At 49.9% G+C, this 128,639-nt stretch overlaps 1 protein-coding gene across 1 annotated transcript; it reads right to left on the bottom strand.

The window, feature by feature from the left end:
* Nucleotides 1-62,373: 62,373 nt before the first annotated feature.
* Nucleotides 62,374-95,025, bottom strand: LOC125362476 (WAS/WASL-interacting protein family member 1-like). The gene is made up of 3 exons (XM_048361314.1): nt 94,921-95,025; nt 93,876-94,287; nt 62,374-62,469 (listed from the first exon to the last, which is right to left on the bottom strand). Exons 1-3 carry the CDS (start codon nt 95,023-95,025, stop codon nt 62,387-62,389), a joined length of 600 nt encoding a protein of 199 aa, XP_048217271.1. The 3' UTR covers nt 62,374-62,386.
* Nucleotides 95,026-128,639: the final 33,614 nt, after the last annotated feature.

The following is a 128,639-nucleotide window of genomic DNA, read 5'->3' as shown; positions in this document are numbered from 1 at the left end:
CATGAGGACAGGGTGCTGAAGCATTGCATGGGGTGTGGGGGGGGCTTGTGTTCTGGCAAGGCTTGGGATAAACTGTATCTAAGCTGTTCCCCGCATTCCCTTCCCCTGCCCCTGCTTCTCCCTCTCACAGGCCCCTTCCTGGCTATAAACCCCCCACCCAGCCACCAAACCCCGTCCACCTTTCATAGCCAGCAAGGTATAAATATCATGAGAGCCACGGTTGTGCCAGAAGGCACAGAAGGCTCCCTGCCTGGCCACAAGAACTGGTCTTACAGATCACAGCTGGCATAGGTCCAAGGCAGCTGCTGGCCAGCGGGTAAGGAAGCAAGGGCAGGGAGGCCCCCAAAGCAATGGTACCCAGAGGGAAGCGGGGAGGCCCAGCTGAGGACTCAGACCTACATTCCAGCCCTGGTTAGTGTGGCCACTGGCTGTGTGATCAGAGAAGGCAGAGCCCATTCGAACCTGTGAAACAGCAGAGCTGCTGAGATGACTGCCCAAGGCCTCGGAGGCAGGCAGGAAGCAGGGTAAAGGGAGAGGTGGGGGCTGGGGGGCCAGGGTATGTAGCTTGCATGGGAGGAGTGAGGACAGTGGTTTAATGTTTCAGTCACTGACTGAGCAGGACCATGGCAAGCCCAGCAGGGTGCTGTAGGCTGAAGGGTCAGGGTGAGCAGAGGCATGTTGATACCAAGTGTGGGGTGAGCACCCTAGGCCAAGGTGGCCAGGTGGGGCAGAGTGGTCCAGGAGACAGATGGAGGCAAGGGCTGGTGCAAAGGTCCTTGAAGATGTCCCTTTTATCCCCAGGCAATGGGCACCATGCCCGTCACAGAGCTGACATGTGCTTCCCGGAGCCGAACACATGGTAGCCCAGGACAGAGCATGCAGCTCTGAGGATGGAAAGAGGATGAGTAGGGTCTAGTAGGGGAGGAAACTGTGGGGATGAAGGGGAGTTGCAAGCTGGGGATGGGTAGGGTGATAAATATGGGAGGGAGTCAGGTCTGCCTCCCAGCTCTGCCACTACCACAGTGTGACTTGGGGCAAGTCACCTGACTTCTCCGAGCCTCAGTTTCCTCTCCTATGGTAAAAATAAAGCCACCACACAGGGAGATGAAAGTCAGCCAGATCACACACACACAGCACTCTGAATAATGTGACTGTCAGATGTCTAGTGTATTTTTTAGTACCGGTCCTGGGGCTTGAACTCAGGGCCTGGGCACTATCCTTGAGCTTTTTTGTTCAAGGTTAGTGCTTTACCTCTTGAATCACAGCTCCAGTTCCAGCTTTTTATTTATTTATTTATTAGTGGTTAATTGGAGATCAAAGTCTCATGGACTCTTCTGCCCAGCTTGACTTGAAACCATGATCCTCCGATCTCAGCCTCCTGAGTAGCTAGTATTATTACAGGCCCGAGACACCTGGTTTTTAAAACATTCTATTGCTTTCGTTAATTAGTGATTTTCTTCCCTGCTGTCATGATCACCAAGGCCCAAGGTCAAACATCTGGCTTGGGCTAGCCAGGCTGGGCCCTATCTCATAGGAGAAGCAAGTTACAAGCAAATAAACCTAGGATGACTCAGAGAAGACTCTTGATTTTAAAATACTGTTAAAGAAAAGGCCTGTTTTATGAGTTTTGCATACAGTGCTTATTAAGCTCAAGCTATAAATGTGAACTAATAAGTAAAATGAGTTAAGTTAATGAAAAAAAATCAACCTTCACCATGGATCCATATTACCTAATGACAGTCCATAAACATCAACATAAAAATTTAAAATACAAGAATGAATTGCAATGCCCAGCAGCCCAAAGAGCCAGCAATTTCTCTGTCTAAAGAATTAACAGCTATCGATCTTCTCAGCTTCTTATTGTTCAGTGAATCTTTGGGAAATCGTCAGGGAAGGAGTTATTTCCAATTGTTTACTCACTGAGGATCCTGCATATTGAATTTAAATTGTCTCTGATTCCTAATTAGTACAAACCAAATTAGAATCAAAGCATAGCACAACCACAGTGCTCCTTGGAGGCCTCTGAGCATCGTTTCCCTCCTTTCACAGACTCGGAAACAGAGAAACAGAGAAGGAGAGGGCTGTGCCTAAGAAGGCACAGCAAGTGCAGGACTGAAGAGGCTGGAACCAGAGCTCCAGAAAATGGGCCCTGCAGCCTCTGGGACCAGGTCACAGAATAGAATCCTAATGGACATGAGCCTCAGTGCAAGAGTATCCCCCAATAAACATGCTCCCGGCTGCAAGGGAAGGAAATCTGCTCAAGGAAGGACCCTGGCAGGAAGTGGAGCTGTGGCTCAAGTGGTAGAGTACCCTCCTTGAGTGAAGCTAAACAAGAGCACAAGGCCCAGAGTTCAAGCCCCAGTACTGGCACCAAAAAAGAAGAAGAGGAAGAAGAGGAGGAAGAGGAGGAGGAGGAGGAGGAGGAGGAGGAGGAGGAGGAGGAGGAGGAGGAGGAGGAGGAGGAGGAGGAGGAGGAGGAAGGAGGAGACCTGTAAGCTAGGCCTTGGTGGCTCACATCTGTAATCCTAGCTACTCAGGAGGCTGAGATCTGATGATTATGGTTTGAAGTCAGCCCAGGCAGGAAAGTCCACGAGACTCATATCTCCAATTAACCACCAGAAAACTGGAAGTAGCGCCGTGGCTCAAAGTGGTAGAGCACTGGCCTTGAGCACAAAAGCCATGAGTTTAAGCCCCATGACTGACTTAAAAAAATAAACCAAAACACCCAGAATGGACCCTTGGAGCCAGACCTAGCATAAGAGGATTCAAGAGACAGGATGGGACAGGCAGCCTTAGACAGGACCAGTACATGGTATATAGGGGACAGTGAAGTCACTAGGACAACTTAGATTGGTCAGGCAGCTGGAAGGAGAGAGGAAAGTGGCTTTATGCTTTATGACGCAGTGGACACACCAGGGACCTCATGCTAGGTACCAAGCTACTGTAGGTGGCTCAGTCTCAGGCTTGGGCCTAGGCCCAGGTCAGGCCACCCCTGGGTCCTATGTGAAACTATAGGCAAAAGACTCATTACATAACTGGTCTCAACTCAGCTAGGCTTCACGCACACATGCGCATGTGTACACACACACATACACATACAGATAAGCATCGCGACCAAGGAGAGTCCCATGGGGCACACTCGTGTGCGTGTATGTTTTTGAGTGTATTAAACTTTGGGTAGCACATGATTATGAAGCAGATGTTTAATTACGATCTGAGCGTAATTAATCAACATGATTAATACACAACCCACACCATGTAAATTACCTGGCAATTACACCGAAACGAAATATTTTATTGCCAAGGGTTTGCTAATTACTGGGCCTTGCCAAAGGACAGGTATAATTGGCAGTGATTTTTTTTCCTTCCTCACTTTCCTTTTCTCCCTCTCCTTCCCTCCCAGGGCTGTGGTCCCCACTTTGCAGAAGAGGGGGCCTTGGCAGGGTGTTCCCCCACCCCCCAGGCTGCTGCTGCTTCTGCACTGGGGTCAATTTGAAAGTGAACTCTTAAGTCTCCCTGGTCCTCTCCTCTTGGTTCTTCAGCTTGGAAATGAAATAATTATTCTAGAAATAAAGGCACCTGCCTGTGGCCTCAAATGGAGAGGAAGCTCTGTAATCAGCTGCCTAGAGTCTCATTCAGGGTCTTTCCAATTGCCAACTGAATGCTTACATCAAAGCAATGGTGCCTCAGCTCTCCCATGGTACCTCAGTTTCTCCCTGTGTAATGTGGAGCGAGTTGACAGCAGTTCTCTCAGTGGCTCCTCGTATTTAATGCTGAACAATGCAGAAAGCAATTACCACATGACCAGTCAGCATAGTCTTAACACCTGTGACTATTATTATCCATGATCATCATGGCCTCTTTAGAAATCCTCCTGCTCTTATCTTCTCCCAAACTTAGAGCATTTACAGTCTACTCCTTCTACCTCCTGAGACGGCTCAGCCACATCATCTCACATTACTCCTCCCCTCTACCTGCCGCCTCCACCGAACTCCACCTACCCCACCCAAGCCTTCATCTTCCCTCTCCTGGCCCCCAGCTATGGCCTCCCCACAGTGGTGTCTAGACCACCCCTCTCTTCTGCTCAGCAATCACTGTCCATGCATCAAGGTGCACCTCCCACACCTGGGTTTTAGGCTGATTCTTAAGTCCTGTCATGGCATTAGTATAGCACTGGCCCTTGCGTTCTGGACGAAGCAGTGAATGCCTGATGGAATGAATGAATGGGTAGGTTTGGGAGGCATCCACGGCCTCCAAGATGGAAGGGCCCAGAGCCTCTTACAAGCCTGCTTCTCTCTGCAGGGGCCTCCTGGTAGGCACAGTTTCTGGTTCAGTTCTAGCCCATCTGGTCTCCCTCCTCATAATCCTCCTCCTAAAGCCAGCTATGTTTCATAGCCATGGATCTTTCAGGGCCTAGTAAGTGCACACTAAGCTGGGCAAAGAGGCTGCATAAGAGCCCTGGGTCCGGGCATCAGTGCAGTCTGCTTGGAAGGCAAGGATCAGAGATACGGTAATACTTCAGATTGTGATTCTCCTACCTCTGCTTTCCACATAGCTAGGATTATAAGTGTGTACCACCATGTCTGGTCTCTGAATAAACTCTCAGATACTAACGTGTCCATCCACATTGAGTCTTTCATTTAATCACTCAACGAATATAAGATGTTGGCCGGGGCTGGGCACTGGTAGCTCATGCCTATAATCCTAGCTACTCAGGAGGCTGAGATCTGAGGACCATGGTTTGAAGCCAGCCTGGGCAGGAAAGTCCATGAGCCTCTTATCTCCAATAAACTACTCAGAAAAAGCTGGAAGTGGCATTGTGGTTCAAGTAGTAGAGTACTAACCTTCAGTAAAAAGAAGCTTAGGGACAGTGCCCAGGCCCTGAGTTCAAGCCCCAGGACTGGCACCAAAAATAAAAAAAAAATAAAAAGAAGAAGTTGGGTCCAAAGTCACAACAGAGAATCTTGTCTCTACCTCTGACTTAACTGTGTGACTTTGGACAATAGCCCTAAAGTCTCTGAGCCTTGGTTCTCGGTTGTAACAGGGATGATCACACTCAGTGCAGATAGCATTTTGTTTTTACAAGTCACACAATGCCTAGTACGCAGGAAAAGCCAATTTAGCTATTTTGTTATTATGATTGGCAATAAGAATGATAAACCTGGGGAGCAGGGGAAGTCATGCTCCTATGCTCATATGTGTTCAGTCACCCAGCAAACACTCTTGGCGTATCTGCTGTATGTTAGGCACCAGGAGAGGCAAAGGAGTCTGGCACTATCTGTGGCGAACCCAGGTAGGAGCTGGGGAGGGCCGAGCTGGGCAATGTTTGAAATGACTGTCATCCCAGTGCGAGGTGGAGGGACTGTCTATCTCCGGTGGGGGTGGGAAGGAGGGGCCCCAGCAGGAAGGCAGGTTCAGAGAGGAAGCAGGCTGTGCTTGTGCAGAGCTGGAGAGGACAGTCAGAGGCAGGTGGGGAGCAGGTGGGAAGGACTGAGTACAGGCTCACAGGAAGTCCACAGAGGAGTGCTGGAACCCCTCTAGGGGCTAGGTGTTCCCTCCATATCTAAAGTTCAAGCCCTGATGGTTGTGGCTCTGCAGTCCTCCCAGGGAGGCCTATGGTGGCAGTGTGTGTCCTACTCAGCCTGACACACTACAGAGAAGGTGCTTAGCCATAGTGTGGGTGGTGAGCACTGTGGGGTTGGCTAGGGAAAGGAATTCACCTCCAGGAATAGGCCTGCCAGGATGCAGCCATTCTGTTCACAGCAACCAGTGTCCAGACCCTTCCCTCTGGCCCGCAGCTCAGGCACAGGCTCATGTCCCCCAAGCAGAGATAGGCATGTGCATGCTCGTGTACACGTGTACACACACACACACACACACACACACACACAGAGCCAAAAGCTTCAGGATGCCAACAAGAGTCAGGAAATCCTTGTTTTAGCCCCGGCTCTGGGCAGCTTTGCTGTGTGCCCCGCAGCAGGTAAGTGTGGACACGTGTCTGCCAGGCACCGCCTTCGGCAGGGCTGGAGGCCAGGGTGGATGTTAGCCCCAAAAGAGGGCCTTCACAACACAGCTCAGGGCCCACGCCCCTCAGGCCTCCAGGGACATTCACCCTCTTGCCTAAGACAGGCAGCTCCAGGCAGGTGCAGTTCTGTGATCCCTGGGCTCGGTGAGGGGGTGCAGTGGAATCCATGGCTTACACTATGCCCACTGCTTCCCACTGCCTCACCCCTCAGAGCCTCTTTCCTCCGGCAGGCCAGGCGCTGGGCAAACATGTCCCCTCCTGATCTCCAAGAACACCAACTTCCACACAGAGGACCAGTTATTGCCCATTAACAGACACTCACTGGCCATGCCTCAGGGAATACGCTTGAACCTGAACCTCATTGTGCATGGCTGCTGGGCCCCCATACCTGCCTTGCAGTTTAGAAAGGAAACGGCTACCACTCTTGCCCATGTGGCATCAGGAGATCACAGAGGTCTCAGAAGGGCAGGAGGAGTTGGGGTTCACCCGCGGTGGCTTCCATATGCCCGGGAGGCAAGCTGGAGATCTGGAGGATCTCAGCGTTCCTGGCTCCCTCTACTCAGACTCTTCTCTCCTAATTCCTGTTATGACGCCATCAGCTGTCGTCGGCTGTGGGTGTTCTGCCGGGCAGGTAACAGGCAGAGAAGAGCATTCTTACTTGTTAATTTTGTTTTGGAAGCCTTGCTGCTCCCCAAGCCTGAACAGCTCCTGGAAGGAGGGGTGTGTGCAGCGATAGAGGGACACCCAGTGGGGTGGCGAGACCCATGCTGGCCTTGGTGGAGGCTTCCCTGAGGGAGGCTCACAAACCAGCTCCCTGGGTAAGGGCATTCCTGAAGTGGTAGCAGGTGAATCTGTCTTTACTTGGGGTCAAGCTCTGCCAGGCAGTTACTAAGATGAGATGGTGTGAAGTCTAAACGTGGCCTGTGCAAATCTCTTTGGCAGGAAGAGACCTTCAAGAGTGGTCATGGAGAAGCCAAACCATGGGAAAGGGCCAGCCACAGGTTTGACCTAGGAAAATCAAGGAATGCCCAGACTTTTTTTGTTGTTGGCCATGGGGCTTGAACTCTGGGCCTGGGTGCTGTCCCTGAGCTCTTCAGCTCAAGGCTAGCGCTCTACCACTTGAGCCATGGCACTACTTCCGGTTTTCTGGTGGTTCATTGGAGATAAAAGATCTTACAGACTTTCCGGCCCGGGCTGGCTTTGAACTGCAATTCTCAGATCTCAGCTTCCTGAGTAGCTAAGATTACAGGCTTGAGCCACTGGCACAACAGTGAGCAGTGCTCAACCTCTTAAGTGTACACTGAGGTTGGAGTCGAAGGATCTGAGTTTGATTGTGCCCCAATGTGCTCTGTGGCCTTTGGTAACCAGTTGTCCAACTGGGGGCCTCAGTTTCCCCACCACACAACTAACAAGTATACTATATCTTATTTGGGGACTCTTTCTCACTAGTCTTGAAATTATTTCTTCTTGTTGTTGTTGTTTTGTTCTTGTGCCGGTAATGGGTCCTAAGATCTAGGCTAGCATTCCTGCCACTGAGCCATAGCTCTCCTGTCAGCTTTTTGCTGGTTAACTGGAGAAAAGAGTGTTATGGACTTTCCTGCCTGGGCTAGCTGAATGCCACCCTCAGATCTTAGCCTTCTGAGGAACTAAGATTACAGGCATGAGCCACCTATGCCTGTTTATTTCTTAACATTTAAATCACATCAGGTCCTTCTTGTTGAAAGCCTTAGCTACAACCTCATATAGACTTTGATAAAGTTCAAGCCTGTTACTACATCCTACTAATCCACTGGAACCAATGCCCCATTTTTCACTTGGCCTCTGATTTTACTGCTCTTCTCTCCATTCTTGAACACCTCATATCCATTCCTGCCCCAGGACCTTTACACACATTGCCCTCTGGGTTAAAAACCTCCTCTTGCCAGTTCTACATAGCCAGCAGCTCTGCTTTAGGTCACCAGCCTGAAGGGTCACGTCTGCAGTGGCTTCTGTGGCTACTCCTCTCCTTTCTGGCTTCTCTCCCACCTTCCACCACTTGCTACCGCATACCGTCAACTGATGAATGTACAGCGTGTTTTCTGTTGGTCCCCTACACTGGAGTGCAAGCTGCATGCAGGCAGCCACAATGTGGGTCATCATTAAACTCCCTGATTCTGACTCTCTCTCTCTCTCTCTCTCTTTCTCTCTGTCTGTCTCTCTCTCTCTCTCTCTCTCTCTCTCTCTCTCTCTCTCTCTCTCTCTCTCACACACACACACACACACACACACGGTAGATGATTGGCAATGGTACATCTTTCAGTCCTCCCAGGCCCGGCTCCAGAGCCCTTCTTCCCCCATAGATGGACATAAAGAGCTTCCCACACGGGAAGGAAAAAGCTCCAGCCCTGAGTTCCCATCAGGTACTGTGAGGACGCAGACTCCCCACACCCTTCCGTCATTTCATTCTTACTTCAATCCTGGGATATATGGTCAAGAGGGAAACTGAGGCTCAGGGAAGAAAGATGAGTGCTCACAGTAACCCAGAACCTTGCGCTTTGTGGTTGATGGCTCCATGCTGCCTGCTGGCTGAGAGACCTGGGCACGTGCATTCACCGCTCCACTCTCACCAGCCTCTCCGGGCTGAGCTGTTCTGTCTGTAAAGTGGGGTGAAGATCTCTGCCACATTGCAGGCTGTGGCATGATCGGCCGGGTAACCAACATGCTATGCCAAGCAGCAGGCAGCTAGACTGATGTTGAAATGGAAGCCAAGTCTGAAGCTTGCTTTGCCCCCCCCCCTCCGCCCCCCCATTATGTGCCCTGCTCCTCTTGGAGGAAGCCCAGGAGTAAAGGAGTGAGCCAGCCAGAGCCAGCCTGCCCTGGGCTGGAACCCCCTCCGCCCCAGCTCAGAGTGGGGTGCCCTGGGGCACGCACACTACACCACTCCTTTGAACTTCAGTTTTCTAGTTTGCAAAATGAGAATCATTCTTACCCCAGGGCTGTTAGGTGTATTAAAAGGGATCTTGTACCAAAAGGGCTTTCCTCCCCCCCCCCCCAAAGTACTTTAAGCGCTGTCTTTTGATGTCTTACCACATCTCACTGTAATTATATCAGCTCTCCCTGCAGAGGAGGAGGCCAGGTGCAGACAGCAAGGATGCCCCAGGCTGCCTTCCCCACCGGGCAGCGAGCTGGCACATCTCCACAGGGCTCTCTCAGTGTACCAGGGGCTATGTGCCTGCCATGCCATCTTCCAAAGCAGGCAGCAGCCCTTGGACACCACCAGCCCCATTTTGCAGATAGACAAGTGCCGCCACAGGTAACTTCTTTTCCAAGGTTCCATCTCTGAGGGCTTCCAGAAGCCGGGAAGGCCTTGGCAGGGACGGCATGTGTGTTTCGTGTAGAACAAAATCTCCGTGTTGACCTAGAACCGTGCAAGCTCCTGATGGAGTCACACCCCCTGGGGAGGCCCCTGCCTTTGGATGTCAGTGCCCACTCTGCCAGGGCCACCAGCCCTAAGGGGAGGCATCTAGGAGCAGGCACACAGAATGGCCAATGGACTTGTAAGGACAGTACCTAGCGTTCCTCCTCAGATGGCCAGCCCTGCCCTTAGCCACTCACAGGTGGCCAAAGCCCCCAATCCCTAGACATACCCCATGCTGCTCCCTCCCGCCCTTCTTCCCCTTGCTGACTGCATGCAGGCTGTGGCTGCTGTGGCTCCAGGACAAGACTAGAGAGGGCAGAGAGGAGGCAGACGGTGGGAAGGGGGTGTTCAGAGATGACCCCTGCAGAAGAAGGGCAAGGTGCAACAGGCAACATCTGGAGGCAGGCTATATGAGATTGAGCTGGGCCAGAGACAAACTGTCCGAGGGGAGGCAGAGAAAGACAGGTGGTGCCCACGAGGCTTCATGAGAGAGACAGGAATGGATGAAGAGGCCCAAGGAAAAGCAGAGGAGGCAGGCTGACATGGGGGGGGGGGGGAGGAGTGTGTGTGTGTGTGTGTGTGTGTGTGTGTCTGTCTGTCTGTCTGTCTGTCTGTCTGTCTTTTCATCCTTAGCAGAGAAAGACCGGATGAGATCTCTTGCAATCTCTTGCATTCGAGCCACCACTCCTTATACAGCCTGGTCTCCATTGAGGCAAACGGAGCAAAATTGTACCTGTTCGTCCAGGTGTTCATGAACTCACTGTGTGGAGACTGTGGGGCCAGGGGCAGGTGGAGGACCAGGGGCTCAGCCAGGAGTAGCTGTTGTGGTCTGAGGCTGAGCTCTTTCTTTACAAAGAAACCTCTGACTTCACACTCAGGGTCTTTCCCTCAGCGAATGAGGGCTTCCTCACAAAGGCCACTGATTAGATGTGAGCCATGCCGACAAACCCTTCCCAGACACTCTGAGATCAGCCTTTACTGAATAGCTGGGTACAATGGCCTAGTGGGCAATAAAATTAAACCATCACACACCTCAACCAGTTTCCTATGGCTACTGAATTGAATATCCACAAAGCTACTGGCTGAAACACAACTTTCATAATTTTTCAGTTATGGTAGTCAGGGTAGTTGGTGTGTGTGTGTGTGTGTGTGTGTGTGTGTGTGTGTGTGTGTGTGTGTGTGTTGGTTCTAGGGCTTGAATTCAGGGCCTAGGTGCTGTTCCTTAACCATTTTTTTCTTGAGACTGGTGCTCTACCCTTGACCTACAGTTTTCACTTCAGACTTTTAGGTGCTTAATTGGAGATAAGAGTATCATGGACTTTCCTGCGTTGGCTGGCCTCAGACTGCAATCCTCATATTTCAGCCTCCTGAGCAACTAGGATTACAAATGTGAACTTCCTGAGCCTGGTGACTCAAGAGTTCTTTTCCAGGAGACTGCTGGGCTAAAATCAGGGTGTCAGCTGCATTACACACCTCTGGAGGCTCTTGGTGTAAGGGGCTATTTCCTTGATATTTTTTCTAGTGTCTAGACGTTGTCTGTGTTCCTTGGTTTGTGACCTCTCTCTGCTCCAAAGCTAGCAAGGGTCAGTGCAGACATCCCTGGGATGATCCTTACCCAAACCTCCCGCAGCCTCTTTTTTTTTTTTTGGCCAGTCCTGGGCCTTGGACTCAGGGCCAGAGCACCGTCCCTGGCTTCTTCCCGCTCGAGGCTAGCACTCTGCCACCTGAGCCACAGCGCCCCTTCTGGCCGTTTTCCATATATGTGGTGCTGGGGAATGGAACCGAGAGCTTCATGTGTAGGAGGCAAGCACTCTTGCCACTAGGCCATATTCCCAGCCCCTCCCATGGCCTCTTGTGAACATCATATGTGGTTGTTTCAGGATTATCTCCACACTTGAAAGTCATTAGCTTCATTGCTGCTCCAAAGTTCCTACAGCTAGGAAAACAATACACACCTCCTTGACTTAGGCTGAGGCTTCTGTCCCTATACATCCACTGTAAATTCAAAATAGCCTGCACTGGAGATGCATTTCACTCATGGAACCTGCTGGACATCTTGGCTCAGCTACAGTCCACTGTTACCTTGGGCATCTCAGGGCTCATGGGCACCGGGCTCACTTGTCTCTGCCCTGCATCTCCAGGGAGTATAGGAAAAGATCCAAACTCAAACTACAGGATCTAAGTCTCCCTGAGACTCCCTAAGTCTCCCTGAGACTCCCTGAGATCCTGAGAAAAGGCTTAGCAGCTCCAGGTTACCACAGCAATGTGTTGCATCCACAGGTCAATGTCCAGCCCCTCTGAGACTCTTGTCTTCATGACTCATCTGATGATGCTGGCTCATTGTGCACTGAGGAATGCCAGGCAAGTGCTCTACAGCACTGTGGGGGTCCTCTCTGGGCACCAGCACTTCTGCTTCTATTTTAGAAGGAAGAGGCAGCCATTCCCAAGAGGGGAGTACCTGCAGGACACTGGGGTCTCCAGCTCCTGTATGTAGCCAGCCAGCTCACCTAGAATTTTCCAGCCTTCCCTCAGCTCTTAGGGCGTCCTGGGCCAGTGTCTAAGGTGTGGGAAGATGAAAGCCCAGCTCTTATCTCAGGTTGAGACAAACATGGAGGTGCAAGTGAACCCAAAGATACCCTGGGGGTGCAGGCAGAGAAGCCCTGCAGGACAGGGCCTGCCTGCCTGTGACTTCCTGCCCTTCCCTGTTCTGCTCTCCCAAGCTGGCAGCCTAGGCAAACACTTTTCATAAATGCTGTGCCCATAAATGCTTGCCCCCGGGGATTATGTTGGGGGACCCTGTTTTGCAGCAGTCCTGCCGAGGGAGTGTGGTAATGTGCTAAGGTCACAGGTTCAGTGATCAACTGAGCGGGATCTGAATCCACAGCAACATGATACCACGCCTCACACCCGACCTCCTCTCTCTGTGACTTCCTGTGAATCTTGGGACATGAGAAACCCAAGAAGGTGTGCCAGGCATCCAGGAAAGGATGGGAGTGGTAACTCCTCAGGGGTGGGGCTTGGGCTTCATCAAAGTTGAGGGAACATCAGATTTCGCATCTGCCTCTTCCCAGAGACAAGCATGCTCAAGGTCATGAGGAACTTGGGCTGAGGGGCTAGAGGAAGAAAGCAGGAAGATCCCCTGATGCTGGGATCTCTGGGAGAGCAATACTGTCACAGGGCCAGATAGGCCCTACCCCTGGGGACAGGTACTGCTTTGAGGAGGAATATGACTAGCTTTCTCCAGGCCTAGGTTCCAGATGCCAACATAGGCAGAAGAAGTTAAAAGGGTAGGAAGACCCTGGGGCGGGGGGGGGGGGGCTGTGAATGTGAATTCAGGATCTGGAGTACAGTTGGGACTGGGGAGGGACAGGAGGAGCAGAAGGCAGTGAAAGAGGGGCAGCTGAGGACGGAAAGTAAGTAGAGATGTCAGCCATTTATTCACAACATGGGCTGTGCCCAGCACCATGTCGGATGGATATGGGTTGATGGATGATGGAGAGACAGACAGTGGATGAGTGATGGCTGGATAGATACATGTGGATAGATGGATTGTGGATGGATACATGGTGACAGGTGGATGATGGATGGGAAGTGGATGGATAAATAGTGATGGATGGATGGAAATGGGTGGGGAGGGCACTGAAATAGCAGGCCTAAGTTCACATTCTATGGACTACCTGCCTGCAACCTGATGCAGGGCCTGGGTGGTGATACTATGCCTCTGTGTGCCTATCTGCCCTCACCTGATGAAGTAAGACAAAGTGGGGAACTGAGATGACCATGACACGAGCCTGGGCTTGGCCAGGTACTAGGTACCATCCAGTGGAGGGTTTGACCCATGGGCTCTTCATGGTTCCTGGTTCCCGAACTATTCCATGTCAGGGCCCGGCACTGACTTATCCTGGTTCTTAGCTCAGCTTGCTCCATTTTCCCTGGTCTTGGTTCAAATGTCTCCTCCACCCATGGGCTTTCCTCATCCACCAGTATCACCCACCACTGCTAGCCATTGCATCGTGTATGCATGGGTTCACTTGTGAATCTCAGGACAGTGGAGATGGTGTCCAGTCTCCTAGCATGTACACTGTTGTCAGTGTGTCATGGGCACTTGACCTCCACGTGTGAGTGACGCAAACACTTGACTATGCTGCGCCTCCAGCAGGACTGTGTAAGTGGACAGGCAGTGATGTCTGGGTGGCAATGACACAATGTACTTATTCAAAGACCCGCTGGAGATGAGAGGGGCCTCAAAAACACAACATAAAGCAACACAGCCACACTTGTTGGCTCTGGGATACCAAAAATCCTGGCATCTTTTCTTCAGATCCCATCTCTTGACCGAATCCAGAGCTTCTAGCACATATGATGTTTGCATGGGTTCGTGAGGCAGAAGACAGTCTTTCAGTAGGTCCGACAGGGTGACGGGCAGTTCTCCATGGACCTCGCCTCCTTTTCTGCACCAGTTTTCAGAGCCAGAGTTAAAAGTCAGTGCCTGCCAGAGCCACAGTTCTCCTGGCCTAGCACAACAATGGCACTGTGGCATTTTAAACGGCTATGAATTCAATAGGCAAGATTTAACAATTGGGAGACCTCTTCCTTTAAAAACCTTGAAATTCACCTGTATGGTAATATACACCTATAATCCCAGCACCTGGGAGAAAGAGGCAGGAAGATTGTGAGTTGAAAACCAGCTGGGTGATATACCAAGATCATTCCAGACAGGGTAGGATGGGAAGAAGGGAAAGAGAGAGAGACACACACACACACACACATATACACACAGAGAGAGAGAGAGAGAGAGAGAGAGAGAGAGAGAGAGAGAGAGAGAGAGAGAGATGGACAGACAGATAGACAGACAGTAAGACAGTGAGACAAAGAGAAAGAGACAGAGAGATCCAAATTAAATCTCCCTTTAGAAGGAGCATGTGTTTAAGTGGATCATTATCCCTATGGCCCCTGGGAAACTTCCAGAACATAAAGCCATGGTGTAAATGATGGTTATCACTAAGTCTGGGCATCCGTTGGATAATCTACTTGTCTATTATTTTTCACTCCAGCGGCTCATTTATTATTTGTGAGCTTCCTGGACCCTATGGGAATTTGAATGATCTCTGGTCTAAACTTCTTTGCTCAAACATGAAGTGCAGATATGCGACTGAAGAGGTTGATGGTATGGCTGGTATTTAACCAATACTCTACCAACACTTCCCTTTCCCATTTCCTGTCCACACACCTAAACATGGAACAACAGCCACATGCTGAGTACCAGGCAGGACCCTGGGAATGATGGGAAAGCCAGGGAGTCTGGTCCTGCCTGCCCCCACGGGCCTCGCCAAGTATAGTCAAATGAATAATCCAGCAAATCAGTTAGTTTGAAATAACTGCCACGAAGATGATATTTAGGAGGAGAAAGAGGGAAAAGAAAGTCTGTCACAACAGGACACTGAGGAAAAAAGAGGAGTCTCCCAGATATAGGGGCTGGACAAGTAAGTTTGCAGTGTTCAGAGGGAACATCCTGGCCATGGCTCTGAGGTAGGAAAGGAGTAGCATTGCTCTGGGAACTGCAAGGAGGCTGGGGGCTGGGGGAGTGATGGGGTGAGCAGATGGGACAAGTGACCTGGTGAGGAGGGCTTTCCCATCATCCCACAGTGGACCAGTCTTAGGCAGGGACCATCTGTGCTATTCTTGTTCTGTTGTAATGCAAATGCGGTGAGAGAGGAGAAGTTCCCAGTCTTTGCCACAGCTTGCAGAGGAGCAGACAGGGGCACATATCTGGTTGGCAAGGTCTCTGCCTGAGTGCCACAGATATGAGAGCAGAACCAGCTCCCAGCTCCAACACCAGACCAAAAGCAAGAGGACCAGACCCGCCTAGTTTTTGTTGTGCACACCTGGGAGGCTGAGAACACAGGTGGGAACCTTGTAGAGGGACACGGGCTGCAAGTGACATGGAAACCAGATGAGCACCAGGACCAGGGCAGAGCTAGCCACATCCTTTAGTAACATGGCCAAAGGAAGCCCAGCCACGGACACACCTTAAGTTGACAAGACAAGTCTTCTCCAGGAGGAATTCTGCCTTGATGAGGCCTGAAAACCCAGTGGCTAAAGATGACAGAACAGGCAGAGTTCTGGAGTCCCACATGACCAGGCCTCCCACTGGCTGCCACTTCCAGTGAGTGGACAACCTCAGTCCTTATCTGTGAAGTGGGGTTCATGTCAACGAAGCAGTGCCTTGCTGCCTGCTTGTCACCTACCTTCTTCTACCTGCCTGGACATTCAGGAGTCATCCAGGGACCCATCAGAGTGTCGTCCCCCCCCATCCCACACCTGTGCTCTCACTGTTAAACAACACTGCACACTGCACCTCCAGGATGCATGAGGTGTCAACCCTGGGGCCAGACAGTGGGAATACAGGATACAGGTAGGCTAGCGTTGACTCGTGTGTGTGTATGTGTGTGTGTGTGCGCGCGCGCATGTGCGCGTACACACACGTGCAAGTGCACACTGATCTAGGGCTTGAACTCAGGGCCTGGCCGCTATCCTTGAGCCTTTGTGCTCAAGGCTAGCACTCTACCACTTGAGTCACAACTTCACTTGAGGCTCTTTGGTGGATTACAGGCAGGAGCCACCGAGCACCTACCTTGGTGAAGCCTTTGTGCCCTGCCTACAGATGCTTGTGGGGTGAGTGAAGGAATGAGTCAATGATAGCAGTCCCCCCCAACCCCCACTCAGGCACCTTCCCAGAAAGGATCATTATCTCCACAATAACAGCCACATAAACCCTGGCAAGGCCAGATGCTCGCAGAAGCCCAGCCCTATGAACACTAAGGGCCTCCTCAGAATCCCAGCTCCAGGCAGGGAGGCCTAGGATTTATCTTCCATGCTTCCTCCTTCCTCCCATTGTCCAATCTGACTTCCCAGACCACAGGCCAAGGACCACTTTGTTTGGAGGTCACTGGGGGCTGGGACCATGAGGAGGTAGAAAGGGGAACAAAGGGGCCCAGCTCCCCTCCAGGGGAAATGCTCCTTCTGATCTTCCCCAGCAGCCCCCCCACCCAAGAGCTCAGCTTCCTCTGACTTACTGAGGCCCCCTCCCCTGGCCCTGTCCCCAACCAGCCCAAGAATCTGATGGTTAGAGGTCCCCCCAAAAAAGGGCCCACTGATTAGCTATAGTGCTGGAAGGGGATGGGTCGGGAATTGCTATACCAAATAAATAACACCCTAATAAATGACATCCAGGAGTGGTTAGGAAGAGGGGCTACTTACCTTTCCTTCCCAGGCAGACAGAAAGCTGAGAATACCACAAGGCAGAGAATTCTGAAGGCTGAGTCCAGAAATCCCATAGGTACTCCAAGGCTAGGACTCCAGGCCCTGCCTGGTAAGGCAGCTTCACATGGAAGGAAGACCCCAGAAATCAGGGAGAGGGTGATATGTGCACAAATAAGCCCTCCATTTCAATTGATCTGCAGTGTCTGGCTACAGAGCAAACTCAGGTGTACACTGTTTTAGACCCAGTAGAAGTGGGATCTTAGTGGATGACCTTTCTCCTCCTCCTCCTGCTCTTTCCAGGGGCAACCCCCAGGAGACTCTGATTGCCTCAGAGTGATGTAAAATGCTCTAGGCATCTCACAGTGGCCTCTCATGCTGTTTATTTTTACTTTAAACCAAAGCAAAGAGCTTTAACTTCTGGCATGGTTACATGAGGAGGCCCTGAGACAGTGGAAGTAAGAGCTAAATCACACTGTCTGAGTGTCTGCTTGACTGTCTGCTGATCTGTGAAGCAATTCAGAGACTCTGCTAGCATCACCCAGCTAGAGGGTGGATGGGCAAGCACTCTAACTTGATGATTCTTCTAATCTCCTGAACTTGATTCAATAAGACTTACACTGATACAACTGGGGAAACTGAGCCCGAGATGAACTATTTATCTCCCTTTTTTCTTCAAGAGCAAGGTCTTTGTCTTCATTTTAGGATGCTATCTTTCCAGAGCTATACCTTCTGCTTAGCCTGTAGGAGGCACAGTGGAAAGGGACTATAATTCCAGAAGGTGAGCTCTTACTCAATTTCCATGACTCTTTTCTACAGACAAGATCTGTGGCTGGACAGAAGTTTCACTGTCAGGAACTACATCTCCCAGTCTCCTCTGTGTCTATGTTGCCATGTGATCCTTCTCACCAATGGGAGGGCAGTGTGTCCTCTTCAGGCCACCGTGATTGGGAGCAGATGGGATGGGCTACCCTCTTTGGCCTTTCTTCTTCCTTTCCTGGGGATCTTTGGAAGCCAATAAAACTGGGATGAACTATTCCAAATACCGTGAGGAAAGCTACCCAACTTTCATGAGAAATAAACTGGTATGGTGTTTAGAGACTGAGACTCCAGGGTTTACTTCTTTAAAGCTCAACACTGCCTTAGCCAATCAGGAATCCTGGGTCCTCAGTTATTACCAATCAAGTCATCCACAACATTCTCCGGGATACTGGAGAGGCCCCAGCAAAGGCTCTGATTGTGAACTCTTTACTGAGCTTGCTTTGTCCGTCCTGTCTCATCCACACTTACAAGTTCCCTATCATTTCTATCACTTCTCTTTCATCTTCTTGCACTCCTGTGAATCCTTGTCTTTCCTGCCCTGCGCAGCCAGACTCTTCTCAAAGGAGTTGTCTACACTCTGGTCATCATGCTACACCTGCCTCATCACTTGTCTACTGCTGCCAGTTTGGCCTCTACCCCAGCTATCCTGAGGAACAAGCTCCGCTAAGGACCTTTGCCTTCAGCATGGACACAGTTTGGAGTGCTGACTCAGGACCTCACTACTGCCTCAAAGGTGGGCTGGCTCATTGCTAGAAAGTTTTGCAGAAACCTGCCACATGCCAGCCAATATTCTAGTCAGGGATGCAGAAGAGGAAGAGGAGGAAAAGAAGAAAACATCTTTGAATTTGAGAAGCTTTCCATCCAGGCAGGCAGATCTCCAGTATTTTTTTTTTAGAAAAGGAAACTGAGGTTTAGAGAAGTAAAGTATCTAAAATACCATTGCTGCTTCATGTCACTCTGCTTCTAGACCCAACACAGAATGAAGAAGGAAAAGATGCTCAATGAATATGATGTATTTTGAGAGAGACAAAACCTTAATACCAGCCTAACTCAATTCCCAAGCAGGGACAAAGAGGAAAGATCGAGCAATTCCAGGCTTGGCTTCTCTTCTACTGATTTTATTATCTATAATATTCTAATTAAAAGTCAAGTGCTCTCAATAATCCCCAATGAGACCCAAGAAAATGTCTTGATCCTAATTTTAGCTTCATGCAAAATAGTCCAACACCATATTAATGACAACTATTTGACCTTCGAAAAGGTCACACACTGTTTCTGTACTTCAGTTTCCCATGTGTGCTGTGAAAGGACAAAGCCAGCTCTCTTAGGCTCCTTGCAGACTTCAGGGTGTGATTCTAGAATATTCTCACTTGCCTTCTCAGACCCCCCCCCCCAACCCCAGTGTCCTAAAAGTTACTCCCTAGTGTCCTAAAAGTCATCATGTCATTACATGTCTGTGTGGTGTGTCTTTCCTAAGAACACTAGGAAGTGGGTGTGATCACTGGATACTTGAGGGTGAATGGGACATAGGTGGCCAAACCAGAACCGGCATCAATGTGCTAACTGGTATGCTGTGCCGGCTCCCCCAGTGGGAGACACTGATTTGCAACTTTCATTGCTTCTGACAAGTAGACAGTAAACCACTAGCCCCGGTCACGGGACAAAGTTAATTATCCAGGGAGCTCCTGGAGGAAGACATATCTGGAGGAGGCATTTGGCTCAGGGAGGCTCCAAGGGCAACAGCCAGTTGGGGTGAGAAACTGAACTAAAATTGGTAAGGCCCCAGAGCCCAGTCATCAGGTAAAGGCAAGGTCAAGGTCAAGAACAATTTAGTCAAGACCATGCTAGTCAAGCACAGAGAGCAATGAACCCCCACTAACTGAGGCCAACCAGAGATAGAAGTCTTCAGTATCTGGGCACTAACTCCAAGGTACGTCATTTTTGCTGCTGGAATTTCCTAGTGCCCTCATCATATCAAGCAGCAACCTTCTCTGACTGGCAGAAGTGGCTTTTGGTGCCCTGTTGAAACCAAGCCCTCTGATCAATTCCTCTTTTGCCAGACCTTTCTTCCTTTGGATGAATCCAACTTGGCCTTTGCAAACTCAGTACATCACCAGGAGCCAGCCATGGGCTCTAGCTCTGGACCTCATTGCTATATACAGGTTTGTACTGTCACAATATTTATTGTAAAAAGATTCAACAAATAGAGCACTGGAGTGAGAGACCATCTGCATAAAAGAAGAAGGAGAAAGAGGGTTAAAAAAAATCCTCCCAACTCAAGAAAATGGAAAACGCAGAGAGCATAACAGAGGGGAGGAAAGTCAATTAAATCATGATAATTACTTCCGCTCCGTGCCGAGAGCAGCATGAACGTCTATTAATTAGGAGTTGCGTGTTCACCGTGGCTGTTTGACTTCCATGAGACTACCAGGGCGCTCCATAATAACATGTTCCCAGAGAGCAAATGTGTGAAAATATTTTCATCCCAGCAATTAGCAGTTTTAAAGAACCAACACACAGCTGGGCACTGGTAGAGATCACGCCAGTCACACTAGCTACTCAGGAAACTGAGACCTGAACATCTTGGTTCAAAGACAGCCTGGGGCAGAAAAGTCCCTGAGATTCTTATCTCCAATTAACTAGCAAAAAGCTGGACTTAGAGCTATGGCCCAAATGGTAAAGCACTAGTCTTCAGTGAAAAAGCTAAAGGACAGTGCCCATGCCCTGAGTTCATGTCTCAGTAATGGCATGCATACATATGCACATACACACCACCACCACCACCACCATCACCACCACAACAACCCACAGCAAGTTCTCTGAGCACACTGTGACTGGCATGAACTGTATCAGTTTCTGTTGTCCTCAGTCCCCATCTCCGGTCCCTATAGCTACCAGGTCTTCCTTGCTTCTAATCAGCTTGTCTAGGTGCAATTCCCCTGCACAGAGCAGGACCCAAAGGGAGAACCCTGCAGGACTGTATCCTGTACCCTGATTCATTCAAAACCAGCTCAAATCACTCCAGAGAAGAGCCTGGTCGGACCTAGCTCCTCAGGTACAGATTTCAATAAATGAGGACTCTACCATTTCACCCAGATCTAAAACCAATGGTTTAGTGAGGCAGACACCCAGAAAACCCAGATAGGCACAGGCCAGCCAATAGTATGTTTGCTGGCAGGGGACTGTCACCATCAGGGACAGGAAGGATATAAGAGACTACCTAGGCCATTTGGAAAATGGTGAAACTGAGTCTCGGGGAAGTCAGGTGACCTGTGCACGATAGTAGAATGAGAGGTCTCTTCTAAAGATATCACAGGCTAAACTCTGATACATTACATTATCTTATTAATTTGATGTATGATGACTAATGTTATGTAGTATCTGGTCTACAAAAGAAAGTCAATAAATAAGAGTTTGCTTCCTCCTCCCTTGTCCTATAAGGAAAAGGGTCCAATACTGGCTGTCATGGTTCCAAGCCCTGAGGGACTGGTAGGAGACATGAGCAGAAGGCAGACAGGAGATTGGGGTGCTCTAGAATGTTCTGGCATGCAGAAGGCACTAGCCTTAGGGGAGAGAAGCAGGCAGCCAGGTCATAGACATAGGACACTGGCCCACCCGCCAGTGGGTGTGCTGTGCTCCTTAGCTAGGAACAGAGAACCCAGGTGAGGACGGGCTAGGCGCTTTGGCTATGTGGTGAGGCTGAGCCAGGAAATCCTCTGGTCTCCTGGCTCCTGGCACTCCTGGCTTCAGAGTGGGAGACAGAGGAAGGTGAGGGTCAGAGCTCTGGGAGGGCTGCATCCTGAAGGATATATGGAAATAGCATGTGGGACTGGGAAGGGTTGTGTGGGCAGAGCTGCTGCAGGAAAATGGGCCTTCCTGTCATTCACTGTCCCTTCTGCCCTGGCCAAGTTAAATACAGGACTCACCCACACTGCACATCTAGCAAGTAGAAAAATTTGGATCTCTTGGCCTGCAGGCTAGTGCACCTTGCCCTACTAATCTAAAAACAAAACAGAGCAACAACAACAACAAAAATCAGTTATAAAGCTAAAGGGAACAAATGCTCACATGCAGCCTGGAAAGGACCCACCATCTGCCCACATGCTTCCTCTTCCTGAATGGCTAGTCTCAGCTATGGGCCTCTTCTCTATCTGTTCAGGCTTTGGGCAGTAGGAATAGCTGTGGGGAAGTCGGAGCCTGCTGTTGGGCTGAAGTTAAAACCACACTGGGAGAATTACCTGGACCAGAGCAGGTGAGGGTTTCAACCCAAGGAATCAGACAGGAGGGGAGACTGTATTGCATCCAGCACAGGAGAATACTCAGGACTGGGTCAGAACAAGAGCCCTCTGCACCATGCTGGCAGCCTGAGAAATGATTTACCTGCCCTCTGCCACATGGCCTCACATGGTAAAGTGGTTTGACCATGTGACTTGACCGTGTGACTTGCTTTGGCCAATGGGAAGTTACAATAGAGACATGACTGTGCCCCAGAACAGGAAGAGCCCTCTTGCCCACTGGTTGATTGCTAACATGTCTCAGTAGCCCCGGGCCTTCAGCCTGGTCCCTAGAATAAATACATGTAGCTTCATGCAGCTCTTGATCCAGGGAGGAAGAGACACATGAATTAAACTCAAACCCAAGCTGCAGCCAGTGCTTGGAGCCCAAAGCATGGAGTCTAAACCAGACTAGCCACCTTGCAGCCGACTGACAAGCCTTGAACATGAAAAGAAACCTTTCTTAGAGCCACTGGACTTTGGAGTCTTTTGTTCCATGGCACAATTTTAGTGACAAGAAACAACTCTCACTTTACTCTGATAAAGACAAGACGGAGTGAATTTCTGCAGCTCATAATGCCTACAGACAGCAAGCCCAGAGCTGGCTCCTAGCACAGCCCTGTCCTGTGCAGCCTGTCCAGCATGCTTATTCAGCTGATCCAGTGGTGCTGGGTGCTCACCCTTCCCTGAGAACAATCCTTCATGCTCATAGACCTACATGACACCCTGGGTTCTTGCTGCAGTAGTCTTGGCCCAGAGCCTGGCTAGCCATAGATTCCCTGCCCCAAGATCACCTTTACCCTACCTGGGTATCCTCTCACCTCCATGACAGGTACAAAACAGAGCTGAAATAGGGCAAGAGGGAGAAGCCACCAGTCACTTGAATGGCAATGCTGTCGCCTTGCAGTTCACCCCTTGGAGGAGCTCTCCCAAGAAATCTACACTCAGTTCCATGGGAGGCATGCGTCCACTGGAGTCAGAGAAGGAGGGGACAGGAGTGCTAGGCAGTAGTGGCTTCCTTGCCTCATTCCCAAAGTGATCCTCATGCTATTGGCCTGCCAGCTCCACATTACAGCCCAGCAGGCAGAGCCTGGTAGGCCCTTCACACTTTGCCCCATCTTTGACATATCTACAGTGGCTCATATGTTATAAGTGCTGAAAGAATGAATGTGTGATTATCACTAGTTTTCTGTAAGACTGGTCCTCCTAGTGGGCCTTTCCCCTCCAACCCCCAGTACAAACACGGGCAGGGGTGCAGGACATGAAATAGATACAAAGTGTGGAATAGATGAGCTGTCCTGGGTCCAGTGCCTCAGTTTCTGCCTCTGTCACATGGGCCAGTTGCAAAGAGTGCACCACAAGGCTGGTCTCTGCACCACTCAGTTATCATATAAATGAATTAGCAAACTCCAGACACAGCTGTGAGTTTGTGCACAGCCCTGTGTTCTCGTTGTAAGTCCCACAGTTTCCTTTCAGGAAGGTAGCAGGGGACAAATGGTGCTTTGGAGAAATCATGGTAATGGGAGCTGATAGTTGTCTTGTTGTGTTTTTATTAAACCAAACATCTGTCTGCTGCAACAGGAAGAAGTTGGCACCAGATAGACGTCAATCTTAACTTGAGGCAGTTTTATTGGTAAAGGAAACGAAGTCTGGGAACCTCCGCCTGGGTGCTCTGAGAAACGGCCCAGACAATGCGGGATTTTTCCAACCAACAATGAAGAATTAAACCGCCAGAGGAGTCCTTTTGGCTTTTGTCTGTTTTCTATTTCAAGTTTCCTTTGAAAACACAGCCTTGCTGCTTTGTGCGCCGTGCTGATCTCTGAAGGGCCTGTCTCCAAGGGTCCTGTTCCCAGGGTCTCTGTGCCCTGGAGCTTTATTCTCATGCTTTTGCCCCTGTGTTGCTCAGACTTGTCCCCAAGTCTGGGAGTGGTTACATTCAGTATAGAGAGGGTCCCCGGGGAGGGGTCTGTGCTGCTCAGCTCATCCCAGGCCAGTCTGAGAGCGACCATGGGGCCCATGTTCTCCTTCCTGGGAGTGTCTGTGCTGGGTTTTGCTTACCTTGCAAAATCACAGAATCTGAGCCATGTGTTGGCCATGCACACAGCAGGGACCCTAAAAATGTCAGTGATTGTAGGACTCCCATGTTTAGACTCATTTAGAGACACCAGGCATCCTGTTCTATATGGCACAGCAAAGGGAGACACAAAGCCATTTCTTGGAAGTTCTTCCAGCAGGGCCTGCTGAGTGGAAACTTGAAGAGTCAGCCCTTCAGCTGCCTCTCCTGGGCATGAAAAAAGCCCAGTCTGGGTCCAAACTCCTCATCTTGGGCTCACAAGTGCTAGGACATGAGTATTCTTCCAGGTACTTTATGTATATTGTCCCAACCACTATTGCAAGTATGGACTGTGATCGCCACCTTCTCACATGGACACTGAGGCTCAGAGAAGTTCTGGGACTTGCCCAGAATCACAAAGTTACCAATAAGCCTAGATCCGGTACTACACTTGCTCAAAGCCTACTTCTCCTTCGTCTAGGAGTCATAGCCTGAACAAGTCCCTCCACAGGGTCCTGTCTCTGCTTAGGGTCCTCTCTCTGAAAACCATTCTGGGCACCAACTGCTGTGACCCTAGGGCTTACCCCCTACCTCTGAGGGGTAAAATAGGCTTATTCCACAGGGCACAAACACCAAAGCAACTCTGATCCTCCACCAAAGAGGGACTCTGACTTCAAACTCTAACTTAATTCGTGCCTTAGGTCTTGTGTAATAGGTCTAATCAGATTTCACCTTGCAGGCATGCATGATACACCACTACCCAAACCTAACCAGAGGCCTGGAGATCTGGGCCTGCCTAACCTCAGAATGCTGTCTTGTCCAATCTGCCTTCCTTCTGTGGCTGGGAGATCTGGACCCACCTCCTCCCCAGACAAATCTCTGTCTCTCTGTCACAAACCAATTAGGGGTGGCACTCTGTGAAGATGGGCCCACCGCCATCAGTGCTTGCCTGTCCTACCCCTGTGTTCCAACAGCACATGGCGTTCTTCTGTGACTCTGGCTGTCTGTTGCGGACCGAGGAAGAGCCCTTTAGTTTAATTAAGCATAGCATCTGTCCTATATCATGTGTAGAACATGAGAGGAAGGAAAGGGCATGGTTTAGTAACACCTCCAAACTAAGCCCCAGATACCTCGCAAGCAAATTCTAAGCTCACATTACCTTTTTTTTTTTTTTTTTTTTTGCCAGTCCTGGGGCTTGAACTCAGAGCCTGAGCACTATCTCTGGCTTCTTTTTGCTCAAGGTATCACTCTACCACTTGAGCCACAGTACCACTTCTGGCTTTTTCTATATGTGTGCTGAGGAATCGAACCCAGGGCTTCAAGTATACGAGGTGAGCACTTTACCACTAGGCCACATTCCCAGCCCACTAAGCTCACATTATCTTTGCTGTAACTCCACCAGGGTTTAGAGGCCCAGAGAGGGTAAGTCATTCGGCCAAGGACACAGAGCCAGGAAGTGGCCAGGCTGTATTTGAACCCAATCCTGCAGTTCAGAAAAGTGCATATTTGTCCTGGTTGGGCCCATCTGGCCAGGGAGGGTTAATGGCTCAGTTGGGAGAGACCCAGAGGGCTGCTGTGGTGAATCACTGAGACAGTTATGAGATGGGAGCCTAGAAGACATTTCCACCAAGGGCAGCACGAAGAAGGAGACTGTTCTCTTGCAGGCATCCTGATTTCTCTGCAGCAGTCATGTTCAGGGAAGGGCTTGTCAGTCATCTCGACACTACTGTGGCTAACCAGAGCAACCATTTGCAGAGCCCTGACTGGCAGCACTCAGAACTCAGAGGTGTGTGAAATGCATAGAGGCACTGTGCATGCCACGGGGGAGTTCACTGTGAGGACGCACCAATTATGTGTGGATTTCTGACTTTTCCTCTAAGGCTAGTTGCAAAGAAAGAGTACCTTTTCACCCCCCCCCCCCGTGTGTGTGTGTGTGTGTGTGTGTGTCTGTCTGTCTGTCTGTCTGTCTGTCTATCTGTCTGAGTACTGGGGTTTGAACCAAGGGCTTTATGCTGTTATTTGATTATTCCTTTCAAGACTGGCGTACTACCATTTGAGCCATACTTTCACTTCTAACTTTTTTGGGTATTTAACCATCATTATAGTCTTTTCTGCCTGGGCTGGTTTCCTCCCTCTGCGAACTTCCGATATCAGCCTCCTGTGTGGCTAGGATTACAGGCTTGAGCCACCAGCTCCCAGCTTCTCTGTTCCCCCCTCCCTCCTTTGAATTGTGCTAAGGGTACAATGGAGGCAAGGAAAAACCCAAACCATTGGCTTATGATGACAAACATGAAAACAGAATCACTTTCCCAGAGCGACCAGATGAAATACCCATGGCTCCAGGAAGGCATAAACACACACACACACACACACACACACACACACACACACACACACACACACATACACACACACGTATTTAAAACTCTAATTGTGGACCAGGAAGGTGAAGAGGAAGAACAAGAAGCCTGTTGTTATTTGGAATGTCATATATTAACCAAATTCCTTAATTATAAATGCCTTGTGAGTAATAGTAAAGAAATGACAATTAATCCAACACACATTTGCCTGGTCTTAAATGAAGGCAAGCAGTATATACAGAAAGGAATGCAAACAGGGGCTCAAACACAGCAGCACTGTTTCACTAGCCCGAGGGAGCCACAGGGGGATGCCTGACAATTATGAATGAATGATGGAGTCGCTGTGTGTCCACACAACGGAGGTTCTCTGGCCATAAATGGGAATGAGTTCTGTGCCCAAGCGATCTAACACATGACACTAAGCAAAAGGAAGCAGACACAGGAGACCCCCATATCCTCTGATGCCATTTATGTGAAATGTCCAAAATGGTAAATGCTCAGAGAAAGGAGGCAGATGGTGGCTGCCAGGGGCTCTGGGAAAAGAGTGAGGAGATGCAGCGTGGTGGTGCTGGATATTACTTCTGGGTGGCAAAAATGTTTCAGAACTAGAGTGGTTGTTCAGTAGAGGGGATGAACTTAACACCAGTGGATTTTTCATGAAAAAAAATGGTTCACCTTAGCCAGGTACTGATGGCTCAGACCTGTAATCCTAGCTATTCAGGAGGTTGAGATATAGGATCACAGTTTGAAGCCAGCCCAATCAAGAAAGTCTGTGAGACTCTCATCTCTAATTAACAACCAAAAAAAGCCATAAGTGGAGCTGTGGCTCAAGTGATAGAGCACTAGCCTTGAGCAAAAACAGCTCAGAGACAGCTTTCAGGCCCAGAATTCAAGCTCAGAACCTGCATGTACACATGCATGCACATGTGCTCACACGTATACACATATACACATGCATGCACATACACATACCCACACACAAATGCACCACTTCATCTTACGGAATGACTTACATCAATAAATTATTTTTTGCCAAAAGAAAAAATAATTAGGAGAGCCTGAGTTTTCCTGGTGATATGAGGAGAGCCTAGTTCCGTGCTGGCTTTATTGCTTTCTTACCTTGTGACCTGTGGCAGTTACTTTGTGACACCCCCCCCCAGCCTCAGTTTCCCTCTATCAAGTGGGCTTTCTCTGAGCCAGGTGAACCTCCAACAGTGACAGATGGGGAAGTGATTTTGAACATATTGGTTGCCATGAGCCAGCAGTCACTGAGAGCCAAAGGGCAGTCACTGTGCTAAACGCTTTTCTTTGTGGATCTCAATGAATCCTCACAAGAGCCTGTTTCACAGAAGAGGAGGCTATGGCTCATAAAAATGTGCAGTTCAGCCCAGGCTGCCCTTCATACCACTTTGTCTTGCCCCCAGCATAATCATTACCACTGCTCACAAATGGTATTGAACATCTCCAGATAAACATAACCAGGTACCAATCCTTCAAGATTTGGTGACCTGCTTCAGCTCCAAACCAATGACTGACACCAAGCAAGAAGGTGAACAGTCTGCCCCATATCTATGACCCTGTAGCTTTTACATCCATGACCTGTGGTTCTCGTCCATGGTCCTGAGGCTCTGTATTCATTGACCTGTAGTTCTCACTCATGGACCCATGGTTCTGCATCCATGGACCCATGACACTGTATCCATAGACCTGTGGTTCTCATTCATGGAATTGTGGCTCTGTATCCTTGGACCTGGGTTCTCATCTATGGACCTATGGTTCTCATCCATGGGCCTATGGCTCTTTGCATCCATGGTCCTGTGATTCTCTACATCCGTGGACCTATAGCTCTCTGCATCTATGGACCTGAGGCTCTTTGCATCCATGGACCTGAGACCCACTGAATCCACGAATCTGTGGTTTTCACCCATGGCCTTGTGGCTCTTGGTAGACCTATGGTTTTTCTGCATCCATGGACCTGTGGTTCTCATCCACAGACCTGTGACTCTTTACTTCTGAAATGTTTTTTTCTAGAACCCTTGGCACCCACTAAAATGAGTTTCCCTTAAAGTGTGCTTCAGATTCAAGTTGTTTTGTTACAAGAGCCTCGCTAGAAAGTCTCCATGTGCTCCATTCCATGTGGGTGCAGAACTGAATAAGCTTATGTCCTGGTTTCAGAGAACTCACACTAGAGACACGTAGAAAATAAGCTGGGACTCCTGAGCATGACCCAGTCAGTGACAGATGTTTATTTACATGGTTGTGACAGGACTCCTGGGAGATCCATGCTACAGTGGTAAGAAAAAAAAAGACTCAAATCTTAATCCTACTACTGCCATACATGAGCTATGTGGCCTTGGGAAGTCACCTAACCTTTGTGTGCCTCATTTAAAATATGAAGTGAATTGTTCCTGCCTCAAAAGGTTGGGAAGAGGGACTAAATAACTCAGGAGCTGAGAAATGTTTAGAAGGAGGCCTGACCCTCAATAGCTGCTATCCAATCAGCACAGGTTCTGATGACTATGACTGTGGTGTCTGAGCAAGTTCAGACTTCCAAAGGAGTTAAGATACAAAGCTCAAGGCCATTTGACAGGGCTGGGGATATATTGTATAGCAGAATATATGCCTAGCATATGCAAAGCTCTGGGTTCAGGTCCCTATACCTTCAAAAAAAAACAAACCAAAAAACTAGTGCTTGGTAAACATAATCAATGCAAATGTTCTAGTCATGTTTTCAAGTCTGTGTGGAAATGCGAGTCTCCTATCTCCCGTTGACCTGGGCAACTGGCCATTATTACATACCCTGGCCAGCAAGAGGGAACTGAGGCTGTCTGAAAATCCAGATCCTCTGGGAGAATATCAATTTCCAGGAAATGTCAAATTATATCCTCCTCCCCACACAGTGCCAGACCCCAGGGAGTCATTTCAGGTTCAAATTGCTTTTTAAGCCCAAGAGATTGCAGCTCCCTTGTCCTTCCCTGTGCCACCCCACCCCCACCCTTCAGGGCATTAGGAGATACTCACTCCCATGGGATGTCCTCTTCTAGGTCCTTCTGTACAAAGAGCCCTCTTCACACAGAATGGGACTTACTGGTCAATTTCCTGAGTTTTTCTCCCTGTGTTAAGTGTGCCCATTACCCTAACTGTCCATCATCCAAGTAAAGAGCACCGTTCAGGGGCAAGTGCTGGAGAAAGACAGTCCCTCTTTGTCTCTCTCTCTCTTCTTCTTATTCTAGCTATGTTACTTTCACTGAGTCACTCCATCTCTCTGAGTCTCTGATGCCCTTATCTGTAAAATAGCAATGATCTCACTTTTCCCCTGGGTTACTGCAGAAGCAATGTGCATTCATATGATGCCCCTGGCACACACTAGGACTTAGAAAAATCAAGCCAAAGCTGCCTCAATTATTAAGATGCCATCTCTTTCTGGACCCATTCCCAGCTCAGACTTGTGGGTAGCTACCTCCAAGGTCCATATCCTTGCACCCAGCATTTCAGGGGGCCTCTTTATCTGAACCAGGCCAGCCCCACCAGGTCCCTGGTTCCTTGAGCAACTGGGGACCATCTTTGTCTTCCTGTCCCACCGTAGGCCCCTTTGATCTAGCAACCACATCAGCCCTCATCAACTTTCCCCATGGGCCCAGAACTCACCCTAACAGCTCGAGTACAACCAATCTACTGATGGGGAGACAGATGCTCAAAGGGAGTAAAAGACTGGTTGTGAGCAGAGGTGGAAACTCAGGTATGAATGCCAAGCTCTGTAATGGGAAGTTTGGAGTGCCAGTGGTCCCCACACCTGATCTGTCCCCTGGCCTCTCATGATCTTTCCAGTAGCCACACCTCTCCCAGCTACCTGCTTTCATTGTCTGCACCCACCCTAGGCCCTCCTGGGTATTTTTCTTTCCAATGACTTAAAAACAACTCGTTGCTTTTCAAACGCATCCTTACTTCAACACAGTATCCAGGAAATCACAGGCTTGGCGTGCTAAATATATTTTGTCAAATACTCTGCTCAGACAGCTCCCTAACCATCAAAATGAGAAGTCTTCCAGTTCACGTGAATTTCACCTAAAACTGTCTGCCACCACATGCCGCTCATGGAGGATGTACTTCCCGCTCCGGAGGTGTGGAAGGAGCCAGCCTCGCAAAGTTATATTTGATTTAGATCTGCCAAAGACTTCTTAGATTATTCGACCCATGTTCCAACAATTGTTGGAGAGAGTCTCCGGAATTACAAGTGTTCCTTCAGTTCAAAGAGAAGTTTCGACAGATTTTTTTTTTTTATAGTAGGACAAATGACATTGGAAGTAGAGCTGTCACCATTTTCTTAAGCCATTTAACACAGATGCCACCAGTGATGAGAGCTATACAGCCATGCTCCTTTGGCCGTACCCTGGCATATGGGACCATCACTCTGCCTCCAATAGGCCTTTAAAGTTTAGCTACAGTCAGGTATTAAAGCGGCATCTATCCACCCCCATGGGCCCTTTCCTCAGTACTCTGCACCCAACAGGCACTTAATAATTGCAGATGAGTTTCCCATAGAATTAGCTTCACAAGGCACAACAGTACGTGAAGGAAGATGCAGGACTGGTCCACCTCTGATTGTGACCTTATTTGGAAAAAGAATCTGCAGCATGGCTAGTGAAGATGAGGTCAGTGTGTATGAGGAGGGGCCCCAAACCTCATGACTCTCCTAAGGAGAACAGAAACCCAGAGAAATAGATACACGGGGGTAAATGGCCATATGACTGGATATAAGCCAAGCCATGCGAGGAGCAGGGGTGGGGTGGGGCACCCACCAGAAGATAGAAGAATGAGGGGATTCATCCTTCTAGCAGCCAGAGGAAACAGGGTCCCAGCTAGCATCTTGATGGTACTCTAAGCTGCCCCATGTATAGTAATTTCTGTAGTACAGCCTCAGGAAATGAACACAGAAGGTAGGTATGGAAGTCCAGAGAAACCAAGAGACAGAGCTGAGTGCCTATAACTAGTTAATCTCAGAACGGGGACTCCATAGCCTCTGAAAGGACCCACTAGAAGCTTCTGCAGGAAGGAGGCACTCAGATCCTTCTCTGGATCCCAGCCTTTCTGACTCCAACCACATTGGAAAAGTCCCTAGGCCTGGATGGCCCTCGGTGGGAACAGCTTTGTGTAGAATTCTGTATCCCAAAGCGCCCCGAAAGGGGCCAGAAATGCCATCTGCCATTAGCCAAGCCTCCTGTGTGTTCTCGCCTGGCTTTCCAGACACACGCGCACACGCACCGTTCCTCACTGACAGATAACCAGGACAGCCAGCCAGCTCTCCTCCAGCCCTGCAGCCACTCCCAGTGCCCCCTTCTCCGGGGACCACAGCAATGTTGTTGCTGAAGGCAGCCGACCAAGAGGTCTAGTATTTCTCCATAAACTGATTTCTTCCTCTGCCTCTTCCCAGGCCCTCCCGGGGGGCTGGATTGCAGCTCGCCCCACTTAAACACCCTGTTCTGTTTTTATAGCTCGAACCTCCAATCCCAGGATCATTAGCGGGTGGGGGTGGGGGTGGGGTGAGTGGAGAGTTTCTCTTGATTTCTCCTCTCCCTTCTCCTCCCTGCTTCCTTCTCAGAAATGCTATCCAGTTGTTGTTTTAGGCTGGGGTTATAGAGAAAGCCTTTGGACTTGAAAGAAAAATGTAGATCCAAGACCTTAGGATAAACATACCATGGCAAGCACATAGCTACCGCAGGCAGCCCCAGACCCCAGCCCACAATGAATCACTCACCCACAGCTCATTGGCCCCAAAACTTCTTCTTCGCTGAAGGGCCTCTGAGAGGCAGCTTCAAGCTGAACAGAGAAGGGGGAGGAGCCCCTCCCTCCCAGCTCCCCCTCATTCACAATGGCTTGTTGAACCACTGCAGGTGCCAACTTTGTGCCTGTACTCCCCTTCCACAAAAACAAAAACCTAAGGGGGCCCTGGAGTGTGGCCTTAAAAGAGTCCACACCATCCAGGCCCATTCAGGAAGCTGAGATCTGAGTATAGCAGTTCAAAGCACCCCCCCCCCCCCACCAAAAGGAAAGAAAGTCTATGAGATTCTTATCTCCAGTTAACCACCAGAAAGCCAGAAGTGGCGCTGTGGCTCAAGTGGTAGAACGCTAGCCTTGAGCTGAACAGCTCAGAGACAGCGCCCAGGCCCAGAGTTCAAGCCCCACAAGACAAATAACAGTAGATAAAGATCATGCAGCAGACTTATTCTGTTCTTACTGTCAGGGCTAACTTAGTAAATGATGGTCCAACTTCCATCCAAGTTGCTGCGGATGGTACCAGAATGGGATTCTGATGCAGGAAGTAAGAATCCTAATCTGATCCTAGGCTCCTCTCACTAGTTTTCTTTCCCAATTTTCTGCATTTCCATGGGTGTTTTTTTTTTCTTAGCAGTCCTAATACTTTCCTAGGCATGCTGTGACTCAAAGTGTCCGGGAGACTCTGGGCATTTCTGTCCAAAATCATCTTGTTGTCTCCTGCCTCTGCTCCTTCCTTCCACATGAGTGCCTCTTGTCTTCCATTGCCTGGATCACTGCAGTAGACAACATGTTCCAGCCTTGTATTTCTTCAGTCCATCTTTAATCCCCCATCAGAGCCAGATCCTGAGACCCCTGGCCTGATCCCAGACCTTCCAATGTTTCCCATGGCAAAATAATAACATCCAGATTCAGCCTTTGAGAATTTCCACCATCGCACTGTCATCTACCTTCCCAACCTAATATTCCCTACATCTTTATATGCCTTCCCCTCCCACCCCCACCAATGACCACCAAAAGGGAAATTCCTTCTCTGTTGAAAATATACACCTGTGTTTCCCCATGTGCAAGCTTTGGCTTGAGTGGCTCTGAGTTAAAGTACCAACGGTGAGCTGAGCAACTGCAGTGTGAAATGAGCAGCCTCGGGGAGGCTCCCCGGGAAAGCCTTTGCACATTTTCTTTCCTGCTTCCTTCTCCCTCCTGGCATCACGGGGACCAGACTCAACAAACTGAGGTTCCCTACCTCTAGGCTAGATGCCCAGGGTTACCCTCCCCCATAGCCTCTATCACCTACTGCCCCATGAGCCCTGCTCTGTGGTGTGACGAAAGCAGAACGTGTGCACCCATGTGTTTGTGTATGTGTGTGTACATGAACATGTGTGCATGTATCCATGAGTGTATGTATATATGTAGGTCTATATATGCACATGGACTGTATGTCCGTGTGTTATGTGCATGCATGTGTATGCACATGCATGTATGCATCATGTGTGTGTGTGTACATGTGAATGTGTGCTTGTGTGTGCGGCACTCCGCCCCCCCTTCCAGCCTTGACTTCTGTCTCCCACATTCCTCTGGTGTCAATCTCCATGACTGCTCCCCTAATTCATTCTCCACACAGCAGCCGGAGGGATTTATTTAAAATGCAAATTAGAACCTGGAGTGCTACTGCTTAAAACCTTCTGAAGGCTTCTCCCTGCTTAGAATAAAATCCAAAGTCTTCACCGCCCTGGAACTCCACATCCATGCCTCCTCACAGAGCCTCTGTGATTGCTTCCCCCTGTCCTGCAGCACCCATCAAACTCCGCAAGGCCCCAACTCCACCATCAATGATCCCCTTTAAAGGCTCCCTGGCTCCCCTACCAGAGGAAGCACACCCTGACATTCTCTAATGCTGACGGCTGGAACCACAATCGTTCCATTCCCCAGGTCAGACACTGAGGTGTGGGGCAGGCCGGGAACTGCGCAGAGCCTGATGAGAGACACAGCTGGCCTCAGAACATGGCAGGAAAGGGTGTCTTCAGCTCTGAATCACAGTGGAAGCACCCTGTCCCCTACTTTCTCCCTCTCCCCCACAATCCAGCACCAAGGCCACCAAGGGGCTGTGGTGTCTCTGAGGGCTGGTCCCCATTGGCAGACCACACCTGTGAGCAAAGGAAACACATGGTCGAGTGAGAGCTACAGAGAGGACAAACCGGGACAGACTGCAAAGTGACAGTGTGTTCTGGAGAGGATGCGAAGAGGAGTTCAGTGGCAGAACACCACAGTCAGATACTTTCAGCCAAGGTCTTTCAAGAGTGGCATGGTTTAGTTTGTCATCATAACTGAGCATTTTTGCAATTTCTAAGTGTGCGTATACACAAGCACAAGCATGCTACACACACATCACTACAATGAACCTCTCTTTCCTAGCAATGAACCTCTCTGTCCTAGTCCCTCAGTCCCAGAAATTCTTATTTTTGAAGCTACTTCAAAATAAACAATAATTTTCCAAGTGTCAATGGCTCATGCCTGCAATTCTAGCTACTCAGAAAGACCTGAAGGATGAAGATTTGAACTCAGCCGGGATAGAAACATACACAAGACTCCATCTCCAAATAACCATCAAAAGCCAAGTTGGTGTTGTGGCTCAAGTGGTAGAGTGCCAGCTGTAAGTACATAAGCACACTAAGCAAGCTTGAGAAAATCAGTTTCAGCCCCAACACTGACAATTAATTCATTACCTATGAGACACAAAGAATCAGACCAGGAATAAGGAGATGTGATGTCTGGCTTGCTTCTGCCTTTGTTATACACGCAACCTTGGGCTATAGACCAGGCCCCTGCCACTTCTCACAGTGCCAGTGGGTTCTACATAGCAGAGTCTTTGTGTCCCCTTGGCCTTTTCCCAAGAGACAGCGTCAGGGCTAACACTGAGCCTCTGTTGGGGCAATCTCTTCAGCTGACCCCCCCCAACTCTCATCCCCAGAGTCCCCAAAGATGACCTGAGGAGTTACTACCCTGCCTTCCCAATCCCAGGATATTCCTTTCCCAAGAAAGAAGCCATAAGGAGCCTGGGGAAAATCTGATCTAGAAACTTCTACAGACCAGTACCATGCGGAGTCCTGCTGGGGAGCCCAGGAAGAGGCTTTTCAGAGAGAACAGAAGCAAAGACACTGGGAGCTAAGCTTCCCATTGCTATGTAAGTACCAGGCCTTGGGAAGGCTGTGCGGCCAGGTGCCTGCCTCCCATGGACACAGCAGCCATGGATGGGGTCCTGGCATGACCTGGTGTGACTCACAGAACCTTCATTGAGCATTGGCCTTGACCTGAGGGCATCATTAGAATTCAAGTGAGCCAGAATCCTGGGTTTACCAGAGGCACAAAAAGGAGAGTCATAAACCCCACAGGGTTGAGCTGAGTCTCTTCCACCATGTGCCCAGGTGAGGCTGCAGATATGGGAAAGAGAACTCTGGCTCCAGCAGTTCCCCTCACTTTCCCAAGGAAAGCCTGGGATGGAGTCTGTGAATACAGCTGGCCTGGACTGGAACTCCACTCAAGCAAAGAGCTTTGCTCCTCATGCCTCAGCTGCTGCTTCTTCTTGAGAGAAGGAAGCAGTGTACCTAACTTGTGGGGGCTATGACCACTTACATCACTGCTGGCACACAATAAACACTCAATAAATTGATTCGGCAAACATCCCTGGGAGCTGCACCCATCTGGTGGTTCTCCCCAGAATGAGTGCCTCTGGCCATCAGCACCTGCTGGCTTGGTGGTTCTTCCACCCTTGAGGGGCAAAATCAACTGTGGAGCTGAACAGAGGAGGGACAAGAACCCACAAGAGGAATGAACTGGTGGATCCAACAATGTTCATGCTGAGTCCCTGCTGCTTTGGGGTGCTGTTTTGGGGTTGTCGTGTAGAAGCATGGATAGAAGCAGCACAGGGGTAATGAAATACTCTAAAGGTGGCTGGGGAGGGCAAGACAGGCGGGGGATGGGGGGGAGGAGCAGGGCAAATGGCTTTCCCCACCAGACCGGTTTAGTCCAGTTTCCCAAGGAGAGAGGGTTCAGGAAAGGTCTAGGGGGCAGGCAGAGAGGAATGTTGAGGGCCCCTGGGGAGGCGCAGAGGGGCTGTGGTTACACAAGCCTTCCATTGTGTCCCCTCCACCCACAACAGCCACTCTCTGGGGAGATCCCAGGAGAACAAAGCCATGGAGGGCAAGGGTGATGGGGAGGGAGGCCTGGCTGAGACAGAGGCTGGGAGACTGGCAGGGGTGGGGTGTGGGGAGCAGGGTTAAGTCCAAGGAGACACAGCTTCAGTTCCTTTTGCAGTCCCTATCAACCCCCACCCCCCACCTCAATTCAATAAGGAAGGTCAAGAGACCAACAAAGGCACAAGGCCACCAAGCTGGACAGGCTAAATAAAACCCCTTTCTTTGACTTCATACCCCTTAAATGCACAAACCCGAAACCCTAAACCCTCCCCTTGTTTCTTTTGGATGTGGTTTGCGTCTGGCAGAGCTTTCCAACTCCTACCCAAGCCCCTGACCAAAATTATACCAGCTTCCTGCTAAACTCCTTCCATGGACTCCTGCTAGGTTCAGCCTAAGTTTCAGGAAGCCCAGGAGAAAGAAGCAGGCAGGCTTACTGGAGGGAACTCAGACTCAAGGGAGCAGCAGGCACTCACTGTGGGCCAGCGAGGCCCGGCCAGGGTCTGGGATGGACTGGACAGGGTGCCAGGGCAGAGGCTAGGCTGGGAGAAGGGCTGCTTCACAGCCTTCCTGGACCTACAGCCCAGCTCTGCTCTTTTCCAGAGACCCTGGCCTGACCCTGAGGAACCTTGCTGTCCCCATCTGTCGTTCAACAACAGAGATAACAAGAGACCTGTCACAGGGCTGCTGTGGGCTCAGCCCTGAGTGTCTGACCAGGACCACCATTCCTAGGATGGCCCTCAGCAACAGAGAGTCACTTCCTCGGGGCCTGTGAGAGAGGGTGCTGTGCCCCTCTGCGCCTCCTCAGTGACAGCCAGCCCCTGGGCACACAAGGAGACCACTCAGCCATTCTGGAAGCATGCACCACTGGGAATTTCTGGCTTACTCCAGGTTCAATTGGCTCCTTGGTGTAGGACGTACCAGGGCCTTTATTCTGCCCCATGTGCACCTTGCATTCCCAGAACTCCCATTGGTTTCTAGACTTCCCTGGATCTCCCACTGAGGGAAAGGTGAGATGTTATCTCAGACTAGGCACAGGTGTGCTCGCATTTCCCCCTCTCTCTCACCCATACTTTCCAGCCTTCGGGGGTCCGCCTTTGCTTTGGCACTTGGGACACCCTCCCTGGGAATGGCATCCTGTCAGACTCTGCCCTGGGCACTTGGGTAGCGCCAGGATGATGGAGCACTTGGTGAGTCCTTAAGAATCTTATCTGGGAGCTGCTGGCTATAGCTGTGTGGGCCTCACCTCCACCTCCATTTCAGCCCAGGTGTTCAGATACACCATCTTTCATCCATCATCCCTCACAGCCACCAGCAAGTCCCCCCAGTTCCACCTGCCAAGCTGGCAAAATTAAGATGGTCATGGAGGGGGAGTCCCACCTTCTTAGCACCCACCTAGCCCCCAATCCATCCTTGTCTACTCTCTGCCCCGCCACCCCCCAGGCTGAGGCAGGATCAGATGACCACTGTTTGGCTTGTGGGCTCACTGCCATGTACCTTTGGAAGTGCACACTTTTTGCAGCCTCTTGGGTTCTCATCTGTGTATGGGACACTGTGTCCTGTTCTGTCTGTTCTTTCTGGGCTGTTGTGTAAGAAACGAGACAAGCGCTCACCTCCTGTGATCCTAGCTACTCAGAAGGCTGAGAGGTGAGGGTCACAGTTCAAAGCCAGCCCTAGCAGGAAAGTCCATGATACTCTTATCACCAATTAACCAATAAAATAAAAACAAAAGCAAAAACTGGAAGTGGAGCTGTGGTTCAAGTAGTAGGATGCTAGCTTTGAGCAAAAACCTCAGGGACAGCTCTCAGGCACTGTTCAAGCCCTTGGGAGGAAGGAAGGAAGGAAGGAAGGAAGGAAGGAAGGAAGGAAGGAAGGAAGGAAGGAAGGAAGGAAGGAAGGAAGGAAAGAAGGAAGGAAATAAAAGGAAGAGAAAGAAGGAAGGAAGGAAGGAAAGAAGCTTCTCTGCAAGCTAAAAGTAGTGTGCTTAACAGCCATGAGATTCCTCAGGACCTTCTTGGGTCCCTACGCCCAGGATATTCAGATGAAGGGGAACAATGCTCACACTAAGAAAAAATTTCCAGCCAGGTGCCAGTGGCTCACATCTATAATCCTAGCTACTCAGGTAGCTGAGATTTGAGGAATACATTTCAAAGCCAGTCAGACAGCAAAAGGTCCACAAGACTCTTATCTCTAATTAAGCAGAAAAAAGGGCAGAAATGGAGGTATGGCTCAAGTGGTATAATACCAGGTTCGAGCAAATAAAGGGGCAGCACCTAGTCCAGTCCTTGAGTTCAAATCTGAGGACTGGCGTGTGTGCACACACACACAGAGCCATAAAACCTATCAGTTAAAGCCTTGAGGAACCACCATCCTGCCTTTCCCCTCAAGGGAATGCCCACTGCTGGGGAAGCCCTTGCTGATGGGGGCTGGGACCCTGGTGCTGTCTGTAACTAGCAGCCAGAGCAAGGGCTGGAAGGGCATGTAGAGAAGGGGAACATGCCCAGGGTGCGTGCAGGGATCAATAGCCTTCTCCAGACCCTGTGATCTGGGCTCCATTCTAGGCACTGTGAGCAGGTCACACCGCAGGGAGGACTAGCCATGAAACCATGGCGACTCAGCCAGGCCACAAGACCTTGAGAATGAGGGTCTTGTGTTCTGTTTCCACAGTGTCAAGTGACAGTGGGAGAAACCATGGGGTGAGGTGGGCTGGGCCAGGGGCCCTGACATCCTACAAGCGGAAAACCAGTGGCCATAACTTCTTCATGGCATGGCACACACACCCCGCAGGTCATTTGCTAGCGAGTTCTGAAGCATGTTCATAAATAATTAAAATGAAAGTAGTGGTCCAAATAAATTAGAAAGGACCATGGAGCCTCATTTCTCCTCTCCTCCTCGCCAGGCTGTGAGTCCTTTGAGACAGATGGAGAAAGGAGGCAGGCTGTGGGCACAGGGTCTCGGGACAAGGGGTGATGGAGTACAGTGAGACACAATGGAGAAAGGGTCAGAGGGCACCTTTGAGTGCTGGACTGCAAATGCAACTGGGGTGCAACCCGGGCCTGGGGCAGGAATACCTACCAGGCTATGTCTGCCAGCAGGAGCTCAGACTAGTCCTGTAAGAGGCAATCTAAAAGATGCTTTTGCAAGGTTCCTTGAATTAACTAAAAGTCCCCCCAACTTCGTATCTGTTCCCTGTGATCTGAGGTATTTTCTGCTACAGTCACTTTACAAACCACCTTAGGCTCCAGGACAGAGAAAATTCACCAATAAGTGTCTTGTGTAGAAGACAAATTAACGCTCAAACAGGCACAGGATATTCTCATCTTTTTGTTGTTGTTGTCAGTTGTGGGGCTTGAACTCATGGCCTGGACACTGTCCCTGAGCTCTCAAAGCTAGTGCTCTTTGAATTACAAATCCACTTGTGGTTAATTGGAGATAAGAGTCTCAAGGAGTTTCCTGCCTGGGCTGGTTTTGAACGGTGATCCTCAGAATCTGCCACCTGAGTAGCTAGAATTACAGGTGAGCCACCAGCACCCTACCTATTCTCATCTTAAAGCCCAAAATTCAGGAGAGTGCCTGCCAGGCAACTTGTCCCAATGGTAAAGTGATAACCACTTCAGCACTCCTCCAGATAAAGACCGAGCTAGTGGTCAATCAAGTTATACCTTGTGACCCTGTTTAACCTGAAGCCAATGTCTATACCCAGAAGATGTCTGAAGCTTTAACTCTGTTCTCATGGCTACCATGTCATAAACCTCTGTTCTCTGTGCCCTTCACCATATCCCTCCATTCAGCACATGGGGGCTGGCAAGCCAACAAACCTAACTTGGAACTCACAGACATTATGCCTAGAGTCTAAAAACCCAGTTTCCACCTTAGGTTACTCAAAAGCCTCTTGAAACAAACCCACAGTAGTCAGGGCACAGAGCCCCCTATACTTTTATACCTATACTCACTGGGGAAACTGACCACATTTCAAGGTGGGTAAACATGGACTCCTCTAGGATATCCAGCAAGAGAAAGACCACACCTCCTTATGCTAGAACAGGAAGTGAGGCCCAGGCACCCAGAAGAGTTAAGTATAAACTCATTACTGGAAGCTCAGTGCAGGCCTGATCTTCACACTTGTGTGAACAGGCTGGGCAGCACCACGACTGGACTCTTGCAGTAGCTTCCTCCCTGGCCACCTCCGCCCTCACCACTGTGTGAATGGAAAGTAAGGCTGTCATGGTAGCCATTCACCAATGGGGAAGTTGGAGTATGCAGAAAGCATCTGGCTCATGATTACTTGGGGAGCGGAGTGGAGGCAGGCTGGCTCCAGCATTGGCATCTTGAACATCAACCAGATGCCCACACCAGGATGGGGAATCGGGCAACAGCATCCTTGGAAGATGTCAAACACTTCTCATTGGAACAGGTTGAGGAGGACGGCATGGTCCCAAAGACAAGCCACCAGCTCAGCTTGTTGAAGGAGCCACACAGTTTAAGGACTCTCCAGGAAAGAGCCCAGCCTCCCAAAGGCAAAATGACAACAGGTCTCGGGGAGGGGCTTGAAAAATGTCCATTTCTACCCAGAGCCAGCTAGGATACCAATCCGTGGTACCATTGTCCCTGAGGGGTCATAATAGACATCAGCAGCTAGCACTTAGTACGTACTCACTGTGTGCCAGCCCCTGTGAGAGCACTGCTACAAACATCCCCCTTGTATAGTCCTCATGCTCACCTTCAGAGAAAGTTAATATGTGGCCACATCCATTGTACAAAGAAACAGGTGATTCAACAAGTTCACTGATGTGTCCAATGCCCCAGCCTCTTACAGAAGCAGAATTGGAAGCTGGACCGTAGTGTAGAGTCGGAGTCCTAAATACCAACCCCACCCTGAGCTATATAGCCTCTCCCATGTGTGCACACACACAGGCCAGTATCTACAGGCACATATATGCAGGCACATGTGCGCACACGTACAGACACATACATGCCAGCATCCATAGGCACACACATGTACATGCATGCCAATATCCCCAGGCACACATGCACACACATGCATACATGCACACGCATGGCAGTATCCATAAGCACATATGTGCACGCACGCATGCACATGCATGTCAGTACCCACAAGTACATACACACAGTGACACGCAGGCACACATATAACACTTTCCATGGCACACATGTGCATACCCACACAATCCATGCACATGTGCACATCCATTCACACAGCCTCTGCTGTGTAGGCCAGAGCCTCTCCAGGTACAAGGAAGCCTTGGGGTGAGTGGAGTTGGTCAAGTCCAGGGTTCTGCAATTTCTCAAACAAAACTTGATGGCGGCTTTCTCTTTCTTCTTCCTACTTTGTGTGTCCATGTCCAGACCTTGCTCAAATCCAAGAGCTGGGGCCCCCAGGATGGGGACTCCTGTTTCTCCTGTACCTCTAATGCTTCACATTTATTCCCTGAAGAAGCAATCAGAGCTCAAAGATTAATGAATGGGACTCTAGCTTTCAAATCCCGCCTGCTGACAGACCGCCTAATTCCCCACCCCCTGTTCCTCAACCTTTCAGAAAAAAAAAAAAAAAATACAGGCAGCTTGCTTATCTTAGTGTGGTGTTGCCATGGAAACGGCATCCCTTGTGAGATGCACTGTCATAACATTTCAGTGCTGTTCAGAACACTTAAAGACACAGTCTTCTCCTTCCCAGCCTTAGCCGTGGGGCAGCTGTTGAATGGAGGTGGGGAGAGGAAGACCCAGGAGGACCCCGGCTTTGTACAAGTCTGCTGTCATCATTCAGGTGCCTGGCAGGGGAGGGGGGAGGGAAGAACTTACAGAGCCCCCTTAAAGTCCCTAGAGTAGCTCCTGAGACAGGCAATGCATTCTGCTTGCGAGCATCCTGGTGAAGGAAGAACAGGATCCACCACAATGTCCACTTGACACACGAGGAAGCTGAGGCTCAGTTAAGTCATGATATACTCCACTGATGCCCCCGACCCACCCTTAACCTCACCCAGCACTCAGAGTCCTGCATCCCAGGAAAATGCTCGATGCCTGGCGGCCTGGCGTGGTTGATCACCCTGGCTCCAGGCACTTGCCCTTCTGGGTGCCTTACATACTTTTCAACACCTCCTGCCTCCTCTCATTGGCCTGGCGCACCAGCACCTGCCACTCTCCTGCAGGGTTCCTTGAGGCCCAAAGTTCTCACCTACAAGCTCTGAGCCCTCATGTCCCTGCTGGATGACCTTTGACCAATGACAGACAGCTATGCACAGCCACGAAGTGAACGCTACACCCTGAGGTAGAAGCTACAACTGCACCCTCCAACTTCTGGGGAACTTTGCCTGTGACTTCACCCTCGGCGGGCTTGCCTTCTCTCCCTCCCCTCCCCCCTTTCCTCTCTCCTTCCTCTCCTTTCCTTTCCACTTGGATGCATGCACACTTGCACTTACAACTTGTTCCCTATTTCAGGGAAGAGCCCAATCTCAGTAACCAAGGAGGCTCAGCTGGGTTGGTCTCCCTATGCAGCCTCAGCTCCCTGTGGCTCCTGCATCCCTGAGCTTTCAAGCCATACCACGTCATAACCCTACCACTCCCCCCATCATGCTTACTCCCTAACCTTTGGGCTTCAACACATGCTATTTGTCTGTTCACTCAGTTCAGGGCAACTTCCTGGCCTTCTTGCCCAAGCATAAGTCCATTGGTCCTTCACCACTCAAGACAGAGGACTTCCAGAGCCTCACCTCACTGCTGACAGGGGTCAGAAGCACTACAGCACTCCCACATGGCTCCCCCAAAGCCCCAGGATGGGGGACCGCCAGACACTACCTGATGCCTGGTGATGCCTTGCCTTCATCTCTGACTTCCCACTTCCTGCCTCCACTCTGCCAACCACAAAGCACTTAAGAAAGCTGAATGCGCAAATGCAAATGTACCTAAGCAACACCTACTGTGTGCCCAAGCTCAGCAGGGCAGACACCGCATCTCAGGAGCGCCTACTGTGTGCCCAAGCATCAGCAGGGCAGATACCACATCTCAGGAGCACCTACTGTGTGCCCAAGCATTAGCAGGGCAGACATGAGTCTGCATCTCAGGAGTCTGCAAGGTCCCCATGGCTCCCCTGACTGCTTCCTCCTCACCTACCTCTGCTGATGGCCATTCACACTGCTCACCACTCCTCATGGTCCTGAGTCTGCAGTTCCCTCTGCCTCAGCCATCCCATCCCACAGACACTTCCACTGCACCTTCACCTCTGTTCATGTCACCTCTCAGAGCAGGGGGTAACTAACTCCCCAGCTACCATCAAATGCAGCTCCTACCACTGATCAATGAATTTCCTGCTGCTCCACATATCTAATTCAATATACATCTCTTATACATAATATACGAGCTAACAGTAAATATTTATTTATGTACATAATTTATATAGGTTTTTATAACCCAGCATGTATTGTCTATAAATAATATTCACACTGGATATACATTTAATTGCCCATCTCTCCCACTGGAGTCTAGAGCTCCACAAGGGAGAAACTTCCAATAACTGAGACAATGGCATGTCTAGAACATGGCTGCCTGCATTGTAATACTCAACATCTGTGTATATACATATATACATGTATGTGTGCATATACATGCATTATGTGTATGTGCATATACATATATAGGGTTTGGGGAATTTTTTTTTTGCCAGTACAGAGGGGTTGAACTCCAAAGAGTCCCATACTTGCTTAGCTGGAGTTCTACCATTTGAGCCACACCTCGAGCCTGGCTTTTTGCTGGTTTGTTGGAAATAAGAATCTTGAAAATTTTCCCACCTGGGCTGACTTCACATCATAGCCCTCCAGATCTCAGCCCCCTGAGAAGCTGGGATTCCGCATGCGCCATGGACTCTTTACAGTCAAGCCATGAAGTTCCTAACTATCTCAGTAGCAAAACAAGGTACACTCATAATGGGTGTCCTAACAGCCCAGAAAATCCTGAGCAGCCCCTCTCCTCTGTACAAGAGGCACACTGTCTTTTGGGGAGGGTTCTAGCACCAGAGGAGGGCTTTAGGGGTGTCTCCTGGCCCCTCCACACCCTGTGTGTTCCTGACTTATAAGGATGTGGGAGGAGGGCAGGGCCACCTCTCCCCAGATCCTCTGGGGATAGATTGGGAACATAGATTATTGTTGTCTCTGTTCCTCACGCCTGCGGTGTCCTGCTGACAAGACTATGAAAATAAAGCCTCCTATCCTACTGATCTTGGATAGTTTTTTTTTTTAACTCATCCTCCAAATACTGTAATTCTGGGTATATAGTGCGCACTCCTCCCCAGCCGGCTTCCAAACCGCACCACTAATCCTAGAACACACCCTTCTATCTGCACAAGGTCACCATCATGCTCAAAGGAGCACAGACCTTCCCTGCTTCATAAATCAGCCTGATTAATTCCCCCACAATCTCCTTCAGAGGCCATGATCTGCCTTGGTCAGATGAGGAGACTGAGGCTCCGAGAAGCTAAGGACTTCATCCTAAAGCCACACAACAAATCCAGAAAGGGTCAGACGGATCATCAGGTTTTTCTTTTCTTTTCTAATTCCACAGCAGACACGAAAAGCACAGTGGCCGAGCTTCAGTGAAGGGCTTCAGGGCTGTCGGGCAGGCTGAACCAGGACCCCTGAGGGCAACTGAGGCCTCCACAGAGCATCCTCACAGAGAACAGGCCACTGCTGGCCCAGCAAAAGTGCACGCTGCCAGCTACTGGGCCTTGGCTTTAGCCTGGGCAGTGATGAGGCCCACACCTGCCCACATCTATACAATGTTGGTTTGGGCCTGGTCCACTTGAATTTTGAACACCTCATAGTGAGATCAGCTGAGTACTGCTTATCTTTTACAGATGAAAACACTAAGGCACGAAGGAGCTTAGATAGACAGATAATCCAGCTCTTGCCCTCTGAGCCACTGCTGTCAGCTGTCTTAAAGCAAATGACACCTCACAGAGATGCATACAGTGTGCCTTTTTTCAGGTCTGCCTCATCCATGCCTGTGGAAGGATCCCAGCTGCAGGTTAGGAGGGGATAAGTCTGGGTTCTGGAATCCCATCTGTGTCCCACTGCCATGGGACCTGATTTTCTCCCTCTCTGAGACTCAGTTTCCTGATTTGCAAAATGCAGGTCCTGACCATGCATCCTCAGGCTCATGTGGAAATAAGTAATTGCATGCAGGTCAGTTGACCACAAAGCAAACACTGAAGAATGGTAGCCTTCCTGGCCAGTGGCTCATGCCTATAATCCTAGCTAGCTACTAAGAGACTGAGATCTGGAGGATCACAGTTCTGAAGCCAGCCAATGAATGAATGAATGAATAAATAAATAAGTAAATAAAGTCTGCAAGACTTCATCTCCAATGAACCAGTAAAATGCCCTGCTGGGTTCAAAACCTGGTATCAGGTGGCTTATATCACGATTATTTCCTAGGAGCTCAGAATGTCTCAATTTGTTTAGATTTAGAGTTGGTTCCACCTTTGTCCAACTCACCCCCCACATCCGATCTTGCCAGTGCAAGTATCTGTGCACCCTCCTGGTAAAGCCCCACTCTGGCTAACAGTAAAAAACAGTCTGCCTTTCTATCAAAGGTCATGCTGACCCATGAAAAGAGTCAGTGCCCAGATAAGAAAGACACTTCAGCCACTTCTACCCCAAGCAGGGCTAGGATGGAGGCCACTAAGGACCATTCCCCTTGTGTGACAGGTGCCATCCATGAGGCTAGGGACAGAGGATGCCACAGGATATCCCTCTGAATCTACCCAATGCTGGTATCACAGCCCGGGGCTCTGATGCACCTGCTTGTGTCCAGTCCTCTGCATGGAGCTGGTACCCCCCTCTCCCCCAGGAGCTCTGGAACGTGTTGTCCAGCAACACACGGGAGGCTTGCTTTTACTCTGAGACTTGCAAGATCAGGGCAACCCCCTCTCCTGCCACCTCTCTGAGCCTCAGTCTGCCCACCATTCAAGCGGAGCACAGAACACAGGCTCTGCAGATTGCACAGGGCCACAAGAGCCTCAATGTCCATCCAGAGTGGGTGAGCAAAGGTCCACAGATCACACACACAGCATGGTCCGGTGCTTCCATAGGCACCCTCATCTCTCCCGCTCACTGTCTGCCCCCCCCCCCACACTGCCAGCAGGCACTATGGTGGACAGGGACAGGAGGTTCATGGTCATGCAGGCATTAAGTAGCAAGTATTCATCACCATCTGCTTGCAAGATCTCGCCCCACAGCCCATCTGCCAAGTTGACTGGGTACTGACCGGTAAGCAGAACTGCCGCATCCAAGGTGCTGCTTGGCTGGCTTGAAGCTAACTCAGAGACACAGTGCTAGAGGAGCATGCAGGAGACCCTGGGGTCCATCCCAACACCACCACCACCACCACCACCACCCCCACACACATATACACACAGAGGGAAGGAGTGCCAAGTTCAGTCCTGTTAAGTCTGTTAAGCACCTAAGTGTGAAAAGGAAAGGGAGGAGGGAGCTCCCAACAAAGGGGATATTGTAAACAGTATGAAACCACCTTGCCAAAGTCACAAGCTGGGTGGAAAATGGGCCTCAGGGGCTGTAAGCACCTAGGACGGACAAAGGAGGTTCTGAAAGGAGAAGGTTGGCCCTGCAGAGGGAGGGCCACACCAATAAGAAGACTGGGCACTCTCTCTCTCTCTCTCCTCTTTACTAGCCACAGGCCTCAGGGCTCTGAAGGACCCATAGTGGTAGAGCTCAGTGAAGAAGTCACTGGATTGATCCATCCATGAGTAGAAACTATCACAGCAATGGATTTCCATTGAAAAGTGAAATTGGAGCTCCAAGCTCCAAGGCATGCTAGCCCTTTGGTGATTCTGGTCCTGGGTAGTAGGGACTGGTGTGTGACATATGTTATTAAAATGTATACCCTACATTTATTTTATATGTACCCTTTTATATATCATTGATATAACAAAATACAACATGTCTCCAGCTGCTGGGGGAACATCTGGGTTTTAGCACCAAGCTTCTTTCAGATTTAGAATGACGCTTTGTCTCATTACTGGGGTGAGGGATGATTAAAATCACCACAAATATTTATTGATACATTTTATTTATGTGGCACTGTACATTTATTATAGCCCAGTCCACTGGCGTTCTTGATGGATAACTTAGAAGAAAGAGCACAGCCAGGCTAAGCCTGGAATTCTCAACACCACTCAGAACCCAGCCTGAGCTCTTAGCAGCCTCTCCCCACAGAGCCTTCTGGTTCTCTGAACAGAAGCCCCCCCAGGGCTGGGGCCCACCCAGCTGAGAAGCAGGCAGAGGGGGCGGCCGCCTTCTGAGTCTGCTGTCTTAGAAAGGAGCCACACGCTAGACAAAGAATATCAGACTCATATTTCATTACGCTGAAATAAATAGGAGAAACGATAGCATAGCATCCCCAGAGAGCTTATTCTGAGGAGTCCAACCCAGTTTGGGAGGAAGGGGGCAGTGCTGGAGGCAGCAATGCCTGGACGCATTCTCAACACGTACCATTCTGAGCAGAAGTAATCGGCTGACACGGATGTTATAAAGATAGGAATAAAATGATTTAGGAGAAGAATAGGGTGAGAGGAAGACCAGAAGCTGGGAACCAAAGGCCGAGGGGGAGGCCTGAGCTTGCCTAGAGCAGCGGGAAGTATAGACCAGTACTGGCAACAACAGTCAGTTGTTGCTCCACTATTCCCATGGCCATTCTAGTCCCTCCACAGGCTCCAGAAGCTACGGGGTAGAGAGAGGGGTCTGTTCCAGGAGGAATCACTGCAGCAGAGCCTGAGAAAGACCACTGTCCACTCAGCCACCAGACTGTGGATGTTTTGTAGCTCTATCAAAAAATGAGCTTCAAAATGGCACCTCAGGCTGTGCCTGACTCCTCCCAGGAAGTCCTCCTAGGGTTTCTAGAAGCTTCCTTGGTAAGGATGCAGGGAAGCTGAACCCTGAAGGCTGAGCCACAGAGCTGCTGGGACAGCAAATGGGAGGGCAACTTTCGGGGGGGGGGGAAGATGTAGATGCTGGGGGACTGAGGGGCCATGCCACCTAATGCTGGTCCAGACAATGAGGGCAAGGCCATAGCAAAGCCACTGTGAATGGCTCCAAGAGCTCTGGGAGTTAAGGAGGTGTGTGTGTGTGTGTGTGTGTGTGTGTGTGTGTGTGTGTGTGTGTCCATAAACAGCTTAAGGAGGTGTGTGTGTGTGTGTGTGTGTGTGTGTGTGTGTGTGTGTGTCCATAAACAGCTTTCTGGCTATGGGCAGGGAATGGGACTTTTGGAGCATGTAGGACCAAGAAATTTCTGGTACAAGTCAGTCTTCAAAAATGGAATGTTCTACGTATACAAGCCATCATTATGTCCTTTCAGTCTAACTTTCCTACTTGTCTCCTTAACTGTATATTTTTTGATTAGCAGAAAAAATTCATTTTAACAATGTCTAATTTATCAAATCTTCCTTTTGTAGTTACTGTTTTTTTTCAAATGTTCCAAGAAACTCTTGCCTACTGCAAAATCTTCAGGACACTAGAAAGTAAGCATTACTTTAATGATCATTCATTGCTTTGAATCGCATTTCAAAAATTGTTTCAGCTCCACAATAAAAAGGCAACCCAATAAAAACTGGATAGAAGATGAACAGATATTTCAAGAAAGACAAGAAGTCTAAGAAAAGACACCCTTCATCACTAGCTAAACAGAGAGATACAAAAAAAGTCTAAACTTTAAAAGCTGATCAGCCACGTACTGGTGGTGGCCCACACCTGCTATTCAGGAGGCTGAGATCTGAGAATCCCAGTTCAAAGCCAGCCCAGGCAGGAAAGTCCATGAGACTCTTATCTCCAATAAACTACTCAGAAAAAGCTGGAAGTGGTGCTGTGACTCAAGTGGTAGAGTACTAGCCTTAAGAAGAAGAATTTTACGGACCAGCACCTAGGCCCAGAGTTCAAGCCCCAGGACTGGCTAACTTAGTTAATTTTAAAAAGCTGTTTGGACAAGTGTTGGCAAGATATGGAAGACAGGATCTTTCACACCTGACTAGTAGAAGTCACTTTGGAAAATAGCCTGGTAGCTGGACACTTAAGCATACTCTTGTAGTTTTGTAATTTCAAGACATTCATCCAAGGGAAGAAAATGAATGTACTCATGAAAAAGCTGTGCTCAAATGTCCATAGCAGTCTGTTTACACAGTAGCCAAAAAATTAAAACAACATAATGGCCACGCAAGAGTGAATAAACAGATATTAGATGTACACAAGGAGAGTACAGTACACAGCAATTAAAAAGCAAGAAACTACTGATACATGGGTTATGAATGTTCTAAGCAATAGTTAGCTGAGTGAAGGAAGGCAGACAGGAGAGTCCACACTATTTTATAGAATGCTCTAGAACATTGCTTCTAGGGAGGGAACGAGAAATGTCTGGGAATAGATGGAGGGAAATTTCTGTGATGAAGGGAAATGTCTCTATCATGATGGGGCTATATCTTTGCAAGGTCAAAATGAATTGAACTGATCATCTGAGATCTGTGTGTGTGTGTGTGTGTGTGTGCACGTGCACCATGTGTGTATGTATACATACATACATAAAGCTTTTAGTTCTTTTTTTTTTTGCCAGTCCTAGGGTTTGAACTCAGGGCCTAAGCACTGTCCTTGAGTTCTTTTTGCTCAAGGCTAGCACTCTACCACTTGAACCACAGCACCACTTTCAGCTTTTTCTGTGTATGTGGTACCGAGGAATCAAACCCAGGCCTTTGTGCATGCTAAGCAAGTACTCTACCACTAGGCCAAACTCCTGGCCCAAGCTTTAAGAGGAAAGAAAAGGTTGCTGGCTAGATGACTGAGGGCATGCTGTTTAAAAGGCTCTCTAATCCTATGTCAATACCAAACATCTTGGATGTGAAGAGAAGACACACATATGACACATTGCTGGAAGATTCCACTTATTCAGTATGGAAGAAAGATCTGTAGACCTACTATGTGCTATTACTGCATCTAGAGCAACAAAGATCGATGCAATACTGTCCTGTGATAAATCAAGAAGCTGACAGAGGCCCTGTGCACTTGTGTTAGCTGTGCGTGCATGCATCCTGCTGCTCTAGAAGTACGCCATTGTATCTTCCAACAACTATTAAAAGTAGAAAACACGTTTTAAAGTTCCTTTGCCACTTCCTGATGCTTCCCAAGCCCTTGGCAGCCACAGCATCTGGCCTGCATGGAAGAACCTGACCACCCCCCGACCCTTCCCCAGGAAGCAGGTGAGGTGGAAGGGGCCTCTGGCTGAAATCTGGGTGAGGTGGGCAGCCAGCTACCCAGCCATGTGGACAGTGAGTGGCAGACACGCTCCCAGGCCTTCATTAACAGGCTGTGTTCTCTCTACTCAATAGGCAGAACACACTGGCTGGGGGCCTCCAGCCAGGCAGGGCCTCAAGATGACTAAGCCATCAGTTTCTGGCTATCCTCATACTCTGACCTTTGTAGAGACCATGTTTTGCTAATGGCCACTTCTCATAAAATAACAGAACCAAGAAACAGATCAACCATGGTGCCGGGCCTCGCTCTACCGCCCCCCATCTGCGTGGGGTGGGGGGGTTTCCTGGGCTTGTCTGCTTCTTCTGTGTGGGATCCATACTCGCTCTCTCACGTCCCCTGGCCATCGGGATTAATCGCAGGAGCGGGGTCCCAATGCAGCTTCCGTTCGCGTATGGTTGTGAGACCCCATGCCCGCCAGCCCAAGGAAAGACACGAGCGTGTGGTGGTCTCGGAGAATACCTCTGGGGCATTCTGATTTATTTAAATGAGGAGCCAACAGATATACCCCCAAGGGTGGGCACAAGAGAGGGACTACAGGTTGGCCACAAGGGCTGTCCTTCAAGTGATGTCAGGGGACTTCCTTTGTGGGCGGAGACCCAGCCCCCCAAGGATTGGGTTCTGGGGTCCCCGGCCATCAGACACGTGCTCGCCCCTGGAGGCGGGGGCTTCTCTTCCTGTGGAAGGAGGAAGAAGAGGGGACGGGCTAAAGCCAGCTGTGGCCTCTTAAAGGCACAGCTGTCCCCAACACCATGGGTTAAAAGCCAGGGTGCTGGAGACATGCTCAAAGGCCTGAAGAAGAGGACTCCGGAGCGCTTCACCCTCACCCCCAGGAAGCTGGCAGGTCATGGCCCCTGTTTTAAGAAGGGTTTTGTTAATGGACCCAGAAGATTCCAAGTTGCTGCTCACATTGTCATCCCCCAGGACCAAGGCTCTCCTTAAACCACTTTCCAGATGAGAAGACTGAGGTTCCGAATGCCACAATGTGGCCAAGGCTGCACAGCCAGAAAACAGCAAGATTCCAGAGTTGCAGGTTCCTCTCCTCATCAGAGTTGGGCCAATCTACCCTCCTCCGCCGGAGGAATGTGAGCCACGAAGGCTGGAAAATCTCTCCCCTATCCACACCTCCCTTCCCACCTCAAAAGCAGAATAAACCAGGCCTGGGAAAGCCCATTTCTAGGTCTGCCTACTTCTTCCTCTCAGGGCGGCTGTGCCGTAACCCTACCAGAGGACTTACTACCTCAGTGCTCCTCAGTGCTCCTCCCTTCTACATTCCAGAGCTGGCCTGTGTCGATCCCCTGTCTGGCTTGCTATTTCTGCTTCAGGAAAAGATACTTCAAGGCTCAGGGGGAAGGTACCCCATTCTGCCAAGCAAGTGTTCTCCCGGGGCCCTGTGGGAAGAACCTATCCAGGCACATGGTGTTTGTCTGGGTAACCCCAGCCTCAGAATCGGGTTTGGCCTATAGTAGGTACACAGAGCATTATACAGCCAGCTCCTTTAGAGTTGGCAGAAGAGACGACAAGGAGCTACAAGACAGAAAGGGGAGGGTTGTGGGAGCAGGCGTCAAGGAACCACAGCCTGATCTATTAACAGTGGGAGATAGTGAATTCATTTCCTCCCTGTAGTAATTTGCCTGTAAATATTCACAAACTATGCCATTGCTTGCAGCCTTCCCATTAAAGATAAAAGCATAAATAAAGCAGCCTGACACGGGCTCGGCACACAGGCAGGGGCCTGGCACGCAGGCTGCTGTTCCTCCCCGTGACACCAGTGGCCGCAGCCAGGAACTCCATCCCGGGTGGCATTCTAGGGTGTCCAACAGTGGGGGAGTTGCAGAGGGAGGCGGAAGACAGAAGAAGTAGGAGTAGGGCCAGGTGCCAGTGGCTCATGCCTGTAACCACTTAGGAGGCCAAGACCTAGAGGACTGTGGTTTGAATGCTTGAAGAGCAAGGCAGAAGACAGACAAAAATAGTAGAGCCAGGTGCCAGTGGTTTGTGTCTATAATCCTAGCTACTTAGAAAGCCGAGACCTGAAGGATTGTGGTTTGAATCCAACCGGAGCAGAAAAGTCCTCAAGCCTTCACCTCTAATTAGCCAGCAAAATGCAAGACTGGAAGCAGGCAGGCATCAATGACAGAGTACCAGCTGTAAGCAAGTAAGTCAAGTGGGAGCACAGAGTCCTGATCAAGCCTTGCCAGTTGAAAACAACAACAACAACAACAACAGTAAGCACTGGCCTCTGAGCAACTGGGCAGAGTCCTGTACAGGACCCAGGGGTGGTTAGCCCAGCACCCATCATTTGGCAGGGTTCCTCCCAGGATAAGGACAAAAACAAGTGCCCCTTGAAATGTATGTCCCAGGGGCGGAAAGAGGGAGCACAGAAGGTACTACATAAGCCAGGTGCCAGTGGCTCACACCTGTAATCCTAGCTACTCAGGAGGTTGAGATCTGAGGACTGAGGTTCAAAGCCAGCCCAGGCAGAAAAGTCCATGAAATTCTTATCTCCAATGAACCACCAGAAAACTAGAAGTAGCACTGTGGCTCAAAGTGGCTCAAAGCTGGCCTTGAGCAAAAAAGCTCAGAGATAGCACCCAGGACCCAAGTTCAAGCCCCACAACTGATGGAACAAAGGAAAATAAAAAGTACTATACATGAGGCCCAGCATCACTGATCCAGGGAGAAATCTCCTATGAAGGTCCAAGATGCCTCCAGAGACTGCAGGTCACTCCCAGGGACTTCCTTTGATTCCAAGCCCAGGGGAGTCCTGAGGAGTGGTGAACACTAGCCAGAGTGGCAAAAATAGTGCTGACAGAAGAAGTGTCTTTCCTCATCCCATGCTGCCCGTGCAAACTCCAAGGAGGCAAATCCAGAAAAGCCCGATGACCCAGATACGCTTTTCCGAGTCCTACGAGAACGAGGCTGAACCCAGACATGGTACTTGGCTTTACATCCCTTCCTGTAAAGGACCACAGGTGTTTGAGAGGCAGTCAGGATTCACTGGGCTCAGGCAATCTGACTGCAAAACCTCCAGGATGCAGCTGAAGAAGGGAGTCAGAATGAGAAGCTAGATGTGGGCTCCTGGATGAGGTGGGCTTGGTGATTTTGAGGAGGGGCGCAGTCCACTCACATCTTTGCGCTGCACCCCCCACCGCCCCAGCTCAGCAACACCTCTGCAAAGAAAGGTTTCATGTCCAATTCCCAGGTCAGGAAACTGAGGCTCAGTGAGCTAGTGGTCACCATCACCACCCTGTGTGTCTGCTAGCTTCAGGCCTAGCTCCTCTATCCGCCAGGTACGTCCTAGACGAGTCCTGTTCCAGGAGGACCTTCTCTTCCACACCCAGCGTGGTCCCACTAGTGTGAACAGCATGTCGCCCATGCCCGCAGGCTCCCCCAGCCCAGGCACCAGCCTGCACACTGAAGACTGACATTTACAGCAGGTTTCTCCGCCAGCACCGAGATTCAATTATGGTCATTATGGTGCACTTAGGAAAACCAGGGAGCAGGCTAATACATTTTAGAAAGATTGGCAACAACAGAGGTTGGATCAAAACGAGTTTTCTACTTAACCCTCAGTTAAACAGAAAATCCATTTAACCACAAGGCAGTACCCCATCTTCCTAGCCTCCAACTGCTTTTTGCGTTTCTCTTCTCTATTTTAAACTGTCTGCAATTTAGCCTTATATTTTTATCACCCAAAGATGCCAGAGAATAAAAAATAAATTCACTAATGGAGAAAAAAAAATGTCAGGGGCCCCCATGGGTTTACAGCTTCAGATATGTGCACATCCTTAACCAGGCTTCCTCTACCATGACAAGAAGAGCTCACTTCTTGCTGTCATCTAGGCCTAAGATGCTGGGACACAGCAGGAAGCACTCTGTGGACCCTAGAGGAAGTGCTAAATCACACCTCCTGCTGCACAGCAAAGCAAGCATCTGCAGCCACCCCAGGCTCTCAGAAGGAGACTGCCCACTGGAGAGGTGGGGCCTTGCTTGGTGGGACCTGCCTATAGTGGGCCTGCAGGAACTCAGTGCCGTTCAAATATGCTAAGATGCAAAGCAGAAATTAGAGTTGCCAGAGGAGGTATGGTAGAAAGACAGGAAGCTCCAAGTTAGGAAGAGAGCTCTCCATCACTGAATAAAAAGGCATCAACTACAAGATCTTTGGATTGCCCCTGAGGGCCCATGTGTTAAGGGCTTGGCCACTGGCTTGGCACTGTAGGGAAATGGTACTTTAAGAGGCAGGGCCTAGTGGGAAGTTTTCAGGTCACTATGGGTATAGCCATGAAGAGGAGCTTGAGGCCTTGCCCTTCTTTTTCCTTTCTTTTGCTCTCTGGCTGTGAGGGGAGCAGGTTTTTTTGCTTTGGCTTTGTTTTTTGTGTTTTCTTCCCCCGCCCCCCCGGTCATATGGGGCTTGAACTCAGGGCCTAGATTCTGTCCCTGAGCTCTTATGCTCAGGGCTAGTACTTTACTACTTTGACCCACAGTGCCACTCGCAGTTTTCTGGTGGTTAATTGGAGATAAGAGTCTCATGGTCTGGGCACTGGTGGCTCACATCTGTAATCCTGGCTACTCAGGAGGCTGAGATCTGAGGACTGCAGTTTGAAGCCAGCCTAGGCAGGAGACTCTGTGAGACTCTTCATCTCCAATAATTACTCAAAAAAAAGCCAGAAGTAGTGCTGTGGCTCAAGTGGTAGAGCACTCATCTTGAGCAAAAGAAGCTCAGGGACAGCACCCAGGCCCAGAGTTCAAGCCCTAGGACAGCAAAAAAAAAAAAGGTGTGGGGGGGAGTCTCGTGGACCTTTCTGCCTTAGGCTGGCTTTGAACCGTGATCCTCAGACCTCAGCCTCCTGAATAGCTAAGATTGCAGGTGTGAGCCACCAATGCCTGGCAAGGGGAGAAGTTTTGTGTCACTATGTTTCCACAGGATGAGTTGCCACAGGCCTAAACAACAGATCCAACCAACGACAGACTAGAACCAAAACAAGCCTTTCCTACTTAGAAGTTGATGGTCTCAGATATTTGTTATAGTAATTGAAAGCTGGCTAACACACACATACACTTCAAAGTAACTCCAGACCCAGCGCTACCAAACAAACTACAGGATGCTGGGTTAAGTTTAAATTTCAGATGAAACATCAAACCACCTTTCTGCTCATGACTCAAATGGAAGATGGAGCTAATAGGACATGGAACAGTCTTAGACTACATATCTTTTAGGTCTGGAGTTCCAATTGGTCTGAGTGACCTATGATTCCTACCCACCAGACCTGGAAACTGCTACCAGCAGGTGGGATGGCAGCAGTAACCACCAGAAACAAGATGTATGCCCACCAGCATGCCCCCTAGCCTCATGAGGCCCAGGAAGGAACCCCACACACTGTCATGGGGTAAGAGGTACAGAAGCAAATGGAATGGGTGGCAACTCCATTCACACAAGCCCACATGTAAAGAAGGTGGCACAAGAAGAGGCGGGACCGGGGTAATCTTTGCCTCCATTTTCCAGGCCCTCAAAATGGTTGCTTTATGACTTTCACAGTAACAGCCATAGTCACATAACCAAAGTGTGCAGCTTTTGTTGTCTTTTGGAAGTGACCTATTGGCTGGACCATGCTGTGAACACTTTGAGGTGAGGACTTGAGAGCTTTTATCTCTGTGCCACAGGAGCTCAGGGGATGACTGGGCGCAGAGATGGGAGAGAGAGACAGAGAAGGAAGATGGAGAAAAATTGATCACTACCAACACCAACACCAAGGAAGTCTGGCAAATTCCCAGCTGCAAAGAAACCCCAATGACCACAGAGGCCTCCCAAGTGGGAACAGCTAGCCCTGTGGCCCAAGTCCTCTTGCTGACTGCTGGCATGCCGGCTCCAGGGCAATGACTCTGGATGCTATTTGGGCAGCAGATAGCCTAAAGTCCAGCTTCCAATCTGATGTCTCTCTGGACCACATCCTCTGCTTTTATGAGAGCCACTGCCCAGCCCCAACACTGGGCAGGACCACCTTGGGGAACTTTCCCCCAGAGACAGCAAGCAAACTGTCCCTTGTCCTCTATCCCCTCCTCCCGCAGGACCTTCCTGCCTCCTGGTTCAAGTTCAGTTTAACAGATGTTGTGTTTTTAAGAAGCTTTGTCTTTGAAGTCTGGGAGGGAGAAAAAAAAAAATCTCAGTTCCAAAGGGCCCTTTCCTACTGAAAGGACTCTCTGGGGAGTCTTGGCAGAAATAAAAACCAAAACCCCTGGATCCTTATCTCCTGGTATTTATGAGATTTTTAATTAGAACAGCTGCTTCCACAGAATGTGGAGCTGAAAGGGAAAGGGAGGGGAGGGAGGAAGGGCAAGGGTCTCCCGAGGCCAACTCCGGGGGTGGGGGGACAGCCTCACAGCCAGCAGAGGCAAACTATCACTCAGAACACTGTTTCTAATGCCATCAGCATCACAGATGCTGCTCAGAGCACTGCTCATTCTCAGGAATTAGCTAAATGGGCACCGTCTAGCGGGGCCAAACCCATGAAGCTAGGGGCTCTGCCTCACTCCATCCACCACACCTAGAAACCACCGGTCATACTGCAGTCATGGCATCTCCACGGCCTCCTGACCTCATTCCATCCCCTGTCCTCTAGCATTTAGACTCCCCCTCCCAATACCCCTTCCTATTGGCTGGCCAAGGACAGGGCAGAGACCAATAACTAAGTGATGAGTTTCTGGTAAGGAATTTTAAAGTCAATCTAAAGCCATCTAAGGGCTTCTTTGGGGGAAAAAAAGGATGTTACAGTGGTGTCTCAGTTGTAAGTGATGGTGGTGCGTTTGGGCAGGTTTTGATCATACGCATGTATTTAACCATGGTCAGGCTGTGCTACAAAGCTGTGAAAAAGAACTGTGCATGCAGGGCAGTGATCTGGAAGAACCCACAAATTCCAACAGACCTGACACCTGTGGATATGAGAATACATGCTCATTTAGAGCAAGCATCCGTAGTCATCGGAATTCTCTTTGCGTGCAGTTCCTCCTGGTGCTAGACACCCCTGCAGTTAAGAGAATAGATTTAAAATAAATGACAGCAAAGTGACTGGAAGGACAAGAGCAGAAACTGGAATACTGCCATCTTGAGTGTGTGTGTGTGTGTGTGTGTGTGTGTGTGTGTGTGTGTGTGTGTTGGAATGCTTGTTTCTTTACTGCCATGGCCAAAAGCTTCACTGTCTATTTCTGGTTTGACTGTTGCTGTATAGGGATTTACAGTGTCACTACTGTTGAGAATGACCTTGTTGTACAGAGGTAGATATTAAAAACTACCTTTCATCCAGTGTGAGATCTAGAGTGATAGTTAATTTTTTAAGTCCACTTGACTAGGCTACGGGGTGCCCAGCATTGGGTCAGATGACATTCTGCATGGTTCGTGAGGATGGTTCTGGATGAGATCATTGTGAGTAGACCGAGGAAAGCAGACAGCTCCCTAGTGTGGAGGGCCTTACCCTACCTAGGAAGGAACTGAACAGAAGACAAAATTTAAGTGGTTCAGATCCGAAGAGTTGATACATAACAACCATGGGACGGTATCAGGAGGTGGGACCTTTAAGAGGTGACAGGCTATAAGCCATCCTGTCTGGGCAATAGGATGAAGGCCCTCTTTAAAGAGGCCCTTCTGTCTTGTGCCACCTGAGAGCTCAGGGATCCTCCCTTGGGGGATACTAAACCTAAATCTGGCATCTAAACCTTGGACTTGCCGGCATCTACACTGGGGGAGGAGGAATTTTGCCATCTTTTTGTTGTCTAGTCCTCAGAATCCTGTTGTAGCAGTACAAATTGGGCCACAACACTAGGTGATCAAGTCACTAGCCTGGTTTCATGAGATGAGATACTGGTCCTCTTGCTTGCTTCCTTTTGTCCTTTCTCTCTTCCTTCCTTCCTCTCTTCCTTTCTTTTGTGTGCATGTGCCAGTGCTAGGGCTTGAACTCAGAGCCTAACACAAGTATTCTATCACTAAACTCCATCTCACATGGCTTTTTCACTCATAGCTTTTGCTTTACTACATGAACCACACCTCCACCCTGACTTTTTGTTGAGTAATTGGAGATGAGTCTTGCTAACTTTCCTGCCTGGGCTGGCTTCAACCCATGACCATCTGGTGCCAATTGATTTCTTACATATTAGTAAGGAGCAAATGAAATTTGAAGTTTTAAGCATTGTTGGCAGGATGGGAGCTGGTGACTCATCCCTGTAATCCTAGAAACTCAGGAGGCTGAGATCTGAGGATTGTGGTTAGAAGCCAACAGGGCAGGAAAGTCTATGACACTCTTAGCTCCAATTAACCACCCCCAAGAAGCCAGAAAGAGAGCTGTAGATCAAGTGCAGGGACAGTGCCCAGGTCCTGAGTTCAAGCCCCAGTACACACATTTACACATGTACTTATACACATGCACACAGAAAATAGCAGAAGTCTTAAATACTCACTTCACCAAAGAAGATATACAGATGACAATTAAGTCTACAAAAAGATGCCCAACACCATGTCATTAGGGAATGTGAATGCAAATCAACTATCACTGTTCACTTAGCAGAATGACCAAAATTCAAAACTCTGTCATCATTCATTCAGGGGAAGACAGGGTACAAGAACTTTCTCTCTCTCTCTCTCTCTCTCTCTCTCTCTCTCTCTCTCTCTCTCTCTCTCTCTCTCTCTCTGTGTGTGTGTGTGTGTGTGTGTGTCTCTGTCTCTCTCTCTCTGTCTCTCTCTCTGTCTCTCTCTCTCTCACACATACCTGATGAGTATGAAAAATGGTACAACCTCTTTGGCAGTTTCTCCCACAATTAAAAATATGCTTGCTACCTGCCAGCAAGCATGCTTCTTGCTCTTTATCCAGTTTAGAACATTATTCCATATTAAAAAAAAATCCCTGACCAACCACAGATGTTTGCCACAGCTTAATTCTGGGGTGGAGGATTACATGTCTAACTGCATGGAAAGAAGGTTCTGGTTGGCCAAAAGAGTTGATATCCCATCTTTGGTAAGGGTCAGAACACACAGCTAGAGTGCTCATCCTAGAGACCGCACACTGAAAAATAAAGGGGTTGGATCCCTACCTCACACAGTATACAAACGATTGCCTCAAAAGGGATCAACCACCTAAATATAGGAGCCCAAACAACAAACTTGTAGAAGAATACACATGAGAAAATCGCCAAGACCTTGGATTCTTAGGACACCAAAAACATCAGAACAACAAAAAGGATAAATTGGAGTTAAGATTGGGGCTCTGCTGTATCAGCTGGACCTCCATCACTGATCCCCTCTTGTCATTGCTTTCTGCTGTCAGAGCTCAGGGTACTCACAGAAATGGCTTCTCTCACCCAGCCCTCCACAGAGGTGTTTGGTGAGATGGAAATGCACAGAGAATGTGCTTTTGTGCTGGCTTATGCTCTCACCCTCCCTCCCTCCCTCCCTGGCATGCACCACCACACCCAGCTGCAAATGTCCCTTTCTGCCTCAGTTCTGCTCCTCATATAAGGTTGAGTGAAGAATTCCAGATGAGTTACACCACGGGCAATGTGGGGGCCACCAAGTACTCCAGGGGTGCCACTGTGAGTGCAGAGGTATTGCTTGATGTGTGGAGGGGTGCCAGAGTGCTACAGCCACACGCTGTCTTGGGGTAGGAACCCTGGGCTGGGATTCACCTCTCTTTGCTTCTTTGACCCAAAGCCCAGAGCCATTTCCACCATCTATGATCACCAGGTGCCAGTCCCCCAACACAACTTACCAAGCCCACCTCGGGGTGTGGATCAGATCTGCTGAAGAGGCCCAGCAAGGGTGGTGGAGATGATGTATCAGTCAGGAGAGACTGCTCAGACTGTGATGGCCCTGAGCCCCACAGGATGTCAGACAGGAGGCTGACACAAGCCAGGCCCCTCTGCCAGCCATTTTTAGACCATGCACAGGAAGAGATATGTGTCTCCAGGGCAACCTCACTGCTTTGTTACAAACACCCACTTTTAACATCTGCAGAGCCTGCCCTCTTCAGGAAGGTCATCCCAGGAGGCCTCACTACTCCAAAGAGGCTGCCATGATTCAAAGCAGCCACCCACACTCCCGATCACCTGACAACAGTGTCACAGTCACAGGGTGGCAGCGAGGATTGAATGGGATCACACAGGGAGTGTGTGTCCTATCGGACCCATGAGATGAAGGCAATTTGTTCATCTTGTAGATGACAAAACCACTGGGGTGGGCTGAGCACTGGTGGCTCAAGCTTGTAATCCTAGCAACTCAGGAAGCTGAGACTTGAGGATCATGGTTTGAAGCTGGCCTGGGCAGGAGAGTCTATGAGGCTCTTGTCTCCAATTAAGCACCAGACACCTGGAAGTGATGCTGTGGCTCAAAGTGACAGTGTGCTAGCCTTCAGCAAAAGAGCTCAGGGACAATGCCCAGGCCCGGAGTTCAAGCCCCAGGATCAGACAAAAGAAAACAACTGCTGGAATGAAATCACTCACCCTTGGGCAAATGACTGCTCTAGAGTGGAGCTGGGGTTCCAGCATCCCTGGAATTAACACTCCTGTGTTTCCAAGAGGACAAGAAGGGACAACTGTCAGGCTGCAGGGTCCCTCCTGTAGGTGGCTGAGAATAGCAGCCATGGCTGCTTTCCTGGTGTTCCTGGGAACTTGTCCAGAATGTAGCGGTGAGGAGGCCGGGAGGCAGCGCACTTTCTCCCTCTGCTTTAGTCTGTCCTTACTCAGGAGCGAGGTGGGAGCCAGGCTCTGCCATGAGGCTGTCGCTTCATGTGGGGACCGGCCACTGCTGCCTGGTGCATAAGTTTCTGTTGGACAGCTGGAAGAGGAGGGGTCATGGGACGTGGGCGCTGCCCATGTCTGGCAGCCATGCCAGCCACTGCCCACTTCGGCCTCAGCCCGGTGTTGTGTTGAATTGCAGCCAAAAATAATCCCAGACTACCAGAGCTTCTCTCCACAAGAGAGAGGCTGAAGAACTGGTGACCGCAGACAAGGCCAGAGGTTTGAGGCAAGCAGGAAATGCTGGGGGGCTTTGCTGGCGCTTCGCAGCATGCACCCTGGTCCTGGGTGGAGGGTGTGTGGGTGAGCAGGGGACAGGTGCCAGGAACTATGGGGGGAGTTCTAGAATCATCTTGATCTTTTTTCCAAGGATTTCTGCCCGCCCCCTCCTTTTCTTTTCTTTTCATTTTAATACTGGGTTTCACTCTGTAGCCCAGACTGACCTTAAACTCGTGATCCTCCTTCCGGGACACTCCTAGTTTTAAAGATGAGAAAACCAAGTCCCAGAGGGATTTTTATGAAAAACCCAACAGGGGAGGAGGGAAGGCACAGGAGAGAGAAACTAACCACTTTTCTTAGAGAACAGACTTGCAGACAGACAGTAGAGCAGATCTATTCGCGTTAGCCTCCGGCTCTTCTCAAGACATTTTTGAGCAATTATTACCAAAAGACACAAGAACTGTAGGGGGTGGTTTGGGCTTCAAATCCCAATTATATGACCCTGTGTTGTGTGACCTTGGATGAGTCACTGACCTTTCCTGTGGCCCCAACTTTTTCTCTATAAAATAGAGATGAGGGCTGGGAATATGGCCTAGTGGCAAGAATGCTTGCCTCATATACATGAAGCCCTAGGTTCGATTCCTCAGCACCACATATATAGAAAATGACCAGAAGTGGTGCTGTGGCTCAAGTGGCAGAGTGCTAGCCTTGAGCAAAAAGAAGCCAGGGACAGTGCTCAGGCCCTGAGTTCAAGGCCCAGGACTGGTAAAAATAAATAAATAAACAAACAAACAGATTAGAGGGGAGTTATGCTCAGAGGATGGTTGAAAGGACCTAATGGGACAGACTTGAGGGTCTTCTCCCTTGGAAGGTGGGACTCAGAGGGTCCAGAGAGGAGAGAACTTAGACACCCCACTGTACTGCTAAGCCATACCTTTCAGCTGGCCTCTGTCCTTTTTGGTCCACGGTATTGGCTGTGGTCTTGAGCTGGTGGCTTCAGGACAAACTAGAAACAGAAAAGAAAAGGCAAGGGTTTGTGGGCATGAGGCTTCCGAGGCCACAACTCCTTGGATGTGGTCCCTACCTCTGAGGTTTCTCCTCTCCCCTCTCTGCAGGTGCAAAAGCTAGACAAAGGCCACAACACAAAGCCAGAATAAAGCCCCCCAGCCCACAACATTCAAGGACAGTGTCCCTAGGGCCTGTGGACTGGGGCCATTTTCCCCTCCCAAGTCAACCCACAGCTAGCCCAGTGTACATATAATGATGACACTAACCACTGCAAATGGAAACCTGTGCAGTGCTTTGCTTCAAGGTAGAATATGAGTAACTTAGTGCAGAACCCTAGGTTTCCTCAGGCTGGAAAAAAAAAGCTTTCTAAGTAATTGTGAAAATGGGAAAGAGAATTAATTATCACCTAATGAATGTGCAGGCTCTTTGAGCAGACCAATAATTCTCAGACTTGTGCAGGAAAAGATAAGTAATAGGAGAGGACTTAGGTGGGAAAAACAGCTCAGCCTCAGGCTGTGGCTATCAGTCCAGCCCCTCTTGCCCATCTCCTCTGTCAGGCCCTGGGGGAAAAGGGTCAAGTTCGCTGTGTCCAGGCTCCACCTGTCAGCCAAAGCCTACCCAGTCCCAAGTTCTGGATTGTCACAGCACAGGGGAGAGAGAAAAGCCACCAGAGAGAGGGGGAGTGGCTGGTGCTGGTGGTTCATGCCTGTAATCCTAGCCACTCAGAAGTCTGAGATATGAGGATCATGGTTCAAAGCCAGCCTGAGCAGGAAAGTCCCTGAGACTCATCTCCAATGAACCACCAGAAAACTGAAAGTGGCGCTGTGGCTCAAAGTGATAGAGCATAAGTCTTGAACAAAAGAGCTCATCAGGGACAGTGCCCAGGCCCTAAGTTCAAGCCCCAGGACCGACAAAAACAAAAGTCTCTCCACATCAGAGATGAGGACCCTGAGATGGAAGGAGGAAAAGAACCTTCCCATGGTCACACCACTGAAATGGGGTGAGACCAAGCCCTAGGACTCAGGCCACGGGCCACTCCCACACTGCGCCAAGAAGCAAGGCACTGGGTTCAAGGTCTCCTCGGCAGCATTCCCAGGCTTACAAGGGTCCTCGGGTGTGCAAGAAGGAGGGAGTGGTGAAGGCATGGCCTGGTTTTATTTGGCCATGTCAATGGCCCTGCATCTTGGGCCGCACCAAAACTGAAGAGCCCTGTGCAGGTGGCTCAGGCCTGTAATCCAATCCAAACAACTCAGGAAACCAAGCCCTGAGAATTAAGGGACTCAAAGCTAGCCCTGGCAGACAAATCGGCAAGACTCATATCTAATTCACCAGCTGCAAGGAGAGGTGTGGCTCAAGTGGTAGGGCGAAAAAGCTGTAAGCAAATAAAAAGGTAAGCAAGAGCTCTAGGCCTGAAGTCCCAGTACTGGAACACGTACACACACACACACACACACACACACACACACACACACACACACACTTGAATTTAACCACAAAAAAGAACAAGCATTCTCCCTTACCACCTATGCAGATCTGTGTTTCTAGTCACATGTGTGTGCACACATGGTACAGGTGCAGTGTGGCTTGACACGGACGGGATCTCAGCAGCAGGCATCACCATAAGACCCGCCAGTCTGGGCCATCACATCTCCTCTGAGCATGAGCACCCTTTCAGTTTCCTGGGTCTTTTTGTTGTTGTTGTTGTTGTTGCCAGTCCTGGGGTGTGGACTGAGGGCCTGAGCACTGTCCCTGGCTTCTTTTTGCTCAAGGCTAGCACTCTACCTCTTGAGCCACAAGGCCACTTCCAGCTTTTTTCCATGTATGTGGTGCTGAGGAATCGAACCCTGGGCTTCATGTATATGAGGCGAGCATTTTACCACTAGGCCATATTCCCAGCCTCCTGGGTCTTTTTGACAGCTGCATAGTACCTCAACACACCACTGTTCATTTCCGACTAGGCTAGGGCCGTGTGGACTGTGGCAGTCTTGTGGCTCTGAGCCCTGAGGCCCACACCAGCACAGTCCCTAACAGAAAATGACTTAAACTGTAAACACCCACCAGCCCCTGACAGCCATATCTTAGAACTGTCCTTGCTGTCAACTCAACGAATCTTCTCCCCCTCCCCTTACTGCTGAAGAAATGGACCCACAGTTGTGGAAGAGAGCCTGAGACCAAATTTACATTTGATGCTGATGCTCCTAACACAGGCCACTGAAACCTTGAAATTCCTCAAACAACATCACTCACCCACCCTGCCTTCATCTCACCCTGCTTGCATCCTTCCATCTGTGTCCCCCACTCTTTCTGCCTAATGTTTAAAGAGCCCTGGTTATAAGGAGGGTGCTCCATTTCCCCTTCAGCTGGGCTGAAGGAGACCTGGGTGTACCCTTCCCAGGCTTCACTCCTGAACAATGCTGGTTGGTCTGTTGAGTCTTCTTTCTGCCCTTTCTTTATTCTGATACCCTCATGACGCAGTTTCCTTGCAGTCTCTACTTGGATGGGTTCACAATAAAGTACAGTGCAGATGAAGCCTTTGGTCTTAATTGTACATTTGAACCCAGGGCTGAAGGCACAATCCCCACACCGGGGTGGGGGGTGGGGGGGGAGTCTGTTATTTGACTGACAGAGAAACAGAGCAAGGCCCACTGAGGTCCACTGCTCCATGGCCCGGGGCCCCTCAGAGGAACCCAGGCCTGCCTGAGCCACGCACTGCATTTACTGATAATGAGCTTTTATGAGCTCTGGGGACCGCACGGAATGTGTATTCATGTCAAGCAGGCCTGTCAGTGGCACAGCCTGCGTGAATGTCACACATTAACAAAATTAAAGGGCGCAGCCATGCTGGGAAGGAGCAGTGGGCTTCAAGGCAGGTACAAGCAGGGCCCGTCACTAACAAAATGACTTTCCAGGTCTGGTGCTCCTGGGCCTTAAGCTATCTCCGTGAGTGGGTACTGGAAAGGGGATTAGCTTATTACCAAGTCTGCCAGAGAGGCAAACTCCAGCACTAATCCCAATTCCCATTTAAGCCAATGCATGAAGAGAGTGAAATCTGGGCTGGGACTATCTTCCTCTTCCCCCTCCCGCCTCCAGCTCCTCCTGCTGAGGCAGAGAAAAATATCAGGAGGCTGTGCGGCAAGATGGTGGCCAGCCATGGATATTTGGTCATCTCTGGCTTTGGGAAGGAAAGCCAAGAGCCAGACTGACACAGCTTCTACCTCCATGTCCACCCCCTGGCTCCCAACCCCTCCGGAGGATTGGGAGTGGTATGGGCTGAAAATCCTTACTCCAGCTTTTTTATGGCTCCACAGGCCAGCTTGAGCAAGTGCACCTACTAGTAACGCAGAGGCTGATGGGAAATTCACTGATAAACATGCACACTGAGAAACAGAGGTAGCAGAGGCCTGGCCCACAGAAGGGAACACTTAAATAGGAGACTCTGTAGATCACAATCACTATAATTTTCAGTATACCTAAGGCTGTCAATTAATTTAATTAACTATGACACAAGTCTGTAGATGCTGCAAGACAGGTTTCTGAGATATTAAAATGTAAAAAAAAAGTGGTGACTTAAATATCCATTGGATACACTGATCACTTAATAAATGGGTGGTAAAGCTGGGGGTGGTGGTTCATGCCTATAATCCTAACTACTTGGGAGGTGGGGGGGCCGAGGGAAAAGGGGGGCAGTAGGAGATCAAAGTCCAAGGCCAGCCTACACAAAAACACAAGACCATATCGAAAAACAAACTAAAAGCAAAAAAAGAGGTACAGTGTGGTTCAAGTAAAAAGCAAAAAATGGATAAGGGGTGGTTCAAGTAGTAGAGCACCTGCCTAGCAAGTCTGAAGCCCTGAGTTCAAATCTCAGTACCTCTGAATGAATAAATGAATGATTGTAAATATGAAGAATTGGCCAACTTTGCCCTTTATATAAGGTCTGACCCAAAAGTCTCTTCTTGTTTCTTCTAAAGTGAAGCCTGGGTTTTCAATTTATAAGAAAAATGCCGAGTCACTCATGTCCTGGCTGAAGCCTGGTTCTAGATGAGACACTTCAGTATTGACCCCAAAGTCTCAAATTCCATTTTTAACTTTTTAATTCAAATATAGCACATAGGCTAGGCACTGGTAGTTTATGACTGTAATCCTAGCTACCCATGAGGCAGAGATCTGAGCATTGCGGTTTGAAGCCAGCCCAGGCAGGAAAATCCATGTGGCTCGTATGTCTGATTAACCACCAAAAAAGCTGAAAGAAGAGCTGTGGCTCAAGTGATAGAGCACTAGCCTTGAGCGAAAAAGCTCAGGGACAGCACCTAGGCCCTGAGTTCAAGCCCCAGAACTGGCACACACACACACACACACACACACACACACACACACACACACACACACACCAACCCTGCACACATACAGAATAGTGTACTCACATACCATAAGCTCCGCCTGGGAACTGAATACCCACATCCAAACCCCTCTATTTTCCCAGTTGCTATTTCTCTTCCAGGTCATTCTCCCAAGTCCTTCCTCACAGCTCCTGCCCAGATCTACCTGGCATCAGCTCCATTACTTTGCACAGAGATCCCTGCTACTCTGCCAGCCCACTGCCTCTCTACCTTCCAACTTGTCCTCTCTGCTCTAAGCACTGTGTCTTCTCTTCCACTGTATTCCCTGGCATGGATGCATGGATGGATGCATGGATGATGGGTGATGGATGAGTGGATGATGGATGGATGATGGATGGAGAATGGATGGATGATTAATGGATAAATGAAGTATAAATGGGTGATATATGGGTAGGTGATTAATGAATAGATGGGCAGGTGGATGAGTGAGTGATACATAGAAATGGATAGATGGGTTATGGTAGATGGACGAGGGACAAATGGAGTTAAAAGAATGGTGAGAGGGTAGAACTAAGTCAAAAGAGATCACGGAAGGACTAGGTGGCTTTCAAGTACTTATATAACTTTTGTTAGACCCTGAGAGATAGAGACTTTTATGCTGTGAAGACCCTCGCTTTAATCTTTTTGTAGATCTGAATAGAGGTCACATGGTAAAAACTGTCAGCCACAAATTGGCCTCATCTCACCACTTGCTCTGTCTGTGGGTCAACAAGATGAGCCCCTCCAGGAACAAAAGACCCAGGCTTCCTCTTGCCTTGGCCTTGGCTGATCCAGGTAATTGAGAATTCAAAAGCTGGATGCCAGTGGCTCATGCATGTAATCGTAGCTACTGAGGAGGCTGCAATCCAAGGATTGCAGTTCAAAGCTAGCCAGGGCAGAAAAGTCTGCAAGACTCCATTCTCAAATTAACCAGCAAAATGCTGGACTCTTCAGTCTCAAGTAACATAGCATCAGGCATGAGTGAGCCAGCTGAGGGAGGACACAAGGCCCTGAGTTCCAGCAACCAAGAAAAAATTGTAAATTGTGTATCTGATAACGGGTTATAGCTAGAACTCTTAAAACACAACAAAAATAAGCAACTGCACCAGGGTATAAGCTCATTGGCAGAGCACCTGTTACCACCTCAATACCATTCCAATGGCTACTATCAACAACAAGCAGAACAGAACAAGGCAAGGATGAGAACTCCTGGGCTTGTGGGAATATAAGATGGTATGCTCACTGTGGGGAGACAGCATTAAAAAAAAGTTGAAAATAAATGGACTGCCTGATGCAACAATTTCATTTCTGTGTATAGACACAGAAGAACTGAAAGCAGGTCACAAAGCAGTATTGGTATACCAGATTTACAGTCACATTGTCCGTAGCTGCAGAAACACAGAAGCAATGCCAATGTCCACAGATACGTGACTGGAATGTGGTAGATCCATACAGTGGAATATCATTCAGCCTTCAAAAGGAAGGAAATTCCGACACATTTCAACATGGATGAACCCTGAGGACATGAACATTAAGTGAAATGAGCCAGTCTCAAAAAAAAAAAAAAAAAGACAATTATTAGGATTCTGCTTTTATGAGATACCGCAGAGCAATTAAAGCCTATCTAAAGAAATAAGGAGAGAAATATGTTTATCGTTGGCTGGAGAGTTACAGATTAATGGAAACAGAACAACTTCTGGCAATGAACGGTGGTGATGGTTTTATAACATTATGTACCTACATGAACACCACCTAACGGCACACTCAAAAGTAATCAAAGTGAAAAATTTTGTATTATATATATTTTACCACCACCACCACCAACAAAAACAACAAAAGGTGTGGGAGAAGGGTAAGGGTAGGATCAGTAATTCCAACCTACACTCCTCGGGCCTCCCTGGCCTCATTGAGGCTTCTCCATGAAGAACAGATGTGGCTACACCCAGTTCACATGCCAATACCTAATTCACAACAGCTGGATTCTCCAACCGTTCCAACATGGTTCCCAGATCATGTTGGGGAACACTGCCTTAGTCTCTGGGTGCTCTCCTCTCCCCAGAGGAGGAAGAAAGCTGCCTAGAAGAGGCAACAAGGAAATGAGAAATGGGAGGGGAGGGTGGTGAGGATCGCTTGCTCTCCCTCTCTCCCTCCTTCTCCTCCCCCCCCCACCCCGCCTTCTCCATTTCCTCTCCATCTTCTCTCCCTGGCTGCACACTCCCCAGCCCAGCCACCCTACATCTACAACACATCCTGAGACCACAAGAACTCTTGGTCTTCTCCCCAGGGGAAGAATCCTAAGTTCTAGGTGCAGAATAATATCTGGATATAGCTCAGCCTTGAGCCTTCCCGCCGGGCACACCCAGGCCAGCCCACAGAACCCAGGCTGGGCCCCTGCCAGTCTGATGCAAGACTGTTGACAGATAAAAGCTCTGCCTTAGATGGCTCCAGAGCAAAGCCAGGGCTTTGTTTTGCTTTGTTTGAAATAGCCACATAGGGAGCTGGTGTAGGGGGTGGGGAGGGCTCAGAGCCCAGGCAGGCTCAGGACAGGTTCCTGCTGTGCCCTGCATCTCACCAGCCTCCTGTCAGCTCTTAATGAAGCTGCCTGAGTACTGAGCACAACCGAGTCCTCAATGTGCCCCTCCACCTGCACACTTCTCCATGGAAGAGGAAGGAGAGGGGGAGGGGGCTCCTACAGCCCCACCCTGTCACTCAGCCACATCACACTCCATTCCCATAATGAGTCCCCAAATCAGCCTCCTAACTGTGCCCCAGGGTCTCCATGGGGCTGAGGTCCGGAACCATGGCACGCTCACAAAAGAGCGAGGTGCGCTGGTGCTCAGGGACAGGAGGGCCCATCCCTGCATGTAATTGGGCATAGTACAGCGGGCTCCAGGCACTGCCAGCGAGGATCCCAAGGGTGCGCCCAGAGGGCACAGGCCTCCCAATCGCAGCTCATTAGCTCTTGGTGGCCTGAGGGTGGGGGTGGAAGGATCAGGGAAGAAAGAGATGTACCAACTCCATAAATTTGCACTGGAGCTGTTTATTCTCGATGCGCCTGCTGTTAATCATCCTCTCCCCTCATCTCCCATCTGCTCTGGGGCTTTTCTGAAGATGATGGCATACGCCAGCCAGCATCTCTTAGTGTCCTCCTGAGTATACCTGCCTCATATACATAGCCAAGCTGAGCAGGAAAGAGAATGCCCGGCCTGTGGCCTGAGACATGGGGCCATCAGCAAGCAGAACACAGCCTCTGCCCTGCTCTGTCCTATCCGATGGTGCCTTCCTGCCACAAGGAAAGCCAGGTCAAGGCCAATCTTCAGAACCTCCACGCCGATTCCTCTTGCGAGCAAGGGGAGCACTAACTTGATTTATCCTGTCTATGAAATGACACCATGACTAGCTGGTCATAGAGGAAACATCACAGAAACAAATGTTCTGACGGAGTCAGCTTTGGCTCACTCTTCCTGGGCATGCCTGGTAGGCATCCAGCACCAGAGGGACCTGGAAACCCCAGCCACTTAAAGGACTTATGCCTACAGGTAGAGTCTGGAAGGGTTCTACCCTGTCCCCGGGTTCTACCCTGTCCCCGGGTTCTAAATGGCACACCTTTCCCAACATGCCATTTGCCTGAAGAAATCAATGTAATACCTGAGGTGAGTAGAGGGGATCCAGTTGCTCCTGGTGCTTTTCCTCTCCTGAGTTTCGGCACCATGTTAGGAAAGTAGAGGAGAATGAAAAAGGAATCAGCTGGACTCAACTGCCAACCGGTGAGGACTGTTTATTGCCACGAGGGGCACAGACTTTCCTGTGGGTTTGGAGGTTGTGCGAGGGACTGGATTTGGGGCTGGGTTTCTACGGGGCTTAACGAGGAAGCAGAATATTAAAAATGGGCTATGGTCTCTTGGGGGCCAAGGGCAGTATCCTTGGCCAGGCCTAGGTTGGAATAAGCTGCCTGCGGACAGGCATGTATGTAGTCACGCGGGTTCATACATACCTGGTGTCTTGCTTGACCTAGGGGAATAAGATGGGAGTCAACCATTCATATTCCATCTCTAGACACATAAAAAGATTGGGCCCAGAGGGGAGAGGCAAGTCCTTCACATCCCACATCTAACAAGAGGCCGCTGTTCTCTGCACTGGCACAAGAAAGAGGGAGAGGATGTGTGTCCACAGCTACAGAGCTGAGCCCGGCAAGGGAGAACCAGACCCAGGACTTTGCAGGCAATGCCTTGAGAGGCATGGCACCAAGCAGCCCAGCCTAAATAGGGGGTTGGGGGAGACTGTCCAATATCAAACTGTCCACCTTCCCACAGAGACCCTTGGGAAGATTTCTGAACTCAAAGTTGTGGGAGCAAAGACACTTAGGGTCTAGAATCACAGGGCAAAGCTGAAATCCTTAGCTACTCAGGAGGATGAGATCTGAGAATTGTGGCTCAAACCAGCCTGGGCAGAAAAAGCCCATGAGATTCTTATCTCTAATTAACCAGCAAAAATAAATAAATAAAAAGCTGGAAGTAGAGCCATGCCTCTAGTGGTAGAGTACTAGCCCTGAGTAGGTAGGAAAGGCTAAAGCATAAGGCTCAGGCCTTGAGTTCAAGCCCAGTGCTGGAACTAACAGGTCTGGCACAAGCATCAGAAACAAAGACCCAGCTCGGTGCTGGCCCTGGGCTTCAAAGCACAGTCTTCACATTAGACTAGACCATATCCTAAGGCTTTCAGCCTCTGGGAGAAGGATTAAAGAGCCACAGGATGGTAGTAGACTTGTTTTAAACTGCCTTTCCCCCCTTCTTCCCCTCCACCCCTGCAAGGAAATGGAAAGCTGAGAACTTAAACCTTAATGCGGAGGGAAGGGCTCAGCCTGTGGCCAACCACAGCTCTCCACCGCTGCTGGGGCTATTAATTCTGCCTTTATAACCTACTGGGTGGCTGCGGAATCTGCACAAATGGTACCACCCCAACTCTTTGTAATTCTCCCCTGCTGAAGTCCACATACATTCTAATACAGAGAAGGGGCTGGGCCTGTGTGAGAGGGGGGTGTGAACCACAGAGCCATTAGCATTTTGATGGGATTTCCCTAACTCCAGCAGCCAGACAGCCTTTAAAATTCATAGCTGGAGATTAATCCTTCCAGTCACACTCCTCCTTCCCCCAGCTTCACACAGCAAGCAACTTTTTATCCCTTCGAGAGCCTTGATTAAGAAAGTTAGGAGCCCAGATAGCTCCATCAAGAGTCCTAAGAGAAGAGACCAGAGGGAATTTTTTCTAGGCTGAGTGTGCACAGCTTCCAAACTCAGTAAATGGCAGATTTGGGGATGGGGTGGTGAAAATGGCTATCACGCTGCCCGGAAGTTGGAGGCGTCTTTACTCCAAGGCAGAGTTCCTGAGATGAGCCCCCGTGGGTCCCTGACATATGGGCTCCTCCCTCTGTGACCAGACCAGGTTTCTCTGTGCACTAGCTCAGGGGCTTCTCTGCAGTGAGTCACCCTGAGTATCTGCATCCCAGATTAGGGAGACATAGAACCAACAAACTCCCAAACTCTAGCAGCTCTGTCTAGCTGAGGGCACGGGGAGGGGTGGGAAGGGGGAGAGGAAGATGGAGAGATTTGACAATAGCTATGATTGTGACTACAATAAGTGACTGCCCAGGGACCCCAGAAGGGCCGGTGTCATGGTGGGTGGGGGGTAATCAGTGGAGTGGAGTTTATGAGCTACTCAGAGCCTCCAAGGAGCTCTAGGCCCTTCCTCAAACCTAACTCACCAGCTACTGTAGTTAAGTGTGGGAGGCGAGGCACACAATGTTTTGTAGTGTAAGATTAGAAAGGATACTGTTAAGAAAAAGGATTCAAGCCAGCACTGGTGGCTCACGTCTGTAATCTTAGCTACTCAAGGAGCTAGGTTCAGAGCCAGCCTGGAAGACAGACAGAAACAGAGAGAGACACATCTCCAACTAAACAGTCAGAAGTGAAGTTGTGCCCCCAAGTGATGAGTGACAGACAGCCTTGAGGGAAAAGCCTTAACAAGATCTGGAGGCCCTGAGTTCAAGGTCCAATACAGGCGTAAAGAGAGAGATGGAGACAGAGAGAGAGAAGAGTCTCTTACCTCCAATTAAACAGCAAAAAGCCAGATGTAGAAGTATGGCTCAAATGTTAGAGTGCCAGCTTTGAGAGAAAAAGCCTTAACAAGATCTGGAGGCCTTAAGTTCAAGGCCCAGTACTAAGACACACAGACACACACAGACACGAGAGAGAGAGAGAGAGAGAGAGAGAGAGAGAGAGAGAGAGAGAGAGAAAGAAACTTTGAAGTGTTTAGCAAGCCCACCCAGGGATCAAATGGACTGTGAGATAGATTATAAAGGAATGAACTGTTACATAAACATATAGATTGTTTTGCTCTTTAAAAAAAAAAGACCATCTCCAAGGTTATGGTTTATTCAGCCCATACCAGTACTAACCAGCTTCTAACCTGTTCACCGACCTTATTTCCCATCCAAGTGCCTGTACCTCCCAGTTTTTTGGGTTCTTAGACCCACCCCAACTTCCTGGGGCTCATTTACTAATGAATCACACCAGTCTTGGATCCATTTATTCTAGATTTATGCTCGGGTCCTGGTTTTAATTTTTTTCTCAATTTTATACCGACAACATATGCCCAATTATACATATGATTATATTTATATATGTGTGTATATATACACACAAATATGTGTACGTATTGCATACACATGCATGTACATACATACACCAATTGACAAAAAATAAAATACCAGTTGAGTCAAAGATCTCACTGGCTACCCAGCCATTCACGAACCATACAACACCCAGCTATAAAGCAGAAGAGCCCTGCTGAGCTGAGCAGAAGTTGAGGAGGGTGGTCACAGTGGGAAAGGCTGAAGCAAGGAACAAAAAAGAAGGTTAGGTGTTTTAAAGTTATTTTCTTTGAGTTAAAGCAGAGAGGCTTCCTTATCACCCCAGCTAAAGGTATCATCTGGAATTTGACTACCCTCCCCTCCACCAACCCCCAGACAGTCCAATCTCACCAGTAAACAGTGAAGGTTTCAGACTGGTATATACAACCTTAGCACAAGTGACTCCATTTTGATTGGCCTGATGGGGTCTGGTGTAGATGCTGAGGCCAAAACAATGGCCCTTCTTACACTGTACTTAACAACAGGGAACACTTGCGTGGGCGTGTGCACACACGTGTGCACACACACACGAAGAAAAAGTGAAAAAATACAGGCAAATGTATGTCATTAGGAAGTTGGCATATGTTTGAGTTTTATAATCAGAAAAAGAGAAGGGGTCATAAATACTATTGCTAAATGCAAATGCATTCTCTTTTCTAGGATTCTTCAAACTAATAGCTAATATAAATTACTTGCTCCCCACAGGCAAGTATCTCAGCCATATTGGGCATTGAATTCTGGGCCTCAGGCTTGTCTCCTTCTATCACTTGAGCCACATCTCTAGTCCTTTTGTGTTGTTTGTAAGATACTGTCTTGCTAACTTTTTGCCCAGGCCCCAATAGATGTTTGTCACTATACCCAGCTTGTTCTTCTTTAGAAGAGATTTTGCTGGTGTTTTGCCCAGGCAGGCCTCAATGTGTGTGTGTGTGTGTGTGTGTGTGTGTGTGTGTGTGTGTGTGTGTGTGTGTTCCTCCTATCTCTGCCTCCCAAGTAGCTGGGATTACTAGTGTGAGCTACTGCATTTTTTTTTTTTTTTTGGCCATGGGGCTTGAACTCAGGGCCTGGGTACTGTCCCTCAAGGCTAGCACTCTATCACTTTGTGCCACGGTGCCAATTCCAGTTTTCTGGTGGTTAATTGGAGATAAGAGTCTCACAGACTTTCCTGCCTAGGCTTGCTTTGAACTATAATCCTCAGATCTCAGCCTCCTGAATAGCTAGGATTGCAGGCGTCAGTCGTGGTACCAGGCTCTATCAGGCACTTTCGAAGCATTTACAGGATGGACAATTGCATTAGGTCTTCTCTCCCTGCTATGAGATACATGGTTCCTCTCTCCACTCTTCACATGTGGAAATAGGAACACAGGCAACTATTCCTCCAATCAGAAAGCTTGGAGCCCTTGAGCCTACTTCTCACCCACCCTACCAGATGCCTGCTGCCTCCCAAGTGGAGAAGGAAGAATACACACATCTGCTGGCTGCCGAGGTCAGGCTCGCAGAAGACAAGAGTTCTCCACCTACTCCCAGGACACAGAGTGTGCCGAAAGCCAGGCATGAGCCCCGCCAGCCTGAAATTGCATTCACATGTGTCTTCCCCATAGCAGGCAGGCAGGCAGGCAGGCAGGCGGCCTGAGTCTTCTGCACTCTTGCCCTTCCCAGCACATCGAGACAGAAGACACACAGTAGATGACCAGCAGTGAATGTTCTGGGCACCACTCCACCTGCTCTGACCATGCTGCCGCACTGATAAAGAACTCATACTGCCTCTCTGTGCCTACACCAAAGAGCCGGCTGATACCTGCATTGTGAAGCAAAGGACATGAGCTGGTGTCTCACGCCGAGGTCTGAGGATCATGCTTGAAACCAGTCTGGACAGAAAAGTCTGTGAGACTCTTATTTCCAATTAACCAGCCAGAAGCCAGAAAAGAAGGTACAGCTCAAGTGGTAGAGGGCTAGTTTTGAGCAAAAAAAAGCAAAGTGAGAATGTGAGGCCTGGGTTCAAGGACCAGTACCAGCACTAAAAGTCAATAAATAGAGAGAAGCAAGGAAAGAGAGGGAGGGGGAGGGAGGGAAAGAGAGATGAGGGGCTGGACTGTTAAGGACGATTCCTCTTCAGCCAACAAGTGCCCCAGGGCCTTGGAAAGGGCCCAGGCTTAGAAACCTGGAGCTCTGCCTCTAATTCACCATGTGGCTTTGGCCAAGTCCATCTGCCACTCTGACCCACATCACCTGTTCGTTGGAGCGTTTCACCTGTGGCAGGTGTGGGGTCCTGGCCAGAGACCCTCACCTACTGATTCTCACAAATCTCTCCCTTTGGTGGGTGGGCCACTGATGGCTAACATCAGGTAGAAATTAGTCTTTTGAGAAGGCTGCTTGGTCTACAAGACCAAATTGGGGTGAGGGCCGCAAACATAGGGAAACATAGGGCACAGGGAGAGATGCCACATTCACATGGAATTCTCCAGAATTAATTCATTGGTGGGTTCACTCTGGTCACCATGTTTATTTATTTTATTTTGTCAACTATATTTTCTGAGGCCTCCAAACACCTGCAGATTCAGACAGGATTGTTTGGGTAAATTTCACGTTTCAAAAGCTCCCAAATAGGGAAGAGGGGGCACAAAAATGGAGGGAGGGGGGCTGGGGATATAGCCTAGTGGCAAGAGTGCCTGCCTCGGATACACGAGGCCCTAGGTTCGATTCCCCAGCACCACAGAAAACGGCCAGAAGCGGCGCTGTGGCTCAAGTGGCAGAGTGCTAGCCTTGAGCGGGAAGAAGCCAGGGACAGTGCTCAGGCCCTGAGTCCAAGGCCCAGGACTGGCCAAAAAAAAAAAAAAAAAAATGGAGGGAGGGTAAGCAAAGGCAGTCACTACATTCAATGTACATTATGTAAAAATGGAACAGTTCAACTTGAGGGTAGGGATGGGAAGTAGAAAATGGGGGGGGGTGAGAATGATGGAAGGGGTAACACTGACCAAGGAGCATTGCACTCTTAAACTAATTCATGGAATTTTAAACTCTTTGTACAGCTACTGACTACTACTAATAATAATAATAAACAAAGCTCCCAAATAAAGTCTCATTTTCCTTGTCTTACCAATATGGTAACTACTTATCAGGCCTTTAACTGTGACTGTGAAGAAGACAGAGGAGAGAGTAACTCAGCAATGCCAGCTGCTGAGTGAGTGTCAATACTGAGAGCTGCATCTCTAGGTGATTAATTAGCAGTGGCCATTGGAAGCAGCACAGGCGAGCTGGCGGGTGAGGAAGGCAAGGGAGCAGCATGAAAACCATCCAGGCGAGTTACAGCCCCTCCTGCATCTCGGCATTATCTGTTAGCTGATGGGCTTTGGTTTTCCGAAAGGGTTCCCCAGGAGCTCCTTGGAGACACTAAAGTGTCCCCCCAACTGGCTTCAGTGTGAGCAAATTCACAGTTGGACATTCCACGTAGGACTGGCTTTCAGCTCTGTGGCTGCAAGTGAAATCAAACACAGCCAGGCACCCTCCGGCCAGGCCCCTTCTGCAGTGGGATCTGGAGTGTTGAAGAAGACAGTCTGGTGGCCAGTGGTCTGTAAGGCATCATAGTAACCCATGTCCACATGTCCTGGGGTTGAGTCTCTCTAACTCTGGACTGGCGCTGTCCAGTCTGTGTTGGGCAGCAAGCCCACATCCTCAAAGAGGGAATGTACTGAGATGAACCAGGGAGCCACGGCGACAGCTGACACTCTAGAAGCACTTACAGGGCCCCCAGGACCACACCTCCTTCAGGTTGGTCCTCGTGGCTGCCTTATGGAATTGGTTCTGGGTTTCTCTCCATTTTGCAAAAGGAGACACTGGGCATCCAAGAAGTGGAGTATCTTGTCCAGGGCCACAGAGCTTCTGAGTAGGGATTCAAGCCTAACCCCAGCCACAGGACACTGTCTGGAAGAGCTCTTGAGCCCCAGCTGGTGCTTCTCTATTTTACACAGGGTTTAGCACAGTCTCAAGAGGGGAGGGACCAGCCCTGGGTCCACTAAGAATTTGTAGCGGAGCAGAACCAAAACTTAAGACTCCTGGCTTCAAAGCTTGTCTTTCTACTACAACTTAGCCCCACTGGGCCATTCAGGATTGCATAGTTTACTGGTCAACAGTTCTGCTCAAGAAATCAGACAGCAGACGGGTGTGGCTCAAGTAGTAAAGTGCTTGTCTGGCAAGCACAAGGCCCTGAATACAATCCCAGTACAGTTAAAACACACACACACACACACACACACACACACACACACACACACACACACTAAACTTCAAGGCCTAGTGTGGTAGGGTATAAATATCATTTCAACTAGCCAGGAGGCCAAGGCAGGAAAATCAAGGCCCAAAGTGGGGTCCAGACAGAAGCGCGAGGCGCTATTTGAAAAACAAACTAAGGACAAAAAGGGCTGGAGGTATGGGTCAAGTGGTAGAGAGCCCGTCCAGCATGTGCAAAGTTCTGAGTTCAATCCTCAGTATTGCAAACAGAAAAGAATGGTCTTCCCAGGGATATACCCTGATCCACCTTGGATCCACACCCCTGACAGTCCTGCTGGACCTCAGATTACCATCCCAAAGATGCAAATGTTACCCCCAATTTATCCTGTCAGGTACTTGCAAGGATCCAACAGGACTGTATGTGAGGCAGAAAGTTCTTATGAAATCCAATTTTCTTTCTGCCTGGAACTTTGTAGAGAGGAAGGGAGATACCAGAATGGAGTAATGCTTTTGGCAATCTGTGCAGGAAACTAGGCTCTGTCTTGATTTCCATAATCACCATCACCACCACCACCACCACCACCCTTCACAGTGAACATGACCACTGCCTCCATTTCAGTCACCCAGCTGAGACCCCGAAAGGTGGAAGAAGAATGGACACCACAGCTACTGCAATCACATCCTCTCTGAATCCAGGTGAGAGTTGCCACCTTGATTCTTCCACTGTCTTCTGTCTTGCTTGGGATGAAATGATGAATCTTCTGTAGCAAATGCCATCCCAGGCTGGCACATGGCCTGCCTAATGAGATCGAATCCACCCACTGGCAGAGTCTCAGAGCAGAATATACCCAAGGGGCCCTACCTCCGTCCCTCTGAGACACCACACAGGAAAGTGCTGATCTCTCCAAATGGAGAGCAGTACCTCGGCCTCTCTAAAGAGCAAGGAAACCAAGGCCCAGAGAGATTCGAGGATGGCCTACAGTGCACAGCAGCCAGAGAGCCAGTTGGTAAAAGGGACAAAGTGAGGACCTCACAACGCTGCAGGTATGAAGGAGGTTAGGTCGAGTAAGCGCGTGGCCCAGTATGTGGGAAGAGGTGCGTGTGGGTATCCATTGGGAATCAGAGCCTCTGAGGTGCAAGGGAAAATTGGCCAGGGTCAGGGAGGGGGGCATCTGCACTTCAGTTGGATATAAGAAGGTAAGTGAGTAGATTAACTGAGGCAGAGAGATGTGAGTGACTGAGGGAGAGGAAATCCAAGTGCTAAGGGAGAGAAGGTGGGAAGAGGGAGGCAGGGAAGAAGGGGGAAGGAGAGAGGGAGGGAGGGAGGGAAGGAGGCAGGGGAAAGTGGGAAGGAGGGATGGAGGGATGGGAGGGAAAGATAAAGGAAGGGAGGAAAAGCATTTGGGCCATTGTCAAATTCCCACAGTAGAATAAATCAAAACAGATTGTTCTGAGGCAAAGAGGCTGTTCCAACCACATCCTTTCTACCTCAACTCAACTGCTCCCCCCGCCCCACCCACTTGGTGCTTCCTCCAAACCTAAGAGCACAACAGTGCTCACTCATAGTCCAAGCGTGGGTTCTGGAACAGGAGCACCCACCGCTCACCCCCAGCAGCAATCCTGCCAGGCAAGTAACATGTGCAACCATTTTCCAGATGAAGGACCATCTCCTAGAGGCAGGGCTGCTCCTGGCCACAGTGGGCTAGAAGGAGATGGAAGGTACCAGGGAGCTGGTGCACCCCAGAAGCTGCTACTGCAGCAGGCAGAGCAGATGCTCACCTGCATGGCTACCGGACACCATGGCCTGCTCACCTGGGCATCTCACCTTGGACACCTGTAGCAAGGGTCTGCCCTTGGGTGCCGCTGGGCCTGGATAACCAGGGCTAGATCAGGGAGGTAGTGCTGCCAGGAACCAGAGAATGGGTTTTCGATCTCCCATCCCAACAGTGGCAAAGCCAAGGTCACACCTAGTGACTGCTTCCTGCCAATGGAGTCTCCCCAACCAGCTGGAGGGGGGTCCCCAGGCAGGCTGAGGAGGGTGGGCAAGTGTAGCTCAGGTGAGTACCATGGGCATGCTGTAAGAGAGAAGTGGGATCTGGAAATCCATAGCTCCCTGCAAGCTCATGGGGTCCACTTTTTATAGCTGCTCTGCAGCTGACTGGGTTACTATCCCCCCATCAAAGGGGATCAGGGGTGGCACTTGTCCCCACTGCCACTCTGTTCCAGGGTCTGCTCTGGGGTCACCATGAGCTTTGCGTTTACCTGTGCCATTTTCTCTGCTTCCCAGCTTCTTGGAAAAGGGTTTTCACTACCTGGGTCCTCAGGAAGAAGTGGGGTGGCACCTCTACTGGGGACGTGGGGTTGCTGTCTCTCCCTATTTCCCTAATCGCTCTCCTTTTGCCTATTACTCATCCCTACTTTATACTCTAACAAACACCCTGAAGCTAGCTGGGCATCTGTGGTTCATGCCTATAATCCTACTCAGGAGGTTGAGATCCGAGGATTGTTTATGGTTTCAAGCCAGCCTTGACAAACAAATCCTCAGAACTCTTACCTCCAATTAACCAGCAAAAAGCTGAAACTGGAGGTGCAGTCAAATTCTAGCCTTGACCGGCTCCATCTGAAAGGAGGTGGCCACTGCACCCCACACCAGAGTCCAGACTCGCGCAACACCCCATTAATCAGGAAAAGCAAACCCACTCAGTCTCACGCTCCCTCTCCCACTTTTCAGCCAATTTGACTCAGCTGTGCTTTCTGTGTTTCTCGAAGGACTTTCCCAATTGACGTGTAACAGAGAGAAAAAGCACCTGGTCTGAAGTGCCCAGGTGCACCTGTGGCCACAACCCACACCTACCCATCTAACCAGTACTAGAACCAGTGCACTGGGGGGCACCCAGGAACTCCCCCACACCTCTTCCAGACTCCCTCGTCCCCACGCAGGCCTTGCCCACAAGCAATCACTGTTTCCACATCCACACTGTGGATTCACTTTGCTGATTCTGAACTCTGTATACAGAGAATCGGTTGGTGCACACTGGTCCGTGTCTGGCGTCTTCTCATATGTGACATGCAGGTGCTGAGAGACCTCTGGCTGCAGTCAGCGCTCACTCATTTTCGTGGCTACATCACACTCCCTGGTGGGACTCCACCGCTCCCTTAGGTTCTGCTGTCTGTGGACACCGGGTTGGCCCAGATGTTGCCTGCTGTGGATAACTAAGCCAGGCATTCTCACTGTGCCTTTTGTGGAACACATCTGGGGGCGCTTTAGCTGAGTATACACCAAAGAGTGGAATTGCACACAGATGCCAGGCTTGAGTTTCACTTCCCACCAAGTCAATGTGAAAGGAACACTGTGCCTGCTAAACAAAACACCTGGGCAAGCAGGTGTTTTGTAGCTCAGGCCTGTAATCTTAGCTACTCTGGAAGCTGAGATCTGAGGATTGCAATTGGAAGCCAGCCTGGGCAGATAAGTCCATGAGACTCTTGTCTCTAATTGACCACCAAAAAAGCTAGAAGTAGGGCTGGGATATGGCCTAGTGGCAAGAGTGCCTGCCTCAGATACACGAGGCCCTAGGTTCGATTCCCCAGCACCACATATACAGAAAACCGCCAGAAGCGGTGCTGTGGCTCAAGCGGCAGAGTGCTAGCCTTGAGCGAGAAGAAGCCAGGGACAGTGCTCAGGCCCTGAGTCCAAGGCCCAGGACTGGCAAAAAAAAAAAAAAAAAAAAGCTAGAAGTAGAACTGTGGCTCAAAGTGGTAGGCAAATCACCAGCCTTGAGCAATAAAATCTAAGGGAAAACCCCTAGGCCCTGAGTTCAAACCCCAGTACTGGAAATACAAAACAAACAATTGTCCCCCTCCCCCGCCAAAACCACCTGTTCAGCTAGATGTGGCCTATGAGCTACCATCCTGTACCTTTGGGCGGTGCACCTCATTAATTTTTGTCACTAGCCAGAATTCTTTTTTTTTTTTTTTTTGGCCAGTCCTGGGCTTTGGACTCAGGGCCTGAGCACTGTCTCTGGCTTGTTTTTGCTCAAGGCTAGCACTCTGTCACTTGAGCCACAGCGCCACTCCTGGCCATTTTCTGTATATGTGGTGCTGAGGAATTGAACCTAGGACCTCCTGTATACGAGGCAAGCACTCTTGCCACTAGGCCATATCTCCAGCCCACTAGCCAGAATTCTTGAGGATTCACTGATGACGCACAAAGTCAATAGCCCTGTGGGGCAAACTCCAGGAACCCATTCCATAACAAGGGCCAAATGGAGGCCTAAATAGGCTGTCAGTGGCTGTGCTCAGTGTTTTCTGCCAGGAGAAACTATATCAAAATCATCCAAACAGTCACTTCAATGTACACCACCACTACTACCACCCCCATACACACACAATGGAGCAGTCCAATTCTGTAGTACCCACCAGACTTTCTGAGAAAGGAAAATATCCAGCTAAGATTGTTTTGAAATCAGACCCATCACCTTAGGTCACACAGTACCCAGGTACCCAAATCCCTAGTCACTTCCCACCATCTCCAAGGCATTCTAAATTCATCCGCTAGCATCATATACACTCCTCTAACCATGCCAAACATCCATAATCGATCTTCAGCTCCTTCCTGCTAAACCTGGATAAACAGCCCACCTGCCTATCATTGGGCTCAAGGCAGACCCTGCTAATCAATCATCACTGGCATCTGAGATGAAAAGGATGTGCCAGTCAGGTCTTCCAGCTGTATCCTGCTACCCCTGATGGTCAGCATCGGTCCTTGAACCCCTGGCGTATTTTCTCTACTGTCTCAGATTTCTTAAACCCAGAATGAGTGTCAGAGACGGAGAAACAACCAAGTCAAGCCTGGCCCAGTCTCCAGCTTATTGCATTCTATTCCCTGGGCCAAGTTGTGAACTGAGCTGTGAAGATAATTTGTCTCCACCCTGGTGTGGTTTTATTTAGGGTCCCTCTTCTCCAGCCTGGGTATTACAGAGGGCAAACAGGCCCAGAGAGATCTAGTGCTTTACCCAAAGCTAAAGCTTACCCAAAGTCACCCAGGCAAGCTCTGGGCAGTGCTCAACTTAAACCTATGACCCCATTTCTAATCTAGGACTCCGTCTCCCCTCTCTATAAGAGTTTCTCCCAACCAATTAGGAACCACTGGAAAAGCCAGAGACATGATGGGAGCCTCATTCATCTCAAGCCAAACACATCTGTTTCCCTTCTTCCCTGCTAAGCAGTAAACAGCAGAGACAGAGCCTGTGCTGGCTGCAGCCTGGGCTCCCAGCTCAGAGATGAGCCCACATTCCAGAGCAGACAGGCGCCCTTCCCACGTTGATCCCTGGGCTCTAAGAAAGAGATTTGTCCTAATGCAGCTGAGATTGGTGATCTGACATCTCTAGAAATTGCCCTTTTCCAATGTGATAATGCCCCCTGCCAGGGAGGAGGCTCAGCCTGGGTGTTTGCAGTGCCCCTCAGGCCTGTTGCTTCCCGTCTCTATTAACGTTTGCAGACGAACTCACCGCATATTTTGCTGTAAATGAAAACCAAGCAAACTCATTTTCTCCTCTCCATCAGACCAGATGGTTCATTCTTGATCTTTCCCCCCTCACTCGGGCTAGAAATTATTTTTCTTAAAAAAAAATTTTTTTTGAAAAACTAAAACTTTCCTAACATCTGCAAGGCTGCCTTTTTGAAATCATTTTTTTAGACAAACATACCCCAAAATGGGTCCTGGGATTGTCTTACAATGGCATTTCCTCTCTCAGAGGTCTTTAATCCAATCTTTTTCCTTCTAAGGAGGGAGCAAGAGGCCAGGGGACAGAAAAAAAAAAAAAAAAAAAAAAAAAAAGCACCATCTGTCTGTCCATGACAGGAGACAATGCAGGACTCCCAAGATGGCAGGCTTGAGGGATCTTCTTCTTGTACCCCCTCCCCACCCAAAGGTGGCTTAACTGGTCTGATGGGAAAATATTCTAAGGACAGCTCAACATGGAACTCCTGTTCCCAGAGGCCCTGCCCCAGCACTCAGCACTCCTGCCCTCTGCTACACCCTTCTCCCAGCCACCTGCCCGGCTGTCAGCTAGTTTCACACAGAAGCAAAGAGAAGCACCAAGGCAGACGGTTCAGGATGGCACCCACCAGAGAGTGACGGCACTGGATACCGGTGTCCCAGCTTTAACCATGACCCCACATGGCTCTTTCTACCTATGAAGGGAAGCTGAGTCTAATCCTGCTGCTTCTTATCAGGGAGACTCTGTCATAGTCTGTGTTCATGGTCCCACCTACAGGCCACGGTGTGGCTCAAGTCTAACACGCATGGGGCCATGTTCAATTGCCAAGACTAAAGAAAAGGACCCGGATGTTTCTCACCCAATCCTTGGTGTTGCTGCAAGAACAGAGGTTTAGGGGCTGGCAGGAACCACATGTGCTTACACATGTCTGTTGGCTTTTGGGTTCTGTCCCTGCAGATACCCCTACAGCCAGCAGGACAGAAGGATCCAGATGTACCTGAGACAGATGACCTGCCAGCTGCCTGGCAAAATGCTACTTTCTAAGCCTGCCCTGTCCCATCGGAGAATGTAGGAAGGAAGCTATCACCCTGGAGAGAAGAGCCAGAGGAGCTTCCCACAGGGAGGAGCCCCAGCCCATTTGGTCTGCCAAAGCCCTCATGCAGGACCCCCGAGAAAGAGCCTCTGGCAGCATGAGAGTTTGTAGGACAGGAAGGATGGTGAGCAGGCAGGCGCTGAAGATTCTGCTGCATGTGGACACTGAGTCCAACCCTCACCCCCCCCCCACGGGGGAGTCCTCTAAGCTACACCATGAGTGAGGAAAGGACCCCAGGTACCTGGGACCAGGGAGACACTGGAGGAGTGGAAGAGGACACCTGCCCAAGAAACAAACATGGAACCAGATTTCTGGTGGGTGTGACTGAGGGTGAGGCCCGAAAGGGCAGTGGGTCGTGCCTAGAGGTGGGTGACTGGAGGGCTGCTGGACCATCCACAGGCCCCCTGTCTCCAGTGAGAGCACGGTGTGAGCAGTGGAGTAAAGAAAAGAGGAGCCAGGTACCAGTGGCTCACATCTGTAATCCCAACTACTCAGGAGGCTGAGACCTGAGGACCATGCTTTGAAGCCAGCTGGGTAGAAAAGTCTCCATCTGGAAAATAACCAGCAAAAAAAAGTCCAGCTGGAAGTTTGGCTCAAGTGGCCAAGCAAGCTTGAGGCCTTAAGTTCAAAACTCAATGGGAGGGAGGGAGGGAGGGAGAGAGGGAGGGAGGGCGGGAGAGAGGGAGGGAGGGCGGGCAGCCGCTTCTGCCTCCAACAGATAAACCCTTCCACTTCTCCTATCCCCTCCTACCAACTCCTAAGACCTCTGCACCTCAGGTCTCCACTCTGAGAAATGGGGATAATAAAACCCCAATCCAACTGGACCCCTAGGCATCAATGGAGGGTACTGTATGCACAGGCCCAGCATGGTCACAGGAAAGCTGCTTTCTACAGGGGGAGGCGGGAGGTCACCCATGCCCCACACCAGGCCAGGAACTTGATCCTGTCTTTGCTGCCCCTTCCTTTCTGAGGAGGAGAGAGTCTTGGATGGGATGAACAACCTGGTGAGGGGCAGAGCTGGGGTTCGAACCCCATCTGCACAAACCAAAGCTAGAACTTGCCTCACCTGCTCAGGGCCCTTGTTTCAGCAGCCCTAGGAACTCCTTTCTTTCCAGCAGGTGCTGAATGTGAATCCTGCTCTGTGCTCACCAGCAGACATGCATGAACTTTTTTCTCTCTTTCACACACACACACACACACACACACACACACACACACACAAACACACCTTTATTTCACTGCATCATTATCACTGTAATTGTTTTTCCAAACAGATTCTGCCAGTGAGGCCTTCCCCACCCCTGACTCCCTCCCGCTACCATCTCAAACAGGTTTAAATAGATGTTTTATTAGTGCTGGGGCTACTTAGAAACAAAAAAAAATGCCCGTTATTTAAATTCAATTACATAGCAACCACTGTTTAAAAAGAATATTTTTATTTGAGCTCATTGTGCGGCAAATCATCAGACACTTTCTTCAAACTACTTTGAGAAGGAAAAAATTATCAAATGAAAGGGAGGAAATGTTATGCATATCACCCGAGCTATTGAAAAACCAAGCCGACATGAAGTGTCCTCTGTCCCCTTCATTTATTCAAACAACACCTCCACTTCCAGCGAAACCCCCACCTAGCTAGCCTTTGAGAGTACTTTCCTCTGAGGGGAGACCCAGGAACTCTGGAGTTAAAAAAAGGACTCTAGCCCCATCAGCACTTCCCTCTTCTCTGATACAAAGGAGAGATGAGAAGCTCAGAAGGCATGGGGTTCATCCCCAAGCTCTGGTCCTCAGGACTCAGAAGCCAGTGCTCCCTGTCACATCTGCTAGCTGGAGCCCATGAGAGGCTTAGATCTGAGCCCTCCTGTGCCCCTGGAGCTGCAGAGACAGTACCTAGCCCTTACCCTCAGGGAAACAGACCTTGGATTTCTGCAGGCCGAAATGATCCATTGAAGGTAACCCATGCCAAATGCCAAGCAAAGACAATTCATCTGGACTCCAGAGAAAACAGAGACAGCCAACACCTCAGAAAAAAGTTGCTAGGATGTAAATGGTGCCTCTCATTTCATCATTTCCAACATCTGGGTCTAGAGAACAGTCCAACAAATGGGTTGTGATGCTCAGATGTATCTGTTTCCTGCGCTCAGCATAGACAGCCAGAGCCTTCCAAGCCTGGGAGGACAAGTGGGGAGCAGGATGGGTGACAAAAACGGGCGATGCTCAGCTGCCCACAAAGAACACTTGGATGCACACATCCAAGTCTTCTAGCACTCACAACCAGGCCACCGGGGCCACAGGGCCCATCGCCTCCAGTGTGCTGAAAAGAAGACTAAAGCATCTAAAAATTAAAAAAAAGAAAGTTGTAGAATTGATGAAAGGGACGAATGACTTACCCTGTTTCCTAACTTGCTGAACCTGGTTTCTTTGGTTATAAAACAGGGCAAATGAAAGCTGGGCATCAGTTGTTAATGCCTGTCATCCTAGCTCCTCAGGAGGCTGAGATCTGAGGGTTGAGTGAGGTCCAGGGCTAGCCTGGGCAGAAAAAGTCTGTAAGACTCTTCTCTCCAATTAAACAACAACAACAACAACAACAAGCCAGAAGTGGAGCTGTGACACAAGGGGTAGAGCTTGGGGCCTTGGTCGAAAAAAAAGCCAAGTGAGGTCCTAGGAGAGAAGAGAAAGGGAAGGGAAAGGGAAAGGAGGGGAAGGGGAAGGATGTTAGGGGAGGGAGAGGAAGGAAGGGAGGGAGCAAAGGAGGAGGAAGGAGGGAGGAAGGAAAGATGGGAAGGAGGAACAGAAGGAAAGAAGGAGGGAAGGAAGGAAGGAAGGAGGCAGGCAGGCACCAAAGAAGGAAAACAGAGCAAATACACAATCCATCTGGTTGCTTTCATTTTGAGACAAAGTCTTGCTAGGTAGCCCAGGCTGGCCAAAAGCTTCCAATCTTCCTGCCTCTGCCTTCCAAGTACAGGGATTACAGGTGTGCACCACTAGACCTGCCCCTATCCATCTGCTATGTCTTGAATTGTACCCCATCCCCCCAACCCTGGTAGCAGTGAATATGGCCTCTCTGAGAAGTGATTCTCTCTGCAGACACCCAAGGTAGGATGAGCTTGTGACAAGAAGGCCACAGGATGGCACTGGGAGGCTGGAGATGCTTCTACAAGCCCAGATGCTACCAGGATGGCACTAACCATCAGAATCCAGGGAGAAGCAAGAAGGAGCCTCCCCTAGAGGTGACCCGGGCATCATGCCCACACCTTGCTCCCAGGCTTTGGACATCCAGAACTGTTAAGACTGCCTTCCTGTCCCTCCCAAGTACCCAGGTTGTGATACTGGCTTGGCCCTAGGAAGTACAGCTGACACCTTGCCTTGTTGAGCCACTGACCTGCTCTGACACCCTGCTTGGCGGTTCAGACAGAAAGGCTGCAGAAGCTGAGGTCCAGTGCTGTGAATACAAGGGACCTATGACACCCTGAGGGCCAGGGGGTAACCAACTCTGTGCCAGCCAAGACCTCTCCACCTGTTCCCTGGCACCTAGCTGACAGCCACAGTGTTTGGTGCCCCCAGGACCAAGGGTCTGCTCTGCCTAGGCAGAGAACGCAGACCTAGGAGGCTACTGGTCCCAATCACAGACACTCCATTCTTGTGTCCGGCCCACCCAGCCATTCCATGTGGAGTCCAGAGGGGGCATCGCTGTTGTGGCTGGAGATGCACCTCTCCTCCCACCCTGGTGGGGCAGCTAAAACAAAAACTCCAGTGAGCCACTGAGCCACCAGCCCTGAGCCTGCCCTGCTGAAGGAGCCCTAAATGTCAGGCAGCAGGTGGTTGCGGGCTGCTCCCGTAGGCTGTGCACACTTGGCCAGCCAGAGTAGGCTGCAATCTGTCCCAGCAGGAGAGGCAGCAATGTGGGGGCAGGGTGGGTGGCAGGAAGCCTCTCTCACAGCATCCCCCAGCCCAAGACCAAAAGGAGTGCTGGTATTTGGTTCACAGTTTTTCTCCCATTGCAAAGGGAAGCTGTGGCACTAGGGGCAGGGTCCAGTGTCTGCACCAACCCCCCTACCAGCTTCCAGCCTCTGCCACAGAGCTGTCACTCACTAAGACAGCTCTTTCTTCTTTAAGGCTTTCCATACTCAGGCAGATGAAGGGAGCTAGGCGAGTGCTAAGGAGAGGAGTTTGGGGTCAGAACCTGGGTGTAGCCCCCTCCAAAAGAAAGGAAGGGAAGGGAAGGGAAGGGAAAGGAAGGGAACCGGAAAGAATCAGAGGGCACATCAGTTCCCATGGCTATGAATATCTAAAACTCCAGCTTCTCCTCTCCACACCCCTGATCTTTGCACACCTCCCACCAATCATACCAATAAACCCCAAAATGACCACACTATGAAGGGATGGAGGAGACAGAAGCAAAAAATGATGCTGGAAAGAACCTGGAAGAAGTGTTGGAAAGTTCTCAGAACACCAAGTTTTAGTAAGCCAAGGCACTGGGCTGGAGGTCGAGGGCCTGGCTTAGTGCCTTTGCTGTGAGACCCCCTGGCCAGCCTCTCGGACTGGACCTCCATTCAGGCAGGGAAGTAATCTCCACATACCTGCTGTCTATAATCTACAAAGAGCAACACCCCCTAGAGCTGACTGGTAACACAACTCTCTCGGAAGCCATGAGTGCATCATTTCATGTCCCTCAAAGCACCCACCTACGTAAACATAAGGCAGAGTTAACCCTTCCTAAGCTGTGGTTGGTTTGGGACCAGCTAACATCTGATCAGCGTCCTAGAGCTGACATGAGACATGTCACTTCCAGGTGGAGGCAGGAAGTGTGGGTGTGGCTCTGCCAAAATCCTTGTCTCCTTGTCACAAAGATGGCAGAGGTTCTAGCTGCCCCGGTCTCTGAGCACCCGGGTGGAGGACAAGGAGCATGAATGAGAGTGAGAATAGAACCTGCAGTTGCATCACTAAGGATCTGGGGTCACGTGCTATGGCAGCTAGTGCCACTGGGCTTCCTGTATCACTTGACGGAAAGAGTCTCATGTTCAAAGACAAGCTGTCTCAGACCACGCAGCAGTGAATGGCAGAAACAAATCCAGATCTGGGACAACTTCTTGTTGCTTTGTAGGAACACAGGATGCATCCCCCCTGTACATGGCCATGTTCCCAAACCTCTTGCCTTGCCCTGTCCCCAGGATGGCTGAATGATCCACACCAGGGAAGAGGGAATGGCAGGAGACCGAAGACCAGACAGACATATGGAAAAGGGACCTGGCCAAATCTCTGGGAGCTTTCCTGAGATTTTGGGGCTCACAGAACTTCAACAGAAGAGGAAACAGGACTGGATGGAAAACCAGGTCAATTCAGGATCAAACTTCAGTCCCATGCCTAAGCCTGATGCTCTGGTTTTCTCAGCCTGCTCTCTGATCCATAAAGTGGACGCATTATCTGAACCCTTGGCAGGTGCAGCTGTTGCAAAATGAGTCCCCAGAACCATCTTCACAGTGATGGCTCAGAGCCACAGCCTTCTAGAGGGAGAGGGGGCGCGGCCTCCCAGGCAGCTAGCAGCTAAGTCAGCCTTAAGACTGCAGACCTGGTCCTGGCCATGTCCAAGGGCAGAACCCAGAGACAGAGGCAGGGCCTGCCAACTAAAATGCCATACAACAGACTACCATGTAGGTATCGGAAAGTATCTTCCAGGAAGACAGCCTTTGATTTGGGCGGATTGGGAGCTGTTCATCTGCTGAAACTTATTATTTTGATGTATGGTCTTCATCCTGCAGTTAGAAGACCAAGGGCGGAGAGGAAGGGAGGGGCAGAGAGTTGGCTGATGGGATATCATCCTGCTTGCCAGGGACCGGGATGTTCTTGGTGATAGCAAACTGGGCTTCCTGCCACAGGAATGGGGCCACTAGTAGGCAGGGCAGGGAAGAAAAGACCCTCAAGAGCAACTTATTCACCTTTGCCATCTACCCCTAAAAGCAGGTGTTTGTTCTACACCCCCCCCACACACACAATTACCATGGCCCAGAACACTGGGAAGGATCAAAATTGACCCCTCTGATATGACTGCATTCTTTTACAACAGCATTAGCCAGAATAATAGTAACAGTGATAAATAACCATGAACATTTACTGGGCATGTACTCTATGCTAGACACTGTGCTGTTTCACGAGGGTTACCTCACTGACAGCTCACAACAGTTGACAGCTCCATTCTACAGACTAAGAAACTGAGGCACCAGAGGTGGAGGTCACACAGCTACATCTGTCACAATTAAGTGCTAGATTACAAGCCCTTTGACTCCTGCCTCTACAGCTTTTCCACTCCATGCTGTTGCCTGTTTGCACATACATACATATTCAATTACTGGTGAGCAGGCACTTGTTCATTTCCAAGTTGCTGAATTTACTAATGAACCCAGCAGCCTCAGATACAGAGGAAAAGCAAGAGTTGGATGGTCAGACAACAAGTGCCCAAATTAAAGCTCCGCTTTGCCATCCACAAACGCAAGGCCTCATCTCTCTTTTAAAGCCAGGTTTTGTGGTCTGTCCCACCCCCTCAGATTGAGCACCCATGTAGGTCCCAGGTGCCAGCCCAGGTGGCAGGAGGCGCCCTGCAGGAGGCAGGCTGGCATGTAACTCAGTGGCATCCGGTTGCAAACATGCCTATTGAGCTGGCTTCATCTGCTTCATGGGACCACGGGGCTGGTTTCCAAGCGCCCTCCTTGTGTATCGGATGGGCTGAGCAGGAACGAATGTTCCTGATTTCCCTTCTCAATAGTTCATAAAGTAAGCCAGAAGAGCTGCTGTTTGGAAAGGGAGGTGGGGGGGGTACCCAAAAATGTTCAGGCCATCCACAGACATTGGCTCCTTCCATGAAGGAAGGGAAAGGCCACAGGAAGGGGGTGGTCTGCTGTTGCTCCTCTACCTGGTCTCCTTCCCGAAGGCCCCACAATCTCTTTCCTCCACACATCTCCAAACCTGCCCTGGTCTGGCGTGCAGACCTTCATCCCACCCTTGCCAGAACATTACAATTATTCGGTAACTTGGGAAGCTATTTCCAGGCTGATAAAGCAGTTTCTGAAAAGCAGAAGGTTGGTTCTTCTTGGAGTCTAGCCACAATATTGTACACCCTGAAGTCCAGGCTAACTTCTGCTTCTAGAGAATGGACTGGAACTACCATATCCCTGCTGCTATTTCAGAGTTGAGGACAGAGGAGACAAGAACACAGACACTGGCCATCCTTGGGGGGGGGGGGGGGACAGGGAGCTCAATGCTCTCCAGGTAGGCATAGGTGGGTGTGAGAGGGGAGTAAAGTGAAGGGCTAGAGCACAGAAACTGTGGTTTTCTGGGGTCCCAGGCTCATACCCAGGCTCCAAAGAAGGTTGCCCCACCCCAGGCTTCTCCTTAGTGACACAAGTCACTAAATGCAAAACAAAAACAAAACACTCCTCTTTGTTTTCTGGTCTGCTGGAATGTCTTAAAGACAAATCCAGACAGTGGGGCTTCCCCCACCCTTTCCTCTCCCCCTTCTCCTACTCAAAGTAGAAACCACCCTGATCTTTCTTCGGGCAAGTCTCTCCTGAGCATTTTGACTCACTGCACCCAGCAAAAACGTCTGACCAGCTAGGAGCTGGTGGCTCACGCCTGCAATCCTTGCTACTCAGAAAGCCTAGATCTGAGGACTGTGGATCAAAGCCAGCCAAGGCAGGAAAGTCTGTGAGACACTAATCTCCAATGAACCACCAGAAAACAAAGCGGAGTTGTGGCTCAAAGTGGTAGAGTGCTAGCCTTGAGCGGAAGAGTTCAGCAGGGACAGCACCCAGGCCCTGAGTTCAAGCCCTGACTGGGGAAAAAAAAATCTAACTGTGTATTATGGAATGCAAGACCCCACACCAGCTCATCTCCATCACCTCTGTGCAGGGACTTTGAGGATGTGGGTGGGGGCTATCCCAAGAGCCCAGCTGCCAGCAGAGCCAGGGTAGAAACTTCCAAGCCATGGCCATGGGGACCAGGGATCTGCATGCACATTTGCACCCTCTTGGGGTTTGGTGGGAGAGGACTGGAGAGAAAGATAGGGTCATTTCCCGGGGGTCCCTGCAATATTAAACACTCAGAGACGACCCTTTCCACCAGCAGCACTCCCCACACTGCAGGTCCCACTGACCCAGGTTTGTAGGTCTTTCTAGGAGCCCCCCAGTACCCCACCTTGTGCTCTCCAATTTACTTGTACCCAGAGAGAGGATAGACAAAAGTGGATGGATATACCAGTCCCCAAACACCCCACCACTGGCCAGGGCCCAGCAACAAAGGTCCACTTTTGCCAAAGGATTTCATCAACTTCCAGAAAGCCCCCCCCCCCCCCCCCGCTCAAAGTCAAAGTTCTAACCAACCATCTCCATTCATATAAGTTTTCCTTTGTGTTTCCCCCCTCCCCCCCCTTCTGGTGGGGAAGCAGTGGAAGGGTGGGGGGTGGGGCCCAGAGATGGTGGGATGGGAAGTGTGGTTTCAAGGATCAGGGTTCGGGCCAGGGCTGTGTCCAAAAGGAAGGAGTCCAGCCCACGACTCCCTCTGAGAGGACAGCATGGACCCCCCCACACACACACACACACAAACAGACTCACCCTGACAGCCCCCCCCCCCCCAACCGCCCCAAGAAAAATAATCTCATAAAGGTAGTTCACTCCGGTAATAACTGGGACACCCGGCCTCACACTCCCGCCCGCTCCCCAGGCTGGGGGGTGGAGGGGAAGGGTTGCACTGGATGCCCTTAGGCGGGGGGTGGGGGAACCCCATGCCTTGGGGAGGGACTGTGGTGTGTAGGTCACAATTTCGAGGTGGTTGTCTGGGAAGAGGCGGCGAGCGGGCCGTGGCCGGGCGTCCCCTGGCGGCAGGCCCGAGACCTGCACCCTCGGCAGCGACTCCACCACACCCCCTAGATCGCGCCGGGCCGAGCTTCGAAGCCGCCCGGCACCCCACCGAGGACCCCACCCCCAATCTCCGGTCAGCTCACAGGTGCGCTGGAGGAAAGCATCTAGAACCCGCCGGGGACCCCGAAAAGCGGCACTCACTCAGCGCCCCTGCCGGGCCCCAGCGATCGAGCCACCCCGCCCGACCCGGGCTCCGGGTGGAGGAGTCTCTGCTGTCCTCTCATAGGGTGTCGTGGGGCGCACCCCTTTCCTCTGGGCACAGCTCTGACCCGAACCCCGATCCTCAAAACCACACCTCCCATCCCTCCATCGCCGGTCCCCCGCCCCGCCGCCCCGCCGCGTCCGCTGGGCACCTGAGGGGCTGCACCTGTGCTGGGCGAAGCCCACAGCCCGGGCGTCCTGGGCGCTCAGCGGGGACGGGCAGAGCGCGGCCCCCTCCTCGTCTCCCTCCTCGCCACCCCCGTGCTAGTTTGAGCAGAACTCGGAGCCTCGACGTGCCCGTCCCAGGACCCCGTCCCGCCCAACTCCCCGCGTGCCAACATGCCCTCTCCGGGGCGCACGCGGGTCTCCCCGCCGGGCGCGGGGCGCGCGGGGGGCGCGGAGGGCGCGGGGCGAGCCCTACCTTCCGGCGGCGGAGTCCGCGCCAATTCCTCGGGCGGCCGCGGGGGAAACTTTCCCCGGGAGCAACGCGCCTGCAACTTGCCGGGCGCGGGCGTCCTCCCGACGGCGGCGGGGCCCAGGGACGCGCGGCGCTCGCTCGCCCGCTCGCTCAGTCCGGGCCGAAGCCGGGGCTCCCGCGGCCTCGCGCGGCTCGGCGGTGGATCGCTCGGCGCGGCGTCCACCCACAGCCTGGAGCCCCCGAGACGCCGGCAGCAGCTGCAGCCGCTCGCTCGCCGCCCGCCCGTCGCCGCCGGCCCCACCTCCCCACCGCCCCCCGTCCCGCCCTCCCCGCTCCCTCCGCCCCGAGCCTCCGCCCCTCGGCCTCCAGCCGCCGCCGCGCCTCGGCCTTGGCGGACGCCGGCAAGGCGCGCCTCCTGGGCGGGCGACCCGAGCCTCCCCCACCCCGACCGGGGTCCGCGCCCGCGCCCTACCCGGGGTCCCAGCCGGGGTCCGCGCCCCGGCTCTGCTCGGGGTCCCAGCCCGGGTCCGCGCCCGCGCCCTGCCCGGGGTCCCAGCCGGGGTCCGCGCCCGGGCTCTGCTCGGATCCCAGCCGCGGTCCGGCCCGGGCCTCATTTGGGGCCCCTCCCCGTGCTCTGCACCCCTTCGTGGGAATCCAGTAGATCCGCGGGACGGGTGGGGAACCTAGTGGCCAGCGAGACCCGGGCCAGGTGTCGATTCCGGGGGATCTTGATCGATGTCCCCACCGGACGGGAATGGGGTCGTCCGTGGAGACCTCTCCTGTCCCCCTGCCCGGCGTGGGGGAGAACCTACCGAGAGCTCAGACCGCCCCCACTACTGGGGCTCCAGCTGGGGAGAGCCTGGCCCCAACCAGGAAAAAAACAGGCGGGTTGCTGGGGGGCCAACCCAGAGTGGGAACCTCAGGACGGGTGGTGGTGGGCGGGGAACGTCTCTCCTTTATACTCCTACCACAGCCACACTGGCTCCTGCCCCAGATGGAACCCAGAGCTAAGGGGGCCTGAACGGCGCCTTTCACCTAGGAACCTCACCCGGATGAGAGGGCTCGGCTTGGGCTCATCTTTGGCAACTCTTTCTTTGAGTCCCAGCTCTGAGATGTCCACTCTGAAGGGTCTCTGTGGGCGCTGGACCTTCATACACTCTCTTCGAGGAGCGTGGTCAGCTGATTCTCACTAAGGAGTGAGTGGTTGCTAGGAGGCGAAGCAATTCCTGTTTCCCTGAGTCAGGTCACTAGACAGAATTTTTGAGGAGCATTCCAGGACATGGATAGCCCTTCTAAGAATTTGGGGGGGGGGTGGCTAGTCTTTTCAGATACTTCCCAAAGCCACTGAGTAGATTGGACTGTGACCATAGCTGGAAAAACCCCTGGGTACCCCCTTCTTCGCCAGACTGCTACGAACCCTGCTTACCCTCCCCCCCGGGGAGGGGGCATTTCTAATTGTGCAACTTCTGTAAAGAATGTGGGTGAGGGCAACTCCTACAGCTATCAAAGTAGGATGAAGCGGGGAACACCCAGAGAAACCCCAAGAGCCCTGCACTCACCAATGTTTTGGAAGAGGCTGACTGGGAGCACTCCTTGGACCTGAGATGCCAGGCAAACCTGTGTGCGTGTGCGCACACACTGGAGTTTGAACTCAAGGCCTCAAACTCTCACTTGGCTTTTCTTTCTTCTTTTTCTCAAGGCTGGAGTTCTCCTTGAACCATGCTCTCCCTTCTAGCCTTTTTGTTGTTGTTGTTGTTAATTGGAGATAAGAGTCTTGTGAATGTGTCTGCCCAGGCTGGCTTTGAACCACCATTCTTGGATCTCAACCTCCTGTGCCACATACATTTTGAAAGGATGGAAAGGAAGCCTGGAAGAGTGTGAGAGCGTCTGAGGAGGGAAGAGGGGAAGAAGCAAGCACAGGAGCAGGGAAAGGAGGACAGGCGGCTGTCCAGGGTGGGCTCCTGTCCAGCTCAGGCCCCAGATGAAACCATCAGTCAGCTCCAAGGCAGAGTTCAAGGCCTCCATCTGCCATGGCCTACCCTGTCCCCAGTGCCCCATATCCACTTAATAGCTTTCTTTAAATCAGCTCTTATTTACATTTTCTTAAAGGAGCTTGCTTTTAAAAAGATATGTTATATCATTACCATAAATGGAAAACCAGGACCACATTACTTACTATAAATAGAAGGTTACCATAAAATAAAGACAAGGAAAAATAAAACAGTGTTATTAAATCCTACCAGTGTATCTCTAACCACAATAAAAAGAAAATGTAACCCATACCATTTGCTGTTTGAGGAAGGGGCTGAGAAAGCCCTAGGCTGCTCTTTTTTGGAAAAGAAGATTAGCATGGGCCAGAAAGATTTTTTTTTTAAATCAACCTGTGAAGGAAAAAAAAGTACTTTTTCCTCCCAAAAGTTAGGAACTCAAGGAGTTATTTTGTTATTTAATGTTATTTTGTTATTTGGTTTATTTTGTGCCAGTCTTGGGCTTGAACTTAGGGCCTCAATGCTGCCTCAGATTTTTTTCTTTTTTCTTTTTTCTTTTTTTTTTTTTTTGCTCAAGACTGGCACTCAACCACTAGAGCCATATGTCTACTTCTAGCTTTTTTTGCTGGTTAATAGGAAATAAGAATCTCTCAGACTTTCCTGCATGGGCTGGCTTTGAACCTTGAGCCTCAGATCTCAGCCCCCTGAGTATCTCAGATTATAGGCATGAGCCACCCACCAACTCCCCAGCTAGAAATGTTCCTATACATCGTTCCTCAAGTAGACTCTTTAGATGTCAGTTTCTTCAGTACCTAGCAAAAATAAAACAATAATAACCCCAAAACACAATGCATTAAATTGGCTCCCCAAGTCCCAAACTTGCCAGAGTTGGCCAATGCTGGGCAGTCCAGTGGCTAGTCTCTACTAGGCACTGGACACGGGTGAGTGTTTACAACGGGCCTAGAAATGCTAGTGTGGACCAAGAGTGCAGTGCTTTGAGTTCCAATCCTGTCCGTCTTGATGACTCTTTTTCCAACCTTGGCCTCAGTTTACCCACCTACAAAACAAAGGCCTCAAGAAAGGTCTGTGGTTTCCAATTGGGCTGGCAGGTCCTACCCAAGTATCCTAAGAAGTATAGGGAAGGCAATGTCCTTTGAGTTCCTGCAGAATCAGGTGCTCTGGTTGACTTGTTGGTGTCACAGGGCCCCATTTTGGATTTCAAGGAGAATGTGTTCGGAGCCACTGGAAAGGACGGGCATGGGGCCGGACTTGAACTTCAGGCCGATATGATTATCCTCAGTTGGCAACCCTGGGGCAGAGGTTGGGCTTGGGCATTGGGGTGTGAAGGAGCATTAAGTAATGGTGGGGAGGGTTTCCTATGCCCTTTCCCAGCTGTGTCATCAGGAGCCAGATTTCTCAAGTGAGCCTCTCAGCTGTATCTCTAGTGTTGGGTGGCCAGAAGGTTGTCATGGAAAGTTCTAGCACATGTGTGTTTGTAAGGGTGAGCCTTACCTGGTGCAGGCACCAGCCAGAGCAGGTTCTCCCTGCACCCTGGCCTGCTGACCTTACAACCTAGCAGTCTGCATATTAAATGTTTAATCATAGTCTCCTTGATTTCTTTTTTTTTCTGAATTGTCTCCTTTTATATGTAATTTGCAATCATTTCCAAAAATTGACAGTTCATTAAATGTACAACCGAGAGTGATTAAATGTGTTTATCTTTGTGATGACTTTCACAGAAATAAATTCACAAATCCCGGGAACATCCTGTGAGGGTTGGCAGGATCTGCTCTTGACCCCTCAGAGCCTGGAACATTCACACTGATTGTCTCTTTTTCTCTGCCACACAAACTCCCTCAGGCATAGCCACCTCTCTGGGTTTTCAAGACAAGGCCTCAGGGCCTATGGCCCCTCTTTCTCCCCCAGGCTGCTTCAGGATGGTATTCACAAACACATGCACACACATATATACATGCACACGTGCATGAACCTACATGCGAATGTACACATACAGACGTGAACACATATGTACCATCCACAAGCACATGTGTGCTCACATACACACATAGGCACATGCATACAGGAAGAAGGTAGAGGCTTGAGGCTCTGCTAGGAGGGCCCAGAGTCCAGTATCCCATAGGTGAACTTTCCAGAAAGTGAAAGCCCACTTGGACATGCCCACTGCACCTCCGCCTTTGAATTTTCTCACCTTGTAAACAAGCAGACACTCAAAACTGCCTTCACAGAGGGCTTAGTGGGTGGGTGCTCAGGTTGTGAGTGAGATGCACCCAGTCAAAGCCTAGCGCTTCCTTCAGCTGCTCTGTGCCTTCAGGCAGGTCTGTTGACCCCCCTCTTCTGCATGAGGAATAGCTACACCATCCCACGCACTGTGAAAGATCTTCAGAGGCCCACAGTTCACTGAAACCTCCAAATAGCCCCACAGAGAAAGGAGGGTCAGGAGGCTTGAGAGAGAAACTTTTAAGACTCCCGTAGAGCCCCTCCAGCAAACATAGCACTGGGATCCAAGTCTTCCTCTTACACCAGGACTGCTGCTGGGAGAGTGGTGGGCTGTGCCAGGCAGAGGCAGAAGGAACCTGGGTGTTTTCTGACTCGTGTGTCCTGGCTCTTGAGAAATGCCAAGTGATTGCCTTATGGGTCCCCAGGAGCCAGAAAAACTGCACACTGGGAAGCTACGTGATCCTCCTGCCCCAAGGGACACCCAGAGAGCTGGCAATGTCAGGGTGATGACAAAAAGGCCGGTCCTACCCTGGTCATTGATGGAGAGCAGTCAGCCCCTGGGCTGAGTGCCAACAGCAGGACAGGGAGCCTGAGGCCCAGCTGGGAGCCTCCAAGTGCCAGCCATGCAGGACAGTGACAGGGCCTTGTGCCAGCCAAGGCTCTGCCAACAAGCCGGACACCTGACCTTCGGGCTCAGGTCACCTAGGCGGCACCGGCTGCTCTGCACCCTCTGCTCTTTGGCTTGCTGTGCTCTCTGCACCACCTCCTCTCTCCTCTATAGTGGGGAAATTGGGTCCTCTGGGTGCTGTTCTAACCCTGGCACCTATGCCGAGGGCCTGGTTTGGAAATGAATCCTTGCAGATGGTCAGGTTAAAATGAGGCTACAACCTCAAAATGGACAGAGCCAGACTCAAAGGGAAGGCAGAGGGGAGAGACAGAAGCCATGTGAGGATAGAGGCAGAACCTGGACTGGGTGAGGCTGGGAGCCAAGGACTGTCCAGGATGCTGTCCTTCACCAAATGCCAGGAAAAGTCTCCTGGGGTTCAGATGGAGGCAGGGGGGTGGTTCCAGCATCCTGATACCAGACTTCAAGATTCCCAGACCTTGAGGCAACAACTGGTTTTGTAAGACAAGGTCTTGTTCTATAGCCCGGGCTGGCCTTGAAGACAAAATCCTGCTGTGGACTCCAGATGCTGAGATTATAGACAGGTGCCACCATTCTCCTCTAGCTGGTCTTCAGAACCCTCTGCTTGGTGGTTATTTGTTAGGACAGCCCTGGCAACCACAGCCCCTCTCACCAGCACCAGCCAGCCTCCTCATCTTACACACACCATTCAAGCTGCGGAAACTGAGAGGAAGGGACACCATGCCAGATCCTTATTGACCCCAGAGCAGATACTCAAAGGAAAGGGACTCCAGAACCTTCTTGTAGCCCCTGGAACAGTTTCCTTAGAGCACTTTCTACCTTCCAAGTGTTTTAAAGTCTGCCCTTGGTCTTAGCCCCAGTCAATACCTCCACTTCTAATAGATGGGGAAATTGAGGTTGAGAATGGCAAAGGCATCAGACAAACATCACCTACCTAAGTGGCAGAGCTGGGATTCACCCTTAGGTCATCAGGCTCCAGGACCCCAGAGCACTCAGCCTGTTTCTCCTGCTGCCTTTCATCGCTTTCACATAACTCCAGCTTCCTGTCTGTTTGTTGGGAGTAGGCCACACTTGCAGGAAGAAATTCAAGCCTTCCTCTGGGTGCCACCATGGGGATGAGAGATGAGCCAGGAGACAGGACACAGGACGGGAACATGGAGACATGTGGCATGGCGTAATGGTCCCTGAGCTGGCCTGACCATAAATAGAGTCAGGTCAGGGGCTGGGTCACAGGAAGCTCCCAGTCCCAAGCACTTGACTGATAGGTTCAGTAACCTATAGGGCATGTGCCCATCCCTGTCTCTTGGGATTTAGGAACACCCATTACCTAGGGATGGGACTTCCCTTCCTCTAGGAATCCAGGCACACCCATCAAGACAAGACGCTAGATAGTACAACTTGCCATGTGGGCCAATGATGGAGCTGCCCAGATATGACCTCCATATCACAAGTACCTGTATGTGCATGCAAGAATGTGTGCTTGCGTTCATGTCCACTGTGTGCCTGTATGTGTGCATGTGTATGCATGTGTACATGCAAGCTTACACATACTCATGCCCACTGTGCACCTGTGTGTGTTCATGAGCATATGTGCGCATGTGCACACATTTGTGGCTTGCATACATGTATTTATGTCCACTGTATATGTGTATGCACACAGGAACACATGTACTCATGTCCACTGTAACCTGTATGTGTGTTTGTATACACATGCACACACCTGGATTCACACCCTCTGTGTTCTGTGTTCATGGGCATGTACATGCATGTGTGTGCATGAGTGCACACCTGTATTCATGTGTGTGTATGCATGCTCCACTGTGCACCTATACATGTGTTCATGCATGCACATGCACAAGATATGTTCATGTGCACCATGCACCTTCATGTAGTCATTGGCATACACATGCATGTGCGTGCATGCATGCGCACATGTATCCATGTCCATGGTATGCCTGCTTGTGTGCAGGGGTGCGCAGGGGTGCACGAGTGTGTGTATCAGCACATGTCTCTTTGGCTCAATAGCCTCTTCATTTTTCAGATCAAGGAGGATTCACTCAGTCAAATTCACATGTTGCCTGACTTGTTTAATGGGAACAGCCAGTTCACGCGCCTGTCTGGACAGACCCTCCAGACACTGTGGCTGTGGCACCCAGAGCAGAGCTTGTGCCTGCATTAAGGAGCCTTGGCTGACTTTCCAAAGAATGGGGAGTTGTGAAGGAAGGTGGGGAGTTAGGTGTCCCAGAGGAGAGAAGCCAGAGATTATTTTACGATGGATCAGCATGATTTTGCCCCATAAGGAACCTTGATGATCAGGATGGAAATGTGGCCCAGGCAAACTTCTCATGTGACTGAGAGCCCACGCAGGACCAAGGCCATGGGCCCACATGTCCACCTTCCTCTTTCAGTTTTTCTCCATCTCTGCAGCTGCCCGCCCAAGTCTTGCTTTGTATTCCAAATATGTAAACTTATAAACCTAGAGACAGGCTATGCCTGATTTATGCCCAGCTACCGAGGAGCCAGAGCCAATTACAAGGTGGGTAAAGTCCCATGCGCAGTTTTTTTTAAATGCTTCCCTAGCACAAACAGCTTAGTTCCACCATGCTCCCCAAGAGTGCTTGCTTAGTGACTCCATTTGTTTTAAGGCTGGACTTCCCTATAAGACCCTGGGTCCCTCAAGACAGATCCCCATGGCTAACCTGCGGCTCACGTGTGCCCTGATAGGGTTTCAACAGTGTTGAAACCTTCCTACCCAGCCTATACCCAGTTACAGTGCCTCACCTCTAGGAGGGCATCCATCCATATTTACTGAACCAAAGGATGAAGCGAATGATCAATAAATTTGCTTGAGCAAAAACAGAATGAGGAAGTTAAATCTTCTAAAGGAAAAAAAATCAAATAATGTATCATTTGACACTCTCCCCACCCACCCCACCCCAAATAATATCTTGGTTTTGTGATTGTGCTGAAGAGCACCCCTTGATCAGAGTCATCAGGTCATGCTCTGGCTTCAGAACCCTCAGAGGCAGTTTGTTTCATCCATCCATATTTTAAGGCACAGCTCAGGAACATCTATCCAGTTGCTTCTTAGAGCAAAAGCTGGAGTCTGAGCCATGATTCACCAGCCCAGACCCCATCTTTCCCTCACCCCCTGTCCCCAGGGCCCTGCCCTAGGTGTTCCCTCTTTCTGGAATGCTCTTCCCGCCGAGAGCTCTGGAGCACCCTGCCTCATCTCTGGAGACTGCCCATGCACACCACACATGAGCCGGGTTGCCCTGGCTGCCCACCTCAACTTGCATCCCGCAAGTCTCTTCTCCTGCCCCACATCCTCACCAGACCAGGGGTCATCTGCGATTCTGCATCCTGTACTTATTTCTCCTAAGAGAGGAAAACTTAAGGGTGGAGCCCAGCTTTGTTCATACCAACCTAAATGACAGAGACAGACATCGTGAGCCCCTGGCACACAGAACGGTGGGAGATTATTTGATACCAAATAAGGAGGGAGGATTTGGGTCACATGAGGTGATACATACTTAGAATACGAGATACTCTGGAGGCAGAGACTAAGGAGTAGGGAAGAATGTGATAGGGATGATTGTATTCTCTATAATGCCCACTGCCCTAGTGCTTAATTCACCAACTGGCAGAGAAAATGCTAAACAATTACCAAGTTCACGAATGAATGAGTGAAGGAAGTGGATGAAGGAATGAGTGGATGAGTTGCAGGAGTATCCGTGGAGGCCTCAGGCCTCAGGGACAATACAGTCATTCCCCATCTCTATTCTGACCTCTGGAAAGCAAGTCCAGTGTTGCTACATGAACAGAGCTGTCAAGGAGGAGAGCCAGCAGCAGTACAACTGCGCAGAGGTAAATGGGCTTCTTGGTTGCAGGACTTCCCAGTGCCTTGACTGTGCTCAGGTTAGATCGGGAAGCCTCAAGAGGAATCTCACAATCCAGTGCCTGGCACAGCCTACACTTACGATCACCTCGTCACTAAGTAGGGTAGCTGGTGACAGCTTGTGATTCAGACCCTTGATGTGGCTCAGTTTGAGCAAGATGAGGGCATCACTTTCCAGATCTCTTGGACAGAGATGGGAATGCACACTGTATATGCAGAGGGTGGGGGCAGGGAGCGAACCTCAAAACTCTGAACCTCCGTCTCTTCTTCAGGGACAGGTTCCCCTGCCTCTGGGGATGGTGTGATGTTGAATGAAGCCAGGTACTTGGAGCTGGCTTCTGGGGTGATCTGCTGCCTCTGACCCCAGCACCTACAGTCACCGGCCAGCCCCTGCCAAGCTGACATAGTAAAGAGAGAGTGGGTGGTCCATGCAGCAGAGCCCAGGGGAACCCTGGCCCTGGATTCCACTCATGCCTGTGGGGCACTTGGTGTTTTAATTGATATCCCATAGCTGCTTTGAGAACCAGAAGCCTAGGCCATATTCCAAATCAGAGGTCAACAAATGCACTACATTGGAGGAGGCTGGGCCTGTGCCGGAGTGGGGAGGAAGAGAAGGACAGATGTCCCAGTGGGGATGGACAGCGATCGATCGCCGAGACCTGTGGGCCCCACACTGCTCTGAGCTTCTGGGCTCAGCAGTGGAGGGGAAGGGGCCATTCATCTGAGCTCTGCAGTCCCAGCTCTGCTCCGTCTGGCTTCCTTGATCTGTGGTGGCTTCCATCTAATGTCCTCAGTTCCTCACTGGGAGGCCAATGGTTTCAAGTTACAGAGCCCTTGCCCTCTCTGAAAAGTCAGGGTCAAGGTAGCCTAACACAACCCAGAGAGCTTGGCCTTGACAGTAGAAAGTGGAGGCCTCACTTGCAGTGGGGTGTGAGACCTGCTTCCCAGAAGCCTAGGGGGTACTGAGTCTGGAGTCTGGAGTCTCTTAGTAGCCACTACAGTGGGGCGGGGGGTGGGGGGGGTACAAAAAAAACACCAATTCAATGTGCTTAAGCAGGACACCCCACTGCCTTTCATGAATACAAGCCCAGGTCTGAAGTGGTAACTGTGCTTTAGACACTCAGACATTCATTCTCTCTCTCTCCTTTTATGCATCAGCAACTTGCCTCAGGGTGGCAAAATGGCTGCAGCAGCTCTGAGCACAAAATGCTCCAATAACATGAACTGCAGACATGAGAAGAGTAAATCACTGCCTCTTGAAGTTCCTTTGTGGGAGAAGAAAACAAACAAATAAAAAACACCTCCCAGAAGCATTCCATCACTTTCCCTTGCATCTCCTATTGGCCAAGTAGCACACACACCCAGCACCAGGCCTGGTGTACTGTTCTCCTCTCTCCAGGCTGCTATCACAGAGAACCACAGACTGGGTCGCTTACACAAGAAAGATCTGCTTTCTTAAATTCTAAGGGCAGACATCTGTGGTAAGGATGTGTCAGGATTAGTTCCTTCTGAGACCTCACTTCTGGGTGTGTAGGTGAAGTCTTAGTCCTGTGTCTTTCCTTGGTCCTCCCTCTGTGAGCTGTGTTCTAATCAGTTTTTTTCTCTTTTCCTTCTTTTAAGAGACACCACTCTGATTGGATTGGGACCCAACCTAGCAACTTCATTTTAGCTTAGCTACCTCCTTAAAGACCTGTCTCTCGGCAGGGACAAGTGCAGTCCTGTTCCAAGGGACTGGAAGTTGTAACTATCCAACCTGCCTTTCGGAAGGCCACAGCTAAGCTCCCAGTCTGTGGTGGAGCCCTATTTGTGTGTGCGTGCACGCTTGTGCTTGCCTTATGCTTTCCTATTATTACACTGCTGATCACTACAATAGAAATGGAAGTCTCAGCTCTATCTGACTAAATCATTTCAAGAAAACAAGAAGACAAACAAACAAAAACCCTAGGAATGGGAGGAGCTTCTTTGCAGCCATTTCCAGAGAATTCTTTCTTACCATGTACTCCTAGAGAAAGAAGGCAGGGACTGGAGATGAACCAGGCTCAAAGAAAGGGTCAGAGGTACCTTCCTGGCCAGACCCCTCAATGGGCCAAAACTCACCCACCCTCCCATCCATCCATCCACCCATCCCTCATCCACCCATCCATCCATCTACCCACCTACCCACTCATTCATCCATGCATCTATTACTCATCTATCCACTCACCCATCCATCCATTCATCACCCATCCACCTACTCATGCACATATGTATACATCCACACATCTACTCACTCATCCACTCACTCCATCCATCCATCCATCCATCCACACATCCTCCCACCCACTCAGTCATACTTTCATCCCTTTCAAGAGGAAACAAGCTATTACTTATTGAGCTAGGCTGTTTTACATATATAACTCCTAAAGTTTACAACATTCAAGCATGTATCTATTCTATTGATATCCTTTTTGAATAAGAAGGAAGGGAAACCCCTGGAAAACTCTGGTAAGGAAAGACGTGGTGAGATCCAGTGAGTTGGGAATCAGAGTCCCACTGCACAGGTGCTGCTGAGAACAAAGGGAGTCCATTTGTGGGAACACTGAGACAAAAGGACCTGGCAACCAGCCAGGGGTATGCGGATTCTGACTATCCTTACAGAAAAGCAACTGGAGTCAGCCGCTAGCAGGAAGCTTGTCTGTCACCAGGGCCTGGACCCCACCTGGCTACAGATCTGGAGTCCCAGAGATTCACATCCAGATCAGTTCTGCTTGACAGCAGTGACCTTGGTAATGAGCTTCCCACAGTTCCACTCTGCATCCATCACAGGAAGTCTTCGGCAGCTCCTGCTAGAGGATTGGGAGGCACCAGGAATCCCACTTCCTGGTCTTCTCATGGTCTAATCCTCCAGACCAAGTGACTCACTTCCAACCAATAGGACAAGGCTGCAGTGCTAAGGGAGGTCAATGTGTCACTGATTATCTTACAAGACAATGGCCTTCAAGTGCCACAGATCTGCTGTGGCCCTCTGACTTTGCAGCCTCTCAGGAAGTGAGTGGCCACGTGGGAGAGGCCCCAGGGTGGGGGCTGGGGGCAGCCAGCCTGAGACTGACTACAGCCCCAGAGATCTGTGACACCATTGCAATGGGCAGAGAAGGGGGTCATTCCTCATTCCAGCCTTCAGCTGAGACTACGGCCACAGGGAGACTCAGAAACAAAGGGCCCAGCTGGTGGTGGCCCGGTCCTGAACCACAAGAGTTGTAAGCCAATCAATGACTGTGCTATCTTAATTAACCAAGCTTTGGGACAATGTTTCACATGGCAGTAGATCCATAAATAGGACGATGCTTAGTGTCTGCTGCTGAGCATGGATTGGGGGACATACTGTTCCCATCCCTGAAATAAATTAAGTCCTCAATAATATTTTTTTATGTTAATAAGTCCTCCAGGGGGCAGGGGTGGGGGAGGGAAGCTATTCTTGAGGGAAGCTGTGTCCTGAATGAGGCTAACATTTACAAAGATCCAGGCCTAGAAAAGCTAGGCTCCTGCAGGCCTTCTGCTCTGAGGATAAGAGTGTCCCTGGCTCCCCAGAGTCCCCCTCTTGTTCTGATGTCTTATCACTCCCACTGTTCTGTCATGGTGGGTCTTAGCCTTCTATGGTGGGGGGGGGTACTTTCATGGGACCTCTGGGTAGTTTTAAGAATGGAGGTTTATTTCTTGAAGTCTAGAGTCTGGGAATCCCAAAGTCAAGGGACCTGAATGTGCTGTGTCACGTCATGCAGAAGGGCAAGGGAGCCCATGAGGGAGGGAGGGAGGAAGGAAGGAAGGGAGGGAAGGGAGAAGAGAAAAGGAAAGCCAGGGATCCCACCCCATAATCATTAAATCACTTTCATAACTGACTTGTGCAGGAGAGTGGAGCCTCCTGGCCTAATCACCATGAATTCTGGGGGGGTGCATTGAACCCAAAGCATCACAGTTCCCGTGGCAGGCCCCAGGCCAGTCTGTACTCCAGCTTCACTGGCCAAATGGCTTAGGTTATGTGGGAGCACACCTCCCTCTCACCCATCCCTCCCATTCCCTAAGAGGAAAGGTGGAGGTTGGGAGTGGCCAGGCCCAGCCCTTGTTGGAGACAGCCTCTCCTGGCCAGAGTGGGTCCCTCTGGGCAGCCCCTGGTCCTGGGAGTCAGAGCTGCCCCAGCTCTCCCCAGCTGTCCCCACAGGCCCTACCCCCACACCACAGGGCCTGAGTGAGTCATCCTTCAGCTCAGCCCTGCCAGGCTTCATGACCACCCCCACTTCTCTGGAGGAAAGCCGGAGCCAGCTGCCCCCCCACCAACCTTGGTCTGCTGTCCCAGAAGCAGAACAAGCCTTGCTGTAGCACAAGCCTTGTCCTGGACTCTGTGCCTCCACAGCAAATACCCTGGGGCACCTGGGGTGCTTCACTCTCTCTGCCACCCCTTTCCCCATTCCTGGGCATTGCTATGTCTCCATCACTGTCCCTCTGCCCCCTTCCCACCCACGGCTGCACCTCCATCCACTTCCAGCTCCCTGAAATATGCCCAGAGCAGACACAGATTCCAGATGAGTTTGTTGAGCCCCTGCTGGAAGCCAGGCCCCCTCCTGGATGGGGACTTTGTGACACTCAAGCCAAACCTGCACGGAGAGCCAGCCATTGAGCTGTGGAGCACCGGAATGGGAGGAGGGAAGAGTGGATGGAGGTGGATGAGGGGAAGCAACAAGGTCTGCTTGGCCAACTACAGGCCAGAGTGGGAGGGACAGGCCTGGGTCATGTCCTTACCTTCCAAAGGCCCTTTGATCTGACACACGACCCCCCCTCCCCCATACCTGCTGACCTTAGTCCCTTCCCACCATCTGCCTGGCAGGCTGGGGGTAAGGTTATTTATAACCACAGTCTCTCCACCTCCTCCCACCCCCAGCCCTCAGACTGGACTCTGGACCCCCTCCCACTTCCTTCTATTTTTCTGTCCCCTCTCCCCTTATCTCTCTTCTGGCCTCATTTCCTGCCCCAGGAGATAGGGAGAGAAAGAGCAGCCCCTCTGGTTCTGGGAGCCAGACACAGAGAATGTCAGGCAGAGTGCACTGCCCAGGCCTGATGGCTCTACCCAGCCTCTTCCCTCTGACCTGGCTCCTAGATTTGGGGCAACCTGATGTGGGGACCAGGCCTGGGGCTGGAGTGGAGATGCAGGGGGTGCACTGCATGTGTGACTAAGGCTAAGAACTGGATGTCTGCTTTGCTCTGCATCCCTTGGCCTCCATTTCCACTCTGAAATGAGGAGGGGTCAATACTACTCTGCAGGGAATCAACAGAGACACCGGCAGCCACAGCCTGACTAAGGGCGTTTAACTTGATCAAGGCCACTTGGGTCGAGGAGAGTGGGTGCAGGCTGTGGGCAGGGTAAGGTGGGGCAGGTTGAGCTTAGTAGGTCTGCTCCCACCTATGAATGAGAGATTACGTGGGAAAGGGCCCCTGGCATGCTGCCTCTTGCTTCGAGATGAAGGATCTGGATGTGGACTCCCTCCTCCCTTCTCCTTCCCAGTCCTGAAGCCCCCTGCAATCTGACCTCTGCACAAGCGTGTGCATGCACATGTGAGCATGCACACCCCCCTACCCCAGCTTCCAGGAGCCCACTCCATCCCTGCCTAGATGAGGGCGCTCAGAGGGACGTGCTGTGGCCTGCTCTATGACTGTAAAGAAGATCCGCAGGGCTTACATGGCTCTCAGGCAGCAGGGCCTTGCTGAGCACTCATGGAGTATCTCCCCCTGGCTAGCTGTCCCGCATCTCATTAGTTCAGTGAACAGGTGCTGGCCCATGCCAAGCCCTGCACTTACTGTAGAGACTCAGGGAAGGGAGGACACAGCTCTCCTAGGGAAGAGCAGACAGAAGGGCAAGACTCATGGTGTTTCACTGACCTCCATTGAATCCAGCATGACAAAATTACAAACCAAGAGCAAGCGGGGCACTGGGGCAGGAGACGATGCCCGGGTTGGACAGCTGCCTCACACAGGTAGCCAAGCAGGCCCTGATGTTCCAATTTGCTAAAAAAGAAAAATCTGGGTGACTGTTTTGGGGTGACAGAGCAGCTGGCGGAGAAGCAGTGTGAGAGGAAATGTCTCATTCCAGGTGCGGGTTCTGTGCGGATCTGTTTCCCCATGGATGCCTGCTTTCCCAGCTCCCTCCAGGCCCCTGAGCCCTGGACCTGGCCACTTGTTAGCTGTCCCGCTCCCCCTGCTCCTGCCTTGCCCTTGCCAGGACTGGGAGGAAGCACTCACTGTTTCTCTGCTTCACTTCCCCTTCCCACGCATCTTCCCCTACCTTTCTGAGCTTGTTCCTTGCTCAAAAACCTCCTAAGGAGTGGGGACCAGTGGCTCACGCCTGTAATCCTAGCTACTCAGGAGACTGAGATCTGAGGATCTTGGTTCAAAGCTAGAGCCAGCCTGGGCAGAAAAGTCCCTGTGACTCTTATTTCAATTAAGCAACCGAAAAACAGAAGTAGAGCTGTGGCTCAAGTGGTAGTGTCAGCCTTGGGCCAAAAAACTAAGAGACACTGCCCAAGACCTGAGTTCAAGCCCTAATACTGGACAAAGGGTAAACAAATGCAGCAGTGAATCTCACTAGACACTGTTGAAAATGAACCGGACAACTTGTGGGGGTAGGGGGTTGGGAGGGAGAAACTGGGAGAAAACGAGGGAAGAAGTGACACTGTTCAAACAGAAATGTACTCTTTATCTGATTTGTGTAACTGTAACCCCTCTGTCCGCCACCTTTACAATAATAAAAAATGGCTTCATTTAATTGGGGGACAGGGAAGCAGTCAGGAGTGGGACTGTTCCTCCGTGGGGAGGAATTGTTCTTCAATGCACCTGACACGCACGTGTCCTGCTGGGAAGACTGTATGTTTATCATGATGTGAGTCTAGACTTCAGCTGTATTTTATGTATAAACATGAAGACATTGCACAGTGTGAACAGAACTGAATTTTCCAGGATTTCAGGGGGAACAACAACAAAGGAAGTCTATATTTAGTTTTGTGCAGAATGGGCCAAGGGTGACACACGGTTTTGGAAATGCACATCTGCCGTCAGTACCCACACATGTGTAGTCCTCGTCCTCAACGCAGCTTCTGCAGCGGTGGGCCCTCAGCACTCACGTGATCATAGAGTTTATTTTATAGGACATAGTACCAGAAAATATACTGTGCACTTCTTTATCTTTATATTTTCTCTTGTATGTTGGTCATTGTATATGGATTTTTAAAAAACTGATGTGTGTATATAAGTTGCAGTATCCATAGGCTTGTTTCAGAATACCAAAGGGGATATTGTGAACCTTGAACACACAAAACAAGATGTTGGATCTGAGCATGGTGGCTCATGCCTGTAATCCTAGCCGCTCAGGAGACATAGGTAGGAGAATTTGAGGCTAGCTACTGACATAAACACAAGACTCTGCTTTAAAAAAAAACAAAAAAAACTTATGCTGGGCGCTGATGGTTTGCACTTCTTGCCCTAGCTATTCAGGAGGCAAAGATAAAAGGATTGTGCATCAAAGCTAATTCGGAAAAAGAAACCTCAATTAACCACCAAAAAGCTGGAAGTGGAGGTGTGGCTCAAATGGTAGAGTGCCAGCCTTGATTAAAAAAAAAGCTTAGAGACAGCACCTAGCCCCTGACCAGCCCCTGAGTTCAAGCCCTAGTGTTGGCACTAAATAAATAAATGAAACAAAGCCAAAGCCAGAGGTGTAGCGACATGGCTAGAGCACCTGCCTAGCAAGTGAAAGGCCCTGAGTTCAAACTTTAGTACTGAATAGAAAAAGCAAGAAATAAGGCACAGGAGAAGTGAGCACTAAGTACTTATCCACTTGAAAGTGAGTGTGGGACTGCCCATACACAGCTGGGAAAAGTGTGTGTGTGTGTGTGTGTGTGTGTGTGTGTGTGTGTGTGCTGGTCCTGGGGCTTGAACTCAGGACCTCTTGCTCTCCCTTAGCTTTTTCACACACGGCTTGCACTCTACCACCTCAGGCCCACCTCCACTTCTGGATTTCTGCTGGTTAATTTGAGATAAGAATGTCAAGGATTTTTCTGCCCAACTGTCTTTGAACTGTGATCCTCAGCTCTGAGCCTCCTGAGTAGCTAGGATTACAGGTATGAGTCACCAGCACCTGGCTGGAAGGAGGCTCTGCTCCCACCTTCAGGTGATCTGTTATTTGGTCCTTCCTGATCTTGGCTGCACCTTGTCCTAGAACCTTCCATGAGACAAACTAAACATAAGGCTTCCTTGGGCCTAGCAGCCAGCTGATTTTCTTTCTGGGTTACTCAGAGGACTGTTACCTGGCCTTCAGGTGCTTGACAGCTCCTAGATCTGAAGACCCAGCCAGAGTCAGAGGCAGGGAGATGGCTTAGGGGGTCGCACTACCCCCTTCTACGGCAAATACTAACATTGGCTTCTAATTTACTTCTTTATTTACTATAGTCTCTTTATAAGTAATCCCTGCTTGTCAAAGAAACTCCAAACAGCACAGGAGCATGGAATTTTCCATCCCATCTCCTCTTTCTTATTAACCAGAGGGAGGCTGGCATTGTTAATAATTTAGCGTGTGTCCTGCTCGATGTTTTTTCTCAACTCCCAACCCACTCATTGCAAATCTTCTTTTTTCCCCTCCTTTCTTTACAAAAACTCAGATCCTAATGAGTCTTCTGTGCAGTCTGTTTTTTATGGTACCTGCCTGCTATTGCTCAAAGCTGCTGTGTTCCAACTGTACACACCCTCATTTATTTGTCTTTAAATTGTTTTATTAAACCAACTTTTTCCCATAGGAGCAGCACATACATATATGTCCAGAAAGCAATAAGAGGAAATGGGCACCCGTGGCTCACATTTGTAATCCTAGCTACTCAGGAGGTTGAGATCTGATGATCACTGTTCAAAGCCAGCCCGGGTAGGAAAGTCCATGAGACTCTTATCTCTAATTAATTAGCAAAAAGCTCCAAATGGATCTCTGATTCAAGTGGTAGAGCAAAAAAGCTAAGGAAGAGTGCCCAGTCCTGAGTTCAAGCCCTAGAGTTCAAGCTCCAGCACACATACTCATGCACACAAACAATAAGACAAATTTCTCTATTCTCCCAAACACTCTTGAGTTTGTTTCCTGTTTTTCTGAACTTAAATTGTAAAAACAAACAACAAAAAAAAAACCCAACCTACAATTCCTTGCTCTGTGTTTATCCTCCTCCAAATGACATCTACCTGAGACTCTGTGAAAGAGGAGGGAATTAGTAACCAGGCCTAATGTCTGCTGGCCAGGTGACTTGACTTTATAGTGGGAAGGTTAATAGCATTTATATTCTGTTCTGTTAGGACAAACAATATAATCACATTATGTTCTTATGACTGTAATTGATCGGAAAAACTGAAAGCTACTAAACGGCTTTGTTCTTGCTCAGCTTGCTTGGTTGGTGCCCTACCACTTGAGCCATGCCTCCAGCCCAGATTTTTGCTGGTTATTTTGGAGAATTAGTCTCTTGGACTTTTCTGCCCAGACTGGCCTTGAATCTTGATCCTCCAGATTTCAGCTTCCTGAGTAGCTAGGATAACAGATGTAAGCCATGAACTCCTGGCCCTAAATGGTAGTTTCAGTGACAACCAATGCTCAGAAAACCCTAAACTATGGCCTGGTGTTGCTCAAAGCACTGCCCAAGGAAGCTGACTGCCTCAGTCCTCAGAATGACTCTAGGAGGTGAGAGTGGTTGTTGACATCCACTTTACAGATGAGGAAACTGAGACACAGAAAGCAGAGGAGTTTCCTCAAGGAGGCTCATCTACTATGTGGACACTGGAACCCTGGCTGCTCCCCGTGTTCTTTCACGACCCCCGGTCTCCTCTGTCATGTTTATCTGAGTGGAGTCACACCTTGTGGGCCCTGCGAGCCTCTCTTTTCCATGTCACACAGGAGACCCCAGGCCTCATTTTACCCTTAAAACCCTACTTGCTGGCTGAGATTGGAAGAGAGAGACCATCTCTCACTTGAGATTGTCTGCCCAGTGCCTGAAGGTTGGGGGAGCCCATGGTGGCTCTGTGGAACACCCTGTAAATTGGGAGCCTGCTCCTGGACTGGGAGTGGATGCTTGCTGTGTGACCTGGGTTTGGAGAGTCACTCTTTTGGGGCCCAGGTTCCCAGCACTGAGTCCCGGAGAGTCTTCTCTCTAATAAACCACCAGAAAACAGGAAGTAGAGCCATGGCTCAAAGTGATAGAGTGCTAACCTTGAGCAGTAGAGCTCAGGGACACCCAGACCTGGAGTTCAAGCCCCATGGCCACCACCAACACCACATAATCACACAAATCTTCACAGGACTCAGAGCTCCTAGATAGGGAGAGACTGAGGTCTGGCCTTTAAGGATGCTGAAGAGAGTGGAGAGCAGGGTCTTTGTCTTACGTGTGTGTGTGTGTGTGTGTGTGTGTGTGTGTGTGTGTGTGTGTTAGTACTATGGCTTAGACTCAGGGCCTCTCACTCTTGCTTGGCTTTTTCACTCAAGATTGGCAATCTACCATATGGGCCATACCTCCAGTTCTGGCTTTTGACTGATCAACTGGAGATAAGAGTCTGTAAGATTTATCTGCCCGGGCTGGCTTTGAACTGTGATTCTCAGATCTCAGCCTCCCAGGCATAAACCATCAGCACCTGGCTGGCATCCACCAGTCTTGGGTTCTGGGTTGGAGTTCTGCCGCCACTCTCCACTGAGGCGGCAAACTTGGGGCATGCCTTTTAGTTCCTCCAGTCCCTTGTGTCCTCTTTACGTGGTAGACAATAAATGCCCACATCTTCTGGGAAGTGGCTGGTGGAGTTTAATGTTCTTCAGAAGGGTGAGCCAGGGCCTTGTGCGCGCGAGGAGTGTCTGCTATGGTTTTATTGAGTTGAGTGAAATAATGAAATCTCATAGGAAGAAAAAGCATGTCATGATATAAAGTGAAACAGAGAGGGAGGGAAAAAAAAAAATCTAGCCTGCGACATTGGCTCCAGGCCAAACTGCGGCTCTGAGCGCCTTCCCCATAGAGGTAAGGCCAGGATGGAGGCCAGGGTAAGTGGGCACTCTGATTCCCAGGGAGGCTCAGCTGAGGGGAGGAGGTAGGAATGGGGGGCGTTGGGCAAGGGGTGGCTGTGGCTCCTTTCATTTGTCAGGGCTGTGTCTGTGGGTGGGGAGGGAGGGGGTGAGGCTATACTGGGTGGGTGTGGCCCCAGCATTATAGATCATGTTGCACAACTATACACAAGGGGGTTCCCCTGGGACCCCATGTCACAGGTGGGGAAGTTGAGGTCCAGTGATAAGGGCTGCGCCCTGGACCTACCTTTCTCCCTGCAGAATCCTCTCAGAGGAGGCTCCTTTGCAGCCCCAGTGTGTGCCTAGAAGTTGGCTGACATCGAATTTCTGTGCCTGAGGACCCTGCACCTCGGCTGAGGAGGGAGGAAATGGGGGAGGGAGGGAGCTGGTGGGGACTGGGACACAACTGTAAGCTCTTTTTGTTGTCCCTCATGCAGAAAACCTTATCCCATGTCTGCACTGCCCGGGGGAGCATTGGGACCCATTGCTGTCCAGGCACCAAGGACAACCTCAAACTGGTAACCAAACTCGACACACACACACAGACCCAGGGGTTCCCTGTGCTCCCTCCAGCCCCTCTACAACCCCTCACTGGGCAGTGGGGCAGGGAGGGAGAGAACAAGTTCCCTGATGGGAGAAGCAGATGCAGCTGTTTATGGGGCCTGAGGGATGGAGGTGTTGAGTGAGAGCTGGAGGAGCAGAGCTAATGGCATTACCAGGCTGGGAAGGTGGACAGGGCAGAGAGCTCACCCTGAGGACCTGGGAGGAGATTAAAAGAGGCATTAGATACTGATTCATGAGTCCTGGGGCTGGAGAGCTGCCTGTGATATGGTAGCGAAAGGAGCAGCAGGGGCCACCCACCACCATCAGCAGGTGGTGAGGTTAACCAAGCACAGAGCTTGCTGATGTCAAGCTCTGGCGTCAGGCTTCACCACGGACCTCCAAGGTGGGCCCTGTGACCCGCCCCCTGTCAGGGTCTGTGAGCTCATTTGAGGTGTCAGGAGAATGGAAGATACCTTGGCCCTGGCTTGCCCCACTGACTCAAGAGTCCCGCTGATACAAGAGGACTCAGGCTCTAGGAGCCACGTGTTGTGTTTTGTTTTCTGGTGCGTGGAGTAGTACTGGTGTTTGAATTCAGGGCTTCTAGCTTGCTCAACTTGCTTTCTCAACTGGTGTTTTACTGCTAGATCCACACCCCCAGAGCCCTTTTTGCTGGTTCTTTTCAATTTGGAATCTAGTCAACTTTTCTTCCCAGATTGGCTTTGATCTTTGAACCTCCAGATCTCAGTCTATGATCCTAGTTATGAGAGAGACAGAGAGATGAGAGACAGAGACACAGGATTGTCTCTAAATATCTGTTTCCCAATTTTTGCAGGCAGAGAAGTTTTCAGCTGGGCATATGCTTGCCTAGACAAAGATTGCATTTCCTAGCATCCCTTGTGGCTAGATACAGCCATGTAGCAAAGTTCAAACCAATGAAGTGATATGTATATCTTCTGTGGCTGGATTCACAATGGCTGGATTCACAAAAGGTGGCACATGTCTTTAACTACAGCCCAATCATTGTATAATACAGCGATTCCTGCCTTCCTAATTTAGATCTTATTATGATTTTTTTTTGAGCTGCAACAGCCATCTTGTGAACATGAAGGAGAACCTAAGAGCAAAGATGGGATGACAACAGAGTCCAATCATCTTGAATTTGAACTCTAGAATCTAAATAAACTCCGGAACTACTTGTCCTGAACATCTCATTAGACAAGATAGATAAATTTACCATTGGTATCTGCCATCATACAGCCAATTTAATGAAGGGTGTTTGTTGTTTAGAGAGAGATGTGGAGGCTAGAGGACTAAGGATGGATGCTGAGATAACCGGGACCAACCATAATGGGAAGCCATTAATCCCACTAGGCCTTTACACACTAGAGGAAGGATGGTCATCACCTTCAAGAGCCAGGGAGGCCTGGAATGAGGGAGATTAGCTTCTAGGCAGGGGCAGTCCTGTAGAGGGCTGGGCCTGGGCCTGGGGCAATACCCCATCCCCTCCTCTCAGGTCCTGCCTGTGCTTCTCACTCCCTAAGCCCCAATGCACTCACAAGAGTAAGCCAGGAGTGCAGTCTTTAGAGGCCAGCCTCAGGGAGCAGGGAGGACAGGATCATGGGTGGGCTGTGGAATGGGAGGGCAGAATTTTTTCCCATGTCTGCAGCCCTGTTGCTGGAGAAGACTTGGTTGGGGGGGAGAAGGGGGAGCCATGGATAGCTCTGGTCACTGAGCAGCAGCTGGTGCTAGACAGCCTTACAGGAAAGAGAGGCACCCAGGGAGGAGGAAGAGCAGAGCCAGCGCCCTGCCAGGCGGGCACCAGAGGGGCTCACAGGAAGCGCCCGTGCAAATCAATGGCAAATGATGAAAAATGCAGACAGATAAATAACTTAAAAGACCCGGGCTTGCTGGGAACGGCTTCTGATCTGAGCTCCGCTGCTGAGCAGCCAGGCGCACAGACTCTATTTTTAATCAGGCCCAGTTGGGTGAGGACCACTGGGTCCTTCAGTCCCTTTGAAAGGAGACTTTGCCTTCTGCTTCCTGCTGGCATAGGCTTGGTTTTGTCCTGGCCAGTGGTGCCTCACCAGCCACAGCATGCGAAAGGTCACCCAGAGGCCCTCCTGGGGAGACAGGGGCACAGAACCTAGAAACAGAATTTGGGTCCCTAGTTCCACTGTGGATTTGGGGACCAGTCCCTCAGTCTCTATAGACCCAATGGCTTCACCTTCGAGATGGGCAACAGTGTGTCCTCTCTAACTGCCCCTTTCCTCCCCCCAAAAGGTGTATGTTCAATTGTGCCCACCACCCATGATGAATATGCAGTAATGCTGTGGAAATAAACACCAACAAGCCAGAAGTAGAGCAGCGGCTTAAGTGGTAGAGCCACCAACCTTGAGCATAAAAGCTCAGGACACTGCCTAGGCCCTGAGTTCAAGCCCCAGAATTAATACACACACACACACACACAAAAATAATGATAATAATAATAATAATGGATGATTGTTTATATATGTTAATCCTAAATAAAATCAGAGCCTCCTGATCTTGTGGGGTGGGAATCAAACTTTTCACACTTGAATGGGGGGAGAGGGTGAGCACAAGGCCCTGAATTCCAACTCAAGTACTGCAAAAAGAAAAGAAAAAAAAAAAAAAAGGAAGGCTTATCAAGTTCCAGAGCCTAAGCCCCTAACCATCAAATTTAACAACATAGAATTCTCTCTCCTAATGGAATGTGTATACCTCATTAATTTCTTTCCTTGTGGTTTTTACACATTATACTATGAGGAAGGACTGGAGGAGACCTGTGAGGCCATGTGCTCAAGGCTTTGTACCGCAGTCCCTGGGATCTACATTAGCTCTCGCTCTTGCTTTCTCTGTGTCTGTGTCTATGCGTCTGTGCGCATGCACACAATATTGGAGCTTGAACTCAGAGTCTGGGAACTCTCCCTTAGCTTTTGTTTTTTTTTTTTTTTCACTTAACGCTGACACTCTCCCACTTAAGTCACAGCTCAGCTTCACTTTTGGCTTTTTGGTGGTTCATGGGAGATTAGAATCTAACAGACTTTCCTTCCTGAGCTGGCTTCAAACTGCAATCCTCAGACCTCAGCCTCCTGAGGAGTGAGGATTACAGGTGTGAGCCCTTGGTGTCTGAGCAGCACCTGACCAGCACCCAGCTCTCATTCGCCCCTGAACTTCGGTGATACCAGGGTTGGGTCACCTTCACCTTTCAGCAGTGGCAGACAGCACAGGGTGGGCACTAGCAGGGAGAGCAATGAGTGGAAAACTACTGCATGAGCCAAACATCCACCCTTCCCTCCCCATCTGCCCCTTCCCCCCATGGATATTCCGTGTCTTTTCCTTCCTATAAGTGCTTGAGGGGCTGAAACATGGGCTGGATCAGGACATAGTTCAGGGAGAGAGAAGTAACAGGGCCAAGATTTAGGCTGCGTCTGGCAAGTTGGCCAAGCATGTGAGCTCTGGACCCAGTTTACCTGGGTTCAAGTTCTGCCTTTTTTATAGATCAGTGCTGGCCAGTGAGGCGCTCCTTTCCTCAGCATGAGGAAGAACCACAGTTGGGGCTTTGGGGACAGGAATTACCTTCACCTGGGCGGAGGACTCCATCCTGGACTCCAACCAGTGGGCAAAACAACCGGGCAGTGGCAGCCAGCACCTTAATGCCTCTCCTCCCACAGACGCCTCTTTGGGCCAGCTTTGTGCTTTTGCCTGGCCCAACGCATAAAGCCTTGTTAATAATGAATAGGCCCCTGTCTGCCTTACTTAACACTGAAGCTCCAGGCAGATGCACAGTCCTTTCTAAACGATCTGGTCCAGCTGATGAGGCCCCATGGGGAACCATTCCTGCAGCCAGCCTCTTGTTCCCCATAATGGAATCATAATGTTAATGTGATTTCAATTAGGGCTGTGTTACAGAACACAGGTGCTGGAGCGAGCCTGCGGGCAGGGAGGCGTCCTCCGGGACTCATTTTCCTGGGAAAGGTGCGTGTGTGTTTGAAGAGCTCCCTCAGTCTCAGAAAAGAGCCAGCCGGCTGAGGGGAAGCTGTCCAAGGAAAGATGAGGCCTATCGGAGCCCCACTTGCAGGGCACCAGGACCTGTGTTTCTCATTCATACCTCTCTTACTAGAATAAACATATCTTGGGACCCCAAGTGGTCCACAGGCCCTAGTTTGAGAAACACTGGTCCCAGAACTGGCCAAAATCTTGCTCTCAGCAAATATGTCTTCGTGGTGAAAAGAGCTGCTGACGACGCATGGCAGCCACATTTCTTCTTAATGAAGCACACATCCACATGTATATGTGTTCGCTGTGTGTTCAATGCTGTTCTTAGTGTGTTATGTGTGTAAACTCGTTGCTGAGATTTTTTTTTAATGGTCAAAATGACAGCATTCAGTATGGGTGGGCTGGGAAGGACCGGGGAGAATGGTAGTAGGCCTGCCACTGAGCAAGATGCTGTGTACTTACTAATTGATTGGTTGAACTGAAGCCTCTCTGTACAACTTTGTAAAGATTAAGAAAAATGAAGTCAAAGCATGTAAACATGTCAGGACCAAGATCCCCCAAACATACTTCCAGACTCCCATCTGAAAAGCCCCAGCCAGGGAGCAGCCTGAGAAGCCAGGCTGTGGAGATGTACTGCTAAGCTACACTGTACAGAGAAGGAAGCCGAGAGCCAGAGAGGGGAAGGGACTCACGCAAGGGATCCGGGCAGTCAGGGACCAGAGAGAGACTCCAACTCAGGTTCCTGCCTGCCAGCCCTGCTTCCTTCAGTATGGCCATGGTAGAGAACGTGTGAGGAACAAGGAACAGTCATGGGAGAGTCTTCTTCCAATCTTTTATCTACAAACATATATAATAGTAATAAATTACTCAATAATCTAGTAACTTTGTATTCCTAGGGACAAGGTATTATGCTGTTGAGAAACTAAGGTAAATATATGTAATGCTGTCAAAAATAACTTCAAGTTGTAATATTGTTATTATTATTAGTAGCAGTATTTTACTTTTATCTTCTAGTCAATGAATAATACCTTGGTGGGTTTTTGGTGTTGTTGTTGTTGTTTGTCTTGAACTCAGGACCTGGGCACTGCCCCTGAACTCTTTTGCTCAAGGCTAGTGCTCTGCCACTTAAGCTACAGCACCACTTCCAGTTTTCTGGTGGTTAATTAGAGATAAGAGTCTCATGGACTTTCCTGTCTGGGCCGGCTTTGAACAGTGATCCTCAGATCTCAGCCTCCCAGAGTACCTAGGATTACAGGCATGAACTATCAGCACCTGGATAATACCTTGTATTTTTAATAGCTTGCTCTCTTTCCCTTCATGATGAGGGTAGAAAGTATGATGTCTGCTGCATATTTATGTCCCTCAGGAAACATTTGGGTGATTAATTATCTCAGTTTCCTCAGCTGTGATATAAGATCGTTTGGATAAAGGCATATTAGATGAGACAATGCAAACAAAATGATTAGCACAACGCTTTCAATGAATAGTGTCTATTGCTGGTCACACTAACATTATTGTTACAATTGCTGCTAAAGCTATGACATTTGAACAAGGGATGCACAGAAGATGACTGACTGAATGAATGATAGATAGATAGATGGCAGATGGGTAACAAATGAAAGAGCAAAAATGTGGAAAGATTATAAATGGAGGATGATAGATGATTAATAAATAGTCTCAGAAGGAGTAGTTGGATGGAAGGATGTATGAAGAGATGAATGGGTAAGTGGATGAAAAGATGGATGATTGATAGGTTGACAGATGGAAGGATGGATGATGGATAGATATAAGGGTAAGTAGCTAAGTGGATAAGTAGGTGGATCTATCAATAAATGTAGGTTCTATCCTCTCCTTTCATAAATAAGTACAGAAGAAAGGAGATAAGGAGATGGAAGGAAGACCAGTAGTCTTGGAAACAAGAGTCCAAAGCTATTTCTTATGGCCCCAAAGTAAAGAACTCAATCAGGACCTATAATGTAGCCCTCCCCCACCCCACCCCCATACCTGTCCCTGGTCCACTTGAGGTTCTGTCCACAGAATGATAATAGAGATTTTCTCTGGAGCAAGTGCTGGGCCAGAAACCTGCCCATGACCACTGAAGCTGACCTAGAGCACATGGACCAGAACTTCATGCTCCATGCAGTGGCTCCCTAGCGAAAGTCCTGGGTCCCTTCTCCCTAGGCAAGGAAGAGCCATCAGTCACAGACCTGAGGGTCTCAGAAACAGGCACCCAGTGCTGCTGGCTGGCTCTAGCCTTCTGCCCCGTGGCCTCCTTTCACACATACCCTGGGGAGGTCTCAGAGACCAATCCTCCCTGGCTGCTTCAGCTGTGTTATGGGAGGGAAGAGGAGCAGAGCAGGCTCCCTGGAGTGGGCTTGTTGAGGTCACAGACCCCTGAGACCCCAGCTTCCATAAGGGCTTGAGAGGCCTCCAGGCCACTTCACCCATTGTCACATGGGAATCTAGCCAGCAAAGGGCTCCATCAAAACCAAGCTGAGAATGAAGAAACAGAGCAGACAGGGGAAGGAGAGCAGACACGCACTCTCAGTCCACAAAAATACAGAAATAGAACATATGGGAGCATAATGTACAGTATAAATGTCATAAACATGAACTGTACAGATAATTTTAATATGAATGACGAGGATTGAGAGTGGAGGAGAGAAGGCAGGAGACAGCACAAATGTACTAATTTCCTCATTTCCCACAGCTAGAGTCACTCTGTATGGGTCAAAGTTGGGGAAAATGTCATTTAAAAATAATGGAAGTATTATAATCCCATAATTTATATTTCAAATACTATACTTCTCCTTTTAAAAAGCTCAGTAGGAACTTATGTCACTTTTTGAAAGTATTTATGTAAAATTTAGTAATCTTTCCAGTTTCGATGTATTAATTTATTTCCCTAAGTTTTTCACTTTGAAATACTTTTGGATTGACAGAAAATTTGCAATGCTCCCCCCCCACACACACACCCTGTTACCTTGATGTTAATATCTCACACAATCATTTTAGTAGATGGCCACAAATTCTTTGATAGCCTTCCCTCCAGGAAACGGAGATACATCCCAGCAGAGCAAGTGAGGAGCTAGGGGCATTGCTCAAGTGGCAGGAAGTCTGCCTTGCAAGTACAAGGCCCTGAGTTCAAATCCTGGTACCACCAGAAACAATTTTAGGCAAGGTGTTGGTAGTTCACGCCTATACCCCTAGGTATTCAGAAGGCTGAGAACTAATTGATGTTCAAAGCCAGCCAGGGCAAAAAAGTTACATGAGACTCTTACCTCCATTTAACCACCAAAAAGTCAGATGTGGAAGTATGGCTCAAGTGACAAAGTGCCAGCCTTGAACCAAAAAAGCCAAGCAAGAATATAAGCTCCAGTACCAGCACAAAGAAAAAAAATGTACTCAACAAGCACAGACTCTCCCCCACCCCCACCCTCGCTTGTCGTTAAATTATTTAAACAAAGTAGTTTAACAACTATTGACATAGTACTTGCATTATATTAGGTATTATAAGTATCGTCAGGCATTATAGCAGTGATTTGGGTACATGGGAAGATGCACAATTGTTATGTACAAATAGTATCCCACTGTTTATGAGGAATTGAGCAAGTATGGATTTCAGTCTAGGCTCTTGTTATCCACAGCCATCTTTCAATTATTCTTCAGCCAAATACACATAACTTTACATTGCCTTTTCTCTTATCTGTACAGTATGGCTCTCTCTTCCTTAGGGTAACTGCTTTCTCCCATAGTGAGAAGCCTGACTGTATTCATCTACAATATATAATTACTTATTTACTCAGCCTAGCTTACCAGGAAAGTGGTTTGGAGCTTGCTAACATGGGCGCCCCTTATGAAACAAATGAACAAGAGTAGTGCTCATGTTTAGTACTTTCTTCTTTAACCTCATAAGATCTGGGTAACATGTTAAATGGTTTTCAGTTATTTCATTCAGTTTCCTTTTCCTCTATCGAACTTGGTTTTCATGCTATTAAAATGTCAATAAAATCAAATGCAATAGTTCAAATTTAACCTAGGATGTACATCATTCCAAATCACCATGTGCTGCTCTCTCTAGTTTTATTTTTTCTTATGTCTTCTATCTATCCACCCTTCCATCTGCATATATGCATAAAGAAATATGTCAAGTCGTATTAATCATCTATTAGTAATAGTTGTTTCTGGGTGATGGATTTGGGGGTGTTTTCTTTTGCATTATTTAGTTATTAGTTGTTATAACAAACATGCTATTTTTTTTTTACAGAAAACAATGAAGAGATTGTTCTCTACAGAAAGGGAGGAAATGGCCAACAGGTGGGACCTTGCTGGGGGTCAGAATTCTTACTAGAATTAGTGGTATGGAGGTCACTATTGAGTCCAGTGAGAAGCAGTCATTTCAGGAGAGTGGAGGGGTAAATAGAAGGTGAGTACATGCCAATGTGTCGTGGTACCCTTCCCTTTTCTTTCTCCTTCCCCTTCCCTTCTCTTCCTTCCCCTTCCCTTCCTTCTCCTTCCCTTCCCCTCCCCTCCCCTTCCCATTCTTTCCCTTCCCCTCCCCTCCCTTCCTTTCCCTTCCCCTCCCCTTCCTTCCCTTCCTTTCCCTTCCCTTCCCTTCCCCTCCCCTCCCATCCCTCCTATTCCCTTCCATTCCCAGCCCTTCCCTTCCCCTCCTCTCCCTTCCCTCCTATTCCCTTCCATTCCCAGCCCTTTCCTTCCGCTCCCCTCCCTTCCCTTCCCTTCCCTTCCCTTCCCTTCCCTTCCCTTCCCTTCCCTTCCCTTCCCTTCCCCTCCCCTCCCCTGCCCTCCCTTCCCTTCCCCTCCCCTCCCCTGCCCTCCCTTCCCTTCCCTTCCCCCTTCTTTCCCTTTTCCTTCCTCTCCTCTTTCCTTATCTCCCACTTGAGACTTGCCCAGGAACCTGTTGAAAACCTTATAACCAGTAGGTATGGAGTGGCCCCAAACTTGCTTTACTACCAAGCTCTCAGATGATGCTGGGGCTCCTGATCCACAGACCAAACTCAACAGCACCCATGGAGATAAACCCAAAAGAGCACTTTCTCCTAAAATGTGTTATTCTGCTCTTCCTGGTTCAAGTAACAAGGATGCCCAAAAAGGAACTCATTTAGAGTTGGAATTTCCCAGATGGGTGCAAAAGAAAGGAAAGAGGGGGTTGGGTGTGTGTGTGTGTGTGTGTGTGTGTGTGTGTGTGTGTGTGTGTGTGTGTGTGTGTGTGTGTATGGGGGGGACTCTTTACAACTGCATGCAGCATGAAGGCAGAGCTGCTTGGTGAAGCCTGTGGCTGGTGGTCTGTGTCTGTCAGCAGGCAAGATGGCCCCAGGAGGAGGTTGAATGGAGAAGGTGGACTTCCACAGAGCAGCCTTAAGGCCTTCATGGGGACTTCCACTGATTGTCTTTCAAATTTCAGCCTCCTCAACTTCCCAAACCCTTGGGTCCCAACACCTCGGGTCTTGTGATCTGCACTTTGGTGTCACACTGAGTTCTCATCTGTGTCCTCTGGCCAGTGTCCCCAGCGCCTGGTGGTAGTACACTCTGAGGCTAGATGGACCGGTGTGCTGATGCTAGGATGGATGCAGGGATCTCAGCATCCGAGCTTCCAAAGGTGAACTCAGAGGCCCCGGCCTGCTCCAGCCCTGAGAACCACAGCTGCAGGAAGACCACAGGAGAAAGGCAGGGACAGCGGAGAGGAAGTCCCAGAGTCCCTGCTCCATGACATACCAGCTGTGGGCTGGAGTGAGGGACTACCAGCTTCTCTTCCTGCACCCCTCCTCAAGCAGCAAGCTGAGTCCAGGGGCCAGGGGTGGCTGCCCAGATCATTTGACAGCCTGTTAACTTAATCCCCACCGGCTGAGGGGTGCCTGCTCTCACCTTCTTTCCCATTTCCTGACCTGGTCGATGTAGCTGCAGGGGTCGATGTAGCTGCAGGCTTCTGGAGATCCAGCTGGGCCAGCCCAGCTGACATTCCCTCCTCTCCTTCTACCCCACCCCGTGGCAGTGCGGAAAAGGAAAAGGACAATTAAGAAGAAATCCAGAGGAGAAAAGGGGTTTTTTACAAGGCTGAGCTGGGACTGCCTGGGTGTGGGGGAGGTGCCCTGAGGAAACCCCAGTAAATGAATGTTTATTTTAATGGGAGGTGAAGGGAGAGGGGCTGGGGGTGGGGCTGAGGCTGGGGATAGGAGGGGAGAAGATGGGTCTGAGCTCACAGATGGTCTTTGTGAAGTTCCAGGGCCTGCCATTGGGTGAGGAAAAGGGAGACAGACCACTGAGGCTGGGCAAGGAGGCAGCCATTTCAGAACAGGGTGGAGTTCAATGTCAGCCCCCCTACACACAGAGAGCACCCCCACCCGGCCAGCTGGTCCAGCCACTCATGAATGCACTCACTCACATGTTCACTCACCCATTCACATCCACTCATTCATTCACTTATTCATACACCCACACATTCACCCACTCACTCAGCTCCCTTCCTCATCACCCATTTGCTCAGTCACTTATTCATCCCCTCACTCATTCCCTCATTCACTCCCTCACTCATTCATTCCCTAGTTTACTTACTTTTTTTTTTTTTTTTTGCCAGTTCTGGGCCTTGGACTCAGGGCCTGAGCACTGCCCCTGGCCTCTTTTTGCTCAAGGCTAGCACTCTGCCACTTGAGCCACAGCGCCATTTTCTGGCAGTTTTCTATATATGTGGTGCTTGGGAATCAAACCTAGGGCTTCATGTATACAAGGCAAGCACTCTTTGCCACTAGGCCATATTCCCAGCCCCTAGTTTACTTACTTTTTTATTCATTTACTTTGTCACTCATTCATTCATACACTCATTCATTCATATAATTACTTTTTCATTCACTCATTCATGCATTTGCTTACTCATTTCATTTACTAATTCACTCACTCATTCATTCATTCGCTCACTCATCAGCCCTCTCTACCTCTCCACTTAGTCCTTTGCTACTCATACCTCCAACATCCACTGATTCCTACCTGACTGTATGCTAGAAACTAGGCAGATGATGATCAAGGGTAGCAATGGGGTGAACCATGGCCAAGCATGGAGCACCAAGCATGGAGGAGCTGGAGCACCAGAGTATGGAGGAGGCAGGGGGCATCTGTCTCCCCTTTCTCCAGTGCCCCCTCCCTCTAGAGTTCCATGGCCCCAGGGAAGGATGCTCGAGGTCTATCTTTGTCTCCCTCCAGGCTGCGTACCCTAGGGGGCAGCCACATCCTGAACATCTGGGAAATCAAGCTAGACTTCTGGAGTTCACTTCAGCTCGGTGCAGGGCCTTGCGCTCTTGCTGGGCCTCTTGCTCAAGGCTGGTGCTTAATCACTTGAACCACGCCTCCAGTCTGCCATTTTGACTGGCTGATAGGAGATGAAGTCTCATGGACTTTTCTGCCCTGACTGGCTTCTTACCTCCATCTTCTAGGCCTCAGCCTCCGGAGTAACTAGGATTACAGGTATGAGGCACTGCACCTAACCTTTCCTGAGTATAGTCTATGTGAGCCCCCTAACCACTGCACTCTAATCTTTCCAAAGTATATATAGTCCATGTGGGTCCCCATCAGTCTTGAGGGAACTGAAGACTTTTCCCTGTGACCTGACCTTGACACTCTTCAAGGTCAGACTTACTTTCTTGCCTCTACTCCCTCCTTGACTCACTTCCTCCCTTCACCAGAGGTAGAAGCTGGAGTGTGACATTCCTTCATTCACACACTAACCCATTTCTCATTTATTGAACAAGCACCTGTGGGACCCCCCCTCTGTGGAGGGCACTGTTCCTCCCCTTAGGGATTTCTAGGAAGCAGATGCATTAAAAATCCCTGCCCCCTGGAGACATCTGGAGGGAGATGATAAAGTCCAACAACACTCAGCGTATCTGATGCGGCCAAGGCTGTCTGGGCTGATGATCACAAGGATCCCTATGCCCATGGCAAGAGGTGTGCCTAGGCTCCACCCACTGCAGCCTGCCACCCGGCTCTGCCAGTCACCTCATCCTTGTGAAGGAGAGCAGGAAGGCCACCCACACAGACTGCCACACTTGCCAGCAATGACAAGCCAGTTGGAGTAGAGCCATGTGGCTCCACCGTCCCCATGTCTGATCAGAGGAGAGGCAGGACAGGAGGAAACAGCCTCTCCCACCACCCAGGACTGACCTGTCTGGGGCCCAGCCATGGGCTCCTGCTTTAGCTCAGACCCCGGGAGTCCCTCACTCCTCAGAGGCCTGGCTTGATTTGTGGTGTGTGGCTCTCTATTAGGAGGGTCCCAGGCCATTAGGGTGTGCCACTTGCTCCAGGTCAGAAGCAGAGGAGCTGTGTGCTCAAAAGACAATCCAGCCATGGAGGCCAAGGCTGGATTCTAACCTAGCTGGTCCCAAGTGGACAAGTCTCAGCACAGTCACCTTGCTGTGTCTCTCCTTGATCCAGGGCTTAGCCAAGGTGACCCCTGAGGCGCACACTTGCCCATTTGAATGAAGACACCTTAGGAGCAAGGTATTTCCAGATCCTTCTCCTGCAAATTCAGGACTCTGAAGGGAGAAGCTGTAGAAGGGAGAGGCTGGCCTTTTCTTCTAAGCTTTCGGAACTATGTATTGCTAATTATTTAAAAATTAATTTTAAAGTTTTTGTTGTGTTTTTTGTTTGTTTGTTTGTTTTTGCCAGCTGTGGAACTTGGACTCAGGACCTGAGCACTGCCTCTGGCTTTTTTTTTTTTCCTTCAAGGCTAGCACTCTGCCACTTGAGCCACAGCGACACTTCTGGCCTTTTCTATATATGTGGTGCTGAGGAATCTAACCCAAGGCTTCATGTATACAAGGCAAGCATTCTTGCCACTAGGCTATATTCCCAGCCCTAATTTTAAAGTTTGTAAACTTAAACCTTTCCAGATTTCGTCTCCTTTCAGACACTACAAGTCTGCTTGGGAAAGATGAGGCCCCTCACTTGATCCTGAGCCTGTCTTGCTGATGACAAGTCAGGGCCTTGTGTGCAAGGGACCCTGTGCACACATGCACCCCATATGCACCCCACGCACACATGCACTTGCTTTGGGCAAACCCCCAGAAGCACAAACCTCTGCTTGGTTCATCTTGAGAGACCTCGTACCCACAGGTACCCAGATGCCAGCACAAAGACGCACACATACACATATATCCTTAGACACAAGTGTGTGTACACAGAGACACATACACACATATAAGCATGCACATATGTCCATGCACACAGAGGCACGTGCACACATATGCAAACACATGTGCACGTGCAAACATAAACATGTACCTATAGACACACAAGCATGTAAGCATAGTGCACATGTGCACAGACACATAAACATGCAAATACACATGTACAAGTCTACACATGTGTGCATGTACACACAGATATAAGTAGATATACCCAAACACATACGCATATAAATGAACATGTGCATATGAATACACACACTGATACATAAGCACATACATGTGCAATGCATGTGCACACTGGCACACAAGCATGTACATATACATGTGCACATGCATGTACACACGGGCACATAACCATGTACACGTGCATGTGCGCATGCATGCATACAGTCACATGAGTATGTACATGCACATGTGCACATGCATGCACACAGACACTTAAGCACACACATAAACATGTATACATACACACACTGAGACAGCATATGCATGTACATGTGCACACGTATGCACACTGACACATAAATGCATACATGTATATGTGCCCATTCATGCACACACTGACATGTAAGCACACACGGGTATGTACACATACACATGCACACTGACATATAAGTGCACACATGTACACATGCACATGCCTGCACACTGACACACAATTATATACCTGTATGTGCGCGTAAGCATGTGCACATTGACACACAAGTGCATACATGTGCACTGCACATGCATGCACACACTGACATATGTGCACATACACACACAGAACATCAGTGGCAAACACACAAGTGTGCACAGAGACACAAGCACACACGGATGCAAGCACATACCCCTGTGCATACACAAATTCGGACACACAGACACATGAATTCATGGGGCACAGCAGACACAGACCCACAAATGTGCAAACACACAGGCCCACATGCACACATGTACCAGCAGACACACAGAGACACAGAGACTCACAGAGAAATGCAGACATGCACACTCCCACCTCCTCCTCTGGGGCCCTTCATACCTCCCTTTGCAAGTGATTAGGCCATGTTTACTAAATAATAAATGAACACCAGTGCTCGAATCCAGGAAGCAGAAGCGGGGCTGGGCCTGTCTGCAGGGGCCCTGCCGCCCAGGCTGCGTGGCGGCCTGGCTGA

The sequence above is a fragment of the Perognathus longimembris genome, chromosome 13, assembly GCF_023159225.1.
Source record: "Perognathus longimembris pacificus isolate PPM17 chromosome 13, ASM2315922v1, whole genome shotgun sequence".
Classification (NCBI taxonomy): Eukaryota; Metazoa; Chordata; class Mammalia; order Rodentia; family Heteromyidae; genus Perognathus; species Perognathus longimembris.
The sequence above is the reverse complement of the archived record's forward strand: the minus strand, read 5'-3'. Positions and strand labels throughout refer to the sequence as shown.

Bases quoted from the DNA above. Each gene is read 5' to 3' on its own strand.
- LOC125362476 (XM_048361314.1), bottom strand. From the start codon at position 95,025: ATGAAGGTCCAGCGCCCACAGAGACCCTTCAGAGTGGACATCTCAGAG. The intron at 94,288-94,920 runs GTGAGGTTCCTA...TCGCCCGCCCAG, and splicing joins AGCCGAGCCCTCTCATCCGG to GAGGCGCGCCTTGCCGGCGT. The intron at 62,470-93,875 runs GTAGGGCTCGCC...TTCTGTTTCTAG, and splicing joins GCGGACTCCGCCGCCGGAAG to TTTGTCCTGAAGCCACCAGC.